The sequence below is a fragment of the Acartia tonsa genome, chromosome 10, assembly GCF_053477335.1.
Source record: "Acartia tonsa isolate MP-2025a chromosome 10, ASM5347733v1, whole genome shotgun sequence".
NCBI lineage: Eukaryota > Metazoa > Arthropoda > Copepoda > Calanoida > Acartiidae > Acartia > Acartia tonsa.
The window spans coordinates 28,168,554-28,288,037 of record NC_137269.1 but is presented as its reverse complement, the minus strand read 5'-3'; the positions used below and the strand labels follow the sequence as shown (position 1 = coordinate 28,288,037).

The window sequence follows — 119,484 nt, the reverse complement described above, 5'->3', positions numbered from 1 at the left end:
ATTTGAGGTTTTAAAAAGTTACCTTATAATTATTAATAGTAAACAAAATGAGTTAAACACAACCCCCCCCCCAGCCCTTCATGAATGAATAAAATTTTTATGAACCTAACCTAAACAAAAAAAAATTTTAGCTACTTAAATTATTCTTTGTATTATACTTACAGCTGAAGCGAATTTGCCTTTGTGTTTCTAATATTGATATAGTTGATAATATTTTGATAACCATACTTATATAGAACTTAGCTTTCTTTTTCATAGAAAGTGGTTAAATATAAATATTGCCAATCATAATAACCTTATAAATAGCGGCAACGCATTTAGAGGCCTCTCTTTATATAAAATTTATGTGGGGGGGGGGGGGGGGCAAGGTTAGTTTTTATATATATATTTAATTTCTTTGCGAGGGTTTAAGAAGTTATATATGTCCAAGTAAAAAAAATCCCCTATTTTTTAATTCTTCTTAATGTGGGGATTAGAGGCGAAAACAATAGTGAATATAGGAAAAAAGAGGTTCCAGGACGACAAAAGCAGGAGTGACAAACGTCGGAGTGGACATACGCAGAAATATTAAGTTAATGAAGTATTTCAATGCAAGTTAGGTTAGGGTTATATTTCATTATATAAATAAGCCCTCCGCAGGTTAAAAATATAAGATGGTTAATATAGGTTAGGTATATAGGCTAAGTGTTCATTCCGATGTTTGTAACTCTTGTGTTATATAATTTATTTGATATAATTTATTTGACATTACGATTCAAAACTATATTCAATTATTTAGTAGCTACATAGAAACATCTTTAAAAGGGAAAATAAATAAATATTAAGTTTGTCTATATAAATATTATTACTTATTATAAGCAGTAATGTGTTTTCATTCTATACATATACTTCTTATTATTGTATTATCAAAAGCTTTTTTCTTTCTATATTAAGGGAATTGGTCAGTGCGTCCGTGCTTCCGCCCGTCCGTGACGGATAGCTATTTTAGAATGTTAAAATTCACTTATTTTATTCATTCGACATTTGAAATATGGATTCACAGGACAATTTTGGTGTTATGCTATGAGCGTAGCAACTCTATAATCATGTATCTAAATTTAAGTTTGTCCATATTAAGCATACTGTTTTAAAGTAATTTTAGGATAGATTTTTACAGAATTTTTAATCAAACTTTTTAATAATATGCAGGGGTAGCTATTATGTAGGTACGTAGTTGAAAAGTTGTTACTCTATATTTCATAATGTTCGTTTGCATGTCATTCTTTTTATTAGCGAAGCTTTTCTATAATTAGGGTCGGTCCGTATGTCCGTCCGTCCGTCCGAGACGGATAGCTTTTTTCGTTAATTTATGCATGTTAGAATTGTCCTATCGATTTCAAACTTTGCATGGCAATTCCTGTACTAGTTAGGTACGATTTAGAAAGCGTAGGAACTCTATATAATTATTACTAAAATGTCCGTACGTCCATTTTAAACTAGTTGATTTTTCTTCTCTTTAAACAGCAAATTTTTGTGTGATCTAATTATACGATTGATCTGATTTTTGGTATATTGGTACCTGAGACAACAAAGTACAATATTATAAGCGAAGCAACTCTATAACCAAGTCCTAAAAATGTAAGTATGTTCATAAACATTTTCCTGTATCAAGCAGTTTTTCAACAAATTTACTTATAATTTTGCTTCGACTCTTATACATTTATATTCTGATTATTCAGTTCTGACACTATAAATATTTACAATTGTTAATATCCATTTGTCCTACCGTTGCAGTGCTTCGCTTTTATAAATGTTGTCATCCTTGTTATATTTAATATATAACCCTCTTTCATGAGTTATTTTTTTGATTTATACTACAAAGTAGTAAATATTCCTACCAATCATTATCTATTATTGTATAAAACAAGGATGACAACATCCATAAAAGCGAAGCTCTGAAATGGAAGGACAAACGGACATTAAGACTTGTATAATGTCAGAACTGAATAATCAGAATGCGAATGTATAAGAATCAAAGCAAAATTGTAAGAAAATTTGTTGAAAAACTGCTTGATACAGGACAATGATTATGGACATACTTACATTTTTAGGACTTGATTATAGAGTTGCTTCGCTTTTAATATTGTACTTTGTTATCCTAGGAATCAGTATACCAAAAATCAGACCAATCAGATAATTAGGTCACATACAAATTTGTTGTTAAAAATGTAAAAAAAATCAACATGTTTAAAATGGACGTACGGACATTCTGGTAATGATTATAGAGTTGCTACGCTTTCTAACTCGTACCTAACTATTACAGGAATCACCATGCAAAATTTGAAATCGATAGGACAATTATAACATGCCTAAATTAACGAAAAAAGCTATTTAAAAAAGTAAAAAAATCAATATGTTTAAAATGGACGTACGGACATTTTGGTAATGATTATAGAGTTGCTACGCTTTCTAAATCGTACCTAACTATTACAGGAATCACCATGCAAAATTTTAAATCGATAGGACAATTATAACATGCCTAAATTAACGAAAAAAGCTATTTAAAAAAGTTAAAAAATCAACATGTTTAAAATGGACGTACGGACATTTTGGTAATGATTATAGAGTTGCTACGCTTTCTAAATCGTACCTAACTACTAAAGGAATCACCATGCAAAATTTGAAATCGATAGGACAATTCTAACATGTCTAAGTTAACGAAAAGAGCTATCCGTTACGGACGTACGGACGTACGGACGTACGGACGGACGGACCGACCCTAATTATAGAAAAGCTTCGCTTTTAAAAAAGAACTAAACTTATAAATGTATGCCTTTAATTTAAATGAATCTTAGGCCAATTTTACGAAAAAAATATATATTTTTGTATAAAAATGGGGAAAATTATTATATTAAATGAAAGTTACAAGTTATAAAATCATTAGATTTATTTATTATAATGTATAAATTACATATATGAACTATTATTATATAATTTGTATAATTAGACAAAATACACCAAAATCAATATTTGTGATAAATTGACCTTTAAAACAAGTTAGATAAAACCATTTTTAACAAGATTTTTGATTTTTTTTTTTTACTTAAATTCTTCTTTAATAACTCCCTATTTTATAATTGCACATATGTAGCTTTTTACAAAACTATTGAGAGCTTATTTTGATAATTAGTAAAATATAGAAAAGTACTATTTTTGTATTTTTAACTAATTTTCTTATTTTTCAGATTATCTTTAATAAAATGTATTAATATGGCTTCGTAAGTTTTAAAGAAATTAGGTAATAAATATTAATTAACGCTCATTGTGTTCTTTAAAGGTTGGATTTCCTAGACCTTTTTCTATTTGTGCATAAATAGATATACATACTTAATAGTATACATACTTAAATATTTTTATATATCCATTTCTCCTTAATATAAATCATAGTATTTAAACTACAAACTATTTTAGTTAAAGGTTTGACATAAAAAAAAGCGTTGAACATTAATTTTTTATTCGGGGCGATGCCCATTGAGGCCTGGAGCGAAGCAACAAGTAACTTAATTTTATAAATCACGCAATGAATTGTTTGAAAATCAGTCAAATTATATTAGTTAAGGCGTTTTCTTAAAAAACGGGAAGGGGGTTAGCTATAAGAAATGAACTATCCCCGCCTTATTTGACATTAATTTCAAAATAAGAGAGTGGCGGAATAAAGTGCTCGGAAAACGACATTAGAGTGAGAATTATAATTGGCCATATTCACCTGTACATATACTTTATAATTGGCCCTATCTGCCTGTACATATACTTTATTCCTGAGTTTATTATGTATTTTGTGAAAATAAGTATTTTGACGTCAAAATGATAAAAGATTTGATATTGGTAATCGATGCTGTAGATTTCCAAATTCCAGCCCATATAATTACTACAAGTGGCTACGCCCCTAGAGGCCTATAAAAGGTAGGAGTAGATTCGAGCTCCCATATTTTCTTTTAGTTTCATAAAGAAAAAGTAAAAAAAGTGTTTAGGGACTTGGAAATTTTTTGGGCGGATGGGGATACCTTATCCTAAATACCCTCCCAGTACCCATGAGAAATTACACTGTAAAAAAAGAACCGTATCGGTTCATTGGTTAACGAGATCCTTCGGAACAGACAGACAGACGCACACACACAAACAACCTGTTACTTTTATATAAGGATGATTCAAATGCTTGTTAGATCGATGTTGTAGCTCTAGCTGTGGGTCAAGTAAAATCTTTGATAGCTTAGGACCGATCCGTCAACATTTTTTTGTGAAGCAGGATATTATAAGTTTCACAAGTTGAAAACTTCAAATCGTTAGCTTAAGACAAAAAACTTATTACTATACATATGTATATGATAGGACTAGAGTTGGCTCGATATAACTATCTCCCTATTGGCTAGTTTTCTATATGCATTTATATTTCTCAATAAATCTATTTTCCTCACCCGGCATTACTATTTAAACGGAAGTAAATATTTAATAATTTAAATGATCTTAAAAAGATCTTTTAAATTATATTTTTTTCTTTACATTACCATCACCAAAGGGTTTATTATATGATTACAATTTTAGTTCAATATTTGAACACACAAAGTGTCGCCACAATCGAATTCTTTTAAAACAGAGTTTTCTTAAATTTATTATATCATAAATTTAAATTTTCTTTTTTATGATTAGAAATTAAATACTTCATTATAATGTAAATAGCAACATGAAATAAAGAAATGAATTTATTTTTAATAAAGTGAAATAATGGGTCTTATCGTTCTGGGCAATGAGAGTTTATTATGGATTATTGGAGCACTATAAGTTTTTAACGAATATTCCTTGGAAAACTTGAGCTCGTTTATAGACATTTATTTCCTATATAGATCTGACATGGATCTTGAAGCAATTAAGCAGGCCGTTTTGTACAGGTTAAAAATTGGAAGATTTCATTAAATAAAAGTTAGCGCAAATATACTTAGTAAATAAGTATCACGCATTAAGTGTCTCTATCTGACCAAATGACTGAGATTTAATTATTATAGTAAAGTTTTGCTAATAATAAAATTCAAATTTTTAGAATATACGTTATCGGTTTCAAGCTACCAACAGCTGATAAAAGTTTGTCCTTGTTATTCTCTCTTAACAAGCAGACAAACAGACAGACAAGCAGCTTGTGTTTGTTATTATATGCTTGTCCTGTTATCTGGTCTGTGTAGAGAAATGGCAGAAACTCCAGTTCAAGAGCAACAGGTAGTGTCTTTCAATCAATTAATCCACGAAAGGGTTTGGGCACCTCAGGTAGATGCCCCACAACAGATATAAGAAATAATCCCCCCCCTCCCCAATTTTTAATTTAATTACTGAAAAAGGGGGCGCGGTTCTGTGCTCGCTAGCCATTTAGAGGGATTCATCGTAAAATTATCCTTATATAAAAGTAACAGGATCTTTGTCTTTCTGTCTGTCTGTGTGTACTGAAGAATCTCGCTAACCGCCTAGCCGATATAGTTTCTACTTTATGAGGGTAACGACCTCCCTTCACCCAGAGGAGTCGCCCCTGGAAAAAATTATCCCTCCCACCCAAAAAACTATTTTTTTACTTTTTCTTTTTATAACTAAAACTAAAATCGGGGTTGAGTCGAATTCCCCTCCCCAACTCAAGTGACCTTAGAGGCCTCTAGGGGCATAGCCGCTTGTAATATAAAGCATGTATTCTATAAATTTTGTAAACGATTAAGGTGAATGGAATAGAGAGAAAGCCAAGTGTTGAGAGCTTAACTTTTCCATCTCCCCCCAGTAAACCAGACCCGGAAATATTATCCATGAATCAGGTTATCTATCTTTCTATTTTTATATCTATTTTATCTAACTATTTATCTATCTATTTATCTTTCCATCTCCCGCAGTAAACCAGACCCAGAAATATTATCCATGAATCAGGTTATCTATCTATCTATTTTTTATATCTATTTTATCTAACTATTTATCTGTCTATTTATCTTTCCATCTCCCCTAAGTAAACTAGACCCGGAAATATTATCCATGAATCAGGTTATCTATCTTTCTATTTTTATATCTATTTTATCTAACTATTTATCTATCTATTTATCTTTCCATCTCCCCTAAGTAAACTAGACCCGGAAATATTATCCATGAATCAGGTTCTCTATCTTTCTTTTTTTTATATCTATTTTATCTAACTATTCATCTATCTATTTATCTTTCCATCTCCCCCCAGTAAACCAGACCCGGAAATATTATCTATGAATCAGGTTATCTATATATTTATCTATCTATCCATCTATCTATTTATCTGTTTTCTTATCTATTTTAATATCTATCTATCTGTTTATCTATCTATTCATCTATCTATTTATCTTTCCATCTCCCCTCAGTAAACCAGACCCGGATATATTTTCTAGGAATCAGGTTATCTATCTATTTATCTACCTATCCATCTATCTATCTAACTGTTTTCTTATCTACTTTAATACCTATCTATCTGTTTATCTATCTATTCATCTATCTATTTATATTTCCATCTCCCCCAGTAAATCAGACCCGGAAATATTATCTATAATTCAGGTTATCTATCTATCTTTTTATCTATTTTATTAATCTATTTATCTTTCTACCTCCCCCAGTAAACTAAAACCAGAAATATCATCCATGAATCAGGTTATCTATTTATCAACATATCTTATATCTTCCTTCTTCTGTTCTTTATCTATCTATCTACTTATCTATCATTATGACAATTTCATCAATAGATTTTGTTTCTGTGTATCTATCTATTTTTGTTTCTATAAATCTATTTATACGCCCTTTATTCTTTTACCAGAACATTTTAAAGTTTAATAATCTTTTAAGTAACTTAGTAAAAGAGTATAATCATTCATCTACCTATTAATTCAAGTTATCCTTTCTAAAAACTTCTGATGTACTGAATTTTAGTTTCCGAAAGTGTGCGTAGCTTCCGCGTCCTATCTCAATATTTGCTACTAGCTAAAAAGCTTCAAACTTTAAAAAATCAAAAATTTAAATTTTTGAATGTATATTGTATAATGTATAAATCGTTTATATATTAAATCGCTTTTCCTTTTGACCGAAGTCGCTGAAAATAGGGTCTGCAATAATTGGGTTATCTGCTGTACACTTTACGAAACTAGGGCTCGAATAGGAAATCCATTTTTAGCTGATCAAACTTCTGGTACATGTTGGTTCCAAAATAGAAGTGCCCAATCTTTTCAATGACTAATTTTGAACTAAAGAAGGGATAATTTTGATTTTCACAATTGGGGATGTACATCAATTTATCATCTATTGTCTTATCCCTGAAGATCCCTGCTATCTATGAGTTGTAAATAAGTTGCAACGAATTGTTTTTATTTTGAATATAATATAGGTTACATTCTGTCTAGTCAGGGATGGTTTCATCAAGCTAATATTACGAGAATCACATCACTTGCTATGCTTAACTTGAATTGTTAATATTTGATTATAAACAATTATAGGAATTTTCCCAGACTTATGATACCGTTGGGACATTAACAAGGTTTTACTAAAAGTTTGGCCTAGTTTACAAATTACAAATCAATTTGTTAACAATTATTATAAACTTTTACTGAATTCTTAGTATCATTAGTTTTGTCATTATTATGGAAAATAACACTGTAACCCTTTTTAGTAGCTAAGATTCTCTATATTTCACTATGTTCGGTATTATCCTCTTAGAAATTGTTTTTTCAATATTGAAAATTTGAGTACCCCCCCCCCCCCCCCCGGCCACCCCCCGGCCCCCCCCCCCCCGACAGCGAACTATGAACTCTGGCCGCAGCGCTCAGCTCCCTAGCCTAAAACCTAACCTAACCTAAAATAGTTGGTCGTCGGTAGTCGGGGGGGGGGGGGGGGGGTGTACAAAATTGAAAAAAAATTTCTAAGAGGATAACGTCCTATGTTCGTCTGTCTTTCTGTCAGAAATGCGTTGAGAGCAATTTCTTAAGGAAAACCGTATTTCCTTGGCTTCTGTTAAAGCTAAAATTCAGAAATGTTTTGTAAAGATCACTATGATTAAAGAATAAATGCTTTAGTATCTACTATTTAACTTACTTTTTCTGCTAAATCTTTTTATATATCTGTGTTTTGCTATTTATGGATGTTGTCATCTTTGTTTTTAATTTGCTTTTTTATAGGTAATTCAATATTTCATTACTTTTCAAACTAAGTATAAAAATTGACAAAATAGTTTTTGACATTCTTATTCAATCTAATACTTCAGGTTCCAGGTAAGGACATGATCCTCTAACTTTCTATAAAACTTTTTATGAGGGCACAACTTGGAGACCTTAAATTTTAAACTTAAGCTTATTCTATATTAAAATTTTGTTTTCCCTGTGCCACAGAATTGTTTTTCCTAAGTAACTTGGTAGCCACAGCGAGGTCTTTTTCTTGACCTAAAATCATTTAACTTATCAGGTTCTTTATATACTAATAATGAACCTAGAACAATAAAAACTTCTGAATGTAAAAACAGCCATTTTCATATGTCCTTTATTTATTCTTAACTTTTTCACAACAATTCTTTAAGCATTTTTAGAGGCATCTTTTTTAGCAAAATCAAATTATTTTTTAAAGTCTAAAGTTTTCCACCAAATTTTGCCTCTGCTCAATGATAGTTAACTTATTTTTAAAGTGATATAAAGGGATAAGAAAATAAATTGATGTCCATCCCCAATGAGATACACAAAATTACCCGTTTTGTAGAGCAAAATTAGTGGTTGAAGCATTTAAATACTAAACTTTATGAACCAATTTAAGAAAATAAATTGATGTCCATCCCCAATGAGATACACAAAATTACCCGTTTTGTAGAGCAAAATTAGTGATTGAAGCATTTAAATACTAAACTTTATGAACCAACCAATCAAAATTCAATAAATGTTCCTGAAGTTGTTAACCCAACAAATAAGAACACGTTATAATAAAACTTTGGGTGCTAGTGTATTAAACTTATGTCCCCTTCCCGCGTGAATATTTTAGTTAGTTAAGTCGATTATTAAAGTGAAATTTGAAACCTTCAATTTTTAAGTAGTTTTGGAAAAGTTGTGAAGTATTCAACTGTTGGCTATTTATGAGTTGACAAAATCATAAACCTGAGTGCAAGTCATTTTTCATTCAAATTTTTTATTAACCTGTTTTTATTTTTACAAAAATAAAAAGTCAGCACTGTTTACCTAAAGAAAACTTTTTTTTATCTATAATTTATCAGTGACTTCTTTGTAGCCTCTTGTTTAGGTAAGTATTTTTGAGGCGAAGGGAGGGGATACACACTAAAACACATCGTACTACTTTATATTTTAGGATAAAATTTACTCATTGTGTTTTACTCTACACAATAAAAGGAATTTTCTTTTTAATTGTTGTATATATTTTTAATTTTCCTTGCCAATATGTCAAATTCTTCATTTGAAACTTTTGAGGGGATAATAAAAATGCTTTAGTAGATAACTATATGAAAAGTAAGGATTTCCACACTAGATTCTTTGTCTGATAGGTGTTAATTCAATGGCACATTATTATTTATATATCGTTGGTTTTAAGATATCGAATAGATTGGTTGTCAGTAGTAAGTGGGCATTATGATATCCTATTGTATAAAGTAGTAAGCTTTTTTTGTATGTAGCGAAGGATCTCGCTTACCGCTAAACTGATAAGATTCTCCTTAACAGTGAAGCTTCTTATAGGTGCAGGAAAGGTTTTTAACTATTTTGGGGGAGGGTATCACCACCCTCCCCCCCAAAAAAAACCCTCCACACACAAAAAAAAATATTTTTTACTTTTCTTTTTTAAACTCAAATTGAAATATTATCCCCCTACTACATTAAGTGCCCCTAGAGGCTTCAAGGGGGGTGTAGGCGCTAGTTTGAAATACAATAACAATAAAAAAAAGATCATGTACAGAGCACTAAAACTTTCGGATCATGAAAAGAAAACGAAGTAGCGTCATATTTTCACAGTAGCTTTGATATGTTATTTTAGGTTAGGTTAGATAAATGTTAATGATTGTCCCGCATGGTTGGAAATAGGCCCTATAGGGGCTAAAAATAGGAGAAAAGCTACTGTAAAAATACGATGAAGCCCGTTACTTCGTTTTCTTTCCATAGACCAAACTTTCAGGTAGAAAAAACATCAAATTATAAAAGCTCAATAATTTAGCTTAAGAACTTAAAAAGAATTTGACATTTTGTCAATAAATGCATAAAACTTTTAACAAAAATAAAAAGATTACAGAATGTTTTTACAAAACATATATTTTATAATTAGAAAATTATATGTATAGCATTCATATCTGAATTATAGCTTCATATTTGATTAATATTTGCTGTTTTAGAACTTAACTTGTTCTGAGCCATACGGAAAAATAATGTAACGTAACATATTAAAAACAATTTTCCTCAAACAATAACATTGTGTTCATAAAATCAGTTTAGTTGGCCAGAATCCTTGACCCTCTTGGGTCAACTAAAAAGAGGAATTAATCCAACATTTTTTACTTCTGCTATCCGCGGAAAGTTGTCTATAAGATGCAATAAATAACTATTAAATTATTAACAGAAACAAAAAGAAATGAACTTTAAAAAGTTCTGGTACAACAATATTTTAGTAAAGAATAATAGTTATTTCTCGCATCGTATTATAAACGGCTTTCAGCTGGATATGATACGATGCTAGACATGTTTTTTTCGTATGGATGAGAACCAGTTCCTATCCACCGGATTTGAATGAATACGAGAAAAACATATTTTTACTGCTTATTGATTTATCTTTATATTGACCTACCCCTGATTTCAATAAAATTATTTTTTTTTCCGCAAGGTTTTGGTAGCATAATGGAAATACTCAAAGTTCAATGACTTTTTGCTATATGTAGCAAATTTTTACGGACAATTATTTGTAAAACAAAGACAGTTAAATCCGTAAGTAGGGAAACAAAGAAATACAGAGCAACACTTCCAGTTAATTATGTTTTTCTGTCGGCCATGTTAGTAGAGAAGCTACTATTTAATTCGCTTAATATGCACGTCCTAGTCACCCAGTTGGGATATTATCTTCTCCTATTCAAGATACACGGCTCTTCTTATTTACAGTTTATATAATTCTACAATATTCTTTTTAAAACTTCATGTTGCTGTTCTCAATTAAGCAGCAATAGTATAGTTTTAAATCTTAACCCTTAACGGTTGGGGGGAGAGGGCGTTGAAATCCCCCCCCCCCCTCCATCCTTCTGATTTTACTTATAATATCAATGCGATGCTTTGGACCTAATAATCATTGTCAGGCAACATTTCCCTGTCCTGTCAATAATACTTGTGTAACTTTATTGCCAATTTACTGCAATGGATTACCTAGACTGGTAAGAAATAAAGTAAGCAACAACATTAACAACGAAAATTATCGTTAAATTGTCCTGTACCTGGATGACCCTGTAAGGTTTGCTGGCAGCCTGTAATAATAATAAAATTTTAAACCTTCCAATTCACATTTTTGTGTTTTATTACATATACAAATTCACCTAATTGCAGCCCTCTATCTTTCACACACAACAAATAAAAAAATGGAATCAAAGGGTTCAATTTTTTTTCATCATTTCCATTTTCAATCAATGTTGAAATTTTTTTACGTCATTGACATTATGCTTTGTTTTCTCTAACATAAATACCTCATACTTACGCTTAAGTGTTTACATGCTTCAAAAAATTACTCTTAATCATATTTTTGATTAGAAAAAAACGTAAAATCTTATATAAATATATAAGAAAATTATAGAAATATGTTTGTTTTTACTACTGCCAGGAATCTCAAGAGATAAGGCAATAATAGATAAATTTAATGCTATCCCCAGCAAATTTTTATCTTTTTATGCAAGATAGAATTATAATCCTTACAAAAACTATTCGTAGCCAAAGTTTAAATTGGGCCATATAGTTTACTATGGAAATTAGATTCCAAGAAACATAATGAAATTAAGTTTATATTCGTTTGCTTGAATTTTATGGTTAAATTAAATTGGTTACTATATACAGTGCTCTATAACCCTAACATATCATTCCTTAGAATTACTTGAAAGATATCAGAAATATGGAATAATGGATATTGAATACGTGGATATTATGACAGGGGAAAATTTGTCGCCAATTTGGGTTGCTAATATGAACCTCACTTCTTTTTAATTTAGTAGAAGGGGAGGTAGTGGATGGGAGTATCGTTATTTTAGCTAACTGTGAGGTTCACTTTATCAGAGTACATGAAAATCTGGTGCATCATCCAAGTAATTATATATCGATTAGTAAAAAGTATACAGAGAAGCAAAAAATCATACACATGAAAGTTAAAAACCATCATTAAGATGGACTTTTGATTAGTTGGATATACAGTACAAAATATGAAACCATTTTACCTTCACCAAGTGACCCAAAGAACAAAGTTGCATGAAATATTTCCATTTAATTATGGCAAGTAGGAATATGTAAATTGCGTAATTGTTATGTATGGGAATTCGAAGTGAGACTGAGATAGAGAAATGACTTAGAGGTGCTGTGTTTTATTCAAGTGACTACCAGCCAAAAAGTTAGACTGTAGGAATTTTATAACCAATTATAGTAGCCTTACACAAAAAATAATTTATGCACCAAGATATCGATAATATTTTTTTTGTCAAATTTAATGATCATTTTATCCTAATTTAATTATCTAAAACTGTTTAATTAGTTTGCAACACGCAAAATATTTACATGGGGTCTTGGTTATATAAACCATGATTGCAGGATAAAGTAGCTAATTCAACACTGGCTAGTTTGACCATGTTTGTTTTCTGAAAAAATTTTTAAGCTTTAATAAAATCTATTAGAGATTAAGGTATTTTATGCTGATTACATTATGTTATTAAAAATTAAATTAAATTTAGCTGTTTGTTTGATTATTTACAAATTAGATATAATGAAATATGAAATAATATTGTTTGAGTTTGTCATTTTTGATTAGACAGAAGATGAATGTAGAATTGTTTTTCTTCATATAAATATTTCTACCCAAATCATTTGTAATAATTATTTATCGCATTGTATTATAGAAAGCTTTCCGCGGATGTTAAAATAAAAAAAAAACATACCAAACATTGCTTAGAACCTGTTCTAATCCAGCAGGTATTAATCGGTTTCGAAGCCATACTGGAAACTATTTTCTTGACTTTAAAGTTTTCATCCAATCTATGTTTTCGAATGCTGTGCTACTTATGTAAATTATTGTCCTTGTAAAAATGTATTTCCTTGTTTATTTGAAATGGGAGTAATACATATTTAATCAATTTTCAATGTATTTGTCTTACAGAACAAATAGAAATAAACCTTTGAACGACAATTTATAAAATAGGAATGGATAAGGATTCCAACAAATATTTTTTTTGACTATCAATAATTAAATTTCATACTAAAATAATCAGTGGATGGCAACTGAGCGAAAGCCACACCCGAGCTGCAAATAATTCTACGTTTTAACCTTTTAAAATCAACAGGATGTTTCAACCTGTTCAATCCGTTCGTTCAAAGCACCAAAACAGGGTTAATTAGAGGCATACAGGCGGCCTCAACTTTTTTCTCTATAAGTTTGAAGTTGATTTTTGTTTCATTATTATCCAATGTCCCCTTTCCTCCCTGTTATTTCAGAAATAAAAATTTTAATTCATTGTCAATTGTTCTATCATCGTACCTAAATCAAAAGAATATCTTGTCCTTTCTATGTGTAAATTTGAAAATTGTACTCTAAAAGTATAAAGTTGTGAGTTTAGTTACCAACTGAAACATGAGATGGATTATATGTTAAAAGGTATACTATCTTAAGGAAAACAAATAATAACATTACTTTGTGACAATAAAGTTTGTAAGAATAATGATTACTTTTTGTACCTTTTTAAATGTATTATTTAGATAAAGAATTAACGTAGAACGCTCTCCCCTTCAGTTTTTCTATCTCATTTTCTGTGTGTGAAAGATAGAGGGCCATAGTGACTTCCTAAGTATGGGTATGACACATAACTGAGAGTTGGGATTTTTTGAATATCTCTATCCTGGCGGGCACAGGATGCCAGCAAACCCAACAGGGTCATCCAGGTAAAGAGCAAAAATATTTTTTTGACTTAAACAAAGCTTTTTATTTTAGGTATCCAAAAAATTTTAAAAGCATCCTCTGACCGCAATTTTTAACTTAGAGACTTCAAATTTCAAACTTAAGCTTTCCTTCCATGTCTACATACCGTATTAAAATTTCATAAAGATCCGCTGCCGGTTTTCCGCCGACTGACGACTGCGGCGGCTGGCAACTGCCAAGTACAGGTGCGGCCGCCGAAATTTATGTTTTGATATTTTCAATATAAAATTTACATTAATATGAACATTTTCTGAAAAAAATTTTTTCTAGCTTTAAAAATAAGAAAATGACAGCCTTTTGAAATTTTTAAGTAAAAAAGTACCTAAAACAAAGGTTGTTGAATAAAAGGTGAAGGAGGTGAAAAATGATATTGTCTCACTTATAGTCGGAAATTCATTTTCAATAGAAGCTGAGATAAAGGTGCGGCAATGGGCCCGACTGTTAAGTGTTATTAACACGATTTTATTTGACACCAAACAAGGACATAATTGTCATTGTAAATATATAAGAAGCATTATTTTTTATGTCACTTTACTTTAATTTAAGAATTATTTATTTTAAATCCCTTCATATATCTTTTTTTATTCTCTTAATTATCTAAAAAAAAGCTTTCAAGGGTATTTCTAATGTATTTTATGTTTACTTCATGAATATGTTGAACCAATAAATAAATTTGACAAGGATTCATGTTTTCATAAATTTTTGGAGGCCTCCTATAGTTCTTTATCTGTACCCTATTTAGTTTTTTTTATTGATTTTTATTGAAGGTTATACCTATTCCTGTGTTGATTGCTTTTAAAACGTAATAACTTTCATCTAATAAAATTATAAGTTTCCTTTTACATTTAGCTAGGTATGAGATCTAATAAATGCTATATTCAGTATTTATCGTATGCTAAAAATTTTATCAATATTTTTCAGAGTTTTGCTTTGAGTGTTGACTTTCTCAATTAACTACTCTTTGTCTGCTATTTATCTTCTAGGTGGTGTTGTTTGATGAAATAATCATAAAAAAAACAAAATGTTGCTAAAAAATATATTTTAAGCTTTTCATGGGCTAATACCTTCATTTCAAAGCTATTCTTTTATAGAACACTAGCTGCTTCGCTCCTAGCCTCTAGGGGCTTTTCCCCAAGAGGTATAATTACATCTTCTATTACCTACTCAGCGGAAAAAAATGCAAATGAATCGCAAATTTATTACCTACCCAGCGGAAGAAAATGCGAATGAATTGCAAATTTTCGCAAATAAATGGCGAATTCGCTAAATTTGTAAAAAAAAAATTAGGGAGAGGATTTTTTTTGGGGGGGGATGTTAGGGGTGTTCCACCCTCAAGAAAATAGCCTAAAACTACCACAGGACCAGTAGGTATATTCCCCGAAGAGTAGAATCCGATCGGTTCAGTGGTTACCGAGATCTTAAAGGACGGACAGGCATCAAGCTACTTTGATATATAGATAATCAATTTTCCCCTCAATTTATATGATAAAATCTTTTGATTTGTCTATGCATTACAAATCTAGAAATAGAATTTAAATAGAAAATCAGAGAAAAGGTTTTTGAGAATTTAAATTTTAAGAATTGAAAGTATTATTTTGAATTCCGTCCTTGGACAGGAAATAGTAATATCAATAAAAAGACAGGATAGATTTGAGCAGGACAGGTTAAATTACGGCAGAACAGTTAATATTATAACAGGAATAGTAAGGTTCCAGAATGTTAGGTTAGGTTAAAAAAGGACAGGTTAGGTTCTAGAAGGATAGGTTAGGTTCAGGCAGGACTGTTGAATTCTTTCCTATTACTTAGATTTTGTCTAATTTTGTCTATTAATTGTTTTTTTTTATTATACATACATCTCCCTATATGGTCAATTCTGTCTCTTTCCTTACTCTATTTGAGTAAAAAGAGGGCAAAATATGATCATATTTTCTATGAATCTTTTTATTTACAAAAGGATATTATACCACTAGAAATATGAATACTCTAACTATAAATCCAGTCTATTTATCTATCTATCTATCTATCTATCTATCTATCTATCTATCTATCTATCTATCTATCTATCTATCTATCTATCTATCTATCTATCTATCTATCTATCTATCTATCTATCTATCTATCTATCTATCTATCTATCTATCTATCTATCTATCTATCTATCTATCTATCTATCTATCTATCTATCTATCTATCTATCTATCTATCTATCTATCTATCTATCTATCTATCTATCTATCTATCTATCTATCTATCTATCTATCTATCTATCTATCTATCTATCTATCTGTCTATCTATCTATCTGTCTATCTATCTATCTATCTATCTATCTATCTATCTATCTATCTATCTATCTATCTATCTGTCTATCTATCTATCTATCTATCTATCTATCTATCTATCTATCTATCTACCTATCTATCTATCTATCTATCTGTCTATCTATCTATCTGTCTGTCTATCTATCTATCTATCTATCTATCTATCTATCTATCTATCTATCTGTCTATCTATCTATCTATCTATCTATCTATCTATCTATCTATCTATCTACATATCTATCTATCTATCTATCTATCTATCTATATATCTATCTATCTATCTATCTATCTATCTATCTATCTATCTATCTATCTATCTATCTATCTATCTATCTATCTATCTATCTATCTATCTATCTATCTATCTATCTATCTATCTATCTATCTATCTATCTATCTATCTATCTATCTATCTATCTATCTATCTATCTATCTATCTATCTATCTATCTATCTATCTATCTATCTATCTGTCTATCTATCTATCTATCTATCTATCTATCTATCTATCTATCTATCTATCTATCTATCTATCTATCTATCTATCTATCTATCTATCTATCTATCTATAGATCTACCTATCTATCTATCTATCTATCTTTCTAGGAAGATACAGATAGTGGAGTATCAGACAAAGATAATGACACTCCCAGAACTGTTATTGATGAAAATGAACGCAATAATGATCCTTTGGCCCCCATAGGTAACATTTTTAAAACAAGATAGATCTTATTTTTTTTTTAGACTTTTAGACTCATGAACTCACTCCAACAGAAAAGTTGTATACAATATAAGAGTATAGGATATTAAAGTGCCCTTAGGGTTGAAGCTTTTAGATTACATTAATGTTTATGAAAGACAACACCTCTCTTACTCCTATTTTTCCCTTTTTGGCTGTTTTTAAATTATCACCACGCGTTCTCAGCATTCAATACATCATATATATGATGGTGTATGAAAAACTTTATGACACCAAATTTGTACATGCTTTGTCCTAATTTTAGAGCATTTGATATTTCATTATCAAATCTTAAATTTATAAAACTTTTATTCATTGATAATGAATACAATATTAAGAAAAAAAAGACCTAAAATTTATGTAAGCTTTTAAAGTCTTTTGTTTATTAATACCACTTTTATTTATTTAGACTTTTTAAAAATTTTACTACGCATTAAAGCTTTCTTAATGATTAGATAATGAATATTTTACTTGGATAAAAATATTGTTAGATAGTTTTTTTTTCTGTGCTTAACTTATTTGATATTAACTTAAATTTAAGGAAAGCTGTTCTACATTTAACGTCGGTTTGTACGTCCATGACAGATAAAACTAATCTTTCATTTACTGTTAGAATCGTTTCATAGAATTTAATTTTTGCTTGATGATTCTGTAACACTTAAGTACAATTTGCAAGAAAGCCTGTCCTTTTATTCACTCGTTAAGAAGCTTTTGGCTACATTATTTTATTTACAAGATTTGAATGTTGATTCATCTGACGATTAAGAACAGTGATATCAGAAAAAAGGGAATGTGATTCTGACAAACAATTGTAAAAATTTTCCCACAACCCCTTCCCTATTTTATCCCCCCTTCTTACCCACTTCCCTTCAGTTATATAAAAAACAAGTTTTGCGCCAACTCTACGCCACTAAATTATTTATTTTTTGACATTTTTTAATGAAATTAATTGACTGAATAGCAGCCCCTGAGTAATATAAGCGTTACAGTTCTATAATCAAGTCTCAAAATGTAAGTATGTGCTTTTTGAGCATTCTGTGTTAAAGTTCTTTGTCAGACTGCCTGATTTATTGATCTTTCCTTTTATGAATTTTATCATCCTTTTCTTATTCTATTTAGAATCTCACCAAAGCCCGGCTAAGAAGCAAGAAAATGGTGTCAATGGAGTAAGTATTTAAATTTTGTCCTTCAACTTCATGACAGCGGAGATATTGTATAATTGTTTGGTTTGGAAGTGCACCAATGAATTGTCATGTTCTATAACTGTTAAAGAAAATTAAATGATGAATCAACAAACAAAAATTTTTATATGTAAGCACCAAATATTTTCTTAATTCATTGACCTATAGCTATATTCCTTTAAAATATAAAAAAAATGTTCATAACAAATTAAAAATATAGCTTCTAAACCTTAACAATATAAATAAAAGTTTTTGATACATTGTTTTTAAACAATTTAATCTAAAGCTTTCTTAATATTAGAAGGAATCATTCTTGTATTCTAAACTTTGATAATTAAAAGAGTAATAAAGATTACTTTCTAGACTTTTATCGTTTATTTCAAGCAATTAAAGTTTTAAGAATTTAAATAATTTGTTTCATGAGTCGAATGCTTTGTTTAAATCTAACTAACTTTAATTCGCTAATGAATTTTAAGACTTAAAATTAATCTTCCCCTAAATACCTATGTGAATACATTACGATTTTATTTGGGAGGGGGGATTATATTTTATCTGGACATCTCTACACCAATGTTGAACTTTATTTTAGATATCTTATATTTTTTTCAATTGGTTATTCCTAGAATGATTAAGGACCAAGTATAATGAGTAACTTTATATAACAAAGTTTGACCAATTATTTTTTGATAGTTTTTGGACGTTATGATCCTTGTATTTAAAATTAGGATACCCATGACAACGAGGAACGACCATCCACAGCCACACTTAATGAGGCTACAAGTGAAATAAATAAATCTTCAAACACAGGTCATTAATAAATATCTGAACAAAATCGTAAAGATATTACGGCATACTAAACTAAAGAGAGCGCTTCTAGAGGCCACTGAGGTCACCTTTAGTACTGTCAAACTTATAATTTATAAAAAAAAATTACATAATTAATTTAGTGAGTGGGGTAAAACTTTAAGCCAGTATCAATTTTTTTCACCATTTTTTCGCCAAAAATTTACGTTTTTTGCTGCGTTATTTGTGGATATAATTATCCTTTTTTTTAGAGAGAAGTCGAACCAAATCCAGAGATACAGTTCCCATGGCATCTGTTAAACCTAACCTAGGCATTTAATCTTAAAATTTACCAATACACAGGGATAAAGAGATAGGACAATATATGATAAATTAATGTTCACCAAATTGTGATGAATCAAAAAGGAAAACTCATTGCCAGTTAGGACTTCAAGTTAAATTGCGTGTAATCAAATGGTTGATTGTCTGAAGGATGTTTCGCAGCGTTGTCATGATCGTAAAGAATTGGTTTAATGTCACATGACATTTGTAAAGTTGAACAAATGCCGTATCCCTTCCTCTGTATGTTAACCAGGTTACCCCCCCCCCCCACTGGATATTAAAAAAACAATCGATAAAAGGCATAGAAAATTACAAACAATTATAAGATTATTAATTTCAAATATGTAGATACGACACAGGCACATAAATCTGGAAATATGGTAAGAACTTTTCTCGTATTCATTCGAATCCGGTGGATAGGAACCGGTTCTCATGAATACGAAAAAACTATGTCTAGCATCGTATTATATCCAGTTTTCTACGAATATAGAAATATACAATCATAAGATTAAAACTAGTTTTTTTAGCCGGTGCCTTCGGCACCACGGGGCTAAAAAACTAGTTTTAATCTTATAATTGTACATTCTATATCCGCGGAAAGCCGTTTATAATACGATACGAGAAATAACTATTCTCGTATTCATTCGAATCCGGTGGATAGGAACCGGTTCTCATCCCTACGAAAAAACTATGTCTAGCATCGTATTATATCCAGCTTTCTACGAATATAAAAATGTACAATAATAAGATTAAAACCAGTTTTTTAGCCGGTGCCTTCGACATAAACAATTTATATATAAAAAAAACTTTCATGTAATTATAATCATGTTTTTAAGAGTTACATAAGTCACTTCATTTTTATTACATATGTTTATATAATTTTAGATGTTTCTTAAACAGACAGTGAATTACATCTCATTCTCACCTATACATATACTAAAGTAATAGGATGTCTTTTTGGCCTGAGATCCTAAATCCAGCCTTTTTCTTATCATTTTTTGTAACAAAAATTAATAGAGAGGGAGGTTAAACTCTCTCTCCCTAAGAGGCTAGAGGAGAAGCCATTGATCTATAGCATATAAAGAATGATAAAATCTCGCAAATCACTGAGCTGATTGGGTTAGACTATTTTATAAATTTACCTACTGTTCCTGTACAAGCAAGTCCCTAAGTCAAAGATACAATTTCGCCCTTCAATAACTTTTAATTCTATAACTAAACATTATCAATGTCGTCGGTTAAGTACCCTTTCCCAACCTATCTCTTCTAACTTGCATTAAGCCTCTAGAACAGTGGCAGTTAGTAGGGGGTTGAAAGAGGTTATCCCCCCCAAAAAATAAAATTGGGATGATACAACTTCCCCTTTCTACCCCCTAATAGTTCATAAACCCTTGGTTAATCGCTGTGCACGCCACGAAGGACTAAGTCGCTAGTTAAAAATAAGATTATGAAAATAACGCAGATATATTTAGCTGGTTTTGGTTCACATAAAATTCTTGAATAATATTTTGTGAATATGTTAATGACATATTTTTGGACAACACAACTAGGATTAAAAGGATAAATGAATATTTCAAATTCTTGTACTTGAAATTATGCCATTGGTTTATGAAATTTATTAAGAGGGATGATAATGACTTGTCGTCGGGGAGTTGATAGGTTCAAGTCTCAGCCTAAAACCCTGTCATAACTAAAGATGTTAAAAATAGTTCCTACTGCTTCTATGACAGATGCACAACAGTTTGAGTAGGTGAAAGCCTTGGCCCAAAATAGGCGCAAAAATGTCTGGAGTAACTGTCATATTTTTCAAAAAAAAAAATTTTTTCTTTTAAAGGGGGGGGGGGGGAAGGGGCGGTCATCATCTCTTTTCCCCTCCCCCCCCTTGTAGGTCCTGGAAGATGATGTATGCTTTGTATTGATCCTAATCATCCAAACAAACAACCATTACCTATCCCTGTGTCCATGCTAGCATGAATATTGTTATGGAAGGACTATACGCTCAAAAATATAAGGATTAATAACGTACATATATAGAAACGTGAATATTCCTAATTTGATCCAGGGATATTTAGAGATAATATCATGGACGTCAAATTGATATACATCCCAATTAGGATTGCAAGATTACATCTTCTGTAGATTAAAATCATTGGTTGAAACGTTTGAACTTTCTAATCAAAATTCAGTAAAAGTCCCCAAGGTTTTAAATCAACGACTATGATAACGTGGTTATAAAACTTTGGGTTCCAGTGTAATAAAACAGCACATTGTCCCTTATCTCCAACACAAATATTATTTCTACAAGGCACAGAGGGGCAAAGACGGGACAAAAGATTTATTTTGCTCCAGTAAGTGAGTGGAAATTTGGCTGTTTTTACACTAAATTCCATTTATTTTTATTAAGTTTGATCTTTAGGTATTTTCTTCATGTAATTTAATGTATTTTTTATGTTTTTTTTTCAGGTTGCATCCAATGCTGCCAGTAGAAATGCGTCGGTTTCCCCAGCCAGAAAACAAAAAGGTATATCTAGCTTTCAAATGTACTAAAAGCACAACACAACTATAAAAATCTATAAATTTGGAAAAGCAAAACTTTTCTAAAATATGGTAGGTTCATACGCCTGTCTATCTGTTTTAACGTTGTGTCGGTATGTATTTCTTGTATTCCCCGGCAAGTTCGAACCCATTAATCCCTTTTTCCTTACACCAGAATTCCCCAGAGAATGAGTGTGTTACGTGGCATTCCTAACTATCTCCGCGCGTGGCTTGTAAACAAACAAAAGAGACGCGCACTTTTCCTTTGATATTTCCCATGTGAGGAGCTACGTGAATGAAAATAATGTATTGCTTGAATATACATGCGCTCTGATATGTGGAAGATCTCAAATAAGCCTTCCTGCTTAGTTTGACATCATATGTGGTAAGAATTTATCTTTTAATTCTTGAAAATAAGCATAGAATGGTACAATTTTATGAAGAAATTTAAATCATTAATTTTTCAACAAATAGACCATTTAACTGCTAAGTTTTGATATACGAATATTTACTTTTATAATGTTGATTATTTTATTCTAAAATTATCAATTTTTGATGCGATTTAATATGATTCGTGCCAATTTTAAGTTTTTTAGAAAATTTATATTTTTTATTAAATTAAAATCACGCAACCTTGATGCAAAAAAATAATAACAATTAATTTTATGTAATTAATTCTTATATTTTTGTTTTAGACTTACTGTTTTCATGGTAATAAATACACATTCGTAAACTTCACTATGTTGGTCATTCGGGAGGCTTCGAGATAAGATTTCGAGAACGGCTAGGCATTGCGTTCCGAAACAATGAAAACAAGACAGAACAGATGCAGCTAAGAAGAATCTGTGAAGTTTTGTGAATGTGTTGGTTGTGATACCTTACCACACATTATTATAGTCATAATCAGTACAGTTAACTTTAGTGACAATCATGGGTCCTAAAAAGAATAAAGGTGATCAATTGAGAAAGCGGCTGCGCCCAGCCGTTGATGCCCTAACCAGTGAGCTAAGTAGAGTGATGAAGTTGGTCAGTGATACTTCAGAACTTGATGTTAGACATCTCACTAAGGAGTCAATCCTTGTCCACGACAAGTTCGAAACGTTTGACAGCATCATGGACGGTTTTAGCAAGCTTGGTTTGAGAATCCAAGAGCTTGATGAGTTTAGTGACATTTATTCTGATATAGTTACTGTGCAAAAAGACTATAGTGCCTTGAAGGATGCTCTTGATGCTATAGAAGAGCTTAGTGACATTCAAAGTGTTGTTGATTTAGTTGGTGATAATTTGCCTAACCATCAGGCTGATCTATATGATCGATGCTTGAAGATCGTGAAAGTTATTAAAGGGTCATATTTTCCCTTGCCCGATCCAATTATAAACACTTTGTCTGCATTGATGAAACAATTGGCTGAGGTTAAGCTTGAACCTGTGAAGCCACCCACGACGACGGCGGGTGCCCCAGCAGCATCGCCATTTGTGTCACCGTTTGGCACACCACAGTTTGCCACCGGTTCTATGTTCACGCCAGGATATATGAATCGTGTTGACGAGCGGCTTCTCCCCTCATTCGACGACCAGGAAGCATCTTAATTAAGTTTTAAGGATAATTTTAAAAAGCTTACTGTAGGACAGGACCCGTCGTATTTGCAGTTATTGTTGAGCAGTGAGAAGGTCTGTAAAAATAAAGAGCTGAGACTCCAATTAACTCAGATTCAATCGCATGAATCTCAGTGGGCTTACCTTGACTCGCGTTTCAAGTCTAAGACACGTCAAATGCTCTGCCTTTTCAACCAATGGGAGAAAAAGTCTAAGCCGTCGGACTCCAACCAGATTGTGACTGTGTTAGCAGAGTTCGGTGGTGCAGTTAGCCAGCTGGAGCAGCTGACTAAAGATGATGAAGATGATGAGGTTACCACCAGCCAGTGGTTGACCGTGATCCTCCTGGAGATGTTATCCAAGAAACTTCCTTGAGACTTTCAAGACAAGCTTAATTTGGCATTGGGCTCCATGGACACCCCAAATGTGCCAAAGTTGATGCAGATTATCGAAGAGCAGAGGGGCGCTATTTTAATGCGGTGCTCAACTGATATGGACACCCCCTCTAAGAAGAAGGGTAATCCTGCGGCAGCAGCTACAGCCGTAGGTAAACCTGGATCTCCAGCAAAGACCAAGAAGAAACAGCCTTGCCCGTCAGAAGGTTGCAGTTCTGAACACTTGTTGTTTAAGTGTTCCAAGTTTAGGGATCTGTCTGTTCCTGAACGTAAAAACTTTATCAAGAAGATCGGTGCCTGTCTGCCTCCAAAGGGGACACAGGGTTGCTGATTGTCCTAAGGCCGAGAGACTTGGCAGCTGTACCATAGACAGCTGCAACCAGCCTCATAATTCATTGTTACACGAATCTGTTGCTGGTGGACAAGTTGCGGCAGTTTATGAATCACAGTTGTTCAGCAAGAACAATTATATGCTGATGTTGCAGCAGCTCCCAGCCGTGGCGGCTGACAAACGCCAAGTCACCATCAACGCGATGTGGGATTCTGGAGCAAATCTCACACTAATTTCTAGAAGTATCGCCAAGAAGTTAGAGTTGCCATCAACTGGTCGCACAGCTACTATTTCTTTGGCGGATGGAAAGAGCCAAGCATGTCCTACGGTTAAAATCTGCTTGGTTGACCGCAACCGGAATTGCCATATTCTGGAGGCGGCGGTAGTGCCCAGCATTGGTACTAACGAAGGGTTACGTTCTATTGATCCTGCAGCCGCCGCCGAGATTTTCGATATGAAGCCTGATAATTTCTCTATGGTTGATGGTAAGATAGATGTTCTTATTGGGCACCTGACACCAGCTATGTTCCCGTGTGCAGATAAAATGGTTGGTGATTCTAGACTGTACAGAAGCTTATTTGGTACAGGTTATCTAGTTGTGTCTGCAGACGGCAGGACTGTTGCTAATCCTGTCGCTTGTAAAGCTACTAAGCTAGAGGTCAGCAAGATGGAGTTCCTTTCCACGGAGAGTCTGGGAATACAGCCGCCATCAATGTGCAGCGGCTGTAGGAACTGCCGCCATTGCGCTGCCATTGCCGCCGGGCAGTCCGCCTTGGACGTGCGCAAGCGGCAGCTGATTGAAGAAGGTTTGACGCTGGATCTTGAGAGCCGTATCTGGACGGCTTCATATCCTTATAAGACGCCGCCAAGTGTGTTGTTTGATAATTCGGAGCAGGCGTACAAGATTGCGCTGCGTGACCGGCAGAGAATGGTCAAAAAAGGTGAATATGATACTTTCTGCCAAGTGTTTAATGAAGCTGTTTCTCGTGGTGTTTACGTTAAAGCATCGCCAGAAGATCTGTCTTATACTGGGCCTGTTTATTATTCGAGCCTGGTGTGTGCATATAAAGAAAGTATTTCCACGCCGTTGAGGATATGCGCCAACAGCAGCCTCTGTTGCAAGGGGATGAGTCTCAACAGTATTATGATGGATGGGCCAGTTCCATTATATTCCCTGATGCACAATCTTATTCGGTTCAGAAGCTACAAGTGTGCGCTTGTGGCTGATATCCAGAAGTTTTATAATAGTTTGTTAGCTACCTATGAAGATTCTCAGCTGAAACGCGTATTTTTTGCTGATACAGTTGATGGAGAGCCGGAGGTTTACCTCACCAAAACTGTTAATTTTGGTGAGGCCCTCGCAGGCGATATGGCCGTGACCGCCCTCAGACTCACTGGTCGTATTTTTGGTGGAAAATCCCTGCAGGATGTTCATGATGTTTATGGATCTGAGAAGATTAAAGGTTCTGATGTTGTAGCCAATCAAGATGTGTGGAGAGATGTTCAGCAGCCGCTCAGATCTGAATTTGTGTTGTATCAAGATCCTCCTTCTGTAAAATTGGAGACTTGTACCTACGTAGATGACCACTTAAGCGGTCATAACAGTAAACCTGAAGCTGTCCAGCTGGTCCGAGAGCTGGAGCAGATGATTGAACCTGGAAATTTCAGATTTAAATCTGTTATTTATTCTGGAGATGATGTTGACAGAGCAAAAGTTTTGGGCATTGTTTGGGACCCAAAACAGGATGTATTGTTTTTGCCTGTTAGAGCCAACCACGGCGCAAAGATTAAAGGTAGAAAGTTGCTGGAGGACCTGGACTTGGAGGATCTCTGGAGAAGTCTACCTGAAACGATAACTAAACGAGAAGTTTGGAGAATCGTACAACAATTATACGACCCATTGGGTTTAGCTTCACCATTGTTGCTTAAATCCAAGCTATGTCTACGCTCAGTTTGCATACATGGATGTGACTGGGATGATTCCATACCTGGAGAGTTGAGGTCTGAGTTTGTGAGCAGCCTCCAGGACAGGGCGGCACTTGGAAATGTGTCGTTCAGACGTTCGATGGTTCCTGATAAGCCATTGGGGCTTCCAATGGTAATTGGTTTCTGTGATGCATCAAACTCAGCCTATGCAGCCATTATTTACTTGAGGTGGCCAACGGCTGGAGGATTTGATGTAGTTTTGTGTTGCGCCAAGTCACGTGTCGCATCAGTTAAGATGGAGTCTATACCGAGGTTAGAAATGTTGTCTTGTCTAATCTTGGCAAGGCTTGTGGATACAGTTGTCAGAGCCCTACCATTTGACATCTCTGGCAAAGTATTTTTTAGTGATAGCAGCTGCGCCCTAGCACAATTATCTAGTGACAGTGTTATGCTAAATGTCTTCAACAGTCATCGTGTTTCTGAAATACAACAGTTGACGAGCCCTGAAGATTGGAGATGGGTACCTACCCAACACAATATCGCGGATTTAGCTACACGAGGTTTGTGTACAATTGAGGATGTACAACCTGGATCTACTTACCAGGAAGGTCCAAGCTGGTTGCGCCTGGAACAGGACCAGTGGCCCGTTAAAACGGCGGATGAGGTTAACGCATCTATTCCTGAGAGTGAGCTTAAACTGTTTTTAACCTATTTTTAAAACATATATCAAAAATATACTATGACACCAGTAGAATTAAACTGCAGAGCCTAAATTTGAATTAAGTCCCCAACAAACTTTTTTGAGGGGATTTAAAAATTAATTTTACTGTTGCTGTGGTCTTTTTTGATCAGAGCAAATATCTTTTTATATTAGGGTAAAATTCGTAGCTTTTAGAGTGTTTTGCTTCATATATATAGTATTCTGGTATAAAGTAAAATTAGGCCTTTTGATTTCATCTAAATTAATTCATTAAAAACTTAATTCTTTACAATATATCAATGAATTAACTTTATCGTGCTTGTTTTCCATCACTTATTTAAAACACAAAAAAATTGGCTGTAAAGGGTTAAATAGTGAAAGATGACAACAAACGTTTACGCAATACAACAAATTTTTTTTTGTCACATTTACAAATATGATAAAATATAAGATTATTCAAACTTATTTTTTTTTAATATTTTTAAAAAGCATTTATCTTTTATGTGTATAGTTTTCATTCTTTTCATTTTAATTAAATAAAAATTATTTAACTACATTGGAAATAAGTCACTTTGTGAAAACACTCTTTTTTGAATTGTAAAAAACTTAAATGAAACAAGGCTTCTAATTGGTTCAGACTTCAGAATAATATGTTTTATTTTAATGTTAAATTTCTTCTATATAAATTATTGTTTTAGAAAAAAATTATTTGCATCGAACAGAGTAGAGTTTTTATTATTGTATTGATATAATCTGAATCACATCAAATTGTTCTGTAAGAAACAATTTAACCCCAAACTAAAAAATGCTTTTGCTTCCATCAAAATGATCACAGCAACATATAAAATTGATTTTTAAATCCCCCAAAAAAAGTTTATTGGGGACTTAATTCAAATTTGGGCTCTGCAGTCTGAATCTACTGGTGTCATAGTATATTTTTGATATATGATAAAAAAATAGGTTAAAAACAGTTTAATCCAAAGATGGCGAAGCTCAAGTGCATGTTCACACAAATGGTGGACAATGATTTCTGGAGGTCGCTGGCAAGGAGGACCTACAAGCAGGCAAGAAGGACTGTAGCTGCAGTACTTAAGGCTGCTAACCTATTCAAATTGTTACTTGTCAAGAAACGTGGTGTTGCAACAAATGAGGATGGTGGTAGCAACAATGATAGTTCTAGGTATTATGAGAACTATACTTTCACAAACACTTATTTGGATTCTGTTTGTGACCTGTTTTTGACATCCTTCAACCAAGAGAAGGAAATGATCATGGACGCCAAGGGGAAGTTCGATTCTCTTCAGCCGTATCATCACAAAGTCCAGGTTTGTTGGCCCATAGTGGGTCACGATGGATGTTTTCCTCTTCGGACATTTACAATACTTAAAATGGCCGCCAGAGGTGACGAAGCTCTTGAGGCCGCAGCTGGAGGCCCAAGGAAAGTTATGAAGGACAGCTCAGGTGTTGTCTTGCTTAGCCGCCACAACAGGCTGGCCAAGCTGATACTACAACAAGCTCATGATGAGCTGGGCCATGGAGGCTTTGGCTCAAAGCCGAAGGTATGCTTGGATCACACATGGCCGCATGGAGGCTATGAAAGTGGTCAAGAATTGTGCTGCATGTTCCATTGAGTATGCCAAGCGTTCGAGTCCCGCAATGGCTAATATCCTGCCCGATCGTGTGGAACCGTCGGTGCCTTTTCACCATGTCCATATGGACCTTGCTGGACCCATAGAAGTTGTGAAACCTGGCGTTGGCACCAGGAAAACCAAGACAAAGTACAAAGTCTGGTTGTTGATAGTAGCTTGTAGATTTACACAGGCTGTGTTTATCGATGTTTTGACAGATTATTCAACTGAAGCCGTGCTGGTCGGCTTGAGAAAACTTCAGGCGTTTTACAATATGCCAAGAAGAGTTACAACTGATCGCGGTTGCAATTTTGCAGGTGCTAAACGCATTCTAGATGAACTTTTGAAGGATACCAGGATGCATTTTGAGTGGCATCTTGTGCCCACAGCTGCACATTCATTTGTTGGCACTGTGGAGAGACAGGTTGGGCTGGTCAAGCGAGTATTGAACAAGAAGTTGGCCGGAGCTGCCGTAACCTTCAATGATTTACTGTTGTTGTGTGCTGAGACAGCTAGAGTACTGAATTCTAAACCGTTGACTTATGCCACTGCTGGCGAAGATGTCAACACCTGGAGAATTATTTCACCTGCTGATTTGCTTGGAGGCAGGACAAATGATGCAATCTGTACGTTTGAAACCGATTGCAAGGACAAGATTACCAAGAGGTTGGAGAACTTGGAGGAGTTGACCAGGCAGTTCCATCAGGTGTACAAGGAGCAGCTCATGCCCGAGCTGTTGAAGTCCATCAAGTGGCGCCGCAACGAGGTTTGAGCCAGGAGATGTGGTGCTTGTTGATGACAGCACAAGTTTGATGAAGAAATTTAAATTGGGACGAGTTCAAGAAGTGCGCCCAGGTGGAAGGACCGTGGTTGCCAGATACAAGTTATCAGACGACGCCGCCGCCACAGATAACAAGATTTCCGCAAGACGACTACTGAAGATCAAAAGATGTGATGGAAAGTCATAACGTCCAACAGGATAGCTGGCACAAGGCATTTATTATTATTTGATGAACATTGTTAGTTTGTATCTTGAGGGATTCATTCTAACTGAGGCCCAGATTGCCTTTAATTATGACTGTATGAATATGTATATGTTGCTTTCTTCTTAAAACAGAGAGAAATTGAAGATTCAGCATTTAGAGAAGTTCTTTTCTTACATTGAGCTTTTGTTTTATTTTAGTAAATTTAATTTGCATATTTCAATTGCAATTTTAATTTTACGCAATTTTGATTCACGAAGATTTCAAATTATGAAATTTTAATTTTCCGAAGTTTGATGATTTTTTTACAGTCATATTTTATTTAGATTTAAGTATCTATTTTATTAAAACATGTTTAGATTTAAGGATCTTACTTATCTTATCTGAAGAATGTTTTGATGTAAGCATAATTATTTTTCTGTCGGAGAAAAATTCTAATTATTGAGAAGTTTTTATGCAATTTTACTTTTCTTTTCTAGCAAAAAGATTTAGTAGAAGAAATGTTATTATTTAATCTTTCTTTCTTTTGATGAAAAAAGTTTGAGTTGATTATTTAATTATCGATGCGATTTTTAGTATAAAAATCATTTACCTATTTTATTATGTAGGTACCTAATTGAAGTTTAGGTACTAATGATTATTAATTCATGTATTCGCAATTACATGGTCTGTAATTCTAATTTTATTGAGATTATGAGGCCATGATATAATGAGATATGTGAGTGGTAAATGTGCAATTCATGAATGTTGAATGCTTTTTCCATTCCCTTATTCCTGTCCTTATGTGGTAACTGAGGCAGTTTGAGTCGTTGTGGTATACGTAAGTTTCCATAACCAATTTTAGGCCTTATGGCCATGACATTTTAAACTCTTGTAATTTATGCGTTATGAGATTGTGATTTCGTGGACACTGTCTGCACGCATGTTGCAAAGATGAGGTATTGTGTTCGATTCCCAGTGAATAGACGGGTGTGTGTCGGTATGTATTTCTTGTATTCCCCGGCAAGTTCGAACCCATTAATCCCTTTTTCCTTACACCAGAATTCCCCAGAGAATGAGTGTGTTACGTGGCATTCCTAACTATCTCCGCGCGTGGCTTGTAAACAAACAAAAGAGACGCGCACTTTTCCTTTGATATTTCCCATGTGAGGAGCTACGTGAATGAAAATAATGTATTGCTTGAATATACATGCGCTCTGATATGTGGAAGATCTCAAATAAGCCTTCCTGCTTAGTTTGACATCATATGTGGTAAGAATTTATCTTTTAATTCTTGAAAATAAGCATAGAATGGTACAATTTTATGAAGAAATTTAAATCATTAATTTTTCAACAAATAGACCATTTAACTGCTAAGTTTTGATATACGAATATTTACTTTTATAATGTTGATTATTTTATTCTAAAATTATCAATTTTTGATGCGATTTAATATGATTCGTGCCAATTTTAAGTTTTTTAGAAAATTTATATTTTTTATTAAATTAAAATCACGCAACCTTGATGCTAAAAAATAATAACAATTAATTTTATGTAATTAATTCTTATATTTTTGTTTTAGACTTACTGTTTTCATGGTAATAAATACACATTCGTAAACTTCACTATGTTGGTCATTCGGGAGGCTTCGAGATAAGATTTCGAGAACGGCTAGGCATTGCGTTCCGAAACAAACGTATTACGTTAGAATTTATCAATTTTAGGATTGCCATGAAGATTCCTGTAACATTTATGTATAATTAAAGCTTAGCTGGGCCTCTACCCGAGGGACTACCCTGTACCGATTATAACCTAACCTAACGTAACCTAAAGTAAAAACTAACTAAGTTAAAGAGTTTAATAAAGAGAAAAACATTGAATTGTCCTATTTATAATTCCTTGTATCGAGTAAAAAAGTACCTACAACATTATAAAACCTATAATCTTGACAATTTTAATTTTTCTATAAGTTGGAAATACTATTACAGCGATACGTAATAGTTATACCATTGTACAAATTGTGCAAAAAAGACAATAGATTTTATGTAAACAATATTTATTTTTATCTTAAAAACACTAATTTTGTTTACCAATTTTTAGAACATCTGTATTTTCTTTTTAAAAAAGTAATCACAAACAAAAAATCTTGTATTTTTCCCATTTAAGAAGAAATACATTGAAGATAAATACACAAAACATTTTGTTTATAGGTCAACACAATTTTAACAAAATATCTTTATTTGTTTTTAGAATTTGATATCATTCAACATTAAACCAATTTTTTTGTCCTTTGGTAAAAGATATTATGCATTGGTTAATTGACTTTTTGAATGGTTATTAGAAACAAGTTGAAGCTGAAACTTTTTAATGTCACCATTCTGGCGGATGCCAGCAAACTTTACTGGGTTAATTGTGGTACAAATATTTGTAGGACTGTAATAAAGAAGTTTAAAAAGAATATCTACATGAACCAAACGCAAGTTTAGGTTCTATTTAATATCCTGCAGGTCATCGAGAAAACTTTGAAGGGTTTCTTAATATGATTGCAGTTCCATTATCTTAGAGACTTTAGTCTTAATTGAAACTACACCTTGTCTACATCACATTTAAAAATTTGTAAAGCTGCGGATTTAGTAGCCATTGACAGCTTTGGACTGCTTCCGCTTCAACAAAAACCACATCTTGAAGATTTTAAAGGGCGAATATAGGTTCGATATGATATGAGCTTATATGAAAGGTGCCATTTCATACTTTTAGAATATCTATGCCAAATTTAAAAATTCAAAAAAATCCTTAAGTAGATATTGCAATTTTCTGTTTCAATTGAACATATGATAAATGAGATTGACGACAAACGGTTTATTTTAGCCCTTTACAAGACTTTTTTTTGACTATTTTGCTTAAGTTTGATTGACTATTACAATGGCACGCATCTTAAATGATAATTTAAATGTTTATTATTTTAGATTATATACTCTTTAATTCAATTTTTAAAAAGCGTAGAAATAATTTGCGTAAAAGTTTAGACTAGGGTAAATAATACGTCTTAAAGTTTATTTTCTGTACAAAGATCATTGGTTGATTCTGGAAAATATAAAAACCCTGATGTACGCAATTTTAACACACACACACACGAACCTTAAAAAAACAGGGATTTGAAACATTCTTCCTCCAAGAAAATTTTATCAATTATTTTTTTTTTACTTTTTACATTATTTGATGTTTTTTTAAACTTTTAAATATTTTACTTTATATAATTTGTATTAAGGTAGAAGATGGGTATATTTACCCCTGATTAATTGGTTTCCACGTTATTACGACTATCCTTTAACGAAAGCTTTTTAATTCAACCTTGCTACGAAGCCTTGTGTGATGCTAGGGTAATTGAGTTCTTAGGGAACCACACTTATTACATAATATTATCTTGAGTTAGAAAGGTTTTAAGCTATAAACAGACTTATACAATTAGATATGTCAATATCCTTAAGTTATTTATAATCTATATAATGGCACCTTTGAAATAAGCTCATATTATATCAAACCTATATTCGCCCTTTAATATACATTTTACCTGGAACTTATCATTTCCTGAAAAAATTGTAGTTGAAGGTCCACATTGAAGATCTAGTGGGACAGATGTGACGCACTGTGAATGAATTAGAACTAATATTAAACTATCCATCTATTATCTCTGATGTATCTATCTATTATTATAGTTGAAGCCCCACGTGGAAGATCTGAAGGACAGATGCGCCGCACTGTGAGTTAATCAGAACTGATATTAATCTATCTATCTATTATTATAGTTGAAGCCCCACGTGGAAGATCTGAAGGACAGATGCGCCGCACTGTGAGTGAATCAGAACTAATATTAATCTATCTATCTATCTATTTAGTTGAAGCCCCACGTGGAAGATCTGAAGGACAGATGCGCTGCACTTTGAGTGAATCAGAACTGATAATAATCTATTTATCTATCTATTTAGTTCAAGCCCCACGTGGAAGATCTGAAGGACAGATGCGCTGCACTTTGAGTGAATCAGAATTGATATTAATCTTGTATCTATCTATCTATATAGTTGAGGGCCCACGTGGTAGATCTGAAGGACATATGCGCCGCACTATGAGTGAATCAGAATTGATATTAATCTTGTATCTATCTATCTATATAGTTGAGGGCCCACGTGGTAGATCTGAAGGACATATGCGCCGCACTATGAGTGAATCAGAACAAATATTAATCTATCTATCTATCTATTTAGTTGAAGCCCCACGTGGAAGATCTGAAGGACAGATGCGCCGCACTGTGAGTGAGTCAGAACCACATGCAGGTAAAGATGACACAGGTACCATATTATTAAATTATAATAAATAAAGCAGTCAAGATGAAGTTTAATAACTAAAATTTCTTCATAAAATTCAAATTTGATACATATTTTGAATTTTATTTCCTTAAAATCTTTAGAAGATCCTATCTTTGTGACAAAAATTTACTACTTTTTGACACGAAAAATTAAGAGCTTTCCAAAAAGATCTATTACATATTTGTAGCACGAATATTTTGTAGTCTATTTAAGTTTTAAGCTCAATTGCAAATCAAAAAAATCTTTGCTAAAATAAATTATTTAGTAACAGGATATCTGTCTGTACCAAAAGATCTCGCTAACTGCTGAACTGGTTGTTTCTTCTTTAAATTGTAGCTTCTCACAGGACATGGTAATGTTTGTAATTATTCTTAAAGAGGGTACAACCACCCTCCCAAGAGATTTAGCTAACTTGGTCTAATACACCTTAATTGCCCCTAGAGGCCTCTAGGGGGTGTAGCCGCTATTATTTATCTATTTAGGTTGTGTGGGAAGTATGAGCCGTCCAGGATCCAAGTCTCGTCCTGAGTCACCCGCCCAACAAAGAAGATACAGCTACAGACAATCTGAAAGCGCAGAGAGAAGAAGTAAGAATCTATATAGAGTTGTTTATAGTTTAGATTTCCAGCTGATTTTTATAATTATCAAAGGTTAATTATCTTGAGGCTTACAGGCGGATGACGCGCGGAGGCCGAGCCCTGGATACAAGTTTAGTGCAGGAACTATAATTTCATTTCTCGTATTCATTCGAATCCGGCGGATAAGAACCGGTTCTCATTCATACGAAAAAACTATGTCTAGCATCGTATTATATCCAGCTTTCTACGAATATAAACAATTTTCCGCAAATATATAGAATGTACAATCATAAGATTAAAGCCAGTTTTTTTAACCCATGCCTTCGGCACTTTTGGGGCTAAAAAAACTGGTTTTAATCTTATAATTGTACATTCTATATATTTGCGGAAAATTGTTTATAATGCGATGCGAGAAATAACTATTATCCAACTAATTATAATTGAAAATATTAAAGCTCTAAAAATTGTAAAAATTAAATCTTGTTTTTGCTTTAGGAAACATGATGATTAACTTTGATCTACCCGACTTTAGTAAGGTAAGTAGTAAGATCGCCGAAATAGCAGGACAGATAAATTTTTCAGAGCAGCTTAGTATTGGTCATGCGTAGGTTTAAGTCTTTTTTATTTGTCATAATCAAACGAATAGTGTATCATCTAATAACCCATGTAGGTTAGTCTGTAGGTTGGTCGGTTATTTGGTAATATCAATTACTTATTTCTTCTCTTTATCAACTTTTATAACTACTTTTCGTAAAAGAAATGATCTTTTATAAAAAAATAACCTTTAAAATGTTTTAATTTAAGGTTACTGGAAAAATTGAGAACAAGAATCCAAATTACAAGCCTCCATCATCAAATGTTAAAATTGGTAAGATTAAATTAACAATCTAGGCGTACGCTCTCTAATAAAGAAGCATACCAGTTTTGAAAGGATGGTAACTTGTCCCCAATACCAAACCCTTAAACGTACTTGGTTAAAGTTACCGTAAGACAAACGAACATTAACAATTATAAAGTATCAATGCATTTAACAATCAACATGTCTGAACAAAATATTGTAAAAATTTATACTAAATTACTGGAATGTAGGATGTTAAAAACAAGACAAATGATGCTTACTAATTGAACACTTTATTAAAGACTAGCGGCTGCGCCCCCTGGCATCTAGGGGCTCTATATTCGAAGAAATATGGAAGGGCGGAAAAATAGCCTAAATCCATACCAAGACATTTTCTTATAAAAATAAAATAGCCTAAAACCATCTCGCGACCTATAATAAGCTTCACTGTAAAGGAGAACCATATCGGTTCAGCGGTTAGTGAGATCCTTCGCTACAGACAGAAAAAAGCTTACTACTTTATATAATAGGATATGCTTTGTTTATATAATTGTCCAAGGCATAAATATTCCAAAAATCAATTAGCTAAATAATTTTATCAAATGATATATCATATTTGAGAGAGACATATCATCATTTGGACTTTTTGGTAATTATTGTAGAGTTGCTATGCTTTCTAAATTGTACCTAACTGTTACAGTTTTTTAAAAGCGAAGCTTTTCTATAATTAGGGTCGGTCCGTCCGTACGTCCGTAACGGATAGCTTTTTCAGTTAATTTAGGAATGTTAGAATTGTCCTATCGATTTGAAATTTTGCATGGTGATTCCTTTAGTAGTTAGGTACGATTTAGAAAGCGTAGCAACTCTATAATCATTACCAAAATGTACGTACGTCTATTTTAAACATGTTGATTTTTTTACTTTTTTAACAACAAATTTTTATGTGATCTAATCACCGGATTTATCTGATTTTTGGTATATTGATTCCTGGGACAACAAAGTATAATGTAATAAGCAAAGCAACTCTATAATCAAGTCCTAAAAATGTAAGTATGTCCATAAAAATTATCCTGTATCAAGCAGCTTTTCAACAAATTTACTTACAATTATGCTTTGACTCTTATACATTTATATTATGATAATTCAGTTCTAACACTATACAAGTGTTAATGTCCGTTTGTCCTACCGTTTCAGTGCTTCGCTTTTATGGATGTTATCATCCTTGTATATGGAAAAAAAATTCTTTATTTAAAAAAGAACAGACATATGGACAAAGTCTAGAATAGAAAAGCTTTGTTATTAAAAAAAATTAAAAGATATTTTAGAAAATGATTTTATTTCAATAAATTAAAAATGATACATTCATGTTTTGTTACAAAACAGTTCTTTTATTTGTTTATATAATAAACAAAATAGTTTTTATAAAAAAACTATATGTATATTTTTTGTAGCAAAGAAGCTCTACAACTTTTACTTTTTAACTACCGTATGTCATCACAGGTTAACTGAAATTGTTGCCTTCGCCACTCTTTGATTTCTTCTTCTCTTTGCTGTTCTTCTTTCACTCTTTTTGATATAGTCTCCAAAATTTTAATTTGTTCAATATCACTTTGAGTAATCACTTCATTCATAGCAGGTCTATTTGAACTTCTTTTTTCATAAGGTATATAGATAAGCAATGATAAAAATAAGATTATAGGTATAAAAGATATTACAATTAATATTATTGAATTAATATAATATAAATATGAAATAAAATTTATGATACATAAAACAGAAGATATTGATAAAACAAAAGATACAATTTTTAATATTTTGCTTTTTTTTCTAGTTGGAGGTAAATTTGGGTTATTTAAATTTTCATGGCTATCACAGGCAAAACTTAACATCAATATGATAAAACACAATGATGGCAAAAACATAAAATATCTAAAATAAAGAAATTCAATATTTTCATTGATAAGTAAAACAATTTGAATGATACATAAGATACAGGATAAAAATATTGAAATCATAACATAAGTTTCACGTTTAAGACACATCTTACACAAATAATACAATTCTTTTTATTCACTTGTATCTAATTCATTTACATTTTATTCTGCAAAATTTAAAATAATAAATGATAGATCTATTTAAAAAGAAAAGATCTATTAAAAAAGAAAGAGAAGCGAGAGAGGAAAAGGTTAAAGAATAGAGAAAGAAAGATAGATAGAAGGATAGAAAAAAAGAGAGATAATGAGAGTTAGAGGAAGTAAAAATAGAGAGTAAAACACATTCATTTGATAGAATTTAAAAAAAAAGATTACCAAGGACAAGCAAACCCTTTTATTAAGCAAAACAGTAAATTAAAATATATATATGTAATGTATAAATACTTGAATGAAAAATCTTTTAAAGTGACAGAACAATTTATCAAGAATTTAAAAGTTAAAGCAAAACTGCGTATAGACTGAAGGAAACCAATTATACTGTCACTACTGTGCTGCTTTAGACGTATTCTTTCTACCTCCATTGAGGAAGTAGACGCATTATTTCTAGACATTCCTATACACTTTTCTAGTATATTAGATATATTGGTGAAAAAGTTAAAACTTTATTACTTTGTACCGCCCAATCATAGATTAACGTAGATCGCTTGTTAGGCAAAAGATTTTAATGAACTTGTATTTTTAAAGAAACATACAAAAAGATAGAAAGAAATAAGTAAGAAGTGGTTACTCTATATGAACTTTATTGCGTTTATTGTGCGCGCCAGGCGCACGCATTGCAAATTAGAAACCACAGAAAATTTTATTTTTAGTGTAATTCACCGAATTTTACGTTTTTACTTAACCATCCTTTCTTTAAATTACATGAATTAAACATATTATAATCCCTCTACTGTTTTAAATCTTTGGATCTATCTATCTATCTATCTATCTATCTATCTATCTATCTATCTATCTATCTATCTATCTATCTATCTATCTATCTATCTATCTATCTATCTATCTATCTATCTATCTATCTATCTATCTATCTATCTATCTATCTATCTATCTATCTATCTATCTATCTATCTATCTATCTATCTATCTATCTATCTATCTATCTATCTATCTATCTATCTATCTATCTATCTATCTATCTATCTATCTATCTATCTATCTTTCTATCTATCTATCTATCTATCTATCTATCTATCTATCTATCTATCTATCTATCTATCTATCTATCTATCTATCTATCTATCTATCTATCTATCTATCTATCTATCTATCTATCTATCTATCTATCTATCTATCTATCTATCTATCTATCTATCTATCTATCTATCTATCTATCTATCTATCTATCTATCTATCTATCTATCTATCTATCTATCTATCTATCTATCTATCTATCTATCTATCTATCTATCTATCTATCTATCTATCTATCTATCTATCTATCTATCTATCTATTTATCTATCTATCTATTTAGAGAATAGAAAGTTGAAATGGAAAGCAGGGCCAAGGGTTGAGACAAGAAACATGGAATATATAAAGAAGGGGGATGACGAACGACCAATAAAGGTTAGTAATTGTAGCGTTGCTTCACAATAACTCTTGTTTGTCTGTTCGACTGTCTGATGGTAGCTTAAAGTTTGTTTGTGAAAATACTATTTGGTAAAAATATACAATTATTTATTACAAGCATCCTAAAGCTAGAGACGCAGATTCTAACACAATTGTGTACTATTTGAATAAAAGTATTATTGATCTAGGGTTTATAATTATGATTATATCAAATTGGGTTTCGTGTTAGGAGACATTTATATAGGATATATGGGAGCAATTCTTAAGTATACCATAAAGTATAAAGAAGTATAGATTTTTGGTATGTAGCTTAAGATTTAGATAACTACTGAACCGATTGAGTTTATCATGCAATTTTCACATAGGTTTCAGGATGGTTTCAAGCTATTCAATTTTTATTCCAAACAGTCGACTTAAAGTGATTAATTTCCATAAAAGTGTCAGCATCCCCCCCTTTATACATATTTTGAAATATTTTAAAAATAAAGGGGGTTGGGTAGTTTTTCTTTTGTTTGTTTATTACTCTACGTCAGGTTAGGTTAGGTTGTATTGGATACTTATCAGTAGGGTTGGGCCGGATATCCGGCCGAATATCCGGTCATTTTCAATATCCGGCCGGATACCGAATATTAAAACTATCCGGTTACATGATATCCGACTGATTTTTGACGCCGGATATCCGGTAATTTGCCGGATATCGAACGTTTGCCAGATATCTGGCCGAAACCGGATATCCGGGTTAAGAAATCAGCCGGATATCCGGTCTCCGGTATCCGGCCAAAAAAGTATCCGGCCCAACCCTACTTATCAGACCATTAGGGTTAGGGCATTGCAGGTATTGGATAAAAAGTACCCCATATTTTCAAGAAATTTCTTAAGTAGGTAAGGGGGTTTCAATGCTTGACAGGCACTTTGAGGGAAAGTACCAAATGCATAAATACCAACAAAAAGAAATCCTATATCTATATAAATATTTTCAGTCAACAAGCAAAAACACAGTTTTGCTTTTCCTACAAAAGTATAGCTTGTTGTTCCAAATGTTTACCCCAGTATATCCTTTTGCTTATTGGTATAATTTCCAATCATATCTTAGTTATCATCTTATATTAACATTTCTATATTATATTATTCAAAACAGGGACAAAAAACTACTAGAAAAATTGTTTCATATGGGAAGCTAGTATTAATCATTATATAGGCTACTAGGTGTTCAAGACATATAAGCCCAACCCCATGCAAACATGCACACATAAAAATATTTTTAAAAGCGAACCTTTTCAATAATTAGGGTCGATCTGTCTGTCCGGAACGCATAGCTTTTTCGTTAATCTATGCATGTTAGAATTGTCCTATCTATTTCAAACTTTGCATGGTGATTCCTGTAGTTTTTAGGTACGATTATAATCATTACCAGAATGGCCGTACATCCAATTTAAACAAGTTGATTTTTTCTTCGACTCTTATACATTTATATTCTGATTATTCAGTTCTGACACTATACAAGTGTTAATGTCCGTTTGTCCTACCGTTTCAGTGCTTCGCTTTTATGGATGTTGTCATCCTTGTTCCTTCTATATCTACTAGATTGTTCCCATAGTTTTTATGTAAAAATTAGAATATTGACTATTACCAATACTAATTTTATGGAATTCGACATCAACCATTAAAATTATGTGACAAGGCAAAGTAGGTGAAGTTTGTTGCTTCGTATAATCTAGAAATAAAATATATTATAGAGTTGCTTTCAACAATTGATAAGAACATACATCTGACTTTCATCCTTTCTATACATTACTAGGAGCCGCACTTGTAGCTTTTCGGAGCTCTGTATTTGAAGGAATAGGAAAAGAAATAAAAGAATCCTAAGAATTAATTCTAAAAAATAAATAGCCTGAAACTATCCCAGACTAGTTTGAAGCGATTATATAGTAATTTTGGTTGGTTGATATAAAGCAATCCATTAATACACCTCCGATCATGTTTAATAAACTTTAATTTCAAAACCATTTTCTTGGAGTCTTTACTTTATAAAGGTTTTCAATAGATAGTAAGAAAGAAGTTAATAAATCAATGCCATCAGTGTATTGTGAATAAATCATTTGACATGACATTGCAATTAACTATCTTATTTCATTTTAAGCCGACAAATACTAAAATCTATTATTGAACAAGAAAGCTGCAGACATATGCATAAATTACTTCAACTGAGTGACAAACGAACGTTTAAACATATCCTTATTCTTGACAGAGTAACTTCAGAGCAAACAAGGATGACAGCATCCATAAAAGCAAATCTACAACATTAGACGGCATGGAAAAAGAGCTACAACACTTTTAGCACTTTATAAGCAGAATATTAAGTGAACGGACAGTCCCTATAGAAAAGCTTCGCTTTCAAAAAATATTATGTAATAAGTTTTGACATAAAACAAGTCTGGAAATAGAATAAAAACAAATTGCATTTTCCAAAAGAATACGTCAAGAAATGTTATAATTTAAGGGTACATAAACTCATGGTTACCAAGTGTTAACAGCAATGTATGTAGAATATACGTGGATTTTGTTACAGGGGAAAATTGTCAACTCGATTATTGGTCAGTTCGTTCATCCAGTAGTAGGAGATGGTATGTGGTATAGTGGGTGGAAGGGGGGAATCGTTAATTAGCCCGCTGAAAGTTTCACTTTATCAGAGAACATAAAAATCTGGTGTAACATCCACTTAATAATATATCCATTAAAATAAAGAAGTATTACGGGGCTTTGACAAAATGTCCATAAATTAATGGTTTTATTATAAAATGTGTTACACAAAAGACGTTAAAAATGTGTATTACTGCTTGCTGAATATTTATTGGGCAATAATCACAAAAATGCTGATAAAATATTCTTAAAAGGCTGAAAATAAAATAAAATTTGGCAACCCTAAATGTAGAATTATTGATTGAACATTAATAACTGATGTTATTATAGAGAAACCAATTGTTTCTGTCTACAAAGTTATTGAGCAAAGCAACTCTAAAAGTAATGCTCGTAAAACTGTCAGCATGTCTGTAGACAAAGCTTATTAAAGAACGAATATAAGTAGCTCCTAGAATACAGGGTGTTAATATAAACTATAATTATTTCTAGAAAAAAGAGACAAAAGCTAGAATATAGGTAACTTCTAGAATACGGGGTGTTAATATAAACTATAATTATTTCAAAAGATAGAAACAAGAAAGCTAGAATAAAAGTAGCTCCTAGAGTACATGGTGTTGATATAAACTATAATTATTTCTAGAAGATATATACAGGGTGCGGCACATAAATCGAGACATTTTTTAAATGACCATGACGCGAAAACTACTTGACCAATCAGGACGTTTGACCCCACTATAGAAAGCTTAGGTAATGTCCTTTTAGCACAAAAAAATCTTTGGACGAAGATAGACGTGTACACCGAGCTGGCCGCGCATATGTTCAACAAGGCAGATTCCAAATGCGCCGGTGGTTTAATGCGCAAAATCACAAAACGTAGGGTCCGACAGGGAAGGAGTTAGAATCTTGACCCCAAATTTTGTGGGTGTCTTAGGCTCATTGAGACACACATTTTGCCGTGTTTTAATCCATTTTAGCTTAATCCTAGCCGAAATGAGGTCGATTTTTCAAGATTTTGAGCCTTAAGAAATCACAAACAGCAGGGCCCGACAGGGAAGGAGTTGGAAATTTGGCCCAATTTTTTTTGTGTGTCTTAAGCTCATCAAGACTTGCATTTTGAGTACTTAAAGTTCACTGTAGCTAAATCCTAGCCCAAATGAGAGCAAAAACATGGATTTTGTCAATTTGGCGGTTACTCATGTTCCTAAGGAAATGTGGCCTCCCAGCAGCCCGATCTTAATTCAATGGACTTTTGGGCCTAGGGCTACTTTGAAGCATGCACCAATAGACGTGCTTATACCACAAAGACCTCCCTCATTGCCACTATCAAGGAGAACTACGCCAGCTTGGACAGGTACATTTTGACCTGGACCTGCCGGCGGTTGAGGAGGCCGGTAGAGGCGGTGATTGAGGCTGGCGGCGATTTTGTTGAATAATCTACTAGTCATATACCTATTTTGCATCCCAGTTTTTAAAATTCAATAAAATCTTTAAAATTGACGGTTTTATGTTCATTTCTTTAAAAATTACAAAATGTCTCGATTTATGTGCCGCACCCTGTACATACATTAAATAGAAAATATAAGTAGCTTCTAGAATACACGGTGTTAAAATAAACTATAATTATTTCTAGAAACTAGAGACAAGAAAGCTAGAATATAAGTAACTTCTAGAATACAGGGTGTCAATATAAACTATAATTATTTCTAGAAGATAGAGACAAGAAAGCTAGACTGGAAGGTCCTCCAGAATAGAGGGTGTCAATATAAACTATAATTATTTCTAGAAGATATATACATACATTAAATAGAAAATATAAGTAGCTTCTAGAATACACGGTGTTAAAATAAACTATAATTATTTCTAGAAACTAGAGACAAGAAAGCTAGAATATAAGTAACTTCTAGAATACAGGGTGTCAATATAAACTATAATTATTTTTAGAAGATAGAAACATGAAAGCTAGACTGGAAGGTCCTCCAGAATAGAGGGTGTCAATATAAACTATAATTATTTCTAGAAGATAGAGACAAGAAAGCTAGACTGGAAGGTTGCCCCCAGAATACAGTGTGTCAACACAAATTATAATCCTAACAGATCCCCGGAAAGAAAGGTAAATTTGTTTTTTCTCCCTTTGTGGGAAAAATTTGTTATAAGTCTCAATTTCCTTTTCAGTCAATAAAAAAAACCAGTCCCTATTCAAAATATATTATTTTGCAAAAAAATCACAGTTTACAAACCTTTTTATATAAAACTTAACTCCTTCAGTAAAATAGGATAAAAAATTAGCATATTTATAAAATTATTTAAATCAAATATTAATATTTTACATTGAAACAAAATTATTTTGATTAATTATTTCTACGTCATTACTATTTATGTGCATTACATTAATGATGAAAACTTATCAAATATTAATTTTAGAAACAACAAATAAAATATTTTATCATACATAGACAAAAACCATTTGTAATAAAAAAGATTGTTTTTTAAATATTATTTTTTTACAGAAAAATGTAGAGGTAGACTAAAAAAGATAATAAAAGAGTTTTCTTTTTGAACAATAGAATATTAAAATTTTATTTTTGGCCACGTTAAAAAGAGAAATCCTTTTATTATCTTAAATTATATTACTAAAAGCGTTAGTTTAAATCTTTATTTATGCATTTAATATTTTTGTTTATTTAGTTTGCTTGTAATTTATTGTTTAAAGGTCATTACAAAATGTGAAAACCATTTGTTTTGTGTTTTATTACCTAGAAAGCCAACAAGTACAATTAAATCCACAAGTAAATTAACAATAACAATGGGGAACAGTTGAATATTATACAGAAATATTTTGTGCTTAAAATTAAAAAAAAAGAAATAATGCCAATTTAAAAAGTTCCATGACCTTGCAATGAGAGAAATAAATTATCTTTGATACTCAAAATAAGGTTTCGATTTTTAAATATACTACCTATTTTTTTTTTCTTTATTATGATCCATAAAGATTATTATATAGATTACAGTGTGTTTTTTTTTATGAGCACTTTTTTGAAAGCAATTTTACCCCACTTATAGTTATCAGAATTTAATGATTAATGGCTTATTTTCTTCGTTTTTTAAGGGAAATTATGAAACAACAAAAAAAATTACAGTTTTTGTTGAAAAAGTACAGTAAAGTTGAAAATTAAAAACTTAGGTGTCAACATATAAAATGGTTTTAGCGCATTTTTCTTAAAAAAATGGATTTTCTGTAATCGACATTGGGGGGCCAGTACTCCCTCCCTGGTTGAGATATGACCTTCAAACTTTGATATGTTCTAGTACATGTCCCTAATAGTATCTGTATACATTTTTAGCTCTATATCTCAACTTTGAAGTGTTTAGCAGCCATTCTTGCAAAAGGTTGATTATTTGAGCATAAGAAAAATGCGCTAAAACCATTTTTAGATGTTGACACCTAAGTTTTTAATTTTCAACTTTACTGTACTTTTTCAACAAAAACTGTATTTTTTTTTTGTTGTTTCATAATTTCCCTTGAAAAACGAAGAAAATAAGCCATTAATCATTAAATTCTGATAACTATAAGTGGGGTAAAATTGCTTTCAAAAAAGTGCTCATGAAAAAAAACACTGTATAAACAAAAAGGTCTAAATATTTTGCTTATGAGTTGCAAAATTGTAGAACATGAATATTTAATTTCATATTTAATCCAAACCATAACTTTTTTGCTTATTATTAATAATTAATCTAAAGCTTATAACACCTCACTAGAAAGAAACATTAATCACATAAATAAATAAATTATTTGGGTTGTAAAAAAAATAAAATAAATAGTTTTTTGTTCTTCTATGAGTTTAAATTCAATGCTTAAGCTTCTCATTTATTAAGAGACCAAAATATTAATTAGAAAAACACATGATGAATAGATCATTTCTAATTAAGAAACAACGCATAAAGTTAACCTATTAATTACAGGAAAGTTTTTAAATCTTTATTAAAATATTTATATTATTCAGCCATTAGATTAAAAGAGTAGAGAAGACATCAGCTCTCCCCAGGGAAAGGACCATGTCCTGATTTTGTATTGGGTCTTAGAAATTAACTTATAGCTTCTGAAATATAAACACTGCCGGGTCCTAAAAACGAACAAAAAGCAATTTGCTAGCAGACGAAAAGGGTCTTTGATATTAGGGGCAGGCAGTTGTCTGGATAATACATTTATACCTTTAAATTTAATGTTCAGCCCATTGTGTCAGAGAGGTTAACCTGGAAATCTGAGTCAAGAATTAATACTGGCAGAAGTGACATTTCAGGTAAAAAATTAATTTTTCATAATAAAATATCGAATGCAGATGCATGTAGTGATTTTCACCCCCTAGCAAAACTAATGGTGTCCCCTTTTTAATCCTCTGCAACCCCCTTGATTGTGGTCTCTATCCCCTTGATACACCCCCAATTACTGCAAAGAAGTGTGTCAAGATAAAAAAGCCACACCCCCTTCACTATAAGGGGGGTGTTAAAACAGAATTTATCTTAATCTTTTATTTATCAGGATGTTACCACACCGAATCAGTCTCTGGTTCTCCGACAAAATCCGCAAAGAGTAGCGCAGCAGCTTCAGCAAACACAACCAAATCAGCAAACATTGAATCAAGGAATGGGAATACAATACAGTTATAAATAAAGTAATTTTAATTATAATTATGTTGATTTGAAGGGCTCAAGTGTTGAACTGAATTTATTAAATATTAGACATATAATTTTTTTCTCGAAAATTTATAACATTTAAAATTACCAAACTTTCTTAAACTCTAAAGTCAATTTAACAATCAACAAAAACATAAAATTATTTCTATATTGTATGACCATTGAACAATAACTTTAGGAGATCTAGATCCAGGGGAAGGGTTGGAGGCAGGGCGGTGTCCACCAGCAATGGACATAATAATGCCAGCAGTAGTGTGGCTGGGGACACTGAAGGGGGAGGACCCGCCCAAACTAATGGTGTTGCTGAAGGCAGCACAGCTAATGCTTAGTTGTTAATTAATATAGTGAGCTCATATTTACTATAATCAAATAATTATTTAATGCCTTGACTTTATAAATACATGAAACACAATATTACAATGATTCATGTTAATAGTTTCTTCATTATTGATAGCATTTATTTTTAAGCTACCATTGTTTGCTATTGCCTATACTTGTTTCCTTAAAACCACCCGAATAAGGATGGGAGAGGACTATGGGGATTTAAATATACAATAAATCATATTTTAATATCTTATAGTAACTAAAAGAGGCATTTTACATTTAAAAATCAAATGAAAAGCAATTTATTGTTCATTGCCCTATACACATTATGAATTTATTTTTAACTATAAGATTTTAAAATAGATTTCTGATCTAATTTTTAGAAATATCCATCCTAATTTATTATTTTAACTTTGCTATTTGTGTGAAAATTACAATATATTAATCTATTAAGGTATAACAATAGTTCTAATAATGAAATTAATCAATTGCCAATATAAAATCCAATCCTGCCATTTTATTCTATTAGCTAAACTCCAGATAATGTAATTCTGTTTGTATAATTGTATATTTGTAATAGTGCATTTAAAAATACATAATTATAATTCAAATTATAATGCTCATATACATTACCCCGTCCCGGATTTGAAAAATTTTGTTAAAATTTTTGCCCCCAGCCAAAATATGGTTGATTTATGCATAAAAATGACCCATGCAAAATATTTTTTCTGTAATGCAAAAATTGCGACGGTACAAGCACTGCAAAGTTTTTAAAATCTGCAAAAAAAACCCTGTTTTTATAACATTTTTGGGGCTTTTGTACCATCCCAATTTTAAAGATTTTTACGAAATTTCAATTCAAGTGTGTTGATATATACCTGAAATTTACCAAAAAAAATGGGGGCAGTCTCAATTATAACATATGAAGGTGTAGCAAGTAATCTTCCAAATACAAAATTGTCAAATTGCATACATATATAATAGGATTGGGCCACGCCAGATACTTTTTTGGACGGATATTGGATATCTGGCTGATTTATAATGCCGGATATCCGGCAAATATTGTTATTTGGCCGGATATCAAGTTATTCGACCAGATATCCGGTTATTTGGCCGGATATCCGGTTATTCGGCCAGATATCCGGTTATTCGGCCGATGTTATTTTATTCGGCAAGATATCCAATAATTTGCCATATAACGATTATCTGTCATTAGAAATCAACCGGATATCCGGTATCCGGCCAAAAAAGTATAGGCCCAACCCTATTATATATGTATGCAATTATTTCTTCTTTACAGTAAAGTTACTGATAGATCCAGGGAATGTTTCAGTTATTACCACTTAAATAAAATTAGAGGATCAACCCTTCACTCAGGTGCCCAAGAGTCCTTTAGTAGCAATACCGCTAGAAAGTACTATGGTGAAGCTCTTCTTGTGAAAATTAGATAATTTTTAACATTATCTTTTTATGTGTCATTATTCATTGTTTAATGTTTATCTCTGTTAATTTTTTAAATAGATGTCTTAGCTTATAAAAGATGTTCGGTTTCTTTCCCTCAAAGTGTCTTTTGATCACTGACAACCCCTCCCTCCTTATATTAACTTGCAAGGGTCCCTGGTACCCAATATAAACTATCCTAACCTGACCTTTTTCAAGGTCGGGAGATGGGGGGGGGGGGGTATGTGCTCGACTTGGCACTTGGGAAACTGGCAATAATTTGAATTAAACTTACGTCTTCAATATATCAAAAACTAAAGCTATAAAGCAGAAGTACCGATTGCAGAGTTGCTACACTTTCTAAACCCTTATTGTTACAGGAATCATCAACCAAAGTTTTCAATCAAAAAATTTCAACTTGCTTAGATTAAATAAATGAGCTAACCTTTACGGAGTTCGTTCAGAAAGTATCAGAAATAGGTTGGACAAAATAGGCCGTTTAATACACTAGTCCCAAAAGTTTGAAAATAACCTTTTCTTATTCGTTGACTTAATAACTTTGGGGACTTTCAAACAATTTTGATGGATTGGTTTATTAATTTGAGTGTTCAATCGTTTCTACCATTAATTTTAATCTACAGAAGGGTTAATTTTGTGTATTATTAATGGGGATGTACATCAATTCATTAGCCATAGTCTTATCCCTTAGATCCTTCAGTAACATGTTATTTCTTGTTATGTTATAAAAATGAGTGTTCCATTTATTATTAGACTTTGGGTACAGGGATCTAGAGGGATAAGACAATGGCTGATAAATTTATTTGTATATCCCATGATGATACACAAACTGACCCTTTTTTGTTGATTACATAGTGGTTGAAACGTTTGATCACTAAACCTAATGAACCAACTAATTAAAATTCAATAAAAGTCTCCAAAGTTGTTGAGCCAAGAAATAAAAAAAATGTTATTATAAACCTTCCGGGACTAGTGTATTAAACAGCCCTATGTCCACTCCCTCCCTAGTTATTATTAGACTTGTGATACACTCTTGTATAGTTCAGGGAGGGAGGGGACATTGAGCTGTTTATTAAATTAGTCCCCAAAGTGTTATAACGGTGTTTTCTTATATTTGGGTTAAAACATTGGGGAAATTCAGTAAATTTTAGTTGGTTGATTTAAAGTGTTTAAAAGTTTCAACTTCTAGTCTTAATCTACAGAAGGGATAATTTTTTGTATCATTATTGGGGATGTACATAAATTTATTAGACATTGTCTTATCCCTTTAGATTCTTGAATAACATGTTATTTCTTGTTATGTAATAAAAATATAAGTGTTCCAGTTATTATTAGACTTTGGGTACAGGGATCTAGATAGAGAAGACAATGGCTGATAAATGGACGTGTATATACCCCATGATTATACACAAACTTACCCTTTCTGTTGATTACAATAGGTGGTTGGAACGTCTTATTAAACCAATTAAAATTTCAAACAATCTAAAAAGTTGTTGAGCAAACAAATGAAAAAGTTTTTAAAACTTCGGGGACTAGTGTAATTAACAGCCCATTGTGCTCTGCCTCCCTAGTTATTATTAGACTTTTGGTACACTCTGGTATAATTCAGAGAGGGAGGGGAAATTGGACTGTTTATTTCACTTGTCCCCAAAGTTTTATAATTGTTTTTCTAATTCATTAGGTTAACAACTTTTGAGAATTTTATTGAATTTTGATTGGTTGGTTTTTTAAGTTAAGTGTATAAACGTTTCAACCGCTAAGTTTAATCTACAGAAGGGATAGTTTTGTGTATCAAACAAATTTCATACTTATATAATAGAGGTAGGCCGGATACTTTTTTGGCCGGATGATTTATAATGCAACATATTTGGTATCCGGCAAATTACCGGATATCCGGCCGAATAACCAGATATCCGGTCAAATTACCAGATATTTGCTAGATATCTGGCCAGATGTCGGATATCTGGCATTATAAATCAGCCAGATATCCAATATCCGTTCAAAAAAGTATCCGGCCCAACCCTATTATATATGTATGCAATTTGACAATTTTGTATTTGGAAGATTACTTGCTACACCTTCATATGTTATAATTGAGACTGCCCCCATTTTTTTTGGTAAATTTCAGGTATATATCACCACACTCGAATTGAAATTTTGTAAAAATCTTTAAAATTGGGATGGTACAAAAGCCCCAAAAATGCCATAAAAACAGGGTTTTTTGTAGATTTTAAAAACTTTGCAGTGCTTGTACCGTCGCAATTTTTGCATTACAGAAAAAATATTTTGCATGGGTCATTTTTATGCATAAATCAACCATATTTTGGCTGGGGGCAAAAATTTTAACAAAATTTTTCAAATCCGGGACGGGGTAATATAATATAACAACCAAATAAATAAAATATCTTGATGTTATGCTGTTATGATAATAAATAATTTAACAAATTATCGTTTTTTTAAGGAATGAAATTTAACTAGAAAAACAATTATAAAAAGGTTAGGAGAGCAATCTAGCACTCAAATTAAATCAATTTTGCCTCAGGTTTAAAATAAGATTTACATTGAATTTTTGTGTTTTCTTTTATAATAAATACAAATGAATCAAACAAGGCATTTTTATAATTATTTTTTTCGGGTAACATTTCCTTCCCTAAAAATAAAAAAAGATTTTTATTAGAATCAGAATCTAAAATGGCCAAAAAGACAGAGGGGGGTAAGAAGGCAACAGGTATCTAAAAAATGTATCAACATGTTACATAAAGTAGTAGGTTTTTTTATTGTCTAAAGCTTAATATCTACTAAACTTATAAAAGGGGCTTTTAGTTCCCTGGGTGGTTTTATGCTATTTTGAGTCACTTTATATGTACTTGTCTCATATATTAAGAATACCGCGCATCTGCTCAATGCTGGGTTGTAAACTGAATCTGTGCCACAACAATCGATATGTTTTTTTTCTTGGATGTGGCACAAGATTTCCATGTACCCTAATAAAGTTATTCTCCCAGCTGGCTAAAATAACGTTACTCCCCATCCACCCGTTTTATCCAAACCCCTTCCATCCTACAAGATGAAATAACTTGCCAATAATTAGGACCATATTAGACAAATTTTCCTCTTTCATTATACATATTCTATATCCATAGTCAACAAAATATTGTGAAAATTGATCAGATTTTATCCCTAAAAGTGCCCTGTTAAGCACCTCCCCCCCCCTCCTTAATTTCAAAATAAGTTGAAAATAAGAAGTGGATTGGTTTTTGTTTGTTCTATTATTACACTTTAGGCCATGTTAGGTTAGGTTATAATGGGTATTAGGTATTCCCGCAGGATTAGGGCATCGCAGTGACTAGGCATAGGAAAACTGCAAACCTTTTATTTTCAATTTATTTTAAAAAGGCACTTACTTTGTGGAAAAGTATCTTTGAACCTAATGCAGTTACGTCAGATTCTGTGAAACTTTAGATAATGCCTTGGCATAGAAAAAGAACCTAATCGTTTCTGTTTCAAATTATTATTATGTTTTGTTCCAGACAAATATTAAAATTTTATTTACTTGTTTTATCATTTACAGAAAAGAAGAAAAAAGAGCCAGCTAAAGCTACAACAAAAAAAGAAACAGAAAAGGATAAAAAAGACACTAAAGCTAAAACTGAAAAAGATAAAAAAGTTGATGCCAAATCAAAGGATAAAAAAGATGCTAAAGCGCCAAAAGAAGATAAAAAGAAAAAGGGAAAAGATAAAGATAAACCAGGAATATGTCAATTAAATTATAACATAATCCCTAAAATTTCTAAAGTAAAAGCTAAAAAGAATATTAGTCTGTTTATATTGTTAAATATAAATCAAATAAATCACATAAGGCTTTTGACAATTAATAAATTCAACAACTACATATAAAAATGATTAAATGTATTATAATTATAATTAAGGGATCATAAAAGAAGACATTGAACAGAATCAAGGATAAACTAAAATAATAAACAAGGATGACAAAATCCATAAGTACCGATGCACAAAAAATCATGGATGGTCATAGGTCCAAACATCTGATAAATCACATTTCTTCTATTTCGTTACGGACTGAATGAAAGACTGACTGACAGACGGATGGACTGACAAAGTAAAATATAATGTAGTTTCGCTAATGGGAAATTAAAATAAAAAAAACTTTGTAAATGTAAGGGTTTAGTAGTAAACAATATATTTATTCCATCACTACATTACAGAAAAAGTAGCAGAAAGAGTAGCAGAAAGACAGCATGCAAGTGAGGGATACAATCATCTATAACAATGCTATACATCTAAACAATGAATATCTAATTTGATTAGAAAAATTTTAAAAAGTACATTCACTAAATAATTATACATATTTTCTAAATTATGAAACTAACACAACAATTTTTAAATAGGAAAAACAGAAAATTAAGAAGATTATAATTTTCTAAATTTTTTATTCATATTTTAAAATCTTTGTTCTAAGAACTGATTTTTTTTGTATTCATGGTGATTAAATGAATCTTTAACTTTGTTATTTGTATTTATTTACTAAAGAAACAATGGTGACAACATTAATAAAAGCGAGGCTCTGAAACTATAGGACAAACGAACATTAACAATTGTAGAGTGTCGAAACATAATAAGTAATGTTTGCAATTGTGAACAAAATTGTAAGTAGATTTGTTGCAAAACTGCTTAAATACTGTATTAGGACATACTTACATTTTTTGGACTTGCTTAGAGAGATGCTTCGCTTAATGTACTTCGTTATCCAAGGTACTATTTTATAGTTAGTATTTTATAAGAACTTTATAAAATGATTATAGAGTTGCTATGCTTTCCAAAACATGCTTTATTATTACAGGAATTACCATATCAAGCTTGGAATTGATAGGATAATTCTAGCATGTCTATATTAACGATGAGAGCTATTCGTTACGGACATACGGACCGAGCCTAGTGATAGAAAAGCTCTACTTAAAAAAAACATTTTGACATAAACTAACATATGTAGTAGACAAGAAAGAGGAAGAAAAGAAACCTTCATCTGCTATTCAGGTTTAAACGCTTTTCTTAGGTCAAAACTACATAAATTACAAAATTATCCTTACATAAAAGTGGCAGGATGTCCATGTGTGTGTTAGTCTTATTTGTATGTATCAAATGATTTCGCTAGTCGTTAGATATATATCGTTCTCCATTCAAATATAGCTTTCTGAGAAGGATTATAGCAATTTTGGGGGAAGTGTACCGTCACCCTCCCAAGAGAAATTATACATTTTTTTCTTATCTTGTTAAACCTAAAACGTTTTTAAATAAAAAGTATCGGTATTTTGGATAAAACAATATGACTGTTCTTTCAGAAACTTTTAATATTGTTATCTTATTATTGACTAGAGGCTACGCCCCCAGAGGCCTCTATTGGCAATCTAAATGTTTTTTTTTATATTTTAAATATGTCTCTGTTGCATTGAAGTTTATGTTGCGTTGAAATCTCTTCTTAAAATCGAGAAACGTAAAAAAATTCGATTTTTTATGATTTCTCTTGGGAAGGTGGTGGTATCCTCCCCCAAAATAGTTATAAACCTTCCCAGGACCTATGAGAAGCTACCCTGTTAAGGAGAACCCGATCGGTTTAGCGGTTAGCGAGATCCCTCGGTACAGACACAAAGACAGACACATAGAAAAACACACATCCTGTTACTTTATTATAAGAAATACTTGATTTTATTCATATTATGAAACAATTAATTGTAGAGAGAGCTTGAAGAATCAGAATTTACAGATGAAGAATGTTGTGTATGTCCATGCTGTTGTTGTCTATGGTGTGCCTGCAGGTATTGTCAATCAATCACAAAGACAATTATGTCCCTAAGTACCAGGAATAAGGTATAACCAACAAGTGAAAAAAAACTGAAATAATATTTGGGTTGCAGATAAAAAGGACTTCAATTATACTAAGTGTTGCCAAACATGTACAGGTTTTGTGATTTTTTTTCTAATTAATTTTGTTTTTGGTATAAGCTGACAAGTAACAATAAAATAAGAGGGTGTAGGGTTTCTTTGCCTAACCCCTGCAGGGGTCCTAACTGTGTTGGGCCTTTTCAAGCAGTTTCCTTAACAGGAGAAAAATTGTCGTCAATTTAGGTTGCAATTTCTCCCTTCTTTTATTGGTCGAGCCGTTATTAAGTAGAATTGGATGGGTAAAGGATGTGGATGGGAGATTTCGTTTTTATAGCCCGCTACAGAGTTCCCATTATTATAAAACATAAAAATTTGTTGTAAGATCCAAGTGATAATATACCCATTTAAATACTTAATACACAAATAATCTTGAATGATGTATAATAGCGGGATATAATATTATAAGAATATCTATGTGAAATAATAAAAATATTATTTTTTATTAAAAACATGGTATAAATAAATGAATTCCAGAATAGCTTCGAAACCAATTAATGTCCGCTGAATTAGAACCGGTTCTTAGCAATACTGAAAAATCATGCATAGCATTGTATTACAATTTCTTACGAATATCAATATAAAATCATTAACAAACTTTTGAGGTTAATACAAGTTTTGTTAGCACTTCCTTCGGTCCCTCGGATCTAACAAAACTGGCTTTAAGCTTAACATTTTTCATTTTAATATCCGTGGAAAGCCATCTATGCTACGATGTGATAAATAAGTATTCTAAATTATTAATTTTCCAGAAGAAAACAGACAAGACGGAAACGAGAAACAGAGTCTGCATTTATAAGGTTATCCGTAGCACTGCTAATCTATAGCTAGCAAATGTCTTTTTGTCCGTCTATCAGTCATTAAAAGATTTTTATGTTATGTCTTTCAAATTAATTTGTATAGTAATAAGTGAAGATTTGAATCTATTTTTATCTATCTAATTTAATTTTAATTGTTTAAAACCAGTGAAATTACGTCTTATACATTTGTAATTCACTAATGTTAAAATTTACACTGGCCTCTCATTGGTCATTTTATTGTTTGATGTTTTTGGTGGCACTTTAAGCTGTTTCAATAATTTTCTATAAGATTACTATTTCTACAACAGCATGATAGACATAAGGACATTATCAAGCAGAAAGATAACTCTGAGATGGGTTCTAAAAAAAGAATGCCGCGTCTTTTCGACATTGATTGATTGACCGAAGACGATATCGTTATACAGAGTATACAACTTAAAATTTTAAAGTTATTATTTTAGCCATTTGTATAATGTCTTATACAGCTCTAAAAAGATGCATTAATATGCAGCAAAAATGGATTGAAGATAATTTGTTTTTCTTCTATGAAGGCCGTACCAACAAAAGCGAATTATACAAATAGCTAAAATAATAATTTTAAAATTTTGAATTCTTAAGTTGTATACTCTGTATAACGATATCGTCTTCGTTCAATCAATCAATGTCTAAAAAATGTCGAAAAAACGCGGCATTCTTTTTTAAGAACCCATCTCTGGCAAACCGACAATCTGAATTATAGAGTAGAAAGAATTGCATTTTTTTTATTTTTAAGTTAATTTGAGTTTTCGTATTCCACTTTTTTTACGTCAATATTATATTTTTTTAATTGATAACAAATAATAGGAAAAATATAAATAGACTTAAAATTAAAAATTAATTAATAACATGAAAAAATAAATTAAAAACGTACAAATTATAGGTCTTTACTTTTTTAGAATAAATTTATTTTTTATAAACAACGGCAGGTTGTATTAACATATGGAACCAGCAACTGCTGCTGTTGTTCGTCGACTAAATATTAAGATATATAAGTTGGAAAGAATTTTAATGTTAGAGGGAGATTTGAAATCTGCATCAAATTTTAGGATTTTTTTTATAAAATTCGTTTCTTGTATAATTCTTTATCTAAAAGCGGAAATACAATTTAGGTTAATTAACGTTGACATCTGTGATTGGTGGATTGAAAATGATCTTCGCTCTGATAGGAGAAGCTTAAGTGTCGCACATCATTCAACCAATTAGAGCGCAGGTAGTTTCCAATCCACCTATCCTATTGGTCAAAATTTATGAACTTAAATTGTATTTCCGCTTTTATATAAAGAATTATACAAAAACTAATTTTATAAAAAAATCCTTAAAACTTGATGCAGATTTCAAATCTCCCTCTAACATTAAAATTCCTTCCAACTTATATATCCTACTGAATATATTTTTGTAGGCGAAGATTCCGACCGTCAGTTGATTATTACGATGGCTCAGATGCTTGGTCAACAGTCAATATTAAAAGAGATATTTTCTTTGAAGAGTAAGTAGAAAAATAGTTGGTATAAAATAGATAGACAGATAGATATTAGGTAGATAAGAAGAGAAGGCAGATAAAAACATACTAAAATATAATAATGTCCTAAGTTAATATTAAAAGCAGGGATAAGGGATAGAAAACCTGGCCATTAATTAGGTCCCGGCCTAGATTCTAAAAGGATATTGCAACTTTTACAAATTCCTATCAAACTGGCGGACGCTCCCAAGTAGCTATCGCTCTAAACCAATAAGAATCGGCCTGTTTTGTATCAACCAATCACCAATTGGCGGATGAGAATATAATAAAACGCGGCAATAAAAAAATTTATCTTGTCTGCTAAGAAATAAATATAGGAATTAATAAGAAAAAGTGTTCGATCACTTCAACTTAGATATCAAATCTGCCCAGAGAATACATTAAAAAATACCATATATAAAAAACAAATATAGAGTATTAATTTTTGGAAAGTAGGTAGCTACGAATTTATTCATTTGGTAGTTTATAAATGAAATGTTGTATTTTAAATTTAAAAACTTTATACGGAATTGAATGAAACAACTAATGTACTATTAAATGCTAAAAAGTACAAAAAACATTATTCTACTAACATAGAACAAGATTATTGATAGAAGGTTACCCAAGTACTTATTTACTTATTGTACTAAACTTATTTATTTATTTCGAATCTTAATAAGAAATGATAAAATAATATTTTTAAATAAAATTTTTACTCTTTAATAAAAATGCAAGAGACAAAAAAATATCATAATGTTATTTTAACAAAAGCCATTAATATATAGACTAGCTACCTGAATTTCATTCTATACTTTATCTACACACACACACACAGTTATTTCATTCCTGTTTATAACGAACTACTGCGCCATCCCAAAACTAGTTTTTTAGGCCTAGGCTTGAAATAGGCCTGAAATAATATTTTCCTACGTTTCCTATCCCTTATCCCTGAGTAAAAGAGATATTTTCTGTAAAGAGTACATAAATGGATTAATAGTTTTTGGAAAATTAGAAGATAGATAGATAGATAAATAGATATTATATAGAAAAAGGTAGATAAAATAAAATACTAATATGATAAGGTCCAAGGTTAATATTCGAGATATTTTCTCTGTAAAAAAAATAAATAGATTCTATAAAAGTAATAGATAGAAAATGGATAGATATTTTGTATTAGGTAGAAAAGTAGAGTAAGTAGATAAAGATAAAAAACTGATGTAAATATAGTCTAAATTTAGTATTAACAACTAGGAAAAATTCAAGTTGTAAACAAAGATATTTAATAAAAGGCTTGTATTACACAGTTAAGAGGTTGAAACCAGAATTAAGTTCTTAAAAAATCAAGTATCAGAATTCATGCTTTGCGATTTAAATAAAAACCACCAGACTTATTCTATTCTAGGTACACACGACTGAAAGGAGACCAAGTTATGAAAGAATTAGCACTGACCGATGTCTGGAATTCTTAACCCAATTAATTTTAATGTTTTATACTAAATTTTGTAATAATATAACAAATATATCAAAATTAAATCACGCAACCTCAGTCATTCAGTTCAGACTTACACATTTCTATTATACTCATTGAATTATCTCTACAATGTTAATGTTCGTTTGTCCTACCGTTTCAGAGCTTCGCTTTTATGGATGTTATCATCCTTGTTATTTTATGTCATGGATATGTCTGTGCTTGTTTTATATGCAAAGTTTGTGAGGGCCTGAAAGTATAAAAACTCTCTGATAAATCTCATTTCCACTTTTTACTATCATCTAAAATGCCTATTAAGGACGTTTATCCAAAACTGAAAAATAATAATAGACTTAACGTTTTGGGTATAGTGCCTTTCAGGGCAACGCCTCTTAAGGGACGTTTCGTCGTATTTTCACAGTAGCTTTTCTTTCCCCTATTTCTAGCCCCTGCAGGGGGCCGGCTCTAACCCTGCTGGGCAATCATCTAACCTATTTTGACCAACTTAACCTAAAAAAACCTATCAAAAGCGTAAGAGGCGTTACCACGAAAAAGATTATACCAAATGTTTATAGTATTTTTTCATCATGCTATCAATCTGTCATCTTTTTTGATTTTCTTTTTCCCTTAATTATAGAAAAATAAGAGGAAAAAAGAAATTTAATTAGCAATATGAATTATTAATTAACTAACTAATCATTAAGATTGGGTAGATGGAAATGTATCAACCCCCACTCCCTCTCCTCTTTAAAAAGTGTGATATTGGTGGAGTAATTGAACTGTATGCTAAGACCAAGTGCAGAAGCAGAAGTGAAATATAAAAGACTAAGATGGCTAGGACATGTGCTCATTTATTTATTTTTCATTGTCCTATCCCTTCTATCGTATGATTTGTTAGTGCACTGCTAAGAGAGAGCGTGTGAGAGAGAGAGAGAGAGAGAGAGAGAGAGAGAGAGAGAGAGAGAGAGAGGAGAGAGAGAGAGAGAGAGAGAGAGAGACAGAGAGAGAGAGAGAGAGAGAGAGAGAGAGAGAGAGAGAGAGAGAGATAGAGAGAAGGAGAGAGAGAAAGAAAAGAGAGAGAAAGAGAGTTTTAGAAAGAGAGAGAATAATGGTCTAAGAAATATTAGAGGAGAAATTGAGAGAAAAGGAAATAGAGTAAGATAAAGAGAGCAATACTTTTTTACATTATTTTTTTTCTCTTCTTAACCGTCCGTCAGAATCTAGATCAGATGAACACAAACATCTTTAGTTCTCAATAAACCATTCATTCAGCTTGTCACAAGTGATTTGTGACAAAACAAATAATAGTTATTAATCGTATTATATACAACTTTCCGATGATATTAAAATGAAAAAAAAAATCAGTTTTGTAAGTCCTGATGGGCAAAAGGCACGTCTAACCAAAATGGTATCAATTTTATTATATTTATTTTAATATTCGTTGACAATTGTCTGTAATACGTTGCTATAAATGATATTTCAATTTCAGTGATCGGTTGTAATCCAGCGCATATTATTCGGGTTCATAACCATACTAGAAAATTTATTTGTACCATGACTTAAACCATTGATAAAAAATAGAAATTCTAAATTAACATTCCTTTTATTGGACCAATAACCAAAAATAGTCAATCCGACCACATGTTTGGTTAGAACGTGTACACATTTTGGTACGAAAGTATAGTTTTCATTTTTAAACAGTAAGTTAGCAATAAACAGTTGAATTTGAAGCATATAGCTTTGCTTAGAGGGATTTTATTGTCCTAAAATTTAGTAAATGGAATATATGTGGCAAAAATATTTTTCTGTTAAATTTTAAAAAAATAGTTGTTATATTTATGATGTCTGATTGACCATCTAGAGCAATAAATATTTAATTGATAGGTTAATTTAAATTGTGGCTGTTTCTGTGCTCAGCACTTGAGGGTTGAGCATTTTAAAAAATTTGCTCAAAACTAAACAAACCTTCTTTGAAAATTATTAATCTAACCTTAGCAATGAAATGATATTCTAGTAACAATTTATTAATTTTTTGACTAAATTAATACAAAACAAAAGAATTTTTTTACTATGTAGAAATTGAAAATAATAAGGTAATTAATTAAAATGTTTTAAAAAATTTGTTTTGTTAATAACTAAGGTATAAATAATAATGTACATAGTTTCTTTATCTTTTTTCCTTATTTAGTGGTTTAAATATAAAATATAACAAGGATGACAACATCCATAAAAGCGAAGCACTGAAACGGTAGGACAAACGGACGGAGTTGCTTCGCTTATAATATTCTACTTTGGTGTCCCAGGAGTCAATATACCAAAAATCAGATCAATCAGATAATTAGATCACATAAAAATTTGTTGCTAAAAAAGAAAAAAATCAACATGTTTAAAATGGACTTACGGAAATTCTGGTAATGAGTATAGAGTTGCTACGCTTTCTAAATCGTACCTAACTACTTTACTATCACCATGCAAAGTTTGAAATCGATAGGACAATTCTAACATGTCTAAATAAACGAAAAAAGCTATCTGTTCCGGACGGACGGACCGACCATAATTATAGAAAAGCTTCGCTTTTAAAAAGGATAATTATTTCACAAGGAACCAAACAAATTTGAAGGAATAAGTAAAGAGTAAAAGATGCTCATAAATCAAAGGAATATTCATCAAGTATTTAAGTATAAATTTCATATAGCTGAGCTATATAACTTTGATACGTACAAATAAATATTACACATCATCACCTAACCTAATCTGAATTGACTTAAAATACAAAACACATATGAAAAACTTTCCATTCTTATTTTCAATCCATTTCAAATTAATGGGATTTCTATGCTCGACAAGATACTTTGAGGGAAACTACTGATAAATACCTAAATTCCTCTTTCCCTGTATATTCAGGAGTGTAACATCTTTGCCTGTCATAAATATGACATTTAGATTTGTTTTTGTTCAAACACTTTCTAATATATGACAAAACATTTATTTCTTCTTCAAAATGTTCCAGAAAAAATGAATTGAGTAGAATATTTGGCAATTTCACACAAATCAACCTGTTGATCTCTGTTTTCGGTACCGTAGTAATAGGCTCTAAAGTCTGCATGCTCAAGGCCACCTTTCTGGGGATATGAATAGAAAAACTTACCCCTTCCCTAAGGGATGAACGAACTGATCAATAAATTACTGGGGTAATAGCAACATAAATTGATGACAATTTTTCCCCTAGCATTATATCCACGTATATAATACATCCATTATGCAAATAAATATAAGATTGACAATAAGAATAATTGTGATGATTGGATGGAGAAATAACACAAATCAGCAAATATATTGTATAAGGGTGATTGTTGTAGGAAGGGGGACAGTTATGCAGAAATTTTATTAAGAGTTTTGTATAATTTCATAGTATTCTTATAAATTCTTATTTTTGATAGAAAAATCCCATAAAATGTCAAAAGTTAAACATATTTTGACAGTAGGGAGGGTAAAAAGAAATAAAACAAAAATTTTCTTCACAATATCTCAATAACCTACTACCTAAGAATTATGATCTTATTGGTAGAAGCAGGTAATAGGGGGGTGGGATAGATGTTAATGATACGTTATTGTGCCTTATAGTAATAGGAATCATTACTTTAAGATTTATTGAATCACCTCTTCAACGTTTTATTAGTAAGATAACTATTATCATGCTAAAATTTATGTGCTGAACAGATTTAAAATTTTTGACAAGGTTTGAAATGGATAGGACAATTCTGACGTTTCATTCTCACCACCCAGATTCGTTTATAACAGCTTAAGTAAATTTATGTTTAGTAAGACTAAACCATTCTTTATTAAACTAATTTTCAGATTTGTTGATCCTGTTGTTAGGAGGTTAAACAATAATCATCGTTACACCCAGGAATCTTAAGTGATAAGTCAACGGAAGATAAATTGATATACACTCCTAATTATCATAAACAAAGTAACTTTTGTATAAATAAAAATTAATGGTGGAATAACGTTATTTTGTTAAACAAACAGATCATGCTTTGATAAAATTACCCAAATTTTTTAATGCAAAGAGTAAGATAAATTATTACTGAAATTTTTGGTACCATTGTAATTTATAGTCCAATGTTCCCTTCCTCCATGAAAAACCACAATAAATAATGCAAAAGTATTTTTACACTTGTAAATAATAGTGTAATAAATAATATGAATGAATATACATTTTGTTATAAGACGTATATTCTAAAGAAAAAGAATATCCTGATATAAAAGTAACATTATGCACCGAGGGATCTCGCTTACCGCTCAACTGACATGGTTTTCCTTTATAATTTAGCCTCAAGGGGTCCTGTGATTTGTTTAGGCTAAAAAATTTAGCCTTGGAAGCCGAAGGCACGGGCTAAAATCCACCGGATATTAATCGGCTTCGAATGAATACGAGAAAGTAATTTATGTCGTTCTGTGTACTTTAAAGTCGCGTACATTCCCAGACTACTAGTTACCTTTCACAGTTTAACTTGTAGCTTGTAGGTCAAGTCATAAATTTAATTTGACGGTCAAATGTTCTTGAAAACTGGGAAAAGTATTCAGAAAAAACAAATAAATGGTTATTATGTTATGAAAATTTGGATTAAATAGACTCAGTTGACGTAGAATGTACACAGGTTTGAAAAGTACTTGGGCAACTAACCAATAAAATAATTGTAATAAATAGAGAAGTATTATGTTAATATATTTTTGAAATTAACAAGCAGAAATATGAAAAAAAGTACAAATTTTGTAATGCACACAATTGGATCCGGAATTAGCCTATAATTGCTGCTAGCTTTTTTTAGAGGTTGATTCATTCACCAAAAGGAAGGCAAACCATACACATGTGGCTATCAAAATCAATGATTTTATAACAATCAGACAATTCTTTCGGCATAAAAAAAAGTAAAAATGCACCAGCGATGAGACCCTTGTTACAGAAAGGCTTCGCATTGAAAAAATCTAAAAGTTTCATATTATTTTATTATTGTCCCTTTTTGAGTAAACTTTTGAGTGTTTATATAAATTAACTAACTAATTTACAAGGAAGAATTAAAAATATAATCTTAGATATTTGTTTTTTGGCTAACATTTGTTTTACTGCAAAGCTTCTATATGTTAAAGATTGATCAGGTCATTCTATTGGACGTTTATTTCAAACATGTTGACTTTTAAGCTATTTAGACCAACATACTTTTTTCGTGATACAATTCAACTGATAATATGTTAAGTGTCACTATTTTGTCATCCATTATATTATACTCATAAAAAAACTGGGTTATCAACTTCCATAAAACGAAGCTGTTGATGGCACTAAAAAATCTGAAAAAACGACAAGGAGTCATTATTAAAATAATATTATTATTCCCAAATCTCTAAAAAAAATATTTTTACCTGAATGTTAGCTAACCTAAATAATCTGAATTAAACTTTGAGCGCACATAGTTACACGAATTTCATACAGACAGCCGATGGAAAAACAAATTATTTCAAAGATGTACAGCTTTTCTACAACTATGCCATAGGACAAAAGGGCATTAACACTCTTATAGTGTCAGAACTGAATAATCAGAATATAAATGTATAGGAGTCAAAGCAAAATTGTAGGTAAGTAAATTTGTTAAAAAATTGCGTGATGCAGGATAACGTTTAAGGACATACTTACATTTTTAGGCCTTGCTTATAAAGTTGCTTTGCTTATAATATTGTACAATGTTGTCCCAGGAATCAGTATACCAAAAATCAGATCAATCGGATAATTAGATCATATAAAAAAGTGAAAAAATCAACATGTTAAAAATGGACGTACGGACATTCTGGTAACGATTATAAATTTCTAAATTGTACCTAACACTACAGGGATCACCATGCAAAATTTGAAATCTGTAGGACAATTCTAATGTGCCTAAATTAACGAAAAAAGCTATCCGTCACGGACGGACGTACGGGCGGACGGACCGACGGAAGTACGGGCGGACGGTCCGACACTAATTATAGAAAAACTTCGTTATTAAACATAGGTTGGTAGGTAACTAACTTAGCCCTTTATAAGACCATGAAATTTCAAATTCGAGGGAGCAAATATTGATTAATTAAAATGACGTCATACAATACAAATGACCAATGATAGGTCAGTATATATTTTTCATTGGTCAATTACAATGTATACTGTATTCATTGGTTATTTGTATTGAATGCAATCATTTGTTGTTAGGTACTATTTGCTGCTTCTCAAATTCTATTTACATTATAAGAATGAATAAAAGGTGTTCATAGATCAATTTAAGCAACTTAAGACCTTATCCTTATTAGAATAGCGTACGATCTGAAAGCAATAAGAAAATATTTACTTTTTAACACTTTCTAATGTTGAAAACAATTCATTAGAACCCTAAGAAAGATTAATAAAACGAAATTCAGTATTTGCCCTTTCAAAAGAATTAGGAGATTTTTTTCTTGTCTGGGATCAGGGAAAAAAGTTCTGAAAATGAAAACTCTTAGAATAAGCATTAGGGTGCACAGGAATTTGTCAGAGGGAGGCAAATAAGCTTTAAAAAACGTTTAAAACAACACTTTGCTTGCCTAACTGTTGTCCAAAGAAAATAAAATTAATTTGTAAAATCTTGGCGTTGTTATTGTATTTACATAAGTATTTAAGTAGTCATAATCTCTTAATATTAAAAGTTAAATCTAGTATTATTGTCTAATAAGTCAAATTAAGGTTTTAATATCAACCTAACGTCCACAATAACATTTAAATTTCCATTTTGATTAAGTTATTAACCTTCTTAACATAAATTAATACTTTATCACAGGTATAAGCATTTTTAATAATTCTAAAATAATATTTGGGGAGCAAATGGAGAGGTCATAAATTTTACTATGTGTTGCCACCAATGAATGCTTAAAAACACGTATAGGTTTTGTAATTTGTTCCGAATTAATTTCGATGTTGGTATAAGCTGACTTAATTACCGTAAAAAGTATGATTTTTAGATTTTTTTTGTTATATAACTTTTCTGTGGCTTAGAGTTTACCCTTTAAAAATTTAGTTTCGCCCAAAAATATGTCAGTGAAGTCTCAAGGGCAAGAATAAAACAACATGTTCCTACAATATGGAGGATTCCAGCTTCAACTTAAAAGGAGATAAATTCAAGAAAAAAACCTCAAAAATATTCTTTTAAGAATACCTAAAACAGCTTTATTGATAATTGCTGTTTTGGCCGCTTGATTCAAAACAAAAAATATGTTTAAGGTCGACCAATAAACCTAAAATTTAGTTTTAAAAAGGAAAAAAGATAACAAATAGTTGCGGATTTAATTTACAGGAACTCAACTAAAATAGCTAAAAAACAACTTTAATTGACCTATAAGAAGCACTCTTGTAAATTCTGTCAAGTGTATAGCGAGATTTTTCAGTGCAAACACATACACATACAGACATACAAACATCCTGTTACTATAACAGAAGGTTAACATTTTTAGCAAATATTGTTTAGTTTATATAAACACTAAAAACAAGAAAGCGATATAACTTAAGTGTAAATTGTATACAAGAATCGACATTTTCAAAAAAGCTTTCGTGTAACTCTTAAAAGCTTATAAATATCAAAATTGAACTAGATGTTTGTTTAAACAGCAAGACCGATTGCTTAGAATAAAAAAAATCCTTTTTTATCGGTCTGGATTGTTTTTTTTTATTATTTTCCTGTGAAAAGTTAGGTCTATTCTCCCCCCTCCTCCCCAATTAAGAGATATAGGCCCAAGGAAGAATACCAGCCTCCCCCCCCCCTTCCTAAGATTTTCTTAAACAATAAATGAAGATATTGTTTTTATTATATTTGTAGCTGGAAAAATTTTTTAAAGTACATGACATTATAGTTGCTTCGCTGAAAAAACTAATCTTTCCCCCCAGTTGCTAAATTCATCAAAATTTCAACAATCCCAAGGTGAAAATTAAAAGTCAAAGACCCATTAACTTTATCTATCTATCTATCTTTCTATCTATCTATCTATCTATCTATCTATCTATCTATCTATCTATCTATCTATCTATCTATCTATCTATCTATCTATCTATCTATCTATCTATCTATCTATCTATCTATCTATCTATCTATCTATCTATCTATCTATCTATCTATCTATCTATCTATCTATCTATCTATCTATCTATCTGTCTTTCTATCTATCTATCTATAGCCCACATAGAATGAAAAACAAAAGTTTATTTGTAAAACATCATGTTTCATGCATTAAGAAGCAATCTTCAGTTAAACTTAACTTTTGATATCTATCTATCTATCTATCTATCTATCTATTTATATATCTATCTATATGATCTATTTTCTTTCTCCTACTAAGTGTAAATAATTTCTTATTACATTCCTTCCACAAAAATGTATTTTTTACAAATTTTTCAAAAATTCAGTTTTAAAGCTTTAACATAACATACAATTTGAAAGTAAATTTTAGCAGCGAAAATTCTCTATAACGTTTGTCTAATGTTATTTTCTATTTAAGCGAGGTAGTTGAATTTTTTTTATGGAGATTGAGACAACGTAAATAAGCACCAAATATAAGGTCATACGATTAAATAACCAAATGAGAGGCCAGTATAAAATTTACCATTGGTCAATTACAGTGTATACTGGCCTCTCATTGGTCTACCTTATTGTATTCCGTCATTTTTTTGGTGCCACTTTACGTTGTTTCATGAAGATTTGCTATAATATTTGCTTATAATTTACTTGTTCTGACGGTCTATCGGTCAGCCATCAAAAGATACTTATATAACTATTTAAAAACTATTTTCTTTATTTATAAATTATATCTGCTTTTTAACTTCAGTCCATTTGTCCATGATTTTTGTGTTTCGCTACTTCTGGATAGACTGACATACAAACTAATTCTAGAACAGCTACCTTACTATCATAGATAATTTTCTCGTATTCATTCGAATCCGGTGGATGTGAAACCGGTTCTCATCCATACAAAAAAACTATGTCTAGCATCGTATTATAACCAGCTTTCTACAAATATAAAAATGTACAATCATAAGATTGAAACCATTCTATATCCGCGAAAGCTGTTTATAATACGATGCGAGAAATAACTATTACATTCCATTAACTTTTCTTTAAAAAGTTGCACTTCTTTTAATAGCTTTTACAAAATGTTCAAATAATCTAAATTGAATCAAAGTTGTTTGATAAATTATAAAATCAGCTGAGAATTTTAAAAGCATTTTAATTATATTAGCCACTACGCCACTAAAGGCCTGTAGGGGCACTTTAAGTCGAGGATGGGTCGATTCCATTACCTTATTCTAAATTTTAATTAGGTGTGGAGTAATTTATTGTAGCGTCGATTTTTTTAGGAGGGTGGTTTACCCCCCTCCAAATTTATAAAAACCTTTCCAAGGCCTAAAAGGAGCTTCTTTGTAGAGGAGATTCATCGTTTTTTTTCTTTTTTTTCTACCTCTATCAAAATCAAAAGCAAAGCTCATCTTTAATTATGGTCGGTCCTTACGTCGGTAATCACGGATATCTATATATTAAATTTAGGCATGTTAGAAATAATCAATCGATTTCAAAATTGACATGGTGATTCCTGTAATAGTTACTCGACTGCCCGTACATCCAATTAAAATAAATATGTTCATGGATATTATCGTCCTTGTTTTTTTAAAATTATTATTATTATTCTTTTTGCTTTACTTTAGTTTAGATTTTTCTTTTTCAGCTTATCATTTTTTATGACTGTCTGTTACTCTTTCTCTAATATCTTTTTCTATATTTTTATTTTTCTATTTTTTTTATTTTTTACACATTCATTCTTTTTTACTTTTTATGTTTTCTCTTTTTCATACTTTCGGTCGCTCACCTTATGTTCTCTCTCTCTCTCTCTCTCTCTCTCTCTCTCTCTCTCTCTCTCTCTCTCTCTCTCTCTCTCTCTCTCTCTCTCTCTCTCTCTCTCTCTCTCTCTCTCTCTCTCTCTTTGAGAACGTACTCTATTTCTAAGTAAGCTGTGTGTATAAAGATGTGCTTTCTCTCTCTGTCTAATTTGTTTTTATTCAGTATAAAAGTTGCAACATCTTTGTAAACAGTTAATCAATACATAATATTAAATTTCAATTAAAACCTTTCACGTATTTTGTCAATCGGTCAAACAGTGATAAAAAGTTATATAAATAAAACATCCATGAAAATGAAAATCATTATCAAAAATGTCTCGTTCTTAATGACCGAAATTTTGATGAAATTTGACCTCTAGATTTCAAGGTGAACTGAAAATTAGGGATTAAAATATTTTAAAATGCCTAAATTTCAGCCCCAAAACACTTGTGACAATATATATTATACTAGCGGCTGCGTCCTTAGCATCTAGAAGCTCTGCATTTGCAAGGTGGGAAAAGAGGAAAAATATTCTGGAAAATGTAAAAATGACCGTGACCTAAATGAAGCTTCCATAGGATGAAGAACTCAATCAGTTTTGTATAGGTATTACAGTAAATGTAGGATGGTTAGAATTGTCCCATATATTTAATTCTTTAAATGGGATTCTTTTTAGAAATTAAGAATTATTATTAAAGCTTATTGTCCTTTAGTATATGATTATCATATAATTCTGATTTTTCAAGCATTTTTAAATGGTTATTTCAAAATAATTTTAGTTAACTCAAAAAAAACAATGTATATTAAGCAAATCAAGCTATTTTTTTGCCAGTTTTACATCGCATTAACAAAAGACTTGTAAGTGATATGCTGTTTTTTTAGTATTTTTATTTTATTTTATCTTTTTTGACTTTTATATTTTTTTATTAATGATATATTAAAAAGTTTTTTATTTAGGCAAATATAAAAAAGTTTTTTGGTCGCAAAGACTTTCTAGGAGCATGCAATAATATACATTAACCAAGAAGTTGTTGTTATACAATTTACAACATTATATATAAATGGATATATCATTACTTGGATCTTATGTCAGATTTTTATCTTTTCTAATAAAGTGAAACTTGAAGGCAGCCCAAATATTGCTTCAACTTCCACCCCCTTTACTCCCTCCCTCCCCCCATTATAGATGAACGAACTGACCAATAAAGGAGTTCTATGTTAGCAAGCTAAATTGTCGACAATTTTTCCCCAGTCCTAATGTCCATTGTCCACGTATAATTAATTTGATAGGTGAAATTAAACTCATTTATCTTAAATATCAGCTGAATATTTACAAGGGCTATCAATAACCTATTTTTAAAAGATAATAATTTGAATTGTAGAATAGCTCTGCTGCTAAAACAAATTTTAAAATATTTAAGAGTGGTTCTATGGAATTTTGAAAAAGTCATGAAATCACAAGAGAATTTTGCTCTGTATGTAAAACATGGATGTTTATTTTCAAAAAAAGCGTTAGAAAGATTTATACTTAGATAGATACTTTCAATTAAGGGAGGGTATCCTCAAAAATAAATTTAAAATAAAATAGCCTAAAATCATTAAGGGACCTTAGAAAGAAACTTTCCTAAAATTGGAGAACTCAATCGGTTCAGTTGTTAGCGAGATCTTAACAGAGAAACCAAATAAACGTTATATGATGGGATAGAAAACTATAAGATTTTTTAAAGCTGCAAATGTCAAAATTATATTTTTAAAGTCTTGTAGAATTATATGAAAAATATTTTTAATACATGGTCATTCGGATAACCGTCTTAAAACCATCAAAACCAATTTAATGACAAGCCAATTCTTTATTTTTTGCTCTGTCTCAATGTACATTGCACTTGTTCAAAAAAAAAACGAGGGAACTGAAAATTTGTATGTAAAATAAGTTCTAAGAATATTATAGAATTTTCTATTTCAATTATTAAAATGTTTTGTTTTTCAGAATTTCTGTTGAAAAGTAATGACATAACTAATTCTTATATATTTATTAAAAGCGAAGCTTTTCTATAATTAGGGTCGGTCCGTCCGTCCGTACGTCCGTCCGTCCGTAACTAATAGCTTTTTTTTGTTAATTTCGGCATGTTAGAATTGTCCTATCAATTTTTTGCATGGTGATTCCTTTAGTAGTTAGGTACGATTTAGAAAGCGTAGCAACTCTGTAATCATTACCAAAATGTCCGTACGTCCATTTTAAACATGTTGATTTTTTTACTTTTTTTAACAATAAATTTTTTTGTGATCTAATCATTCGATTGATCTAATTTTTGGTATATTGATTCCTAGGACATCACAGTATGATGTTATAAGCAACACAACTCTATAATCAAGTCCTAAAAATGTAAAATGTCCATAAACATATCCTATTTTAAAACAAATTTACTTACAATTTTGCTCCGACACTTATACATTTATATTCTGATTATTTAGTTCTGACACTATATAAGTGTTAATGTCCGTTTGTCCTACCGTTTCAGTGCTTCGCTTTTATGGATGTTGTCATCCTTGTTGAAACTACAACTACTCTATATTTCTACTAATATAATATCCCATTAACAAGGATGGCAACATTCATAAAAGTGAAGCTCTGAAACGGTAAGACAAACGAACATTAACACTTGTAGAGTGTCAGAACCGAATAATCAAAATCATAAATTATGATTTCGAAACTAATTTTTAAGTAAATTTGTTGAAAAACTACTTAAATACAGGAACATTTTTATGGACATACTTACATTTTTAGGACATGATTATAGAGATGCTTCGCTGATAACTTTGCACTTTGTTGTCCTAGGAATCAGTATTCCAAAAATCAGACCAATCGGATAATTTTATCACATAAAAATTTGTTGTAAAAAAAATTAAAAATCAAAATGTTTAAAATGGACGTACGGACATTCTGGAAACGATTATAGAGTTGCTACACTTTCTAAATTGTACCTAACTCCTATAGGAATCACCATGCAAAGTTTGAAATCTATAGGACGGTTCTAACACACCTAAATTAATGAAAAGAGCTATCCGTTACGAACGTACGGACCTACCCTAATTATGAAAAAGCTTCGCTTTTAAAAGTATATATAATTAGTAAAAAAAACAAGGACAATTTTTTTAATGATTAGGAAAAATGAAACAGACTGACAATTTCTAAAAAAATTATGCCGTGTTATGTTCATGTAGTAGAGATATGATGTCTGTCTGTGTGTATGTGAAAACCAGAAGATCACAGAAAACATTCAAGGACGTCCAATAGGGGGAGGGGTAAAGGGTTGATTACCCCCCCCCTTGAAAAAATTTTACCCCTCCCCAAAATAGATAAGCTTGGACGCCCCTGAAAACCTTTATAGTGAAGCTTCTACTAGGTCCCTGTAAGATATAAATGTACATCTAAATGAGCTTAAATAAAATATATCATTTCTTTAGACTGAAATTATTGTTTAAAAAGTTAGAACACTGTTGGTTTGAACCAACCAATTAAAATCTAATAGAAGTACCAAAGCCTACCCAAAATGATTTATAAAACTTTGGGTGTTAGTATAATTCAGAGTCCAATGTCCCCATCCTCCCTATCAGATATAGGTTTTTATATTATTATCAAATGGAAAGATTTTTTTGTTATAAAAATGTATTTGATACATTTTAAGTTCTTAAACCAATCATTAAAAATATTTAAACTGAAAATTTCAAAAAAAATATGTTAAACTTTAATTCATTTATTGCAAAATAACTTTTTTAATAAGAAGCTTTTCTGTCATTAAAGTCGGTCCGTACTAAAGGATAGCCTTTATGATATTTGGAACAATATTTTAAGCGAAGCATTGCTATAATCAAGCTCTAAAAATATTAGTACATAAACAGAATATATGTATCCTAGCAACTAATTCATTTACAATTCTATTAAGTCTTTGCTTATGGCGTTTTGACACTCTTCAAATGTTGCTGTTCTTTTGACTTTGTAGAGTTTCGCTTTTAGGGCTGTTGTCAACCTTGTAAAATTAGGAAATGAAGGGTTTATTGAAAAGTGTTTGTATTCACTTGAATAACAAGATCCAAAAATAAACTGTTTTCGTTAAATTTGACGTAAAAGATTCACACTTACATATACATATGTATATTTGATTATAGGCTAATTTAGGGTCTAATTTTGTACAGTCAACATTTTGTACTAATCATTTGAAAACGATTTATTTGATAAAATGTACAAATGAAGCATTTTAAAACTTTTAAATGAATGTTTTAATTTTTATATGTACTATTGTGTACTGTACATTCTCGGTAGACTCTGTAATATGATTCATTGGAATTCTATAATTACCAGATGCATTTTTCATTATTCATTCACTAGCGGCTACGCCCCTAGAGGTCTCTAGGAGCTCTGTAGGGAGGTATAGTAAATCAACCTTCCTATTTCTATTTTAGTTTTAAACAGAAAACATTTTTTCTCAATTAGAGTGGATTGTATTTTTTTTCAAGGGAAGGTTTGAAGGTACAACCACCCACCCTCTAAAGATAAATTGTTTTTACTTTATCTTTTTAATTATAAAATTTAAAATACCCCCCCCCCAAAAAAAAAATCCCACTAAGGGCAATATTCAATTTCGGACCATGGAAAATAATGTTAATGAATTGGGTAGCTATAAAAGATGTGAAATTTTTAATAAAAAATAAAGATGGTTCAAATATTACCATATTACTTTTTGGGTTCTACTTTTATAACTACTACCATTGAATTTTATTTAAATAACGAACTTATTTGACGAAAATATCCTTATATTAAAGTATCAGTATGTCTGTTTGTGTGTTTGTTTGTACCGAAGGATCTCGCTAACCGCTGAACCGATCGGGTTCTCCTCAACAGAGTAGATTCTCATAGGTCCTGGGAAGGTTTATACCTATTTTGGGGATGGGGTACCACCACCCTCCCAAGAGGAATCACAAAAAATCAAAAAAAATTACGTTTCTCGATTTAACAAAGAGAGTTCAACAAAACATAAACGTCAAACGCAACATTGACATATTTGAATATAAAAAAAACATTTGAAGTGCCACTAGAACCTCTAGGGGCGTAGCCGCTAGTATATCATAATATATTAACATATTTTTTTAAACATCCTCAAAAAAGTCGTCTAATCTTATTTTTATTAAAAAATAATCTTATCAAAGTTTTACATTTTACAGCCCCAATTAATATCTAATCCCTTTACAAATAATTAAAATACTTTTTAACTTACTAGATAAGGCTACATTATTCACAATATATTAGTAGCAAAGTTAGTCTTTAAGTAATGGATGATTGTATGTCATACAAAGATGTTTATTTACATCTAGCGGTTTTCTAAGGGGGGATGGGAGGGGTTCAGATTTAGATCATAAATTTTAGTTAAAGAGATTTTTTTTTGGGAGGGGAAGGGTTGCCTCCCCTAAAATGGCTAAAAAATATAAATAGCTTCACTGTAAAGGAGAGCCATATTTTATTTAATGGACATCGAAATCTTACGGAACAGACGAACAGACATACATAATTCTTATATTCTTTTAATGAAAATATTAACATATCATGGGTAAAATGTTGTATCGAAGGACTGATTATGGATAGAAAACCAGATAATAATTGGGTTTTAGGACAGATTTTCAGTAGTCATTTAAAACTAAAAATGAGTAAAAGAAAGAGTCTTAAATAGGTGCTGAAAAAATCAAGTTTTCCCCAAAATGATTTAGACATACAGACGGACATTTCGAATTACAGAGTAGCCTCATTACTAAAAAGAATCCATCATAATGATTTATTTACTATGTTTATTTCAAGACAGATAATGTACTCAATTCAGAATATACGCAGAATAGAAAATAATGTTTCTTTTTATCAGCAAAGCTATTATTTCTACTATTCAATTTAGACTGGCCATATGTCTTTATACCCTTCTGAACATGTAACAACTTGAACTGAATATATTCCTTCATTTAAAAAAATCATTGTTCATCCCATAATGTGCTTTGGCCCGATTTATATTTACAAGAGAAAAACTAACCCTCACTACTAAAAGAAACTTTACTAGCAACCTATAGGGAGATAGAGAGAGAGGGGACATTTTTCTGTGAATTATACTGAAGTGTACGATCTCTCTATCGTTAGCTTATACATTTTATTGACTGTTATTAAATTTCAATACATATCTTCTGTGCCTAAACTTTGCCACCAATAATTTTAATCTAAAGGCAATTCTGTTAATCTCAATCAAGGATGTATAAATAAAATTATCGTTCATTGTCTTTTCAATTTAGATTATTGGCTAACTATATGTTTTGCTTCTATTTTCTTCTGCATAAATAATGAACTAAAAGAGTATAGGGGCATGAGCCTGTCCCGATTTTGTATAGGGTCTTTGAATTCAGCTAATAGCGTCATAAATATAAACACAGCAGAGTCCTTACTAAAGAACAAAAAAATATATACTTACATATTTATTGTTTAAATGAATATATTGTGGTATAATATTTAAATTGTTTAGCTTGCTTTGTACATTATTGTCATTGGTTACTGAATTTATTTTATTCTACTTTACAGATGAATGTTTTCTTTAGAAGAACAAGGATAGGTGGAAAAGTAAAAAAAATTAAGCATCCAAACAAAAAAAGTTAGACACAAAGAGTTTTGCTTATGGAATTCTTTAAGATTAACATTAGACATCTATCTTTAGCAGAAACCAGGAAAATCATATTTGCTCAAAGAACCTCTACTTTGATTGACATGTGGCATAAATGACTATACGGACGGACAAAGTAATAAAAATTAATGCTCATTTGTCATATTAATGTTCTTATTAACTTTGCTTAATTAAACTTGTAATAATTAGGTTTAACTTCTAAATATTATCATGCCTCATAAAATCTTCAAAAATTTAACGATGTTCTTTGGATCTTATATTTCTTTAAAACATTTATAAGCTTCTCCACTTATGGATGTTTACATCCATGTATTGTTTATTTATTTTACATTGAATAGCGCAATTTTCTCTATTGTAAAGTATACAATAAATCTTTTATTCAAAGCCAGATTCTTCAATAAAGTAAGGTATTCTTTCAACCAAGGGCGTGCATACGATGTTTGCTTTTGGTAAGGGGGTGAGGGTAGCCTTAAAAAATATTCTAGGATGCATTTTACATCTATAAAACGATGTCTGTTTTTCAACAAGGGAGGGAACATTGGGCTGTTTATTTCACTAGTCCCAAAAGTTTTATAATATAGTTTTCTTATTCGTTGGCTCATAAACTTTTGGAACTTTTGTTGTATTTTAAATGGTTGGTTGGTTCATTAAGTAGAGTGTCATAACGTTTCAACCACTTATTGTAATTTAGAGAAGTTGTAATTTGTGTTTCATTATTTTGGATGTACATCAACTTATCGGCCATTGTCTTATAAATTTTTATCCCTGGGTTTTCCTAACAATTTAAAAAATTTTATTTCAGAAAGAGAATGGATGATAAAATGCTAACAAGTACAAGTATGCATAAACTATTAACAAAAAGTTATTCAAAATATTAATATGTCGTCATCAAGTAAAAGTTGAAATAAAAATGTGTGACTGTACTAAATATCTTAGCTACCCTGTCATCTTTATGGTGCTAAACCTGTCTCCAGTTTTGGAAACCTGGAGCCTGCCTGTGGCCAACCTACCCGCAGACAACCTACCAGCGGCAACATTTCAACAACATAATTTACCTACGGTAGGCATTACAAATAATATTTATCATTTAGACTTTGATTAAACACACATTGGTGTACCCTCAAAATACTTTTAAACCTTCCCAGGATCTTTGAAAAGCTACCCTGTAAAGGAGAACCATATTGGTTCAGCAGTTAAAGATCTTTTGTTACAGACAGATAAAGTTTATGTTTCTTTATTATAAGGATTCCAAGTCATTGAAGGAGGGGAAATTGAACTGTCAATTAAACCTGTACCCAAAGTTTAAAAAGTATTTTTAAATTTGGATTGGGTTGTACAAAATTTTCAATTAAAAATTTTATTCGCAAAAAGAGTTATATTATTTATAATGATTTGGCATTTACATCTATTGTCCCTTAAGATCTCTGTTTTTTTTTATAGAATATTTTTTCTTTTATTTCTATTGGATAAGGATATTGTTTTTTTTTCAGGAGGGCTATAAACTGGAAGCCACAAACCCAAACCCCTGGACAACAATTCTGTTCAACAAGTATAGTTCAATTAATAATAGAACTTATAATTATGAATTCATGAGTGATAATGATAAGAGGTGATTATACAATACTAAAATAATATCTATCTTTTATCTATCCATTTTATATCTTTTTAACTTATTAGTCCCTCTTTTAATGCTAATCAATAATTTTAACTTTTTTTCATTTTTTTGTGTTTTTTATTTATATTTATGACAGTCTATGTATGTTTTCTTTTCATTTGTTGTCAGTTTTTAACTATTTATGTAGATCTCAATCTTTCTTTCTAAGTATCTTAATATACTGTTGTAGACCTATCTATCATTATAAAACCTTCTTTCTGTTTACCAAATATTGTATTATATAATCACAAATATATCAGTCTGGAAGATTACACTAGTGAACATCAACAAACAATAAGTGATTTGTACAGTCCTATTACTAGTGAAAATAATTTTCTACCGGACAGTCTTAACCTGCCTGTGTTATCAAGATTAAAACATAGAAATAAAGATCGAATGATAGGAAAATATTTTGAAACAGAATTAAATGAAATATTTAAAATGAAAATTGTTTAAAAAACGCAATAGTACATTTTAAATTAGCGAAGATATTTTACATTCCTGAAATAATATGTGTTATGTCTGCCTGTATGTTTGTTTCAAAACATCTCGGTAACCTGTGTACAGATATAGCTTCATTTAGGTCCCGGGATAGTTTGATCTATTTGGGTGAGGGTACCCACATACCCCACCTTAAATATTTTTTTATTCTTTCATTTTAAAGATTTATAGTTAAGTGCTCAAAAGTCCCTCAAAAAAAATTATGCCGTCATAAAGATGAGGGATTAGGAGAGGAGGAGTGGTAAAGAAAACCCCTAAAAAAGAGATGGATAATCCCTCATTTTTATGACGTCACATGCTGATTTTTTTAGAGACTTTCTTCGTCATCGAAATCAATTTAGAAATTGTCCAAGTTTTACTTATAAAGGTATCCTTGTTAGATTGCATCATGGAAATATCTAGAGGCCAAAAAGAAAGAAAACAATGAATTTTACATTTGAAAGATTTTTCAAATAATTTTACAAATATCTCAAATTTTAATGGCAAGTGTATTTTATGACTTTTTTTTGTATTTTTTCTTTATATAACTCTAAAACAGGGCTACAGATATTTGAGAAAACGGGTATAGTCCCTTTAGTAACATCGTACCTTATGGGGCGATTCTTCGTATTTTTCACAGTAGCTTTTCTCCTATTTCTAGCCCCTGCGGGGGGAATTAACCCTACGGGGCAAATTATCTAACCCTGTGGGGCAATCACCTAACCCAATATAACCTAACCTAATCTAAAATAACCTATAAAAAGCCATTTTGAAAATACGACGCATCGCCTCTTATGGGGCGATGTTAGGAAAGGGACTATTCCCGAGAAAACTTCCCCGATAAAAAAACTGTTAAAAACTTTCTATTTTCAAAAGAAAAGATCTTCTACAATTAGGTTCCGTCCCTGAGTCAGTCCGTCTGTACATGACGGATAGTTGTTAACGTTTATTTAGGCATTTTGCATTTTTCGTTCTAATTAAAGTGTAATAAAAAATTATTTTATTATTGTTTTAAAATACCTAAAAATGATAAGATCCCGAATCAAATTTCTACCAGCATTTACTGAAATCCAAAACTCAATTCTGTGACTCTTATGCCCAGGTAAATTATTATCATTTTCAAAGAAAAACTTTCCACTAGATAGAGTCCGTAAGTCACTACCTCTGTTACATTTAAGGAATATAAATATAATAATCGCCTAAAATGTTTTATGATAATTTGTTGTCTTTTTTAACTTTATTCAAAAAGCTTAATGTTTTTTTATTTTATTTTTTTGTCAAATGCTTTACTTTAGTCTAAGAAACAATAATTATCAGTTGTATATCCTTCATTCAAAATATATGTACTGAAAAATATGATTTTCAACATACATTGGTAGATAAATATAATATATAAATTTATATCGATATGACAAAATGCTTAACGAAAGGACGGCTAGTTATAGATTAGAGAAACCACCAGTAAAGACAATGCCATTCATAGGTCCACAAATTTGCTAATAAAATAAAATCTTCTCTGTAATACATATATTGAACTGGCAAAAGAGCAAGATAAGTTTTATATACATTAGGATATAAATATCTAGTATATCATTAATAAAAGAGAATCTTCACTATACATTTAAACCGTATATTTGGAATTAAATTATCTTTTTTGTCAGTAAACAGAAGACAATGAATAAGGAAAGAGCAAAGATATAATTTTAAAAGAAGTTTTTTTTTTAATACTACTCACTCTTCCATGGCATAAGGCAGCATGAAGGAAGGGAGCAGAAATTAATTTGTAAATTCAACTAAGCTTAGTAAATAAACACTTTCTGTACTTGGTTGGTTTTGAGGTCTATGTTGGTCTATACCAGTGTTCATTTTTTTCCAACCAATAATTTTTGTTTATAACAATTTTTGGTTATATTACTTTTTCTCCTATTTCCATATCCCTCGGGATCCTTGAAATTAAAGCTAAGGCATCAAAGTTTGAAATGGCTGGGGAAGATACTTTGAGAATATATATGAGCAACAGAGAAAGTTGAAATAGACTTTGTTGCATCTTTGCATTTTTAACACTAAAATATAAAACTAAAATAAAACAAGGATGACAGCATCCTTAAAAGCAAAGCTCTGAAACGAAAGAACAAACAAACATTAACACTTGTAAAGTGTCAAGTTCATGGTGGAGTGGGGGGGGGGTAATCTTTATATCATAGAGACAAGGACGTCCAAGTTTTTTTATTTGGGGGGGGGAGGTAAAAATGAAAAATCATAAAATTTGGGAAAGCCGTTGGCAAATTGATTTTTTTTTTGGGGGGGGGGGGGGGTAAGTATTCACCTCTTTACCCCCCCCCCCCCCCCAACTTGCCGTCCCTGTTTCTTTTCCTAGCAATCATTATTCCAAAACTTAGATAAACAGGATAATTTTTTTAGATAAATAAGTTATTTGTTTACTAGTCTAGAGGAAGTCCCATTTCCTATGGAAAATAACCTAGGACAAGTAAAATGCTTCTCCATAAAACCTAATTGGACCAGCTCAGTTAGAAATCTTTGAACTCAAAATATATATGTATATTTTGATTTTTCAAAATAGTTTATTTATTGGTCTTTTTTACTATAACTCTATAAAAAAGCAAGCCTATATTCTTTAAGATAATTACATTTAAAAGTTTTTATACTACAGAAAATGTAAAAGTTTGCTTTGTAATATAATGTCTTCCAAGTCTAAATTTATTTTGTAAACATATAAGAAAATATGAATAAAATTTAAAATAAATAATAGAATCATTGTTTAAGAATAAGGGCTACGTATGAAAGTTGAATTTTGTTTTCAATGCAAATTTTTCGGTAGAATAAATTCAGGAAGTAATACAGGATCAACATCAGGCCCCAATATTTTGTTATTTATTTTGTTCTATAATATAAACTATATAAAAATCTTTTATGGTTTTAAATAAGACTCCAAATGGAAATGAGTTTCATATACTTGAAAAAAATACTTTTGTAAAGATTTTAAAATTTCTTATTGCTCAGAATTGGTCATATTCATCCAAAACCTTAAAAAAATGATTTTAGATTTTTGTCAAAGTCTAGAAATTTTATTCTATTTTTCTTTTTAGAAATAGATATCTTTTTTAAAATTTTAAATAAATTATACGTATAATATGCGTTCTCGTAATTTTTTATTCTTGTCCTTTCCTTCTGTTCACCATTCTTTTTATGACCACTGATCATCTGCTCTAAGTCTCACTTTGTCTGTTTGTCCACCCATTTCCACATATCTAAAGTGTTTATGGTCCGATTTTCTAAATTTTTTAAGGTAATAGTATTGATATTAGGTTTCAGTTTGTTCTTTTCTCATAGATGAAAGGACAATTATTTAAAAAATATAAATATGAAAATTAAATGCCATTTTTTGTTGGTCAGTCGGTAATGCATCAAAAACATATGAATATTTTTCTGAATATAACGTTATTTTCCAGCATTCCTAAAATCTAGGATTATTATGTTTTTTTCTCTTGCCTTTTTTATGAGAACTTTACATTTGATTAATTATTTACCATACATGTTCATTATTTATTAATTCATGATTTTTGTGCTTCGCTACTTATAAATATTGTCATTCTTAGTCTTTTATATATTTTCTATTTGTTTAGGTGAACCTTAAGGAAGAAGTTTATGAGAGATGGAATGGAATTGAATCTTCAATATTTCAAATTGGAACAAGAATAATCATGTGCAAAGTTTCAAAGACTTCTGCATTAACAGGTTAGAATACTTTTCTTCAGTATAGCTTCTTAACTGATTATAATCTTCTGGTTTTAAACCGGTTTATTGATGTATCGTATATTATATTGTAGACAATTTTCTATGTATAATAAAAAAAATCAAGGGTCCAACATTAAAGTAATATATATAGAGTGATAAATAGTATTTGTAACCCTGTTCCTTTCTCAAAGGCCTTGTACCGTCTGTGGGTTGGGTCTTTCAAATCAGCTGAATCTTTCAAAAATGTAAATACAACCGGGTGCTGGCAAAAGAACAAAAAGCAAATTGGAAACTAATGTGAACACAAGGACGCCCAAGCTTTTTTCTTTGAATGAGGGGTTCCATACGTTTAAGGGGAGTAATCTAACGTATTTTTAAAAAACTTGTTGGGTGTAAAATAAGAGATTTCAAAGTCTAAAGGGGTGAACACCCCTTTACCCCTTTTCTTGGACGTCTATGTATGAACTACAATGATGTTTGCATTCATCCTAGTTAAATTCGTTTTGCATTGTCTAAATACTGTTCAATTGTTGAAAAATATTTTGAAAAATATCTACTGATCTCAAAAAACTGACAATAACCCAATTACTTAAAATAAGGACATAGTTAATTTGCCACCACCTGAGAGAGAGCTCAACCCTTTATGGAAAAATAATTTAAAACAACGTAAATTCAGGCAAAAAATAAATTTGGGAACATCTGCAATATATTAGTTCTACATTTGTCGCTAGATGTCACTAAAAACTTGATAATTTTGATTTGCGACAAAGTATTCACATCATTAGGAAAAATGTCTTATTAATCACAAATAACTAGGTTTAAAAATGCAGTATTGTAAATCAGAAATGATGATTATGAATATAATTGTATAGTCAGGAGCCTAGTTGTGAAAAATTGATAATGGCAGTTCTAAATAAGTTTAGAAAGAAATGGCAATTTTACACAAAAATTGTCCCTTTCTTTTTCAAAAAGCAGAAGAATTAAAACATTAAAAGCATTAAACAGCTGAAATTAGAAAGCAAAGTTAAATGAAATTATTTTTCGTCTGCAACGCTCTGGGTCTTTGCAATTGGAAATCAAATAGTAAGCTCTTTATACATCTATACTATAAATTTATTGGTCCAACAGAACTTGATTACATCTTATCATATTTTATTTTGATATCCGAGGAAAGCTGTCTATAGTACGATGTGATAAATAACTAATATCCAAAAGGGATATTTTGTTGTAAAAAAAATTGTCCTTGGAATTATACTGCTAACATCAATACGTTTTACATGAGGTTATATTCTTTAAAATTTCATGTTAACAATATTTTGTTATTTAACGTGTAAACTTCAAATTTAACTAAAATATTAAAATTAAAACGTAAATTACAAATATTTTAATTTCGTTCTTCGATTCATTAATTTAATGTTTCATTTGAAATTTGTTTCTAAAACAAGATTTTAAAAAGGCATGGCAGCATAGATAAGAAACAAAGACACACACATTTAAACAAAATAGGGAGACTGAAAGAAAAAAAATACATTTTCTAAGATAGGCTTTTTTCGTAATTTTAAGCTTCACTTCATTTGAGATAACCCGAAAATGTGACTAAAAAAATCAGGAACATTAAAAAAGGGACTTTGGGACATAGACGTCCAAAGGGAGGGTGGGGGGTAAAGGGGTTATTACCTCCCCTCCAAATAAAAAATGCCTCTATGTAATAAAGATTACCCCCCCCCCAAAATGAGCTTACGGCACCCCCAAAATTTTTCTTTTTGAATAAGTAAAGGAGAATAATGAATACCAGGAACAATAGAGAATGTCTAAAAAATAACTAAACAATTAAGTAATTGATTCAAAATTGAGATGAATAATGTGCTTTATTATTTTTTTTGTATTTCATAATAAATTGGATGATGATTCCTGTAACAGTTTCGGTATAATTTCTATAATTGTTAAAAGTCAGTACAATAACATTAAAAATGCAATTTTTTGACAATTTTTTGAATTATATAATCATAGTATTCATATAAATTTCGGAACATTGATTTTTTTGGGACAACAAGGCACAATATTTTAAGCATCTTTATAATCAAGTTTGTTTGTTCTACCCATTGATTTCTGAGCATCCTTGTCATCCTTGTTTTTATTTTATTATCTTCAGTATACTGTAAAGTTCTATTTTCATAGTAAAACAAAAATAGGTTAATAAGAGGGATTAAATACTAATCTAAAAGATTATCTTTTTTTCTGTAAATTTTATTGTTTTTAGATTACCCTGGCTTGGAACGACAGCTTTCATCTGGTGTACATGTTGTTGATATTATAGAATCAGACCTACCAAATGTGGAATTTCAACAACTATTGCAAAATTTTGCCATAGACACTGCTCAAATAAACAAGATTAATATTACAGGTGAGCTGACATTTTTAAAAGCGTAGGTTTTCTAAATCTAGGGTCGATCCGTCGTAAGTTCGTCCGTAATATATAGCTCTTAGTCAATTTATAAATGTAAGATTTGTTCTAGCGATTATAAACTTTGAATGGGGATTCCTGTAAGAGTTAGGTATGTTTTTGAAAGCATATCAAATGGGGGTAAAGAGGTGTTTACCCCCCTCAAACTTGGAAACCTTATATTCAACCCCAATAAAATTTAGTTAAAAAATTGATAGATTACTCCCCTCAAACCTTTGAAACCCCTCATTTTACCCCCCTCAAAAAAAGCTTGGACGATTTGGACTAATTCTTTATAAGATACTAGTGGTTAAAGGAGTAAAAAAGATTGAAAAATAGCACAAAACCAACCAAACACCTTTTTATAATTAAAGTATATGAAAAGGTTAACTCAATCAGTTCAGTAGTTATTGAAGATTCAGACAAAGACATTTTTATACTTTATATTATAGGATAGGTTGGGATTTAATATTACTTTAATAATAGACATTAAATATCCTAGAAAACCAGCCTATAATCTCTTTTTTTTGTAAAACATTATCACACTACTGCAACACCTAGTGATTAATCTTTATTATTCAGGTTCAGAGATTAATGGTGCTACATTCAACAACAAGACTTTTACTAACTTACAGGTATTTATGTTGTTAGTTAGATAGATAGATTCTTGGTATATGGTAATATAGCAGCTATGTATTTGAAAGAGTAAGGAAAGTAGGAAAATAGCCTAAAACCACTTTAGTTATAAGAATTAAAAAGCCTACGACCATCCAGGGACTTTTAAAAAGCTTCCAAAAACAGTCGATTCAGTTGTTATCAAAATCTAAAGCTACAGTAAAAAAACTTTACTTCTTTATATAATACTAGCGGCTACGCCCCCTAGAAGCCTCTAGGGGCACTTAAGGTAGGAGGGGGAAAAGTCGACCTCATCCTATTTTGAATTTGAGTTTCAAGAGAATAAAAGAATATTCTTTTGGGGGGAGGGGGGTGAAGACACCCTCCCCAAAAATAGTTTAAAACATTCCCAGGACCTATAAGAAGCTTCACTGTAAATGAAAACTAAATCGGTTCAGCGGTTAGCGAGATCCTTCGGGACAGACAAAAAACGCTTACTACTTTATATAATAGGAGGACAAAGGATAGACAAAGGATAGAGAGATGGATGAATAGACTTTAATATAAGATAGTTAGATACATAAATAGATAATATGTGGAAGCAGCTTATGGTTCCTAATAAAAAATGATGCCATAAAAAATATATGGCCAATGATAGGCCAGTATACATTTTACCATTTGTCAATTACAATGTATACCGGCTATCATAGTTCACTTGCATTATATGACGTAATTTGTTATTTTGCACTATATGCTCCTTCAAGGATGTGATAAAAACAGATATAGAAAGAGTTTGTTTGTGAAAAGATAAAATATGATTGAAGGCCAGCATACAGAGCATATGATGAAAAACATAAAATTTTATGATAATATTAGGACAAGTCATATCTAACCTAACTTTCACATTAACCTCTCAATGATATTCTATCCATATTTTCATATTTTTAGAAGTTAAATCATATTTTCAATCAAGTTTGAGGTATTCTCTAATATTATAATGTTAATATGTTTTTTTTTTAGCAGCAAAGCTACTCTATGATTCACATTATCCATTCATCAGTCTGTCATTCCGTCCGTCTGTCCGTAACGCTTTGGATGTTGTCATCCTTGTTATATTAAACGTATTTTCAATATTTTACATTATTTAATACAGCTTCTCTTAAAATTGTTGATTTTGATTGTTTTCATTTTCAAATAATTTTTCTTTTCATTAATTACCATGTTGAAAAAAATCCCAAATGTAATTATAATGAAAAAAGTTTTCAAAGCTTAAAATAGATGTATTTTTCATTTTAGAATCGCAAGCAAAACAATTTGTGAAATAACATGAAGATTATTTAAATATTTTGATAACTAGAGAAAGTTAGCAAAACAAACATAAGATATTGATATGGATTACTATTCTGTTAAACAAATAGAATAAGTGAGAGACATAATATAATATACTACCCAGTTTTCTTTTACAGTAAAGCTGCTAAATAGAAATATAAGAATAGAAGCATATTCTGAACCCTTTTTTCGTCAAATCTAAGAAGGAACATTTCTAGCAGACAAAAGTATTGTTTACTTTCGACTCAAGCTGATGTGGATTCTTAAGAAATTATAGACTCGCTACTCGATAGTGAGGCAAAATTATTTTTGTGAAAAATCATCCAAAAGCACATTAAAAATCTACAAAAATTAAACAAAATCATATGTTAATAACCCTTTTAAGATTTTATTTAATTTTTATAAATTTTTTTATTCGATTTTGGAGGATTTTTCACAAAAATAATTTTGCCTCACCAGCGAGTAGCCAGCCTAACTTTTTTTTAAAGAATCCACCTCGTTACTAAGCTTTCAAATTTAAACGAAATTTTTGGGCAGTTAATTCTGATTCCGCAAAGCTTTCTACTAAGAAAATATACTGTTTACAGCTGACTTTTATCTATGTATGAAATGAAAAAAACATGCATTCGTAACAAGATGTGTACAAAATTTCAACCAATGAAATTAAATGTATGTACCGATGCGATTCTCCTGTTGGCTCAATCAGACATTCCCTCTCTTTCTTAGTACCTTTATTAGCTGCTAAGTGATCCAGGGAAGGATTATACCTTACCTCGTAAGGGCGGGTTTCTCCTTCGATTTTGAAGTGATCGTCTATTGAATCCAGAGCATCGTCCGCTTTTAATGAGAAGGATATTAGGTTCAGTTGACAGTAACATCCAACAGACAACCAACCTTTTGATTACACGGCCGATGTCTGAGAAGTCCTAACTGTGCAATAGTTATGAGTTGCTTATGTTTATGGGCCATTGTATTCCCCCTTCTCTAACTATTTATGTCGCGCACCTGACATACCAACAGTATGAACTATTTTTACTTCTTTAGTTATGTCACGGTGTTGAGCCACGGTCGGGGGTAAGGAATCAGCTTCTACCAATAACGAAATTAATTCGGAAAGAAATCACGAAACTTCTACGTGTTTTTCAGCTGTCGTTGGGGGGCAACACATCGTAAAATTGACGACCTCTCCATTTGCCCCCCAAATATTATTTTATGTTTATTTCCCTTGTTGGTTATACCTTATTCCTGGTAAGGAATGCTTTTAACTATTTTCTCCACCCTCCCAAAAAAATCACACAAGGATCCAGCCCCTTCTTCTTTTTAAAGTTCCACAAGATGCCTCTAGGGAAGTAACTGCTAGTTGTCAATGTCATAAAGAATGGTGGAGTTAATCATTTGTACCGTTTGGTGATAAATTTCAAAAAACATCCAAATAATTTAAATTTGACTTGCGGCTGCCGTACCTGAAATTTTAATCTGCATAATTGTTTTCTAGAGAAAATGTATCCCTGTCTTTGTAAGAGAGTAGGAAATAGAAATATTTACAAAAATTACATTGCTGATCTGTTTCATTTCCAAAGTAAAGCCATCGTTTACTCTAAAGAAATATAAATAAAAATTTCAGGTAGGGAGGGGATATTTGGCTGTTTATCTGATCCCCAATTTTTATCCTGTTCGCTATTCGTTGGCTTAACAATTTTGGGGACATAAGTTGAGTGTCATAACGTTCCAACGAGTAATTGTAATCTACAAAAGGGGCAAAATTGTGTATTATCATTTATCAGCCATTGTCTTATCCCTATATATCCCTGCGAAATTAATTTTTAATAGATTTACTGTACATGCATAATCGAAGTTAATCGAAATATATAAAAAAGGTGTAACATTAGAATGTTATAAAATTGTTGAAATAATGAAAGTTTAATTTTATGTAAGTTGACAAGAGATGGAAATATGATATGTTTTAAATGAAATATTATATACCAAACTCATATATTATCTCTTTCTGCTGAAAAGTTTAATGAAATTCTAGATTTTCAATTTTATTTAGAAATATTTAGAAAAAAATCAAGTAAGTACCAAAATATGAATTTGGAAGTCTAAACAAAATTTTATAAAGTTTTTTTTTGTAAATCTGATAAAAATTATACTGTTAAAGAAGAAACTGACATTTTAAGGACTTTAATATGTGTTTTATCGTCCCTGGAATCATTGTTTTGAAATAATTGTTTTAATTAATTTCAAATTTTAGTTTGGAAATTAAAGAGCAATTTTAACTAAACAATTTTTACTTCATTATCAAACATTGCATACCTAAACATTTTTGGGCGTAAAGAGTGGCTTAATGAATATCATAAATTTGGGGAGAAAAATTATTAATCTTTGTTAAATTAATATTTTCATATAATTATAAATAGTGTTATTATTGAAAAATCAGCTTAGACAAATAAACATTGTTCAGAGACTAGATTAATAAAGGCTACTATGAACATAAGTAGCTCAGCAATTACGTAATAATAGTATCTCTAATATTAGATTACAAGTAAAATATCAAATAATTAAAAAAAATATGTTAATTGGATAAATAACTATCTCCTTATCTTTGGCAAAAAATGTTACTTAAAAATTCCAACCTACCGATGTCCAGATAAGAAACAGATTACTCATTCCAACTTATGGATAAACTTGGATTTAATAGGAGCTTCGCAAAATAAAGATAAGAAAAAGATTAATAAAAATAATCAGACATGCTGATTAAATATTACATCAAGATAATCTTAATATATTACATTATATCTTCTTCTCCTAGCTACACATTTAAGTGTAAAATAGGCTTGATGAAGAGATTATAATCCATTAGATGGCCTAATTTTGTGACAAAACACAAACCACATTATAACTAAATCTGTTAAAAGCTATACCTGATGCTGAATAAAAGTAGGGGGAAATCCTTGTCCAAAAACAAGTACAACTTATTGCCATGCAACAGAATATTTTCAAGAAAAAGGTATTATTATAATAGGGTTAGTTGTCTACAATAGTTGGGATGTTATTGCCCTACAATAAACGTCTGGCCCTGAATAAGTTATTCTCAACTATCCTTAGAGGTATTAATTAAGTGTATACCTTATTGTATGAGTCATAGCTACGTTTAAATTATCTTATGCCAAAATAAACTTTTCCCTTACTCCTGGTTTCATTTCTTTATCTGTTTCAGGTTTTAGATTTACGTGGTAACAGACTTATAGGATTTAAAGGATTAACACTCCCATCACTACAGGAATTATATCTTTCAGGTTAGCTTGATAGATAGATAGATAAATTGATCAATAGATAGATAGACATATAAATAGTTTTCTCCTTTCTGTATATTATTAAAATTAAAACCAATACAAATATATATATTGAAAAAGTGTATGTCAACCTTCTGAATATCAAAAAAAGATCATAGCTGGCATGTTTTTATACATACAAAATATATTTATGTTAACAAAATCTTTCCCTATTTAAACTATTGATTGCTTGAAATAGAACAATGCACTTTAAAAAATCTATTTAGTAGGCATTTTTTTAAAAAGACTTTTTTTTGAGATAGGCGTTTTTGAGTTGGGGTTTTTTGAGATGGACGTCTTTTCAGATAGGCGTGTTTCCATCCTTCTTGCTCTATGTATATGTATAAGTAAAAGACCATCTCTTCTTATCTCTTTGAGAAAACTTTTGGCAGAAAAGTTACATTAGAACATTGAACTTAACTTCTTAATAGCAGATAAAAAGATCTTTCGTTGAAAACTTTACATGTAATCTATAATACAAAGTAGAACGATGTCTGTCTGTCCGTCAGTCTGCCCGTCTGAAGCTTAAGATCTCGGTAACCACTGATCCGATTGGATTAGGGGCGAAGCCGCTAGTTTTATAGTTTACAACATTTTTATATCAAAATATTATGCTTATTGCAACTCTAAAACTTAAGTAGAAACCCCATAATATTACCAATAGACAGATAGAAGGACACCTGTTATTATATAAACAACTTAAAGTACTAATATTAAAAAATACATGTAAATATTAAAGATTCGTTAATTATAATGATTAACTTGATTTTTTGGTAAACAAGATTTTAACAGCAAGGCTTTTATATAACTCACTATGTTTGTATGTCAGTCCGTCCGTATTGCAAATAGTGGAATTGTGATTCATTTAAAAAAAAGGCTATTTAATTTAGATATGTAGACAACTTGGTCTGTCATTTAATATGATTTACTCAGATGCTATTACAGATAAACAGCTGAGACATTTATGTAGGTCTAAAACATTTTCTATATAAATTTTATTCAAATTTAACAATTGTCTGTTTTTCTGTTTTTCAGTTTTTAATATTTAATTTTTTATTTTATTTCCTTAAAATTACTAATTAGCTTTATCCTTGTTTCTTGAGTATTATGAATTATAAAAATAATATTATAATTGGTATATTTATTTTCATCAACATATACAATAATTAGCGCAGCTACAGCAAAATCAGTTAGATAACCCCCTTTTGATCAAACTTTTCATATTTCATTAAATTGTTTAAATTTGCCAATAATCAAGAAGCGGAGCCGCCCCTCCAGCATTAAATAGTTTTTTTCTTCCACTCCCCTAAATTCTTCTAAATTCTATAGAGGGGGGAGGGGGATAAACCAATATTTTGGGTGTGAAATATAAAAAAATACCTGTTTCATAGGATGGGAGTATATTACCCGTTACCCCGGCCCCCTCACCCTAAAATTTTTGGTGATTCTTGTGGCAACTTCAAGCGGGTATAAAATCTAGTATTTTTTCAACAAACAAAAAAATGTTGTATATGGCTTAACACGGCTTTACCCCCCACCATTGAACGCCCCTGCTTCAGTTCGTACGTCACAGTGTCCAAGTACTTTGGCTTACTAAGTTTTGTGATTAATAGTATTTCTCGTATTCATTCGAATCCGGTGAATAGGAACCGGTTCTCATCCATACGAAAAAACTATGTCTAGCATCGTATTATATCCAGTTTTCTACGAATATAGAAATGTACAATCATAAGATTAAAACCAGTTTTTTAGCCCGTGCCTTCGGCATCTCGGGGCTAAAAAAAACTAGTTTTAATCTTATAATTGTACATTCTATATTCGCGGAAAGTCGTTTATAATACGATGAAAGAAATAACTATTATTTTTTTAGATAATGAGTGGATGTGTATAGAGCCAGGCTCGGGAATTGGAAAATGGTCACTATCAACTCTAGGTATGACAATTTAGTATCTTTACATATTAACCCTTAACGGTCGGGGGGGGGGGGGGGGCGTTGAACGCCCCCCATCCGGTTTTTTCTATCTCATTTTCTGTGTGTGAAAGATAAAGAGCCCAAACTGCGTGACTTTTTAATTATGGGTAGGACACATAACTGAAAGTTGGAATTTTTTGAATATCTCCATCCTGACGGGCACAGGAGGCCAGAAAACCTGGCAGGGTCATCCAGGTAAAGAGCAAAAATATTTTTTTTGAATAAAACAAAGCATTTTATCATACCAATATACTAAAATATCCTCTAGTAGTACATCCTGATATGAAATACAGGTGTTCAAGTCACTTTCAGGTTCCAGGTATGATCCTGCAGGTCATGATCCTCCAGGTCTCCAGAAATCTTTAAAAGGCTCATGTGGCCGCAATTTTTGACTTAGAGACTTCAAATTTTAAACTTAAGCTGTTCTTACATGTATACATAACGTATTAAAATTTCATAAAGATCCGCCGCCGTTTTCCCTGGCAGCTGCCAAGTACAGCTGCGGCCGCTGAAATTTATATTTTGATATTTTAATTTTTGTAAAAAAAAGACCTAAAAACAAAGGTTGTCAAATAAAAGGGTGAAGGAAGCGAAAATTGACTTAGACTTATAAAAGGTCGGAAATTCATTATCAAACAGGGGTCGTGTACAAAAAAATTTAGCCCTCTAGCTCTAATAGGAACTGAGATAATAAGGGAGGGCGTTGAACGCCCCCCCCCCCCCCCGACCGATTAAGGTGCGGCAAGGGGCCCGACTGTAAAGTGTTAAAGCAGAGTGAATCTTTAAAAATTATTATGAGTACTGTTCATAATGGGGGACGGGGTAAAATTGAATCTGATATTATTTTACACAGATCATTTAAAGAAATAGTAAGTTAAAACGTTTAAATTTAAACAATTATTTGATTTGATACATAGGAAATATCTCTCATTTTATAGCACATAGTAAAGGATATAGAATATAGAATATAGATTGTGACAGGAAAATTGTTGTCGTAAAGTTAAGTTGTTAGTCCCAAGATATTGATCAATACGTTTCTTCATTGTCAGGGGTGGGTGGAGTGATTGTGGTAAAGTCAATAGAAGGGGGGGGGGGGGAGCTGGTATATTATACAACCGAGAGTAACATTTTTCAAGCAATTTGAGAATCACAATATCCACGTATTCTATATCCATTTAAAGCTTATTTAAATATGATAAACTAAATATTAAATGTAATAACATTTGTTTGATAATTTTCTATTAAATCTTGTATCAAAATATATTCAATAATTCTCTGGAAATATCCAATTAAATAATTCTTCAATAAAAAACAAGGATGACTGTATCAATTGATAGTAAAGGCCAACAAATCACAAAGTCAAAACAATAATTAGATGAATATATGTTGCAAATCGATAAAAAGGTAGCATGCTAATAAATATAGAATTAAGGTTTTTAGACTGAATACTAGCAGAGATCTAAAGGGATAAGACAAAGACCGATAAATTGATTTACATCCCCATGATGAAACTTCAAATTGGCCTTCCTGCATGTAGATTACAATTTGTGGTTGAAACATATAAACACTCAACTAATCAAAAATCAATACAGTCCCCAACGTTGTTGAGTCAAAAAATAAGAAAACGCTATTATAAAACTTTGGGGACCAGTGTAATGAACAAATTAATGTCTCTTTCCTTCCTGGAATAATAGAGATTCTTTGCTTATAAATTATGTTTAACCTTTACACTACCTTTGTCTGAAAGTACTAAATGTGTATGGTAATGAGCGCTGCCTATTTTAAATTGCCCAATATCCAACATTTTTTTGTCGAATATTAGCCAAAGCAGCAGCAGGTGTCATGTTGAATGTCCCGAGTATGAATCGACGTGTTCCATATTCGAACCCGAAATTGCAGGCTCGCGGCGGAGTTACATAATTATAGAGTAGTAGCGCTAAAAAAATGTGTGTATGATATTTGAATGAGATATTTTATATTGATATTATTGAATATGAATATTGATATAGATATTAAAAAAGTTCCTCATATATTTGTATTTCAGGTATGAAGGAACAAACTTAAAAAAACATTCTACAAGTCTTTTTAATTTGTGTGTCTGTTTGTCATGCTCTTGAGATATTCAATCTACTTTTTAATGAAGTAATGAGGTTTTTATGATTAGCCGTCAAAATCTCTATAGCCGATTGGATTCTCTTTTTTAGGGTATGTTTTGGAGTAGTTTTATGATTTTTTATTTAAACTTTATGTTTTTTGGTGGATTATGCTATTTCTCACCCTCAACATTAAGTTAAAAAACTATTATCTTCCGGTTAAGTACCGATATAAAGTAGAAATAATTTTTATCCAAAAAATCCAAGGGATGGGAGACCAGTTACGTGCACGCCGTCCATCCTGCACCGTGCATCAATGACTCTAGGAGCTACACCAGAAGAGCCCTACTGTGCTGGAAAGGGCTTAGGGTAGATGCCAGACTGAATTCTGGTCACTTCCCCCAGTTCAGGGGGTTTGGGTGGGGCTAACAATCCTTCCCTAGAAAAAACCTGCTCACGTTCAATCTGCACAAAGTAAAGACCAATTTAACTTTGGGCTCGGGAACGAAGTAGAGGTTGGAAACAACAATATGATGTTTGGCTGGGAAACCGCTAAAGGACCAGTCAGGCGGATGATTCTGAATTCCCGCAGACCAGCAAAAATTTGCACCTTGAATGTTCGGACAATGTTTCAGTCAGGCCAGACAGAAAACATTTGCCGAGAAATGCTTAAAGCCAGGGTTGATATCCTGGCTATCACCGAATCAAGGTGGACAAATAATGGAGAGTTTAAACATCATTCTGGCTTGAAAATACTTTACTCAGGCCATATGAATGAGGATCTAGGACATAACCAAGGGGTGGCTCTTATGCTGACCAAGCAAGCAGAGCAGGCCATGATCAGTTGGCAACCCCATGGTCCAAGAATCATGGAGGCTTACTTCAAATCCTCAGATAAAAACATCAATCTGAGAATAATAGTAGCATATGCTCCTACAGAACAAGCAGATACAGAGGTCAAGAATGAATTTTATGACCAGCTTGACTCTGTATTTAAGAATGGTCTTAAAGAGAAGGACCTGACCATGCTCCTAGGAGATTTCAATGCTCAAGTGGGGAGTAATAATGAGAATTTAGAAGAAGTCATGGGCAGATATGGCCTAGGCTTAAGTAATGGCAAGGAAAATGACAATGGTGATAGACTTGTAAGTTTTTGTACTGAAAACAAACTTGTCATTGGTGGAACACAAAAAGATTCATACTGCCACCTGGAGATCACCAGATCAAAGAACCTTTAATCAGATAGACCACATCTGTATATCTAGACGTTTTAAAGGGTCTCTCCTTGATGTCAGGGTTGAAAGAGGACCTGATGTTAATTCAGACCATTATCTTCTATCTTCTAAAGTTCGGCTTAGATTTAAAAAGCAGGACACAAAGCCTAACCCCAGGAAAAAGTATAATTTAACAACAACCCTTCAAAACTCTGAAAAGCTACAAGAGTTTAAGCTCACTCTAAAGAACAGATTTGAGTTGTTGACTCTTCAAGAGGATGATGGAGTTGAAGATATTTGGCAAGGTATCAAAAAAGTTTATAATGATACTAGCCAAGAAAAATTAGGTTTCAAAAAGGCTAACCAAAAGCTGTGGATCACTCAAAGATCCATTGATCTCATGGATCAAAGAAGAGAGGTAAGACAAAAGACACTCTCTAGAAACTCTCCAGAAGATAAAGACCTGTATAAGATGCTTAGCAGGGAAATCCAAAGAAGTGTCAGAATTGACAAAAAAGAACACTTGGAAAACCTTGCTATGCAAGCAGAAAATGCTGCTAATCAAAATAGAATGAAAGATGTCTATGAGATTACTAAGAGCATTGCAGGTAAAGTACACAAATCAGGATCACACATCAGGGACAAGGATGGTTCACTCCTTAAAACTGATGAAGATATTCTAAATAGATGGGCAGAGCACTTCACTGAACTGCTGAATCTTCCAGTTCCAGAGGAAGAAACTGAGATTCCACCCTCAGATGCACTTGACATTGACTGTCGAGCGCCAAATCTATTGGAAATCAAGGAGGCCATTAAAAGTTTGAAAAATAACAAGGCTGCTGGACCTGATAACATCCCAGCTGAGGTCATAAAAGCAGACCTAGATACATCTGCTGAGGCATTCATACCTTTGATCACAAAGATATGGAATGATGAGTTATGCCCAGAGGACTGGAAGAATGGACATATCTCAATACTAGCCAAAAAAGGAGACTTGACCCAATGTGGAAACTACAGAGGGATAATGCTCCTTTCAGTACCTGGCCGTATCCTTAGTAAGATTCTTCTTAATAGAATAAAGAAGAAGGTTAATGAAAAGCTAAGACCTAATCAGGCTGGAGTTAGACCAAATCGTTCCACTATTGATCAGATAACCTCTCTAAGAATCATCATAGAGCAATCTAAGGAATGGAACTCTGAGCTTTTTGTAAACTTCATTGACTACAAAAAAGCATTTGATTCTTTAGACAGAAGATCTCTCTGGAAAATCTGCCAACACTATGGCATTCCAGAAAAGATAATCAATATCATTAAAGCTATCTATCATAAAGGAGGTGGAAATGTAATGTATAAAGGTAAACTATCAACCTTTTTTGAGATTGTAACAGGCGTCAGACAAGGATGCCTTCTTTCTCCCTTCCTTTTCCTCCTTGCCATTGACTGGATCATGAAGAATTGTGAAAGTAATGATGGCATTCGCTGGGAGCTATTTGGCAATCCCAAATATTTAGGAGATCTGGACTTTGCTGATGATATTGCTTTGTTAACAAGCAATAGAAGTCAAATGCAAAGAAGGACTAACAGGATAGCTGAAACCTCCAAGAAAATTGGACTAGAAATAAATGTTCCTAAAACCAAAATACTCAGATTAAATGCAAATTCCCAAGAACCAATTACTATTGGAGACCAAATTCTTGAGGATGTAGATTGTTTTGAGTATCTTGGAAGTAAAATTGATGAAGCTGGAGGCACTTTAACAGATGTTAAAGCTAGAATTAACAAAACCAGGACAGCCTTTGCCAGCCTGAACAAAATTTGGAATTCCAACAACATCTCCATAAAGACTAAGTTAAGACTGTTCAAGTCAAATGTTCTCTCTGTTTTGCTTTATGGGGCTGAAACTTGGTTCCTAAACACAGCAATGGTCTCCAAGTTACATACATATGTCAATAAATGTCTCAGGAGAATCCACAAGATCTTTTGGCCAAATAAGATCACAAATGCTGAGCTTCTAGAGCGCAGTGATATGTCAGACATTAAACTGCCAATAAAACAGAGAAAATGGAGATGGTTGGGGCACACTCTAAGGAAAGGTCATGATGATATAGCCAATCAAGCCTTGACTTGGAACCCCCACATAGGAAAGAGGAAACCAGGTAGACCAAAAACAACCTGGAGGAGGGAACTTTTAAGTGAACTGAAAGCTAAGGATATTCCATCTTTCAGCAATGCCTCAAAACGTGCCGAAACAAAGGAAGATTGGAGAACCATTGTGCATGGCCTACGTTCTGCCGAGAACTAAAAGGCAATGATGTCTATGTTCTTATCCATTTATCCTGATATGTTTTAATATGTAGAGAAATACATTTATTCATCAAATATTAATCTCATTACATAAAGAAATATATATTTAGTAGCGTCGATACTCTACAAACTATCGGAGTCTGTCCGAATGTACTTCTCTGTAGTGATATTTCGACTACATTAAATTAAACTTAAAATTTTGATTAAAATGAGTAAGCTAAAACCTTCATGGCACTACAAGCTTAATACACGTTTGTTTATTTAAAAGTTCAAAATAAGGGTGAGGGGGTGAGGTTCGTTGGTTAAGATGTCCATATTTTATTTAATTTATGTCCGACATGATAACTTGAATTGTGTCTTTTTCCTTATTATAATTATATTAATTTATTTACTTTGGCGTCATCATCTGACAAATAAGATTTACACACACACACACTCACACCCACACCCACACACACACACACTCACACCCACACACACACATACACACACACACACACACACACACACACACACACACACACACACACACACACACACACACATAGATGTTATGGATAACCATAATGGCGGACGTATAGACTAGAAGACACACAGACTTTTTTAATGAGTATCCATACAATTTATTAAAGGAGGAATAGTTATTAGAGATCTCGTAAATCTAGACACCACTAAAGATAAACGGTAGTTTTTCAGTAAATATTAATAAAGCGTTCAATGATAAAAGGCTAAAAAACACCTTGCGTGGTAGTTTATTTAGGGCTAATTGTGGTATAAAGAAATGTATCTATATTGGTACTAGATAAATTTCATAGAAAGATAAGTTTAATTGAATTTAAGATTTTTACGAAATGTTCTTTTATCTTTAAGTGCGACATATCTACAATATTAATATCTTTCCTTCTTTTAATAATCTTGATATGGAAAATCTACAAAATTCAGTGATTACTTTTATTACAAAGAATTGACGTATTTTTTATGTGAATAGATAATTGAAAATATACAAGAATGAAAATATTTATAATTAGCGAAACAAAGAAATAATTGATATGGATTTACAGACTGTGATAAGATAATTTATGCACGAATGCTGAGTAATCTTAAGAAATTTGTTAAGCATAATTTAGAAAGGGGAGGGTGAAGGGATATTTACCTCCTCAAACCTAAAAAACCTCATTTTACCCCCATTAAAATTAAAAAAACAAACATATTAGATTGCCTCATTTTACTCAACTCATAAAAAAGCTTCGACTTCTATGCAAATGTTTTTAGCCTATTCTGTTTCTTGTGGACGAACAGACAGACGGAATGAGAAACAATAAGAGTTTATGAGCATCTGCGCTTAAAATATGTAATAAAACTGATTAAAAGACAGAAAAAGAATATGCTTTTCAATTATAATTTCCTTACAAGAATATTAAAAAACTTCCATTTGTTTTTAATATAGAGCTAAAAATATTTCCCGGATGTCGATGTCAACCAATTAATATACGCCTGATTAGAACAGGTTCACAGCCATACTGAAAAAAATCATGTATAACATCGTATTAGAGAAAATTTTCCATGATAATTGAAATAAACTTAGAGATTCAATAATCAATACCTTTTTTGTTAGCCCGGGCTTTTGGACCATCGGGTTTGACAAGACTGGCTTTAATCTTATAAATTCTCATTCTAATATCCGTGGAAAGTTGTTTGCAATAAGAAACCATTCTTAACTCAATAAAAAATTAATTATTTCCTTCTATATAAACATTTTAAAAGTAATTGCTGTTTAAAGAGAGATAAATGAAAATTAAGATTTTTTCTGTAAAAATATGTTGATTAAAAAAAGATCTATTAAAACATTTTTAATAAAAAAGAATTTTATAATTTTTAATGATCAATTTGTTGACAATGCCTGCCCAGTCCAACTTGAAAATTAGTAAATTTTTCCATTATAGTTCTTTTTAGGTTTATATTTTGTATAAAATTTGTATTTCACTCAACTTTTCTTATTTAGACCATGGGAAGAGATTGAGATGGCTGGTAGAAAACCCAAGATATCTTGATTCTATTTGGAAAGACCAAAACGATACTCATTGTACGATTACAAGGTATGTGATTAGAATAATGAATGAAGGGAAACAAGACATCTAAGATTCTTTTTATGTTTTGGGAGGGGGGGGGGGGGCATTTTTTAACCCCCCCCCCCCAATTGATTCGCTTGGAAAAATTGTTATATGGGTAAGTGGTTAATTACCCCTCCCTATTTTTGTTAGGTGAGGGGCGGTTTAAAACCAACATTTTGTTGGTCCAATATTGACCTGATTTGTAAAAACAAGAATCTGTAAACTATAAACATTTTATTAAATGGTTTTGAATTGATTTTTTGAGGGGGAGGGGTAACCATTAACACCCTCTTAGACAACCCTGGAGGTAAAGATAGTTTTGAATAGTATGCAATAAAAAGATATAGAACTTTATACCGACGAATTAAATATAAATTTGGCTCATTGATATTAATATGGCCGGACAGACAGAAAAAGAAACACGGACAATATATCGTTAGCAATCAATCAATTGATTAATCAATACATCTATCTATCAATCTATCTATCAATCTATCTATCTATGCAGATTACAAAACAGACGGCCACACTGGTATGACGAAGGTCAAGTCAGAAGAAACGCAAGAAATCAAATTTTGCTCAAACATTTTCTTCTAAAAGCTCATGTAAGTTTTGGCTCTAAATCTTCTTTTGTAAAATAAAGGAGAAAAAGGCTTCAAACGGATGAATAGTGTCTAAACAATAACAATATGAATTAAACATCTAAATTGGAGAGAGAAGGGAGCGGGGGATCCCCTAATAACTAATGGTGAAGTCTTTTATTAATTTATTTATAAACAATAATATTTGTATACTTTTTAGGACGCTCTACAGCATTGTCCAATGGGATGTGATTGTGAGCTAGCCAAGCCTTTGTCTGAAACTCATCTGGGTACTTACAAAAAGTTAGGGTAGGTCAACTTTTTTATACCTGGTTTTAGCTCGTTTGTACCTGAAATCATATAATTTGACAGTTTAAGATGTCTAACATTTAAACGGTAGTAACATCTTTGAATTTTAAATTCCTATCTTATTATATACATATGTCTTTTTGCCATTCCGAAATGGTATATAAAATTTGCATATTTAAGCTATTTTTTACAAGTTAAAAACCAGTGGGGGGGGGGGGGGTTGTTTGTGATTTTTTTTTACTTTTGGACAGATTTTAAGGGTTAGTACGAAAACTTTTTCTAAAGTTTTTTATCACTTATTAACTTATTCAGTAAAATGTAAAACCAAAATAATTAAATGATTAAAACTAAACAAAGCTTTTTATGGTACATACTATATTCTAATTACCAAAAATAACCTAAGATCTAATATCAATTAACTTAATATTAGGATAAGTGTTCTGTGTTCCTATTTAAATTTAACATCCCTGCCACGAAGATTACCAGAGGATACAATCTACTTTGATGCTTCTAATAATAATGTAAGTATTTTTTCAATATTAACAAAACAGAAGGTTTGCCTGCCCTCTGTATCGAACTGTCCAGTTAACCGCTGAACAAACCAATTTGGTTCTCCTTCACAGAGAGGATTTATCTATTTTTTTTTATATATTTTTTGGTACAAAAATTCTTTTAATATTAACAACTCTTCAAATGTTTCCTTAAAAAAATATAGGAGGTCGACACTCCCACCCCCCTTCTTCATTTAAAACTGTCTCTTGAGTCCTCGTGAGACGTATTTTCTAGTCTAGACCGTCTAGATTTTCACCCCTACTATTTAAGATAGAACACTATTTTTTGTGAAGATTCCTTATACCAATGAAAATCAACTTTTTAACTTACTTGTCTGTTGGTCTATCAGTCAGGACTTTAAAATTAAAATCTAAATATATAAAACAAAAAAAGAAAAAGATTTCGTGATTTTTTTATGTAAACATATTTATCATTTCTGACCTTGAAACATCTGCTTTAAAGTCTTTAGTTATTATTTTTGTGCTTTGCTCCTCATGATTTCAATCTTGTTGTAAGAGGGTCCTACCAAACACCAATCTAACTAAATCTAAAAATAAAGTATGATTATGAAAGTCATACTTGTGATAGAGTATCTAAAATTTTTTAATTTATTATTTTCAATAATTTGAAAGTCACATTTATTGAAAAATTCTTGGATATAATTGGAATTATTAAGTTTCTCTTTTACATTGCTATATTTCAATAAATCTTTTTGATTTAAGTCACGTTTTGAAAAAAAAGGGGTGTTTAACCCCCCTAAGTCATATTTTCAAGTTTCAAGGTGGTTTTAGGCTATTTTCTATTAAATTTGAGTCTTTGGTTAAAGCATTTACTGATATTGCATCATAAGATACTAGTTACTGTGTCCCTAGCATATAGGGTTATGTATTCAAAGGGGTATTGAATGGTCAGAAAACAGCTTAAAATCATACAAAGGTTTAAATCTAAAAATTTAATAGACCAATACCTACCCGGGACCTACATTATGCTTTTATCAATTATAGCCCTCCCCCACCTATATTATTAACATGTGTGTGTGTGTTTATTTATTCAAATCAAATAACGAAACAAATACAGAAAATTTTTAAATATTTATTATAAAAAAATCTTTTGTTATTATTTTTTACATTTTACCTTAATTAATACTAGCGGCTGCGCCCCTAGCATCTAGGGGTTTTTTATATTCGAAGAAATATGGGGCAGAAAAATAGCCTAAAACCACACCTACCCAGACTTTATATTTTACCAATATTGATATTTATTATTTTTTTCCTGATATACAATCATAATTTTTGAGCTTCGCAACTTATGGATGTTGTCATCCTTGTTAATTTTAACAATATTTTGAAATTAAATGATTGACGTATATCAGATTAAAGAATCATTGAGAAGATAAGTACTGTATAATTTACAGTTTATTGTCCTTTCTAATAAGATTGAGAAGTTTCTTCAGCCAGGGATTGCGAGGGATAAGACATTTGTCGATAAATTGATATACACCTCCTACGGTGACACTAGAAGTTTAAACCAATCAATAAAGATTTCATTAAAGTACCCAAATCTTTAAAAAATAAAAATATTAAAGCGTGATTGAAAGTCTTTTGTAATCAGTATAATTTACAGCCCAATGGCCGCTCCTTTCCTCCCTGAGTATCGGATATAACAAATTCCTGCAAGTTTAAAAAATTGCTGCAGTTTAATTTTAATAATGTGAAATTAAATTTTTTGGTTGCCGGATATCAGGCCGGGCATAGGATAGTTGTAATAAAAAGAAACTCGGAGAACTTAGTTGAATTATGTCGAAATGTTATTACTAATGTCGATAATACCTATGACATTAGAAAAAAGTTGCCATTGCTAACATGTCATCGACTTAGGGATAAACTAATAACATTTTAAAGACACTCCAAAGTCCGAGTTCAACATTTAACCTTATGGGATATTTTAGAGAATACTGTAAACTGTTTCGGGTATAGTTCCTTACCTAACCCTGCGGGGTAATCACCTAACGCAACTTAACCTAACCTAAAATAACCTATAAGAACTGATGTAAAAATACGACGAAACGTCCCTTAAGATGCGTTGCCACAAAAGGGACTATACCCAATGTTACGATTAACAGAACCGAACCATCATAATTTTAATTGATGGAAAAATCTTACATTAACATATTCCTGGATCCTTAATTTTTACCAGGGCTCGGCAATCGCGCGTCAGTCGTATATAAACCATATGAAACCGTTAAAGTGCATAAAAAATATTGAAGGGACTTATTGACATCTTTGGAATAGAATATTTGACCGGCCTTGCTGATTAATGTTAAAAAAAAAGTTGATTACTCTGAGGCTAACAGGTGTTCCGATGATGTTCCGCTGCCGAGCCTTTATTTTTTACCACTGATGAAATTCTATCTCTGTCCTACTATAATTATTATTTTTCTGAAAACAATTATCTGTTTGCAAGGGATTCAAAATATTTCATAAACGTTTAGATATTTAATCCAACTTTAGTAGCGAAGCTATTCTGTTAGACACTTTATCAGTCTGTCCGTCCGTCATTCCGTAATTTTTTTATATAAAAATTCTCTATACTAATGAGTAAAAGGTATATGGTTTTCTTAGTCCATCAGTCTTTCAGTTATGCTACTAAGTTATGAATATTAAAACATAAAAATGCATGTGCAAGTTTTTTTTACATTTGCATTTTGAATCACTTTTTTCGTATTATTTGTGCTTTGCTACTTATGGATGTTATCTTTCTTGTTGTAAGTGAAATTCCTCTATTACAGAGATTTGATGTTTACTATGATAAGATGTTAAAAAGCTTAAAATGTTACTCAAGAACTACAAATAAATGCAAAGAATTAGAATAATAGTTCTTTTTGGTAATATAAGTCCTTTTATTAAACCCTATAAATATTAAAATATATTTTTAGATAAGTGATTTTCGTGAGCTACGAGGCGAGGGGTCAGCTTATAAACAAATTACTAAAATCAATCTGTCAAGAAATAATATTAGATCATTACAGATATTTAGGTAAGTATTGTATATAGATGGATAGAAAGATACAATGGCGTGCACATGATTTTGACTGGGGGGATGGGTTCAGGAATTACGAAATTTTTGTAATCCCCCTTAAATCAAAATTAGGGGTGGTAAGCTTTAGGGGGGTGTAATACAAACAACAAGAAGGTTTTTTTATTTCTTTGTCAGGAAGATGAAAATACCCTCATAGGTGTCCAACCACTCCAACCCCCGACCCTTAACAATATCAAATAACTCAAAATTCACACAAGCCTTTTTTTTACTCCCCCCTTTAATATTGATGTTATTTTTTAACTTGACAATCAGTTGGTAGTTTTAGTAGGGACAGCTAGAAGGATAGGAATAAAAACTCTAGAATTTATAATATGTTAATATTTTGTTTTAGAGATTCTTGGTTGTTAAAAAGTAATCCAACAGAAATTGATTTAAGATGGAACAACATAAGAAAGGTATTTTGCTTTAGTTTAAAAAAAAATAATGATTCAAATTCTTCAAATTACTATTGGCTTCATCCTAACTTAATGATCCACTCCCCCCCCCCCCCATCACCTCAACATTTCTAAAATTTTGAAAGGATATCTTAGGAGAGTTAAACAGACCTCCCCAATAAAAAGAAATACATTAAAAACATTCTATGACACGTTATGAAGATTAAAAATGTAAAAAAACTGCACAAAATCCATTGTGTTCTAAAATGACCAAAATGATTTGTATTTTTAGTTTGATATATCTGTGTTGGAACAGCTTTTATCTCAGCACTCTACTAAAATGAAAAGTGTAAGTGATGCTTTTCTACAAAGTAGCAGAATGTGTGTGTGTGTGTGTCCACTGTAAAGGAGAATCATACCGATACGGCAGTTAGCGAGATCCTTCGGTACACATAAGACAGATACACATCCTGATACTTTTTTACATAAGAATTTATTTTTAATATTGGGGATCAATTCAGTGTACGATTTTGAACACTACAATTCTGGAGTTTTACTGTCATATATGGTTAAAAACATTATTTACTTACTAAAAAATATAATACTAAGAAATTCTTTGAGAGCCTTTAGTTGTCAAACCGATGGAATCAATATTCTAGTGTTTATTTGCCATGTACTTAATAAACTTATGGACAAATTCAGTCTTCTGGGTGTTTGCATCATCTAGAAAAGTTTTTATAGACCAACACATTAAAGTTGCTGTCTTAATTATCCATAAACACAAAGATTTCTCAATTCGAACAAGAATAATTATTCAACCTTACTGTCTTCATAACAATTAAAAAGGATGTATTAAAAAGACACACCCTAGGCTACGAAATCATTTGATAGGTTTAATTGTTAGAAAAGAAGTTATATTACAAAAAAAAATAATTTTTAATGTTATCAAAAGTTAAAAAGATTAAATCATTACTAGTACGTCAAATATTAAATCTTAATAAGAAGTCTTATTAAATTTAGAAACGCGTCGTCTTTGAACATATGTGTTTATGTATGTACATTACTGCTGTAAAATTAAAGATTAAATCACCATTAAAAAAGATTTAATGTTCTTGCATTTTCTGTTATCATAAACATCTGATCATTAAATCTGGTTTCCACTGACAATTTTATGTTTTAGTATTATTTAAAGAGACATTGTATGCTTGTCTGCTATGTTTAATATCTTACTTGTTATATTTTATTACATAGAATCATATACACTAAAATCTATTGAAGTGAATAAAATGAAAGGTTTAATTGAAAAAAGGTACCATTGGCAAGTTACTGGACTAGGATATTTTATTATTTATCCTATTTTGATAAGATTTTTTTGTCTGGAACATTTTAGTGAACTTTTATATAAGTCCAGTGGTATTTTTAAGCTAATTCTTTAAGTCTTTAAAATGGTTTCAGGCTATTTCTATACTCTCTCTTACCTCTTTGAATACAGAACCACTTGATGCATCTGATTGTTTATTTATATTTATCTTAGATCGAAGAGGGATTGAACTTTTTATTTTCTGGAAACCCGTGGCAATGCAGCTGTTCCTCCATCAAACAAATACAGGTAGTATCTAGGAATACAGGTAGTAGCTAGAAATACAGGTAGTATCTAGAAATACAGGTAGTATCTAGAAATACAGGTAGTATCTAGAAATACAGGTATTATCTAGAAATACAGGTAGTATCTAGAAATACAGGTAGTATCTAGAAATACAGGTAGTATCTAGAAATACAGGTAGGATCTAGAAATACAGGTAGTATCTAGAAATACAGGTAGGATCTAGAAATACAGGTAGTATCTAGAAATACAGGTAGGATCTAGAAATACAGGTAGGATCTAGAAATACAGGTAGTATCTAGAAATACAGGTAGTATCTAGAAATACAGGTAGGATCTAGAAATACAGGTAGTATCTAGAAATACAGGTAGGATCTAGAAATACAGGTAGTATCTAGAAATACAGGTAGGATCTAGAAATACAGGTAGTATCTAGAAATACAGGTAGTATCTAGAAATACAGGTAGGATCTAGAAATACAGGTAGTATCTAGAAATACAGGTAGGATCTAGAAATACAGGTAGTATCTAGAAATACAGGTAGGATCTAGAAATACAGGTAGGATCTAGAAATACAGGTAGGATCTAGAAATACAGGTAGTATCTAGAAATCTTTCATATTCGTATAAATATATCTCATTCTATGAATTATAGATGTAGGACAAATACATGGCCCCTGTGGCGAGGAACTTTTTTTTCTCCTAGCAAATTGCTTTCTGTTTTTTTTTCCGATGCTATTGGCTGATATTTAAAGCCCAAATTGAAAGTAGGAATAGGGTCTTCACTCACTGGCAATCAGTGGGTAGAATTACATATAGCTCGTGCCTCTTCTATTCTTTTACTTTGATGTTAAGTTTTTTTTCATAAACAAATATTCTATCTCTCACTTATTCAAACACAAGCAAGTACTCCTCTTCAAGAAATTTACTTAAACATTTTATTAATTTTAATATATTTTAACCTCGTTTTAGTTCAAATAACAATACATCTATAAGACATCTTAATCTACCTACATATACAAAATTAAAATTATTTTGAGTGCCATTTTAAGCTTTCAAAGAAAAAAAATTCAAAAGTAATTCCACAATCAAATTTAATGAAAACTATTTTTGTTCATAGAAAAAACATGATTTTTCTCATTTTTCCTCTGTTTTCTATTTTGCGCATTTTCTGAAATTTAATCACATTTGTATGAGTGATTCTTACACAATATCTAAATTTATTTAAAATTCAATTTTTCCAAATAAATTTGATTTATTAAGATTTTAAGGTGTACTAGAAATATTTAAAAAGAATAAGGATTCTTGTATAATAAAGTATAAACAAAATAACTTTTAAGTTGTTCGCTAAAAAGGGGTTCAAAATTACTGCTTCGTTCGAGTATGTAATTCAAGTACATTTATACACAGTTTAATCTCTTTAACATCAAATGAAATGCTTAAGTCAAACTTACAGCAATTATCAAAAAATAACCAGGTTATATTAAACAAGCGGGCTACACCCACCCACCCCCCCCTAGAAGCCTCTAGGGGCACTTGATTTAAGGAAAGTGGGGGAATTGCACCCCTAATTTTAAATTGTCTTGAGAGGGTGGTAGTACCCTTCCCTGTAGATAAAAACCTTCCCATGACCTCAATTTAGTATTATGATGATAAAGTTCATAAACCTCCCCTTGAAAATAGATTTTGATTTAAAAAGTAAACTAACATATTCTTTTTTTTAGGAATTTCTGTATAAATACCAGTTTCTAATCAAGGAATGCTTTATATTTACGCTTTCAAATGTGTATACAAAATGCATTTTATAAATTCTCAAATTGCAAGTTTGTAACTTTTCCTTATTTTTCATTTTCCTGTTTGAGAAGCAAGTACAAATTTACTGTTTTAAAATACGACTTTTTATTTCAAAATATATTGCAACAATTCTTTTTAAATGGAGTGTGTTTTTTAAGCTGCTATATTTCAGTATCGGTCACCTTTTTTAGCGAATTGAACGAAGCCGATGGGCACTTTAAGACATTTTTATTGTAAATTTATAAGTTTGGATCAAGGAAAGCAAACGAAGTAGCAGGTTTCGTCGTATTTACACAGTAGCTTCTCTATTTCTAGCGTCTGAAGGGGGCTTTCACCCTGTGGGTCCGATTTCCAAACCTTGCGGGGCAATCATTACCATTTACCCAACTTAACCTAACCAAAAATAACCAATAATAATAATAAATCAAAAGTCATTGTGAATTTTTTTTGCAATTAAAGGTTGCATGCCCAACAGCGTGAAAAATGAAAAGCATAAATTGTCAGGATGCAGATGAAATGAAATGTATAGACCCTGATCTCAGCATTCTGGATCTCAACTTTAAGCTACTCTGTCAGCCGCCTGACAATTCGCAGTATCTTATGGTAAGTTGACTCTCAAGTTCTAGCTGGATTGTATCTGTTTATTGCATGTATTGGTCTATATACATATAAATCTTCTCATAATTCCCCCCCCCCCCAAAAAAAAAGAGGTAATAGACTGTTTTAGAAGTAAAGCGATTTCAAACATGGCATGATGATTCCTGTAACAGTTTAGGTTCAATTTAGTTACTTTTCTTTTTATATTAATATAATGTTCATTTTGCTTACATACAATTTTATAGATAGTCATTCTTTATATTTATTTTTATTGCTATCTAAACATTTTTACTTATATACATATAAAAAGATGAACATTCTTTTGGGAATCAAATACAGTATTCGTCAAGCTACACAATAAAAAAAGTTCCGTCTGTCCGTACGTCTGGTACGTACGTCTGCTACACTTGTATATTTTCTAAAAATATAGCAGTCAGACTGCTTTTTAGCTGCTTTTCCTTCCCTTTCATAGAACTTTTAACAATTATATGTGGTTAAGTGTTAATCTTAAATTGTCAATATTCGTTATAAATGTTAATATAGGCCAGTCTAGCCTTTTCAGAGATTTTACGTTACATACATCAAAGTGATTTTTGTTACAAATAGTTCAATGAAGTATTTATATATGAGACTATATCCGCTTTCAATCTTAAATTTTTAAAATTCGTTATAAAGTTAACATAGGCCATTCTAGCCTTTTCAGAGATCTTATGTCACAGACATCCAAGTACTTGTTGTTACAAATGGTTCACTGAAGTATTTATATATGAGACTTGATCTGCTTTTAGTGTAGTAGAATATTTGGTTAGAAAATAGAAAATAAGCCTTAGGATAGTTACACAGATTTGTCCGGGCTTCTTAGCAGCAATATTTATTTTAGCATAATATTAAAGGGGATGTCTGTCTGTCTTTTCATTTAAATTTAACATTGGAGCAATTATTTATCAGAAAGCTAATATATTGTTTTGTTATACATTTTTAAGAAATTGTAAAGAAATGAAGCTTTATTTACACAGTGTGGTCTAGGTTTAGACCAGCAACAATCATTTTATCCGAAGATTAAAAGGGGATGTATTGCATGCGTCTGTCTAATAAAATTAAAAAGAAATGCGACATATAGACCTTAGGAAGATTTTATTTTTTTGTTGTTGTAGAAGGAGGGGGGGGGGGGGGAAGGGTCCCAGTAAATAAATTTACTGCTCTCATAAATATCCAAATAAGAAATGATATAACTTTGGATTTTTTTGTACAAAGAAACCCACGTTTGGAAGTTTGGTATTGGATGATTATTACTTTCTCAAAACTCTTTCAGAAATAGTTCTACTTACTTGCACAATATCACGTCTTATTTTAAAAAAATAAGGACAATCTATAATACATAGTAGAACGATGTCTGTCTGTTTGTTTGTCTGTTTGTTTGTAGCGAAGGATCTTGCTAACCGCTGAACTGATCGGGTTCTCCTTTACAGGGTAGCTTCTCATAGATCCCGGAAAGGTTTATAACTATTTTCTTGGGGCGGTGGGACACCCAAACCCCCCAAAAAATGAAAAATACCCCCACCAAAAAAAAAAAATTTCTTTTTAAAACTAAAAATAAAATAGTGGGGTCGACTAACACCCCTCCCCCCCAAAAAAAAAATTATCTCCCCCCCCCAAAAAAAAAAAAATTTTTTTTCTTTTTCTTTTTTATTTTAAATCTAAAATACGAAAATTGGTTTGATCAAACCTCTTGGGGCCAAGCCCCTAGAGGCTAGGGGCGAAACCGCTAGTAATAGTATAAAGTAGCGCAGCTTAGCTCAATATCGCACACCATGTCCATAAATGCAATGGAGACATTTGAAAGGAAATCGCAAGAATTTACATATCTAGAATATCAAACTTACAAAATTGTAATTTTGAAGAATAGAATATATCTTAATTAATCATATTGAAAATTACATAGCAAGGAGTAATTAAGCCTTAGAGCAGGCCGTAAATTTACCCTTATAATTTTATTTATACATTTTATTTGGACAAATTACATAATTACAAAAATTATGAATTATATCAGAAAAATCGGATAATCCTCTCATGACAGAAGGACAAAAAGACAGACACAAACTATTATGTAGTAGAATTGCTAATAAAATCTATATTAGAGGAAATTATGGTTTATAAGTATATGTAATGCAATGCAGGGGTAGCTATTCTAACCAATAATTCTACAAAAAAAATCACGAAACCTTATAAAGTATCTGGTGGTATATTTTGTTTTTGTCATGTAACTGAAGAGGAGTGGGAAATAAGGGGAGGAAAAGGGGAAGAGGGTTGTGGGGAAATTTTCCATTAGAGTTGTTTGTCAGAATATCATTTCCTTGTCCCTGAGTATATGTGATAAGTAAAAATTTTAAAAAATTAAACATGCAGTAAAAATTTATTTGGTTTAACAGCCATTATAAATATTAAATTATCTATTCTTAAGTACAGCATATAGAAGGTCTAATGCTATTATATAAAGTAGATAACTTTTTTGTCTGTAATGAAGGATCTCACCAATCACTGAATCCTTTATATTTATAGTGAATCTTATATATAGGTCCTGAGATAGTTTTAGGCTATATCAATTTTATAAATAAGTCAGGGTATGGTTTTAGGCTATTTTTCTGACCTTCCGCCCTAAAAAATAGGGGCCCAGCCGCTAGTTCTAAATAAAATAGAAACTATACTTTTATAATATAGTTATATATGATTATGATAAGTTGTAATAATGATTTGCACGAAATATTGATTATAGAATAATTACATTATATAATCAGAATCATTTCATAATTAAGTTTACTAATAAAAATAGTTACAATTTAATTCGAAACGAGGATTAAAAGTTTGGATAATATTACAGTTTTGTTCAATATTAAACTTGAAGAAAACAACTATTAAATTTTGAATTCATTTTTAAGGGATTAAAATATACCGTTTTACTATATAATAGTTATTACAATGAAAAATTATAAGATTAAAACCAGTTTTATTACTGCGATGGGCAGGAGGCCCAATCCAACAAAACTGGTAGGTATTAATCTTATTATTTTAATTTTATTTTTCGAGGAAAATTGTCTGTAATCTGTTGCTACACATGATTTTTCAGTATGGAATAAACTTTTAAAAAGTGACAAAAATGTCTAGTGAACTGATATAGTTAATATTTTCGATATCTATTTAAGGTAAAAAAACTATTGATATATTTATTATTTAGACTTGCTTGGTGATTGTAGAATTAATACTGTTGATATCTCTTTCTGTCAAATTGATTTATGATACAGTTAATTATCACAGGTAAAACATTTTTTTTTTGGTTCAAAGTAACTTTATTTCAATAATTTTGTCAAAGGTTGTCTAAAAATTCTCCATTTTCTCTCTCTCTCTCTCTTTAATACACTTTCCTAAAAGTGAAAAAATTACCCCTTTGGACATTTTTTTGTATTACCAAATCAAAAATTGATTAAAGTTAACAAAGTTTTTAAGCGTTCATCATTAAATCTTTGCACTCAGTATAATTATTAGGCTATTGTCCCCTTCCTTTCCAATATATTTTTAATTGTCCTAGGACTGGTCATTTACCGTGGATAGCTCGTCACCTGTGTGGCGGAGAAAATCACCAGCTGCTCCATGACTCCATAGACAGCACAACCAAGCATACCTCCACACATCACAGCCTGCTGAAGGCTCCCAATCGGTTTATAAAAACCTATTGCTGTTGTTGTAAACAGCGGGCGGAATCAACACTGTCGGAACAGGCACATCTACAGCCGAATGGCGGCAAAAACGGTGGGGCCGTGATGCGGCACGACCAGCTACAATTAAGCCGACGCTGGCAGCGGACCTATTCAACAATGTCACGGGTTAATCGGTTTTCAACGGCGCTGGATTCTGCCTACGGTGGATCACGCCGGTTGGACCGCAGCATGTCATGCTATGGCGGTCATAGTGGCGAGTTAAGCGGCGTGGATAAATCACCGTCTCTTATTTCTGCCTCTATGCGCCAGTATCAAACAGTTACCGATTATAGCCAGCTTCAAAAGAAATCTTCAAAAATGTCGACAAAATCGCCTCAACTTAATCTCAGTTACGTGTCGCTTTCTCCAGATTTTGGACCGCTCAGGTCTAACAAGGAAGAGGCAAAATTTTTAAGTGACGTGAGACTTAATAATCTAAGATTAAAACACGAACAAAAACATGAAAAAGAGGCAATTAGTAAGATCTCAAAATTAGAATTTTAACAAATTTAGTTTTTAAAAAATATTTTCAGCCAGTCAAAATAATGGCGACTATAAGTGTCACATCCTTTGACTAGTGTCTTGATTTGAAAGTTGGTGTATATACAATGTTTAACACATTATTATTCATTCATGTGATATTATATATGTATGTGTAGATTTATTGTTCCATTTAAATGTTTTTAAGTTTATTTGTTTTTAGGGTGCATGAAATAACTGCCTCCTATTTATTTATTTATTTTACAGACTTATTTTTGTTTTTTTACTGGAAAACTTTCGGGAATATTATAAATAAAATTTTACTTTAAATTTACATGATTCAACTATTCTCTGTTATTAAAAACTGATATTTTCTAAAAATGAAACTAGAATGCAGTTTAGTTTTCTGTTTTATAGGGAAATATAAAGCTGCACGAGTTATGGACATTTATCAACTTTTTTCAAATGCCATTTTTTAAATAAGGAGTATAATTCCGATGCTTACACACCAAGTGCCTGTTGAGTACTGATACCCCCCCCCCCTATCTTTGAAATATTTTTTACCTTATGTCTAATACCTGCGGGAGGCCCTAACCCTGCGAGGCCAATACATGAAGCGAGACCCTAACCCTGCGGAGCTACATATTATCCAATACAACGTAACATATAAAAAACAACTAAATAACTTCCCCTCCCCCTAATTTTCAATTTATTTTTTTAAAAATTATGGAGGGGTGGAGTTATCATTGCTCAACAGGGTACTTTGTGGAAAAGTGCCAAAATCAAAATTTTGTCGCCAAAAAAAGTAATACAGTTGACACAATACAATCTGTCCCGATTTTGTATTACTTTTGCGGAACATGTTTCCAGTTACGTCATATTTTTCTTTCCCGAAAAAGGGAAGGGGGGAAAAAATCTCTTCAAAAGAGATGGGGAAAACCCCTTTTTCTCCCATCTCTTTCTTCTCCCCCCCCCTTCCCTTTTTTTCTTTCCCCCTTCCCTTTTTCGGGAAAGAAAAATATGACGTAACTGGAAAAATGTTCCGCTAAAGTAATACAAAATCGGGACAGATTGAATTGTGTCATACAGTTTAATTCACCTTTAAGATCTTGTCTATTTACTTCATTAAAAATTAATAAGGCTGTTAATTTTATTGTTTGCTCATTTAAAAACGATTACTATATTATATTATAAATTCTAGATTGTTTAAGTAATGTATTCTTTTTTAAGTGTGATATATTTTAATTTTATGTTAAATTTTGATCATGACAAATAAATTTAAATTGTTTATTTTGTCGTTTATTATTATTTGTATTAAGAGAGATGGATCATTAAAAGTTGAATAATCATAAGAAATATCACAAATACTAACAAATAAGAACCTCGTAAAAGTGTCGAACTATGACGTCAGAAAAAAATAACAATTAACCAATGAGAAGCCAGTATTCACTGTACTTGACCAATGGTAAAATATATAGCGGTCTCTCATTGGTTAATTGTTAATTTTTTCTGACGTCATAGTCAGACACTTTTACTTGGTTCAACAAATAATTCAGTTCCTATTGAGATTATCTTTTTGTTGATAACATACACGGTATAAAGTCGTAATTTACGTGATGATTTAGTCTCTGTAGTAAAATGACTCTTTTGATGGTACTAACTCAAACTTTCTGAAAATTAAAAAAAAACAGTTAAAAATAGTTATTTCTCGCATCGTATTATAGTCAGTTTTCCGCTGATAGGTAATAAAATATTATAAGTTAAATTCTAATTTTGTTCGCCCCGATTATTATTATAATTTTCTAGAAAATTGTCTTTAATAAGATACAATACACGATTTTTCAGCATGACTGAGAGCCGGTTCATGGATAATAACAAGTTTCGAAGCCATTCTATGAAACAACTCCCATCACATTATCAATGGAAATAATTTATATTATATGAATAAAATCAGTTTTATTAGCCCCGAATATTAAGATTTTTCATTTCAATATTGGTAGAAAATTGTGTGTTATACGATGATATACATGATTTTTCAGTATGGCTTAGAACTAGGACTAACACAGGAGTCTTAATCGGTTTCGATTCAATACTGGAAATATTTTATTAATTCAATCACAAATATTATCATGATGTATGTCTCTCTGTCCGTCTGTGTGTACCAACAAGGAAAATTAGTAGCTTAGCAATGCAATTTAAGTATATTTTAGATGAAAAAATAATTGCCAACTTAAAAAAATTATAGTAAGATTTGATGAACTGAAAGTAAGAAACAAGAAAATCACGAAACCTTGTATACTAATTTAAATAATCATCCTTTTTGGCATATTTTAAGTTTACCCTGCGGGGGACCCTAAACATGCAGGCCTAAACCTGTGGTGCGCTAACCCTGCGTGGCTACCTATACTTAATCTGATCTAATAAAGCTTTCAAATTATTTCAAAACAGAAGACGTCATTGTGTTTGTTGCCCTATTTCTCTGAAGTAAAAAACGTTTTCTTATTTGTTGGCTCAACAATTTCGGCGACTTCTATTGGATTTATAATCAACAGAAAATGTAATTTTCTGTATTATCATTGAGGATGTACATTGTAAATCAATTTATAGGCCATTGTCTTATCCCTTTAGATCCCTGGTTACTACACCTTCTTCGCCAGGTACAGATAATTTTCATTCTATCTAGAATATAAAATTTTTACCTAACTCTATTTGGGCCTATTTCAGCTACATAGAATGTTTTCCCATCTGATGATATTGCCACCTCATGTGGATTATTGAAGTCTATAAAAGAAGCACTGTTCAGTTGAGTCGTAAACGCACCAAGCCACAATTCTTTGACAATGGCAAGCATTTTATTTCCAACATTAAAAAGTAAAATTATTTAGCAGTATAAACAATTAAATTAAATTAAATGAAAAGATTTCCTAAAATGTGTACCTGTCCCCCAGTTGTTGATAACCCTGCCACCATCTGCCAGATCTAATATGATGCCACCAGGATTGATTCCTGTGTCAGAACCTGTAACTGCCAGCAGTGTGGAGCCATGCCCAGCTAAAATAAGATAATTTGCACTCTTAACCGATGCCTCTTTGTTATTTTTTAAAATTTCTCAGGGAGGGAGGGGCTACTGGGCTGTTTATTGCACTAGTCCCTAAAATATTAAAATAATGTCTTTTAGCATTATCCTCTTTTTTAAAATTTTTATACCCCCCTCCCAAAAAAACAACAATTTTTTTTACAATTAGGTTACGTTAGGTTATAGGCTAGGGAGCCGAGCGTCCGCGGATAGGCAGGCTAGGGGGCCGAGCGCTGCGGCTAGGCAGGCAAGTGTCTGGGGGGTGGGAGATGTATAAAAATTTTCAAAATTGAAAGATATATGTATTTCTAAAAGGATAATACCCGTCTTCTTATTCGTTGGCTTAAAAATTTTCAGGACTTTTACCCTCCAAAAAAATAGTTATAAATCTTCCTAGGACCTTACCAATTCCATAAACTCTGCCAATATTTTTAGCCTCCAGAACTGAAGATCCAAATTCCTGGGGATTCTTAATGCCTGAAATTTAAAAAGACAAATAAGCATTTTGAAAATATAAAAACGAATTATTTAATTCAACTAAAATGATAAAAGTTGTTTTACCTGCCCCAATACAATCAACTTTTCTACCCTCTCTGTCAGCTATGCACAAAGTATCCTGGCAAATAAAATTGTTCAAAGGCACTTAAACATTGTCAATTAAAATATTTTTTTTTGAGACAAAATGAGCTGCTTAAAATAAAATCAACAGGAGAATGTGGTATTTCACTTAGCCTTATAGATAGTTATAACAAAACCTTGGTTGATGGTAATACATAGATGAATTATTGGGGGCGTTGTAACAATTTGGTGTAACATATGTTGGGTCATTTTAGTATATCGAGGTTGAAGGAAGCGGGATTGATTTTGAACTTACCTCTTGTTCAAATAAAGCCAAGCTGTGAAGTACAGACCAGTCTCCCTAAAAATATACATATATAATAGTAAGGCGATGAAAATCAAAATTAAAAAATATGAATAAGAATAAGGTCCTTATAGTCATGAAAACATTTTAAAAGTTTAATTATAAAAATAATATAAATTAACCTGAATTTCAGTTTTATATGTTCCATTTGTATCATAAACAACAACTCTTTTATTGCAGTACCTTAACCGTTTTCAGTTATTAGCAGGACGGAAGGGAAAATTGGACTGATAATTTTACTGGTAAACTATTAACTAAGGTTTTTAAACACGTTCTCTCATTCATTGACTTAAAGGCGTTGGGTACTTTTCCAACTTATAACCATATTCTAATTTCAAAAGGAATGTATTGTACATCATTTTATCGTTCCTTGTCTTGATATATCGCCATAGTTTTGAATACATTATAGTATACAAAGTTTATAAGGAAGTGGATTGTTATTCTAGCCATCTTCGTGTTTCACTTTATTAGAGAATATGAAAATCTAGTGCAAGTTTCAAGTATTAAAAAATCCAATGGTTACCCGTCCGCAATGTAAACATTTCCAGATCTGCTGACAACTACACTGGATGGTTTACAGAAATGGCTGGCATCTGATCCAGGTACAAACTTTTCTCCTAAAAACAATTTTGTTAGAAGCGTTGCTACTTTATAATTACAGCATTTAAATATGTCTACGGATCATATTGACTGCTTGACTGGCGGAAGACGTGATATATAATAAATTTTGTGATTACAGTCAGTTTTTGACTAGGGTGGTGCGCGAAGCGAACCTGAAAATTTTCTTACCTTACGATTTTTAACATCCTCTTGACTCTATTTGTGGTGTATAATATCAAGGGGGTGTAGACCCTTTCCAAGGGAGGGGGGGGAGGGGAGTGTAGATTTTAGAAGGATGTAAGGGGTTTGACACATAGGGGGGTATAACCACCCACCTTGATACTCCCCCCTTCTGCACTCCTCTGGCTTATGTATTTTGTACTCTAAACTTTCAATTCCATCATATTCCATTTTCGTATCTGCGTTTAACAATATATAAAACCAAATAAAACTTTTTACCTAATACAAGAGAAGGGGTGGTGCTATTCCTTGGAAACATCATAACCTTAAAAATAATCTTTTCAGTAAAAGATAGAACGAATATAAAACTTTAATACAATAGATATAATTTGTATGTTTTAATCGTAATAGTTATTTATCGCTCTATATTATAGACAGCTTTCCGCGGATATCAAAATGTTTTCAACCTCCCCCCCCAAAAAAAAACAGGCAAAAACTTAAACTAACCTGATGTAATCCAACGTCAGTGGCCCAGATATTATTGTCAGGGTCCACAGAAATGCCATGAGGCATGTAGAAAAGGTTCGCACCCATCTCAGATTTTACCTTCAACAAAAAAATGGCATTCTTTAATAAGTGTTCTCATATTATTTCATCTTCCTTTTCTATATTGTTTACTTCTTTCAACTTTCTGTTTTGTGATTCTTCTTTCTCTTACATCTAATACTCTGAATGGTAAGCCATATACTTTGCTCAATCAGTTTAGTGTAAGCTCTCAGAGCATACAGTCGCATGCACAATGTGAAACTTTCTCAACTTTCTGTTTTGTGGTTCTTTTTTCTTACATCTAACTCTCTTAATGGCAAGTCATATACTTTGCTCATTATTTCAAACAGCTTAGCTATAATCGGAATTGACGGTCCTTGTTTTTTTTAGGAGGTTAGGTTAGTTCTACCATCTTAAAGCAGCCTGCAGTGGGATTGAGGACTGTAATTGATTCTCCTTAGTTTTTCATAAATGAATGTGAAGTTATAACTATAACTATTTTTATTCATCCACAAATGTTTATATTTGAGGCTTAGTCGCGGTTGCCGAGACCTGATTGTAACCCTACCTGTCCAGTAATCTGATCAACAGTAAGAATAGTGTTCACTGTTATTGGACCTGCAGGCTTATCCTAGTAAAATGTTATCATTATTTTTTTATATAAAAAGCTTAATAAAAGAATTTGTATGATTTTAACCCATTGTAAATTAGAACCGTTTCTCAGCCATACTGAAAAATCATCTCTCGTATTGTATTATAGACACTTTTCTACGAATAGTAAAATAAACCAAGTAAAACATAATGAGTTTAATGATTTGATAATAAAAATAATTAAAATGATTCCTTAAGAACATTATTTGGAAGGAAGGTCTCGCTGTCCCAGATAACTGAACCACGGTGGAATATAATAGGATCATCATCTAAAATATCAAAATTATAAGCGTATACAATTATATTTTATTGTATTAGTTTAAAAAAACAAGAATTTCAACATCTACAGCATGACCCTCGAAAAAGTATTTTTAAGCATCTGCAGCCCATATTTCTCAATGAATTATCAAAAAATGTATATGTTCTTGTTCTCTGTAGATTTCCACATAAGTAGATATAAAAATATTTTTTTTACATCAATTAACAGCTGAGATTTTTTGAGCCAAAGTTTTGAAAAAGTGGCTGAGGAAAAAGTAACTTTTCAAGAAAAAATTTTTTTAAAGTGAAATGACGTGTTTTCCTCATAATTTCAATACTTTTTATAAAACTTATATAAAGATGTTTCCAAGAAATTTATTTCATGCTGAAAGCACTTTTTTCACTTGCTCTAAAAGGCATTTTTAGATTAGTGTAAATTGCAAAAACACCCTTACAGAAAGAAATCATATAAAAAATAGTAGCAAATTGAAAGTTTACATAAACAGAAATCAAACACTTTTTATTTTATCAAAATAAATTAAAAAACCAAAAAGTTACAGCTACAAACTTTTATTAAACATTTAATAATTTAAATGATTTTTATGTGTCTTAGATTAATTTGATAAGTGGGCGTGAATTTATTGGTAAAGGTTGCGCTAATCCTTCTGGTAATGAGCATAAATTGGGGAGGGGTTTATTTAAGGTCATATTAATAAGTGGGAGATATTATAAGATTTGAGGGAAAATGGTTATAAGAAAAATGTATTCAGTAAAATTTGAAAAGTAGTTTTTTATATGTAAAAGTAACGTTTTTAAATGCAATAAAAAATGTATCAATTGTAAACTTGCTCTTCTTTCTTATTTGTTTTTTAACTGGTTGATAAAAAGTAATATACTAATAAAAACTAAGAAATATTTAGCAATATCCAGTTTCTCAAGCACTTTTTCCAAACTTTGGCTTTAAAAATCTCGGCTGTTAATTGATGTAAAAAAAATATTTTGATATCCTTTGATGTAGAAAATTATAGAGAACAAGTACATATGAATCTTTTAATATTTTATTGAGAAATATAGGCTGCAGATGCTTAAAAATACTTTTTCGAGGGTCATGCTGTATATCAACAATTAATTTCAATAATAAGTAGTAAATAATCCAGTATGAATTTGAACCCGATTAATATCCGCGGGATTAGAACAATTTTCCACGAATCCTGATATTGATACCAGTTTTTATCTTATAATTTTTCATTTAAATAACCGAATAAAGCTGTCTATAATACGATGCCATGAAGTACGGATATGTATTTAAAGAGTAGATGTACATTGGTCATTGGAATTTTCGCAGGAAATTTCATGAATATTCTAATGTAATATATCACATTAAAAAATATAAACACAGACGGACAAAGTGAGTTATAGTGCATGCTAATTAATCCTGAGCTGGATCTTTAAATCATTTTAGTGGTGAGCCAGATCGGGGTGAGCCGAATTTAAGCTTGGCATTTCATAAAATGCTGTGCTCTCATTGGTGGAAAGTTGGCTCACCCCGATCTGGCTCACCACTAAAATGATTTAAAGATCCAGTTCTGAAAGAATTTTCTCTAAAATTTCATACATTTATGATTCTAATCAGCTCTGACTAACGGACGTTTGAAATTGTAAACTAGCTACACATACAAAATTAAAAAGTACTTACATTTATTAACAGCTATACCAGAAACCTGTTAAAGCAATGGATTAAATTCAATTGATATATTTTTGGTAAGAGCAAAGGTATTCTAATCTCTTCAAAAATGGTTATGAATTGATGGATATGTATAAAGAAGGTGTATCAACTTTTTTTTTTATAGCTAGCCGGTTCTTTTAGTAAGTAATAGATGTAAAATTTTTCATAGAATTCAGATATGCAATCGGTTTTTTTGTAGACCTCTTATTTTTTAAGTAATTTAAGTTTAAAAAAAAAAGATTAAGTCGATTTTAAGGTACTAAAACGCAACAAAAAAAAGGAAGAAAATGTCCATTATGTACAAAAATAGTAAGATCTTTAATTTGACACCTTACTTTTTGAATTTTGTCAGGTAATTATAAAAAAAATTGATTTTTTTAAACCCACGAGAATAAAAACTTTGAACTTAATTTTATCATTTCATAGGTAAAAAAATATGGGTTAATATATACCTTTAGAATCAGAAAAATATTACGAATCCATTGTAAGCAAAATTGAAAAAAAAGTAAAAAAATAAAAATAATCAAATGGCCAATTATATTTTTTGTTCAGGCAACACTATCGTCTTCCCTTTTTTACCCCATCTTTACCCCCTCTTTAC

The 119,484-nt window shown here is 31.4% G+C and overlaps 4 protein-coding genes and 2 long non-coding RNA genes across 7 annotated transcripts; 5 read left to right on the top strand and 1 right to left on the bottom strand.

Moving 5' to 3' along the window:
* Positions 1-3,222: 3,222 nt before the first annotated feature.
* Positions 3,223-46,634, top strand: LOC145330743 (uncharacterized). Its single transcript, XM_080175407.1, has 18 exons — positions 3,223-3,277; positions 5,075-5,247; positions 5,733-5,825; positions 17,121-17,217; positions 18,373-18,419; positions 19,160-19,241; positions 19,490-19,549; positions 19,908-19,939; positions 22,023-22,080; positions 33,895-33,978; positions 34,479-34,583; positions 35,070-35,110; positions 35,379-35,442; positions 38,879-38,970; positions 43,631-43,723; positions 45,842-45,911; positions 46,151-46,271; positions 46,484-46,634. Exons 2-18 carry the CDS (start codon positions 5,185-5,187, stop codon positions 46,632-46,634), a joined length of 1,353 nt encoding a protein of 450 aa, XP_080031533.1. The 5' UTR covers positions 3,223-3,277; positions 5,075-5,184.
* A 4,134-nt stretch (positions 46,635-50,768) lies between these two features.
* LOC145330742 (uncharacterized) lies at positions 50,769-52,054 on the top strand. Its single transcript, XR_013883560.1, has 3 exons — positions 50,769-50,815; positions 51,659-51,844; positions 52,017-52,054. It is a non-coding gene; the product is annotated as an uncharacterized LOC145330742 (long non-coding RNA).
* A 995-nt stretch (positions 52,055-53,049) lies between these two features.
* LOC145329259 (uncharacterized) lies at positions 53,050-57,923 on the top strand. Its single transcript, XR_013882830.1, has 5 exons — positions 53,050-53,142; positions 53,842-53,921; positions 54,798-54,845; positions 56,284-56,370; positions 57,785-57,923. It is a non-coding gene; the product is annotated as an uncharacterized LOC145329259 (long non-coding RNA).
* A 17,366-nt stretch (positions 57,924-75,289) lies between these two features.
* On the top strand, positions 75,290-76,593 carry LOC145330741 (uncharacterized). The gene is made up of 3 exons (XM_080175406.1): positions 75,290-75,543; positions 75,974-76,092; positions 76,398-76,593. The coding sequence occupies exons 1-3, from the start codon at positions 75,394-75,396 to the stop codon at positions 76,591-76,593; spliced, it is 465 nt and encodes a 154-aa protein (XP_080031532.1). The 5' UTR covers positions 75,290-75,393.
* Positions 76,594-77,655: 1,062 nt separating this feature from the next.
* Positions 77,656-112,188, top strand: LOC145329780 (uncharacterized). The gene is made up of 18 exons (XM_080174172.1): positions 77,656-77,719; positions 80,262-80,373; positions 82,634-82,777; positions 83,399-83,451; positions 87,978-88,056; positions 89,963-90,025; positions 97,678-97,771; positions 98,295-98,391; positions 98,588-98,676; positions 99,107-99,197; positions 102,164-102,264; positions 102,659-102,722; positions 102,994-103,050; positions 104,236-104,310; positions 106,026-106,060; positions 106,602-106,698; positions 109,925-110,004; positions 110,276-112,188. Exons 2-18 carry the CDS (start codon positions 80,340-80,342, stop codon positions 110,946-110,948), a joined length of 1,926 nt encoding a protein of 641 aa, XP_080030298.1. The 5' UTR covers positions 77,656-77,719; positions 80,262-80,339; the 3' UTR covers positions 110,949-112,188.
* A 9-nt stretch (positions 112,189-112,197) lies between these two features.
* Positions 112,198-116,926, bottom strand: LOC145329781 (peptidyl-alpha-hydroxyglycine alpha-amidating lyase 2-like). Of its 2 annotated transcripts, XR_013883092.1 has the most exons (12): positions 116,817-116,926; positions 116,210-116,308; positions 115,982-116,027; positions 115,446-115,539; positions 115,045-115,105; positions 114,875-114,919; positions 114,562-114,616; positions 114,406-114,477; positions 113,862-113,975; positions 113,624-113,705; positions 112,476-112,594; positions 112,198-112,302 (listed from the first exon to the last, which is right to left on the bottom strand). XR_013883092.1 is itself a non-coding variant. In XM_080174173.1 (11 exons), the coding sequence occupies exons 2-11, from the start codon at positions 116,294-116,296 to the stop codon at positions 112,546-112,548; spliced, it is 705 nt and encodes a 234-aa protein (XP_080030299.1). In that variant the 5' UTR covers positions 116,297-116,308; positions 116,817-116,926; the 3' UTR covers positions 112,467-112,545. The 2 variants fall into 2 exon arrangements, 1 of the variants encoding a protein (XP_080030299.1); XM_080174173.1 differs by lacking the exon at positions 112,198-112,302 and having other exon boundaries at positions 112,467-112,594.
* Positions 116,927-119,484: the final 2,558 nt, after the last annotated feature.

What these genes read in the sequence shown, in the direction of transcription:
- LOC145330743 (XM_080175407.1), top strand. Translation starts at nt 5,185, where the DNA reads ATGCTTGTCCTGTTATCTGGTCTGTGTAGAGAAATGGCAGAAACTCCA. An exon ending in ATCTGTTAAACCTAACCTAG is followed by an intron (nt 19,550 to 19,907) that starts GCATTTAATCTT and finishes TCAAATATGTAG; the next exon opens with ATACGACACAGGCACATAAA. An exon ending in ATGACGAACGACCAATAAAG is followed by an intron (nt 38,971 to 43,630) that starts GTTAGTAATTGT and finishes AATTATTTCTAG; the next exon opens with AAGATAGAGACAAGAAAGCT.
- LOC145330741 (XM_080175406.1), top strand. Translation starts at nt 75,394, where the DNA reads ATGTGTGACTGTACTAAATATCTTAGCTACCCTGTCATCTTTATGGTG. An exon ending in AACAACATAATTTACCTACG is followed by an intron (nt 75,544 to 75,973) that starts GTAGGCATTACA and finishes TTTTTTTTTCAG; the next exon opens with GAGGGCTATAAACTGGAAGC. An exon ending in ATGAGTGATAATGATAAGAG is followed by an intron (nt 76,093 to 76,397) that starts GTGATTATACAA and finishes CAAATATATCAG; the next exon opens with TCTGGAAGATTACACTAGTG.
- LOC145329780 (XM_080174172.1), top strand. Translation starts at nt 80,340, where the DNA reads ATGTGCAAAGTTTCAAAGACTTCTGCATTAACAG. An exon ending in TACCAGTTTCTAATCAAGGA is followed by an intron (nt 106,061 to 106,601) that starts ATGCTTTATATT and finishes AAATTGTCAGGA; the next exon opens with TGCAGATGAAATGAAATGTA. An exon ending in GATACAGTTAATTATCACAG is followed by an intron (nt 110,005 to 110,275) that starts GTAAAACATTTT and finishes TAATTGTCCTAG; the next exon opens with GACTGGTCATTTACCGTGGA.
- LOC145329781 (XM_080174173.1), bottom strand. Translation starts at nt 116,296, where the DNA reads ATGGGTGCGAACCTTTTCTACATGCCTCATGGCATTTCTGTGGACCCT. An exon ending in CATATAAAACTGAAATTCAG is followed by an intron (nt 114,920 to 115,044) that starts GTTAATTTATAT and finishes GTATATTTTTAG; the next exon opens with GGAGACTGGTCTGTACTTCA. An exon ending in ATAGGCCCAAATAGAGTTAG is followed by an intron (nt 112,595 to 113,623) that starts GTAAAAATTTTA and finishes TTTAATTTTCAG; the next exon opens with AAAGTTTGAGTTAGTACCAT.